Consider the following 130,618-nt stretch of genomic DNA (forward strand, 5'->3'; position numbering starts at 1 on the left):
AGTATATATGGTTTCATTGTAGGGATGTTTTCTCCTTAGCTTCACCATTTTCATTGTTTCAAACATCATTTTAATGTTTTTAAATTGTGTAAAGTATTGCCTGTTGGCTTGAAAGAGCATTCACTAGTCATGTGCAATGTTTTCATAAGAATTGTTTTTGCCTAGAAGTGCATATTGGCATTTTAATTCAGCTTTATTCCATGAAAAAAACTTAAAAAATGCTTTTAGCAATTTTTTGGAAAAGGAGTAGGAAAAACTCAGCCAGGAAGAATTTTCATCTTTTATATAGTGGTGGGACTGTGGTAAAATAGAAATTAAATCGTTTTGTCAACAGCATACTCTCAATGTTACTTGAAACATCACTAACTCTATGAAAGAAAAAGAGAGACAAAGATAGTGGACCTTGAGAAAATGTTTGCGTCCACAGGAAATCAAAGACATTTTGAAGTCCTTGATTCTAAAAAATGGCCTTAACAGACATGCAAGGTATGAAGGCTCATGGAGCTTTAAGCCACAGATATAGTCCCGAGCCGACACAAACAGCTGCGGACACCACAGACACGTAGTAGCTCTGTTTATACTACTCTCTGGAGTCTGCTTGGAGGATGCGTTCCACACATGCGCAGTAGATCAGCGTCTACAGGAAGACAGCGTTGTGACTGCGCGGAATGGTGTGGACAGGTCCGTGCGGTCAAATTGCAGGTACGCAGATATCTTTGCAACCCTATGCGTACACCCTCTGATAATGAAATTTATGTCACACGGACCCTAGCAGACCCTCACATTCTTGCGGACGTGGAAGGTATAATTTCAACTTTAGTGAGGTCACATTTCCTGAATGCTACTGAAATGGATATGTCTTCTTGTTTCTTCTTCAGCCTGGAGAATAAATTCATTCACTCTCTTCTTTCAGACACAGGGCAGGAAATCACTGATCCCAGTCAGATCTGAAGGCCAGCTGTCCAGATTTATTCTGTAACAGTGAGCACACCAAAAATGAAGACCTTCTACAAACCTATTGTGAAGGATTACCCAAAGTGTCAAGTCACACAAATTTGCTGCCTGAAAGACCTTTGGATGTACCAGAGCTCCACTTTGCCTTATAGAGCATGGATGGTAGGAAGACTCCTGGTATTGACGGTTTGACTGTGGAGTAAAGTTTTTTGGGACATTTTAATAGACAATCTTCTAGAAGTCTTCAATGAAAGCCTGGCTGAGGGTGTTTTACCACTTTCCTGTCACAGAGTAGTGATTACTTTGCTGCCAAAAAAGGGGAATTTGCAAGACGCCAGGATTGAATTGAACATCACTATCTCTGAAAGGTCATGGAGAGTTTCGGCTTCAGCAATGGTCTGATTGGTAAAATTAAAGTGTTGTATCAGAACATTGAGAGTGTGCTAAAGCTTAGTGGTGGTTTATGTGCTCCATTTGAAGTGCGAAGGTATATTAGACAAGGTTGTACTCTTTCTGGAATGCTTTATGCAATCTTTTTTGAACCTATGTTACAAAAATGGAATCATATTAGGGGGTTAACCATACCTGGTTTCAAAAATAACATTGTTTTATCTGCATATGCTGATTATGTGGTTGTTTTTGTAAATAATCAAAATGATAAAACTATATTGGAGAGAATTGCTGATAATTTTGAGGCCGTGTCGGCTGCCAAAATAAATTGGAGAAAGAATGAGGCTTTAGCTGTTGGTAACTGCTTTAACAGCTTACCTTTGTTACCTCAGAACCTGACCTGGAAAAGGGATGGCTTTAGATATTTATGGGTGTATCTTGGAAATGACACTTTTGTATCAAAAAAATGGGAAAATGTGGTAGAAAAAGTAGAGGGAAGGTTTTTTAAGTGGAGATGGCTGTTGCCTCAGAGTCCTGATAATAAACAAACTTGTAGCTTCTGCCTTGTGACATAAGTTGGCATGTGTAGAGCCTCCCTCTGGCATGTTAGTGCAACTGCAGGCAAGGATGGTTAATTTTTTCTGGGATCGTTTACATTGGGTTCCTCAGAGTGTACTGTTTCTGCCCAGAGAAGAGGGAGGGCAAGGCCTGATTCACTTAGCCAGTAGGACAGCAACGCTACGGTTACAGTTTATACAGAGATACTTGACAGGATCAAAAGATTTACTTTGGAGAGAAGTAGCTGCTTTTATCTTTAGAAGAGTTAATAATCTTGATCTTGATGCATCTTTGTTTCTAACAGATCTAATTAATTTAAGACTGAATGCACTATCTCTTTTTTATCAGGTAATCTTTAAATCATGGACATTTTTCAAATGTATAATGACTGCTACTACTAACTCTTCGTACTGATTGCTGCAGGAGCCTCTTGTTCACGGTGCAAGAATGGAAATAAGTGACAGTGCGGCCCCTGAGCCAACTGCAGTGCTGTGTAGAACAGGAACAGTGCACCTCAGAAAACTGGTGGACACAGGAGGACTAGAGTTAAATGGTGCTCAGGCAGTATGCTCTTTATTGGGCCTGAGGTCACACAGCTGTGTAAAGAGGATGCTGGATCTCTGGAGACAGAAGTTGACTGTTGATGCTTAGAGATTACAGCAGTGGAGCTACAACACCAAACCAACAAAATGCATTTTCGATGAGCCCTGTACTGGTCGAGATGTGTAGTTCATTGCATTGCGTTGATTGACAGCTGTGATTGTCAGTCACTCACCTGCTGCTCTCCCCGCTCCGGGACTCACACTGAGTTGGACTATTGTTGCAATATTTTGGTAAGTCTAATGTTACTTGATTATGAAACCTGCCCTGTTAGCACAGTTTAGCTAGTTAGCTAGTTAGTGCACTACTCAGTGTTCCCAGTAAGCTACATATTAAAAATCACTGGTTTAAAATTTTCAGTTTTAGTGTTCTTTTTTATTTTACTGTCGGGTTATTTGCCCAAACTAAAGCTTGTTATAATCTACTCTACTCTTTTTAAACTTAAATGTCATGATTTGTTATTAGTCTCTCTATATAAAGCAAGGAATCCCTGTTTGTCTGTATGTATGATTGTCCTTCACATCTCAAAAATCATTCATCTGATCTACTTCATACCTGGAAGATGTATTGCTTGGGACTCAAGGAAGTGCAGTGTCGAGTGTGAAATTCTTTGGATGAGCAGTTCTCAAGAAATATATAAGAATACTTCATAAACAATGTTGATTTGCTTCTTCTTCTGCCCGTGGAGTCAACGAGCGGAAATACAGACAGCGCCACTCTGCCATTGCAACCCACATTGTGGTCGGAGGTTGGATTACATCCATAATGTTAATGACTTGAAAAAATTTAAGAGACTTAAGCACCACTATTGAAATGTGTACTGTGAATGAAACTTGGCAAGTATGTTCAAGACTTACTGCAGGATGTCACGTTTTGAACGGGCACTCCAGTTCATCTAACTAAAAATCAAGGAATCTCCATCTGTCTGTATGTATTTGCGTCCTTTGCACATCTCAAGAACATCTCATCCGATCAACTTCACACTCATGTGGGGAATCAAGGATGTGCAGTGTTGAATTTAGTGCAATATGGACACGTGACACATTTAATATTAATAATCTTTGAATAAACAAGTGAACAGCTAACCTCTCCGCTCTGTGTCTGAGTGCCAGGGGCTGCTTGATATAAACACTGTCACATTACAGTGGGAGGGGCTTCTGGGCTCTAACTTGCTGAGCAGGACAAAGGCATGCATCCCGCTCAGTTAAACTGCCCGAGAGAGAAGAACGAGCACATACGGGAGAAAAAAACAAAGGCGGAGGCAGTAAAACAAGCCAATAGGAGTGCAGACATGTTTGATCGGCAGCAGAATCAACCAACTGCTACTGTATATTGACCCAAACTGGGTAAAATTTTAACCCAGTGATTTTAATGTGTAGCGTTTACTTTGGTCTGACGTAGCAGGGAGTGTTTCCAGAGAGTGAAAGGCAACACCCCGTACTCCTTATTTGGAAGGTCCTGGCTCCAAACAGAAAAGATGGCGCCGACCATAAAGTGCAACTCTGGGCTTCAAACTGGCTCCAGTGCAAAGCAATGTGTGATGTCACACCTCGCTACGTCCATCTTTATATACGGTCTATGGTTGGAAGGGAGAGTTACTTTGTTTGGTTTTACCATCAAAGTGAGTAATTTATCTGTCCAGTTGACTTAATTTCCATTTATCACAAAGTTGCAGTAATTGCTAGGAGCAGTTAACATTTTTCAAAAAGTTCAAAAAATAAATCGGTATTGTTGTTTTATTGTTATTTATATTGTTATTTCTGAAAGTCAACTTACAACAAAAAAGGGGGGACACAGTTCTTTATTCTATAGCCAATGCAAGTCATTGTACAAGCTGTACAAGATGGGCACCAAAATAGTTTTTTTACAATTTCAAAGGAAGTAAATGACAGTTGACTCTTTGTTTTACAGTCTTCAGCGTATTTCAGCTTCAATTATCTGCACGTAGAATAAAGGTCGCAAAGGAATACACCAATTGTGTCATTCACATTCAGGCGAAAGCGGGACCCATTTCTCGGGCTGCATTCAAAGGAGCTTTTGGAAGGGGACAGCCTTGTCATATTTGGTCTAGAAACGCAGACTTCAAAGGATGCAGCCTTTGAATTGGGCCACAGTGAATATGTGTACAACAGCATCGACTCAGTGACGCACATGCTGGAGACTCTTCATCATTATTAATTGGGTTATATCACAAAATGCAAAACCCTCACCCATCTTTACACATTATGTGCCGTTGCGTGATTAGCCACGTCTTTACATGAACAGGCTTAGTCACTGATCATTTGTTTATAAGGCCATCGAGTGATGGCTCCCCTTCCCTTTATGCGTTTATATTACTCATAAATATGGAGGACAATACAGTCTGAGATCCCATGACTAATTTCTACTGACTGGCCCGAACGCTTGGACAGAGCTTGCTAGGAAAGGCTGTCTGTTGAGTCCCCTGCAGAAACATTTCAACTGTATGTAACTGCCTATGAGTTCAAAGTATTTATGAGAAGGAAGCTGAATCTACTAAAAACTGTTGATATTTCATTTGTAAAACTTTGAATTCTGACTGTGTTTTTCCTCTCCTTCTCATTGTCTCTCTTTCTTTCTGGCTTCCATTTTCTGTTACTTGAGGTCATCAATTAATTATTATGGAGTGTTACAGTGTGTTTCTCCCTGCAACTAAATTATGAGTTGCTGCTTTGTCAGCCGGGCCTTGCTAAAAAGACTCCCTTAATCTCATCTGGATCAGCCTGGGTAAATAACAGTTAATAAAAAAACTGCCTGCTCTAAACAGTATGCCCTTGTGGAGGGGGGATGAGAAACACATGGGCTCCAGCATTTCTCCACCTTATCTCAATGAATGACTCCAGACTCCAATAGCTTTCTGACTGCCCTCTGGTGTCAACTTCAATAGAGGGCGTTCTCCTCTACAGGTGAAAGTCAGTTTTCCAAATTGCTTGTTGGATACGGGTTAATATGCATAATATTATTCGCCTCATGGGAGAATGAGTTAAGGATGATGCAAAGTGAATGTTATAGGTGATGTGTGGAGAGCAGTGTAGAGTTGTCAAATAGACGTATTCTCAACACATGTCCTGGGTGAAAAAAGGTCAAATACAGCACAGCTTTGGTTTGATTTGAGAAATCTTGCCAGTGCAATTTTCTTCTTTTGGGCAACACGGATATACATACCAACCTGAATCTACTCTTTTTAAATAAAATACTTTTCCTATTACATATTTAGCTGGCAAAGGGATACAACTAATGATTATTTTCATTATCTATTAATGTACCAATTATTTTCTTTATTTATTATTTCTTTGTTTGATCAGTAAAATGTCAGAAAATAGTAAAAATGCCTATTGCAGTTCCCCAGAATCCAAGATGATATACAGTGGTAATTTGTATTTATTGGTAATAAAATAGCTTGTTCTGTCTTCCAACAGTACTAACTTCCATCAAAGAAGAAAACCAACACATCTTCACATTTAAAAAGCTTGATGCAGTGAATGTTTTTGGCGCGTTTGCTTAAAAAAAGGACTTAAACAATTAATCAGTGATCAAAATTGTTGCTTATTACTGTACTGTAATGTACTGTTTGTGTCAGTTGAGTGGTCAATTAATTCAAAAATCAATTGTTTTGAAATAGGGAATACCCTTAGAAATTAATAGAAATTAAATGTTGAATTTCTTTCACACTATCAAATATTGGAAGATGGGTGACCTTCAATAACATACACAGCAATAACTGCCCTTCCTTTACTAATAACAAAAACATTAATGTAGTGGGTTGCCTCTAACAGCAACGACCAGTTGGAGCTGTGGTTAATATCTACCCGGTAACAGAAGCTGTCATCACATGGATGCCACTCGACTCTTATTAAAATCTGCTCCGGCTGACTTGTGTCCTCCTCCTTGGACTAGCTTGGCCAAGGTCACTGCAAAAAAAAAGAAAAAAGAAATCCACAGGGTAACCTTGTCAAACTAAGCTGCATGTGTCCCCAGAGTTTCTGTGGATTACACTGACACCAGGGTTGAAGATGTAACTTCCAAACTGTAATAAATCACACATGAGTCAAGGAACAGACTTGAAATTTTAAGCTGTAACATGTTGTATTGCTCCAGGTATGCAATAATGCAAATATACTAGATCTATATTTTATCATGCATTTGTGAGTTTCTATCGTTTCTTATTTTGAACAGCACATAGTGGATGGAAGTAAGAGATAGGAAACATTTTAGGTGGAAAACAGTATGGAAAGGTATGTACACAATACCAAAGTTACTTAGTTACCCAAGTTGCACCATCTGAAATCATATTTACAGTCTCAGCAGTTGCACCTCTTAGTATTGTTGGTGACAGGTATGTAAAAGGAAACTGGATATGATTCCCAAACATACCAGAGACTTTCACACAGTAACTTCCAACTTACTTCCGGCTGACAGCTTAATGAGAGAAAATAACTCAGTCTGTACGTCATCTCAAACAATGGGAGGCTGTTCTATACACTTCTGCACAAGTGAATTCTGCCAGTCGACTCTTTCCTCTCAGAGATTTGTCTTTTCTTGATAATAAATAAATTAATGAAAACACGTACAAAAATTAAAAAATGATGTGAAAATATATTATAGATGCAAAGGAAATTACAAATGCATTTCAGAATGAAAACTGTGATACATGTCTATGTCTGCAACACTATAGGTATAGTACAAAAAGCCCTTTCAGAACAGGAAGCTTATGCTTGAATCTGTCACTGAAAACAGCAGCATTAACAAATGAAAATGTGTCCTTCACATCACATACAACTATGACAAATATGACTTTTAACTCCAAATGCATTCTATCTGACCATGTATATACAATCTATGTACTGTTAGCTGGTGTCATAACAGAACAAGTTATTCTTCACACACACACAAACAGACAAAAACCCTAAATTCTTTCTGATTTAACACTAAAATCCCAATCTGCCAAACAAATAAGAGGGTTATTCACATAAATTGTTGCACAGCTTGAATACAAATTAAAAACATATTAGTCATAACTGAAATTACAGACCTATTACTAATGTTAACAATCCTTTAACAGCATCAGAAAACAGTAATAACTGAAATTTCAGTTTTCTATTGACAGACATGTAAATAAGTGCAGGAATGAGAGCAGGTCCCTATCTTGTGTTTTGAAGTTTGGTGGTGGGGTCACCTGTTTGATAACATTTGGCTTAGGGCTGTGCCTTTAGTTTCTTTTAGTGTATGATTACCCAAATGCTGCAAGAGCTTTTTCTACAGTGTTGCAACACCATGCAGTATGTAGGAGCTTTGGTTGCTACTTATGTGTGCATCTTAATATCTTATATAACCTTTATCTAATCAGGTAATCTCATTGAGATCAAGATCTCTTTTGCAAGAGAGACCATTATATATTGTAGATATTATATACAATATCTTAACATGCATAATGATTACATACATAAATGTGACAGTGATAGAATTTCACTTAAGTCAATATGTCAGCTAATCTATTTTGACTAGCAAAGCTTTAATTATATATGTATAATATCAACTGACATTTGAGTTAACAAGTTTGCAAAAATTAGCAAAGTGTCTTTTGTGCATTTAGTGCTTTTTGTTTTAAATATATTGGAAGTGGCAGGGGCAACATCAAGTTCTGGTGCAAACTTATTCAGTTACTCACCCCATTTCCCACAACTCTTGGGTTTGTTTTTTGTTTGTTTGTATTTTATATTATTGTTTTATGGCATTTTAATAATGTATGCATTGTTGTATTTAAGTGTATGGTTGTATTTGCAAATACACATGGATGAGTGTAAATGTATGGGTGGATGTGTGCATATAGATATATGTATAGTTTAATACTTTTATGGTGTACAATCATTCATAGATATATTTCTATTTTTTATTAATGTAAAGTCTGCTTCTCAGTTCAGTTACTGTGAGCATGAATGCTAATAAACTCAAACTCAAAAATATTCAGTGTTTGCATATGGGCGAAAATAGTGCATCGTGGGCAAAACAAAGTTAATGGTGTGTTGTTTTTTCACACAGAGCTGAGGCTTGAGTTCATCAGTTGCACATTGCTTTTAAAGCGGTTTTGCAAAACAGTACAATGTCTGAACAGCTGGCGACTTACAGCGCACCGCCTGGCGCCCACAGCTCTCCAGGCTGATAAGTGCTCTGCAAGAGGTAGGGGAAATTCATTCAGGGCTGAGACTCGCCATATCCTCAACAACCCAGAGAGCAGTAAAGTTAAGTTAAAGAAACACCATCCTGGTGATCTAGAGCATTAATAACCCAGTTTATGTTGCAATTTTATGCGCCCTGGTGCGATCAGGCGCGCAACAGAAGGTGGGCGCACATGGGCGAACATTTGTCCGTTTGAGTCAGTGACCGAAAAATAGCCTAACTGTGAAAAAGTTAACCCAGCGACAGAAGAAAGCCGGGAAGCTACAATGTCTAATTCCGCCCCCTATGAGGGTAACACACGGAGGTCTTCTGGTGTGGCACGTGGAAAAAGACCACCGGATTTGGAGCTGTCGGAAACCACTTTTAACGCGCCTGAACTGGGGACACCTGTGGGCAACGACACATTTTCTGAAAGAGACAACATGCAAGAGGAAGGTAACACAATCACCGAGATACCCCAAGTTCACCTTCACCCGTACTTATCTCATCCCCGGATGTCAGTGCGGATGTCGGTGTACAGTACCGGGGTCCGTCCAGTCCTCACCCGCGCCCTCATCCAAGGACGCGTGTATAACTTTTTGGAAAGGCCATCTGGCTGGAAATGCTTCGTGTATCACTTCACAGTGTGAGTGTTTTTATTTTCATAATCATCCAGATCCATGGGGTATTCAAGGGTATAATTGCAACTCTAAGATCCTAATTAAACAGGGAGTTAATTGCGCGTGCGGAGCCTTGGAAGCCCGCACTACAAAGAACTGTTAATCCTGTGAATTTTAGAGAGATGCTGCACAGATATCACAGCACAACTGGGGGTCCCTCTAGGAATATTATAGCGATATTTTATAAGAGCCATAGCAGATTAAAAAATACCATATAACTCACCACAGAGAAGAGAATATCGTATAAAATACGCTCTCTTAGGAACACTAAAGGAATATTATACATATTTTTCATTTGGGAAAGTATTTTCCTTAGCATCAGTGAGTATTTCATTTTGCAAAACAGTTTGAGCGCAGCAACACAGAGGTGCTTGGGGTTTGCATTCAGTGAGTCTATGACGACAGAACATTTACAACCTATTCAACCTTACAATAAATGTTTTAGTATTCTTTTCTTTTTCTGACAGTCTGACAGGTATGTGACTTAGTCCAGAATGAGGTGGATTTTATCTACTAAAGCTCCAATATCATGAAGATGTCAGATTGTTTCACCACCAAAAAATCAATGTGACAGCTCTGTCAGGTAGCTTGAAGAGCTGTCTTTTTTGACAAATGAAATGTGGTTAGTAGTGAGGGTTCCCTACCCACTGCCAAAAGAGACATTTCACAGTTTGTTTTTCCACCCACATTTGTGAATCTGACGGTCCAGTGGAACCAGACTGGCATTTTCAGGCAGTGGTTTAGGAATGTAGGATATGATCTTCCAGCTCACCCTCATGTGTGTTGTCTGTCCCCACTTGCTGGCACTGATAGCAGGCAGCTAAACTTGGCAGTGTGTGTGCTGTGGAGGAGGCAGCGGCCCTGTCTGGCGCTGCCACCCTGTGACCCTACAGTGTCGGAGGGGACGCAGGGGAACGCAGCCTGTCGGAGCAGGTTAGAGTCTCAGTGACTCAGAGGGAGCATTTCACAGTGCAACTGAAACACATTAGAACATCACCCTGAATATGCACAATACACAATAATAGGAAAGTCAGTGGCTGCTATGATTACGGGAACATCTTAGGTTTAATATCAACAATTCAAATATCATGTAAGTGCAAGCAAGCATGAAGAAGTGCTGTAACCTTCCTCTAATGACCACCTCATGCTGGATCCAAGAAAACTTAGACTGCACAAAATGGGTGGAAAGACCACAGAGTGTCTCTTAACGTACAAAATCAATATTATTTTGCACAAGCCATGGTATCAGTAGCAAATGTCACTTCCGCTGGTGTGTTTGCTCTTGATAATTTGAAAAATAAGATTATAGTAGATGAAATGAAGTATGTTTTGAGGTTGTATTTGCCTTGAGTTTTTCAGCCTGTCATTGGCATGATGGTTGCTGTCTGGCTAAGAAAATCATATTTTTAGAAACCTACAGAATATCTATAGTAAACATTTTCTAATATGCCGCCTCTATCGATGCTTTCCAAAACCATTACAAATCACTGTTAAAAAGTAATTATATTTATGATGTGACAACACTGTGGTTAAGGTCTGGTTAGGTTTAGGCACAAAAACCACTTGGTTAGGGAAAGATCATGGTTTGGGTTAAAATGATCACTTGAAACGTGGTGTGGGTTAAAGTTACAATTTCTTTAAAATTACCCAACCTTCATCATCAATAGACACCGAGACAATCGTAGTTACAATTTTTAAAAAAGTGTCCTGACTCGCAGTTGGAAACGTGACACTTGCGTTTGGAAACAGGAAGTGAACAGCGATGTCCTTCAGCTAAGCCCACTTTTTTCCATCTATCTATCTAGCCATGCACCCAACCCGCCACTTCCAATTATGGAAATTTGTCACCTTATATTGACGTCATCTGAACTTCATCACGTCTCCAGGTCATAATTACCATGTCTGCTAGATGGCATCTGTCACTTAAACGTAACTACAGGTTGTTTTTGCTGGCTTAATTTTCAACCTATACTGTGGTTTTTATTTTCAGGATGGGCTGATAGATAGTGTGGTGGCAAATAAATGAACTTTAGGAAAACAAAAATCATTCAGAGGCGAAGTTGTCAAAAAAGTAGAAGGTCTTCATTGAATTGACAAGTGGCAAAGACCTTGAGTTATTCTGAGCAGAGCAACTGACATGTCAAGCAATACAGTGTCATTTATACTTGAAAATGATATATGAGCACATCCTGATCCCTCTTACATCTCTCATTGGTCTTTCCTTATTTATCCCAGCAACTCCACTAAAATATCACTGGTTATAATACTAAAGAGGAGCTCACAGGTTTATTTACTTTGTCTGTTTATGCTTGGCAGACTATTGTTTTTGTCTAGTGGTGGGGGCACCCTGCCCCTCACCAACTCCCCTTCTGTGTCAATCAGCAAAACAGTCTCAAAAACAAGAGAATATGAGCTTTAAAGGACATGTACAGAGCAATAAAATAAAGAACATATATCTAGTACATTAAGAATACGTGAGTATATATGCACTTAAAGAATATATGTAAGCTTAGAAAATATATATGTATTACATCATAAAGCTTCAACACATAATCAAAAACACGATAAATTATCTTATGTACAATTACTTCATTCAGAATGTGCGTTCTGAGTTAGAAACATCTACATCTTTTAATGTCATTGTCCATTTCTTTGTTCTCGTGAATGTATATACCTATAAACGCACACCTCGTTCTGCCAACACCCAATCTTGGGCCTGCCTGTTCTGCCACGTCGCAGTGCTAGTCGCTCGTAGTTGTTCTCCCAAAGCGCTTAGAGCGCCATCTGTGTGGTTAATAGATCTCTGTAGGAAGGGTGGAACGCAGGCACTGTTGTCTACACATCCAAAACTGGTCAGCCACTGCCTGAGTCTGATGATGATAAGGGCAAAGTGGAGGTGACATTAGAATTACATCTCCTTTCACTGTGATAGAATGTTTCAACCCAGCTTCAGTGCAATTCTCAGTTGCATCCCATATCAAATCACATTGGTGCACTGGAACACTCCCAACTGGTATCTGTCCCTGCTTTGGAAAACATTCAAACTTTCCTACTGCGGATGATGATATGTTGTCTGGAATGGTTATTTTCTAGTGACGTGGGCAGCCGGATATCTAATTTGTGACAATATTCTCCCATGTTACCTGTTGCGTCTCCTGAGGAGTAATTACTGATATACAGATATTCTCTGGATCCTAAAGACATAAAGCAAGTCTCCTCCCAAGGTCTCTCCGGTGAGAAAGTAGCGCAATCTGGCAAAGCAAAATCTGAGGTGGACCTTTTGGTGGATGTAGGTTGTTGCTTTACTTCACATGCATACTTAGCCATGTCTTTGTTAAATTTTTCCCAACTAAATTTAGTATTGGTGACATATAACTTATCACGCTTTTGAACAGACATAATTGCTCATTCTATTTTGTGTACCTGTGTAGTGAGTCCATTGGTACCAATAATTAGCCTGTGCCTTTTGGTAAATTACATCTATTTCAAGATGCTAAGTTTTTATTTCTTTTAGAGAAAAAAAAGACGTGACTCTATCTAAGAAATCATTTAGTTCTACATGTTATTAGCTATTTCTTGTAATATTCTTCCTACATTATCTTATGTAAATGCAGGAATAAGGTTATTAGAACTAGTGTTTCTTTTTGGTCTCTCACTAGACTGTTGGCTGGGTCTTCTTACTTGAACTTGAACAACTTCAGTTTGAGTTAATGCGGTAGGAGTAATTGGTTCAAGTGTGGAGTAGATTTGCGGTTCGCTAGGTGTGGGGGTCCGATTACTGTAGCTATCTTCTTTACACTATACATTGGAGTTCTTAATGAGTCTTTGGTGTTTACTTTTGAGTTAACCTGTGGGAATTGAGTGGTGATTACTTCTAGTGAATAGCCAAAAGCTTGGTCCCACTGAGGCCCAAGCCCAAGTGTGACCTCTGCACTTCTGCGGGGTCTGCTCTACTTTTATACTTACGCATTATTGAGTGTGTCCTAATTTTACTGTCAGAGTATGTTGAACAAAGGATGTGGACAACAACAGGGCTCTGAGATCTTGAGGTGATATGCAAGAGGTTAAGTTGCTTTTGCCCAATCCTCTCTTTTGCAATTCATCAGTATAGGAGGTTAACACACAATTTTTAAGATCCTGAACTCTACCTAACGTTAGACATCCACCGTTGATCTAGTCTATTGCACATGCATTCATTTTTGTAGGCATTTATAAGGAATAGATTTGATTACCTGGTTCGGGAGGTATGCATCTTTCTAGCTGAGTTGATCTAATGTCCAGTGCCCAGAAGGGGTCTGGAGTGCAATGGTTTGCGTTCCTTGACTATCATCTCTATAGAGCATCCCCTGGAGTCTGCAAACATTATTAATGTGTTTATTATGGATCATTATTACAATTGCTGCCAGTAGACAATTCTTCATTTCATGCATGACTGTAAGATTATTTGGCTTTAATGGATAATAGTCTGGTTTTAAATTGTACAAATGTTTTTAGTTGGCTAAGCAATGCTTTGTTTCCATTTGTACAGTACAGAACTTATCCATTTACCCTGATCCACTATTTTAGAACATGATATTTTTTACACCCTATGTTGAAGAATAAATCGATGCTTGTGGAATCTAGTTTGCAGGTTCCAATCATGGCTATGGTTTCCAATCTGTGTGTCTGTTTGATTTAGCAGCAATCAGAATATTTAAAGGGTATCTGTGACAGTAAAAGGCAAATTTAAAGATTTTTAGGAGTAAGAGACAGAAAGAGTTTTAATTATCTAATAGACTGTGTTTAATTTATGCAGGCCCTCTCAGAAGATTATCTATTGAGTAGTTGTGATTTTGCTCTTCCGATCTTGCTTCATTCCCCAACCTACACCGACTTTCCCGCTCTCCATTCGGGCCTCGAGCTTTGAAGTAATGTGTCAATCAATCTGGACAGGGAAGTTCAGATTGATCAGTCAAGTTCTTTTTTTTTCTTCTGCTCCTCAGTCTGCACTTGACCTCTACGTACTTTTAGTCAGGCCTTCGATGTTGTGATATTGTGTACGGAATGTGACGTAATGATCAAGCCATACAAGGAAATTTAGATAAGTTAGTTAAAGCTTTTAACCAGCACTTTTAACCTTTCTTCTCTTACCCTCTACTGTATTCCTGCAGTGTGTTATGTCAATTCAACAATAAATCTCAAAATTAACCTTCCGAGGAATCAAAATATTCAGCAGAAACTAGAAATGTATTTGTCAACTCAACAAAAAGCCCAAGGATAGCTTTCAAAATAATTCAAAATATTAAGCAGAAATGTTTAAAGGGTAACTGTGTGTTTCTAATTTAACTGACAACAGACAAATAACAAGCTTAAAGCAATTTAATTAATCAGAGCGCAACTGTGTTATTATTTTTAATTTTACCAATAATCAAGACTGTGCTTAAAGTACGCCAAAGTCTGTAAAACAGTTCAAAACTGCATTTAGAATGGCCCAATACTTTAATTAGGGAAAGACAAATGTGTTTAGTGTAATCCAAAACTGTACCCCAGTTCAAAAATAGGTGACTGTGCTGTGTCAATTTAGTAACCAATAAGGGCATATATATATATATATATATATATATATATATGTATATATTCAGCAAAAGGCACTGTACTATGCCAATTCAGTAACAATCCCAAAACAATAAATCTCTAAGCGATTCCAACTATTCAGCAGAACCGAGCAGTGTGTTTGTGTCAATTTCAACAACAAAGCTACAAAATAGCTTATTAAACAATTTAAAATATCCAGCACAAAGTAGCAGTGTGTTATCAACTTCAGCAATAAACTCAGACAATTTAAAATATTCAATAGGAATTAGCAATGTGTATCAATTCAATAACTCAACAATAGCTTTTCAAACAATTTAAAATATTTAGCAGAAATTAGCAATGTGTTGTCAACTTCAACACAGCTCAAGCGAAGGCTTTCAAACAATTTAAAGTATCCAGTTGAAATTAACAATGTGTAATATCACTTCAATAATAAACTCAAAAATAGCTTTTCAAACAATTTAAAAGATTCAGTAGAAACACAAACAATGTGTTCCTCATCTCTCCTATACTTGAAACTCCTGATCTTCTAGGTCAGTTATCATATAATACTAGTTTTTTTATGTTTACTAGGACCTGCTCATGGAGACTGCAAATATACTTTATAGAGTTGCACTCTAGATACACAACCACAGATTATCTTACCATAATTATCCTATTTCTTATTAGCGTTCTTCTTATTGTTATTATTTTTATTATTGTTACTGAGTGTGTTTCTCTTACTCATAGTGGGTTACCCCAAAGATATTTTATATTAGATAAACTCTTTTTATTTGCCCGTGCAGACCTCCCGGGCCAAAGGAGCAGTATTCGCGAATAATGTTTACTTCCTGGCTCAAGTTAAATTTATGAGAGGTTCAACCCAAGTTCACAATTATGGGTTGGCTTTGCAGTCTTCACTTTCTTAGACTCACCAGTCTAACAGGTTTATCGACACCCTCAGTACCTTCGGGTTAAAGGTTCCTATTGCAATAGTTTCACTTCACTCTTACTCTGGTGAAAGCAGCTAGTCATGACCATTCACACCAAATCACCATTCACACGTTATGACTGGTTAGTTTTCTGACAACTTACCCCTGTTTGTTACAATCAATTATAACTTCTTCTGGTTCTTTATTGGTGAGCTTTCATGCTACCTTACCAGCCGGATGGCACTAGGACCCGGAGCGATATCACCACACAGATTTATATTATAAAGCAAAACTGCTTACCTATTTTTGTGGCCACGTCTGTATAGCGACAGGCTCCAAGGTCCCATGTCCTCCGGTACTGCAGCCTACTCTTTGCCCAATCCTTGTTTGTAAACGCCAATTTTTGTGTTGGCAAATAAATGAACTTAAGGAAAACAAAAATCATTCAGAGGCGCATTTGTCAAAAAAGTACAAGGTCTTTATTGAATTGACAAGTGGCAAACACTTTTATTCATCACATTTATACTTGAAAATGATATGGTCATTTCCTGATCTCCTGATCCTCATTGGTCTTTTCCTATTTATCCCAGTAACTCCCCTAAAATATCACTGGTTATAATACTAAAGAGGAGCTCACAGGTTTATTTACTTTGTCTGTTTATGCTAGTGGTGGGGGCACCCTGCCCCTCACCAACTCCCCTTCTGTGTCAATCAGCTAAACAGTCTCAAAAACAAGATAATATGAGCTTTAAAGGACATGTACAGAGCAATCAAATAAAGAACATATGTCTAATACATTAAGAATACGTGAGTATATATGCACTTAAAGAATATATGTAAGCTTAAAAATATATATATGTATTACATCATAAATCTTCAACACATAATCAAAAACAATTGCATTACACTATGGATTTTCCACAACAATAGATAGATAGTTAGTAGGGGTGTGCCCGAATACAAATACGTTATTCGGCAAAGCATAAATAGTGTTTTTTTTTTTCTTTGAATATTTGTTTCATACAAATATTTAAAAAATTATTTGTTTTCAGGAAGAAAAAAAAACCCATGTCAAATACTAGCGTGCAGGTCGGTTACATCACTATCTCAGTCTCTCTCCTCTGCTCCGCTGTTATGTCTATCAGCAGGTCTCATCAAGGGGAGTCACATCCACCTGCTGCATGACGCACATTCCCTAATTTGGACATCACTCCTGGAGTTGGTGGTGTTCCCCAGAGATAAAACTGAGCTACTGACACACGGAAAGTGCTCCCAAGGGACACTTCATAATCTGTTGTTCTCTTTCTCCTTTCCACAAAGTTGTGTTGTAAAAAATAGGCAATAAATGAAAAGTGCAAAGCGAGAATCGCCTTTGAAGTTCCTCCCTTCATGTCACATGCTGTGTTGTCTCTGTGTTATGGGTGTATAATAGGTAGAGGTCTGTCTGCAATGAGGCAATTAGTAAAGTTTTAGCTCAGTAGTCAGTGCAGTCGTCTATGATCTGGGAGACTCCAGTTCAAGACCCAGTGTGGGGACCTCCTTCATAAGCTAGTTTATTCATGAAGACTTATTGTAACAATTAAATTTTTTTAAATTAAAAGTGTAATAAAAAAAACAGGATTTTTAAGCCTCTTTCCACTTTTTTTCGAATACAAATACAAATACAAATAATTTTCCTCAACAAATATAGATACAAATACAAATACTGGGCGCTCTGCACATCCCTAATAGATAGATAACTAAACAGAGTAGGGGATTAAATATAAATCTATGAAAACTATGAAAATGTAAACTATAAGCACAATATATACAAACTTACAAGACAAAAATACAAAATTAGATACAGATATAAAATTACCAATAAGCTATGCTTTGGGTAGGGCAAATAAAACATCTGGTTACAGTTGAGCAAATAAATACACAAAAAAATGATGATGGGACACAAACTCAGGTCTCCTGCATGAAAATCTGATGCTTTAAAAGGCGACTACCACTCCACTCACACACACTCTCTATATATAGAGCACACGACTTCCTGCATTGGCACTGGATATTGGCACTGAATGAAAATAAATGAAAATGAAAAAGGACACTGATCTGCAGTGTATTCACAGTTGTAATTTTGTTTGTATGTTCAGTTTTAAGCACAGAATATAAAGTGCCAATTCATTAATTTTAGCACTGGTCTTTCCAAAGCTGAAGATAGACAAAACTCTCTCCAGATTTGTCTCAATTCGACAATACAGCCAGGTGCTTGTTGCAAGAGCATGTTGTATGGATATTTAACTATGAAGCAGGTTTTTGGGGTCAGTGTGTTACCTTGTTTTGCAAGTGTTTGAGTGGGAGAAAAGCAGTTAAGAACAAGCATGGCCTTATCATTGACCCAGAACTAGAACGTCAGCGTGACCCAAGTCCTTATCAGAAATACCCTTGTGTGTGCGTGTTTGCGCATGCATATGTATGTCCATTTGTGTGTGTGTGTGTGCTTATACAGTATGCTTACAGGGGAGTCAGGTCTATTATGGTAGGAAAAAAAATCACACTGCACTTCTCTGAAAAGGAGCACAATATTTTTATCTTTACACTTCTAACAAAGTATATTCCATGCTCACTTTAGAAAGACAGAGCATTTATTCACGGTTCATTTATGATTTTCTTCTCTGCCTTAACACATTTCCTTGATGTTTGTCTGCTACAGTCAAACAGTAAATGCAGTATTTGGGTCTGGAGCAGCTTGGATCCACCCCACATGCTGGTTGTAGATGAGTCTGCCAGGAGAGTTCAGATAAATCAGAAAGTGTTGTTTCAGACCAAGCCCCATTAAACTGAACTAGACATTCTGTCTAACAGTATCAAGCTGTAGGAAATAAATTCAGACACAATTTTTAATTATTTAACAAACAAGCCAAGCGCTCATGTGTTGTTATTCTTTTCAATTTGAGCAGAATTTTTGACTATAGCTGTTTGTATCATGTCCTGTATTTAAGTAACTGTGGGAAAAAGGGATCTGTGCTTTTATGAAAAAAAACAGTCTTAGACAATCACTTCACTGCTCTTGCCTCAGTCCAACATCTTTCTTTCAACCTTGTTTTACAAAACTGATTGTCAGTGGAGCACACTGACAAGACCTATAAACTGAGGAAGGTTCCAATTGGCTATCTAGACAAGGGGTGAATTGCATTTCTTTTGGTTGATTTACTTTGCAGTGTTGATTTTTTTCCCTCTTTATCACTCTAAAGCACTTCATAACAGTGATAAAAATAAAGTATGATTGTTGCTGTTGTTGTTCCAAACAGAATATTTGATGGTAACAGCCAGTGACATGGTCAGCAGCGTCATTACTAACTCTTATCCTGTCCCCAGCTTTGTCTCTACACTGGCTGCACAACAGACTGCAAGTGAATCTGTCCATCAATAATAGATAGGAGGAATGCTTTGAGCTTTTGTTTAGAGTTCAGTTGTGTCTGTGTAGCAGAGCCAATGTATTATTTTGTCTGTTCCTACACCAAGCCCATGGGTGCCACAGTGACACAGAGCTTGTATTATCTAATAGGCCTTGAGGTAAAGGAAGTGAAATATGATGGTGCAGTTAGTAAAGAGGGTCTGACGAGTCAGATAGTCTCAGATGGATTAAAAATAAAGCTGAAGTGAATGGGTCAGCATATTGAGTATGTATGTTTACTGGCATTTCCAATGCTCTGAAATAATTTAAGCAGAACTTCATTGACAAATTACAATCATTAGCATACCGGGGTGTTTGGTTGGGAAAGTTTGATATTATTTTTCTTTTGATCCTCTTTTTATCTGCCTCTGTCACATTTGAACATAAGATATTTTAAATTACTTGCTGCTTCCCTAACTTGTGAGTTGTGTTATCTTTTGCCCAATGTGCCCTGCTTTTCTAAATAGACAGATTTGCTTCTATTTCCAGACTGTAGATGTAACTTTGCAAAAGAGACAGGTACCAAACTACTGAGACATTTCGTTGTATCGTGTACTTGTTGTGTTCTTTCAGACAGGACCAGCTGCTTTGTTAGCTGTGTCACGCACCGGCCCATCTTCCCTGAGAAGGTCTCCCCTCTGTCTTTTATCTGTGTTGACGTGTGGCGTGCACGCACAAGCCGGTGTATTTGGATTCCTGGCCAGTCTTCAATAAACTCAAGCTGTAGTATGAGGTGATAAGAGTCTTCATGGTGCAAACACTGACTGGAAACTATAACTCCCCCTACACATAGTTTCCATCAAGTCTGCTCATATAGGAACAAGAGAGTGATTTGTAAGGGCTTAATGGTTTTACGAACAATAGTTGAACACTAGAGACAGTAGAGAAAATACTTCCAGTGTGCAGTATTGTTAAGATAAAGCCAATTCCACTATGGATTTCCTTCATGCCCCAGTATCAACTTGTTTCAACAGGACATTGAGTCTTGCAGAACAGACAGGCTCATGTTTTTGTTTCATGTTTCATACAACCTCCAATCATGTATGTCCATGAACTGTCTCTGTGTTCCAAATAAACATTTGGCACTCAACATGTTGGGCACAATTCTTTTAATGTGCTCATGTCCATCAAATGTTGTTTATTTCAGGTTCTGCCAGGGGGTGTTTGTGAGCTCAGGGACAGTCTGTGTCAAGCTTGCTCAGATTTTCTCCAGAGCTTCACATGAGCAGAACCATAATTAGCCTAACTGCCAAACTACAATGCATAATGTTGCAATGAATGGTTACATTTTGACATGAGTTATCATGGCTCATGAAGCGTCCTGATGGCCTGAGGTTTTAAGACGCTGACCATGTAATTGCAATGTCCTCGGTTTTGGTGTTGCTGGTGATGCGAGTCTAGTTGCATGTCATTCCCCATCTTTCTTTCCTGTCTCATGTATACAGTCTCCTATACAATAAACAAAAAAAGCCCCCAGAAATACTGAAAAATTTTTACTTCTTTAGTAATGCCAGTTATGTCCATATTTTGTTTGGTTAATATTTAATTATTACATTAAAATATTTAATTTAATGTTGTTGTTGTTGTTGTAGTTTAAGAAAATATTAGTTTTCTCAAGTTCTCATAATTCCATACTAACCACATACTTATATCAACATATACAAACATATATGGATGACAGCAAAACACAGAAAAATGATCAAATTTGATTCAGTTAACTCAATTTTTGTTTAGTAGGCATTAGACTTCTGTCACTGTCCCAAGTTTTGAAATATTGGCAATGCATTTAGCTTTTAAAGAATAAGCTTTTCCATGCCTCCATGTTGTTTGGTTTTTACCAAGCATTGGGATATGCTACTCTTCTATAAGCTGATAAACTCAGATGGTGCCATATGACTCCATTCAGAAAATATGCCTTTCACCACCACGTCGCCTGCCAACTGAAATGAAAAGTTAATCAGTTTGTCCTTGCCTCAGCACCAAGCTTCCCTCAAAGTTTAATGCAGATTCTTTCTTAATTTTCTGACTTACCCTGCTAACAGACAAACATGATCAGATGGAATGGGGTGAAAGGATAACCTCATCTTCAACTCTGGTAGTGGAAGCAATGATGCAATGAAATAAAAACAGGAACTGGGCGGACTGAAGCACATGTTAGGGTCAAGGGTTTGAGAATGGCTCATCACCTACATATATTGCAAAGAGATCTCCACTACTATCAAATTGAACTGAATTTCACCATTTGTCTTTTACAGTATGAACAGCAGTGAAAAAATGATTACTATAATTAATTTTGTTTTACAAGACAGTGTTTAAGCCTTTGTTTTAAGTATGAACTGTTGTCTTTTCAAGTAACAGAAGCACAGTCGTCAAAAGACTCCTGGTGTGCTTCAAAATTATAATTTGCGTTGAGAAAGATTTGAAGTCAAAACCTCAGGAGAAAGACAAGGCCACGCAAGTGAGTGTTATTTTTTCTGGTATAGTGCCATTGCAGCTTGAAGCCTTATCTCAAAGAAATAAAATATCTTTATCTTACGCAAGTTGAGGAGTTACAGACGTCTTATTGTTGCTGCAGCTGAAACACTTGTGACCTTGAGGGGGAATAAGGAGAATGTTAAGGAGCAATTTAGTGTTTGTTAATACTGTGTGTGCATGCGTCTGTGTGTGTGTGTGTGTGTGGTCCTCAGACGTGTGTACGAACCTGTGCGCTCATTATTTGACGAGTTTATCATGCGTTTCACATTCATATGGTTGAGTTCAAAAGGTTTCACAGTATTTCCTCTGAAGGGCTGTCCTTGAATGTTTGCTCAAATTGAGTCAGATACTTTTCATGACAAAAATACAAAGTAATGTTATGCTGTCTAGAAACTTTATTTGGAAAGTTGTTCAAAAGCTCAGACTTGAATCAGACACCAAACTTAAGTGAAGTTGTCGCTGTTTAAATCAAAATCTGAGATGTTGACATAAATATGAGGTGGAATGATGAAAAGTGTTTGAGTGACTTGAATGATGACAAAGTTATGTAAAGCTTTGATTTGAGGAAAATTAAGTTGATAAGTAACCAAGAGCATCATTATCCAAATAGAATAAATAACTACAAGACAATAAGAATGACCACCAATGTAAAACAAATTTAAGACTACAGTATAATCTGCTTTGTTTCCTACAGGTTTCTCATAGTTCTCGCCTGTCTGATCCTCAGCGTCCTCTCTACCATCGAGCAGTACCAGGCTCTGGCTCACACAACTCTCTTCTGGGTGGTGAGTGTGAAATTTGATCAAGTAGAAAAGTAACACCTGAGATTAACCGTAAAACGTTTTTTCATTGGATTGTCTGTCAGATTTGATCTACCTCTAAGATAAAAAGTTAAAGATCACATTACATGATTTTAGCACCTACTGGACCATCCCAACCCTCAGAGTTGAGAGCTGAGTTTTGGGTCTGATGAGTGATGACTATTTTGCAAAACTAGAGACTTTAAAGCCACAATAAGACCAGAAAGTGGAACTGCAAGATTAATGTGTTTATCCTCACAAAATAAAGGTGATACTGAAAGCAGGCAGTTTATACTCTGACAAGATTGGGGATATAAAATGACACAACTAGCATGATATATATGGACTCTCCGAGTCTGTGTTCCCTCAAAGGTCGACACTTTCAAGAGGGTTTGAATGGGCCAACAATTTACTTTGCCTGTAAGAGTGAATCCACTGATAGTGGTGAGTCTATTGAATGAATATGAATGGATTTTGCTCAGAAATGTTACTGTTTTAAATATGGGGATGTTAAGGTTGAAGATCCCTAAATGATCTCTTCTAGTGTGTTGGATTTGGTCAGGCTCAGTGTGACCGTGTGCACACATAGTGAGAAGCAATGAGAGCGATCTTTCCAACAGTGTAGATTCCCAATTCCTAACTGTAGTCTTGAAATGTCACTTTAGAATATATTCATATGTCCAGACTGTGTTTTTGGGAAACACTAAAACAGTCTCAAATAGGCTTACATTCCTGGCGGCCCCCTTTGGACATGATTTTACCTTGAAACTGCTCCACAGGTGGCAGCAGTGAATATCATCTGAGTGTGTTCCGTTTTGGAGAATACATTTACAAAATAATTAATCTGCATTTTATGAATGTTAACATGAGATAAAGTGTGAGCATAAAACTAGGAAACACTGTTTTTGTGCTAATAAGGCAAATTCATCTCCTACATTAAATATTTTATGGACCGTTTTACTCAAGCTGGAAACATGTATTCAGCTTCTAGGGAGGCCTGCATATGAAACTACCTTATGTGTGGTGCATAACAAGTCAAAGCTGCTCATCTGCCAAATGAAAATGAGGATAACAGGTGTATGCTTCACTTTCATGCAGTTTCACACGCACTATCTGTATGTACGTTTGATAGTATCTACCAGTATGTTACATAAAAGGTATGCACCAGTACAAGAAGAGAAAAGGAAGACAGCCAGCCAATGTAAATAATGCAGGTTTCAAAACATAAAAAAAAAAAAAACAAACAATCAGCTTTATAGATATTTTATGAGGTAGGATGCATCCCACATGTTGGTTATGCCTTAAGGATTCACTGAATGTTATTGGGTGAGAAATATCACATTTTTTTATGATCTTTATTGAATTTCACATCATTAAAATTCACAAAAAAACAACCAAACAAAACAATAAAACAAAGAAACAATAATTTACATTAACAATAAAGTGCAACCAGTCCCAAAGTGCAAAACAACAATAAAGTGCATCATCTCTCAGACTCATAGACTCTCTTGTTTAAAGTGCTGTCAGTTCATAAGTCCAGTATGTTCCAGGGGTGGTGCTGAGATTTGTCCATACTTCTCCTCCTCCGGAGGTCAGTAAGTATCAGTGTTGGATTACAGTCTGCTGTATTATCACGGCACATCTTGTTTTCCATAATTTTGAACATACGACACATATAATTAATTGTATCAGGTCTGTATGTTTAGATGGCAGTTTTTTCATCAATAATACAATAAATTACCATTTTGCAACATAAATTAAAGTGCACACCAACAGCTTTCACTTTATGCCAGACTTCTTGGGCTTTGTAACAGTCCATTAAGAGATGCTGCTGTGTCTCATCATCATTGCAGAAAACCATTGGGCATTTTTTTGTAGTAACATAACAACTCCAAGACATAAAAGCTCTAACAGGAAGTCTCCCCACAGATATCAGCCAGCGAACATCCCTAATGCTCCCTGACAGGTTCATACTTTTTAGATTTTTTATCACCTCTGTGCTTTCATTACAAGTTAAATTTTTATAATTAATAAATCCACCATCCAGAAAACTCCACAGTGTATCCTGATCATTGGTCCATGAAGTACATGTGTCTGAAAGATACAAGTAGAGTGATTGTAGTTTTGAAGAATCTCAGAAAGAAGCTGTACCTTTTTTCACTCTATAAAAGAATTGTTTACATTGTAGTTTCAGCTTGTAGCCTTTTCTCCCTCTGCTGTATCCTGATCTGACCTGCCCATCCGTTCAGCACTTTTGTCTTGTCTATTTTTGTTGGATTCTGATATTTGGAGGCTTGATTCTGATATATGAAGTAGTTAAGAGGTAGTTTTGTTCCCATTTCAACTTTTTATTGTCAAACAACTAATTTAAATGAATTAAGAGATTATAATAATGCTCTTAAAATAAAACAACGTAATAACTAGACATTGAGTCTTTGAAATGACTCATATATTGGATATAATTCATTAAAGCACAAAACAATTTGAGAGTAAACAAATATGCTTAATTAATTTCTATCACAGTTTTTATAATGTTTGTATAATTTTAATTTTTTGTGTTGCTGGTGCTGCAACAATAAGCACCATGATTGTGAAGATGTTTCTTTAACAACAAATATAAGCCCTCAGTTTCTGTTGTTTGAAAAGCAATTTCATGGGTAGAGTGACCTAACTGCTGCCTCACAAAAAAACAATTTTGGGAAACTTACTTTGGAACTACATAGACTTTTTTTCGACAAACAATTTCAGGGTGTCCCGCTGGCCTAAGAGGGCGAAGGCTCCTCCTCTAAAATCAATAGTAAATAGGATAAACTTAACCCTGAGGCACCAGCTGTGGAGCACAGACACTGTTTGGGTGATGGGTGAATCACTCAGGCTCAGACAAAAGAAAACCCCTAGAAAGGATAAAAAAGGACTTGAGGATTTTCTTTGAGGAGGACTAGAGTGTGCCACATATGACAAGTTCACCTTGGCCTGAGGATAATGGGATGAAATGGTCATGGTGCTTCATGAGCTGGCACATCAGAATCTCAAATCCTCCAGGTTCATTGTTGGATCCAGAGAGATTCAGTCTGGTGCCAGAGACTCCTGCGTATGACTCAAAACAATTAAAAAGAAAAGCATGAATTGTGTTAATAAATACCACAAAATCATGAAATATACATTTCATGGCAAAATGTTTTTCTGCCTTAAGTTCACCCTCTGGAGATACTTAATCTTCTTATTATTCGCTTCTACACAGATAATGAATAATTAATATTTGCACTGCTACTAAACCTTCCAAAATCTCAAACATTAATCTTTTTCGTCCTCCATCCCAAAGGGACTATTTTGTACTTTGTGCTTTCTAGTATTGAGATTTGCTCTGACCCTGCCAATCTTTCTTTCTCTCCTCCCCCACCACAGAAGCATCTTCTTTGTCTTGTTTCTTTCTTCCTGCATACTCAAGGTTAACAGAGACTACGCTGTTCTTTACTTGGAGATGCAGCACAGGCTGACAGTGTATTTGGTCAGATGCTTGGCAGTTTGCCCAAAAGATTCAAATTCTCCAAAGAATATGTTTGTTTGTTGGATCCCAAATGACTGTTAGCTACGAAAAAGGTTTTGCTACATTTTATTTCATTCTGGGTCACACTGCAAAGAAATCCTGGCAACATAGCATGTTTTACTTTTAGTCAAAGACCATCAAGTCACTTTTGAATGCTAATTACTTTATTGGAAGGACATATAAAGTGGGAGGATGAACGAGAGTTAGGGAAAAGAAGACATGAAAGGGGTTAAGATTGAAGAGAGGGATGAAATTAGGGTTGTGCATGAGGAGATGAACAAAAGGGATTGATGATGGAGTGTAGGACAGAAAGTGTCGCAGAGAGGAACCCAAGGACTGTGACTCAGTGTGAGGAAATGACTACATGAATTATTCTAGTTTTATCGCCCCCCTTGTGATTCCTGTAATGAGAGAAGAAGGTGAGGAAGGAGAAAGGAGGATGGGGGGGTGTCCACTGATATAGATAGACACAGAAAGTTGGGTGAGAGTTATGTGTGGTCTTTGTTCCTGATCCTAATTTATAACTCATTTATAATTTATGACCTTAGTGGTGTTTCATGCAGCAAGATTACCAGTTACAGCAAGACAGGCTTACTTCAATAAATCAGGCTTATTTTCAGGAAATGTTTGAAGTTATTTTAAAGGTGGTTTACATAATTAAGCCAGATGTAAGTTACCATGGAAACTTCTCCCTCCAGACTACCCTGGTCCCGGTCAGGCTAGTTTTCAGGCTTACTGAGAATCCACATCAAAAGTGAGACGCATGTAAGCACTATTGAAGTGTTCTATCCGTTCAATCCACACTGACTCCAACCTCCATACGGCCGTCACTGTCCACAGGACCAGCTGTCCTGTCAGCAGCACGTAATGTAGCCCCTGGAGCTGTCTTCACCAGGCAAGCTGACAGCAGAAATTAACAGAACAAAACTTCATACAAAGTTCAGTAAACAGAAGAAACCTGAATGAAATCAATATTTGGTGTGAGCACGCTCTGCCTTTAAAACAGCAGCAGTTCTCTTCGGTACACCTGCACACAATTTTTCAAGGTACTTGGCAGGTGGGTTATTGCAAGCATCTTGGAGAACTTGCCACAGTTCTTCTATAGATTTAGGCGTCTCAACTGCTTCTGTCCCTTAATTAAATCCCATTATCTTTTGTAGGGGCGTAAAAAAATGTGGGGGGTCCTGGAGTGTCTCCGAGTCATCGGAGATTGATACATTTGATAAAATGGAAGTGTATCTGTTCTGAGAGATACACAAGTGACGAAGGTCAAAAACGTTTTTTTGGCCTTTAGTTTCATTTCAGGGTTAATGAGAGTTACAATTAATATTCTAAACTGAAACACTGTGTCTTCTCTTTGAGATACATATCAAAGTTGACTAACAGACATGTCATCTTTATCACATTAGGCTCATTCATTTTTTTTTTACAATAAGCCCAGCTTAACTCAAGGTCCACTTTACTCACTTGTTGTGGAGCTTTCGTTGTGTGGTTTTCAAGGTTGTCATGGAATTGCAATTCGAAATTTTGAAACTTTCCATTAGAGCACTTTTACTACCTTTTTTTTTACTACTAACTGCATGATGCCTGCAGTTTCTTCTTGATCATGGAAACAACAGTTAACTCAAGCTCCACTTACTTTCTAGTTCAGGAGCTTCTGACCATATCACATTGCTTTCTGTTTCCAAGGTCAATAATGAACTGTCAAGCTCACCCTTTTAAACAAATATCGACAGTTTGATGATGACAACTAAGAAAACTCCATTTGTGGATGAAGATCATGTTATACAGTCTAAAGCTCTGGATCAAGTGAGTAAGTGGACATTGAGACGAGATTAGTTTGTCAACTGCTGTTTCCAAGGTCAGAGCGAACCGTCAAGCTTAACTAAAAACACAACAGCTTCCCTTCTGATTATTAATGCGTTGCTTCTTTTGATAGACCTTTTTTTCAACCTTGAAGTAGAAATCCTCAGTTAATAAATAAATAAATACAAAATTTTACATTTTAGATTCCAAGAGCAGAATTTAACATATTATTAATCCAATTTTCATTTTACAAGATGTGCTAGTTTATAATCACTGATGTTCTAATCTTTGGCTCTGATGAGGAAAAACTCTTCCAATAATTCCGAGCTGAAAGTGTCTCCCACAGAACAAAATGGCAAACATCTTCATTTGAATCCCCCAGTTGGCTCTCCCCATCATTCACTGCAAAAGGATCATGTCACCATTCAAAATCTATGAAAGGCTATTGATTCACTTTCAGACAGCTTCATTTCCAAATGCTTGTCAATGATTAAGAGTCGTGTGGAGGTAATTGCATTCTCATTCACACCAGTTCATTAATTTCCACATGTTGGTGTAATTGTGTGCTGTAATTGATTTTTTTTTATCCATTTGTCCTCAAGGAGCACTGGAGGAAACTTGCATGGAATCGAAATAGAGCAGCCTTAATTGAGAAGCTTTGATTGTATGAGCTTCATGTTTAGCATTGGACACATGCTGCGGTGCCTTATTTTAGTGATTGTCTTGTAAATTAGAAAAATAATTAGGAGAATAAAAACAAGACGAAAATTAGAAAGTAATCAAGATATGGTAACAAAATCTGCCTGGCGGCTCCACTAAAGCCCACAAATTAACACATTATATTTTGCTTAAATTGCCTAATCCATACAAAAATTGTAGTGTGTAGTTTCACGGGGGGAAGCCAAGAAATAATCTCAGTCATAAAACCACAATGGGCCTTTTTCACATTTTTTTCTGTGAGGATTACTCAAACAACATGTCACATGTTCATTTAGTGAGCGCCACAGGTGCTACTAGGTGGATTTTGTTATCTTTGGAGAGAGCCAGGCAAGCTGTTTCCCCGTTTTCAGTCTTTGGACTAAGCTATGCTAACTGGCTGCTGCCAGTAGCTTCATATTTGAACTGAGAGTGGTATAAATCATCATATCTAACTCTCTTCCCCACCAAAATTTCAAATTATTCTCTTAAGTAAACACATTGAAATGAACAAAATACAGATAAATATCCTGAAACGGATACACAATTATTACATAATTACATAATACTTTTTCCATCTATCAGGTCCATGTAGTGAATTAAAGAATGAATCAATGATGTGGTGCAAATTAAACAGTGACAAATGGTGTATCTGCTGAGTGAGAGTCAATAATCCTTAATGAATTGCTGCAACACAATCAGGTTTGTAAAACAAGCCACACTTTACCAAAAAGAGAACAGGTGCGCAACAGTTACATTTATAATTCTAAAAACGGTGTCTGTTTTAAAGCCCACTTTGCCCAAGTCTGACCAGCTGTTCAGGTGTTGTTGCCCTAAATAACCTGCAACAACATCTGATGTTTGGTCCCCCCCCCCCCCACCTGTCCTCCTCCAACCTGTCCTTCTCCATCTTTTGTCTGTTCTCCTCCCTGCACTTTTCTGACAGGAAATCGTCCTTGTGGTGTTCTTTGGTGTGGAATATTTTGTCCGCCTCTGGTCAGCAGGTTGCCGCAGTAAATATGTTGGCATCTTGGGCCGACTACGCTTTGCCAGGAAGCCAATATCCATTATAGGTGGGAACTCCACACAAACACACACACTCTTCTATACAAATGAACACAAACAGACATATCACTCTACTCCCACACACACAATATTTGAACAATATCTGTAATATCCTGAGCTTCCTCCCAAAATGACATATGACGAAATTCTGCATGAAATTAAAACTGTCACTGCAATTTTCTCCCTCTATCTTCAGCTTTGTATTCTTAAAATTGCAACCTCCAGGTGTTTTTTAAATATTCCACAATGAATATTAGCGTTCACATTATTTGTAACCTCTCTACCCTCAATTGATTTATAGAATCATTTTGTAATGAAAACCAGTGCTCATTTGTTAATGGAGCACTCTCCCTCTGCTTTCTAATATCTGCACTTTCCTCCTTAACTTTTCAAACCAGATAAGGAGGACAACATTTGCTCTTGTTGTACATCATCTGCATATTTATACCATATTTATAATTAACGGCTCTCAATCTCTGTCAATACAGACCTGATTGTAGTCATTGCCTCAATAGTTGTGCTGTCAGTGGGATCCAAAGGCCAGGTGTTTGCCACCTCTGCTGTAAGGTAAGAAAGTATATATTGAGGCGTGCACTTTATGGCCAAACCACACATTGTGTACTTTGGACTGGGGCTGTTTTTCACAGTTTCAATTCAGGGAAATCTTAATGATAAAGCATAGAATGAAAATGCCCCTTGTGCTCAAAGCCATAAAGAAATTGTTTTCTGAGTTTGGTGAGGAAGAACTTGACTGGCCTGCACAGAGCCCTGATTTTTGGAATGATCTAGAGCTCCGATTGAGAGCCAGGCCTTATCACTCAACATCAATGGCCAACCCCACTAATGCTCTTGTTGCTGAATTAGAGCAAATCTCTGTAGCCAAGCTCCAAAATCTTGTGGAAAGCCTGAAACCAGAAGAGTGGAGCCTGTTATAGCATCAGATTAATGCCCAGGGTTTTAGAATGAGATGTTCAACAGTCACATGCAGTATGGATGCAATGTTTGGGTGTCCACATACATTTGTCCTTGTGGTGTGTATGTGTGTACGTACATAACCACATGCATTTGGTGCACATGTAATGTCAGCATTAAAACACCGTATTATTTTCCAGAGGGATTCGCTTCCTGCAGATCCTGCGTATGCTCCACGTGGACCGTCAAGGAGGCACTTGGCGTCTCCTGGGCTCTGTTGTCTTCATCCATCGGCAGGTACACAATCAGAGCTTTTAAAAGCACATCACATTCCAGCTCCAAAACCATGAAGCCTTCTGATTATTATAAGTAAGCAGGATGCTTTCTGTCGGGGGATTTATAGCCGCTCCACATCATGTATTATTTTTTTCATTACTATGCACGTAGAGAGAGTCTCCACGAGGGAATACACATAACAGAAAAAAGGATATTCAGCAGAGCCAGAAGAAAAGAGCTGATGTGCAGTAGGTTAGGGTAATAGGCTCTTTTGCCAGAGAGGGCTGCAGTTTCCTCCAGGGTATCATTCAGCTGAGAGACAGGGGTGGTTGTGATTATCCCCAGTGGGAACGGTAGTTGTCTTCAATGTCTGTGTAAAAAGAGAGTTGATGAAGGTGAACAGAGCAATAGGGATGTTTCTCATCCAGTGCCGCCTGCTGTGCTTTCTTGTATTGGCCTTGGCTGATGACCACATTGCTCCTGGCTGAGGCTGGTCATCAACAGCCATTGACCTCAGCTGTAAGGAAAGAGAGTGTCGAGCAGTGAGATATTGGGACCCTTTGCCAAACTGATCCCTGCCAGCTAGAGCTTCTCTCCGGAGTGTATAAAATCACTCTAACAGCTGTGGAGGGCACTCTGTATTAAGGGAAAGAGTGTAGAATATCCAATAAACAGTGAGACGCACCTGCCACTCTCAACCATAATTATGGCTACGTTCACATCACAGGTCTTAATGGCCAATTCCAAAGTTTTAGTCAGATCCGATCTTTTTGTGTTGACGGTTCACATCCATGTTTGTAAGTGACATGTATCTGGCTCCAGTGTGAACACCATTGAAGTCATAAAATGCCGTGCATGCGCAGATTTAACTGAAATGTGAGCTGTATGTGTGAAAGAATAACAACAATAATGTAATTTGTGAAGTCAAATCATAAACATGGATGAAACGGCTGTGCTAGCATACATTTCCAGGATTATCTGTTGTGCAGCTTGGCAGACGATACAGATGATGACGATGAGAATGAGAATGAGAAGGCATTTATTTTTACCTGTGCCAACAATGAATGATGATAACAGGTATTACGCACAAGCGAACTCAGACGTGAAAAAAAAACAAAAAAAAAAAAACACATGAATTCCTATCTGACCATTCTGACAGCATTGCATATGAATGAAGCCCACATATGCAAGTGTTCCAGATCTGATATGAAAAAAATCAGATTTGGTTTGTTCAAACTTCTGTTAAAAAATTCAGATCTGCGTCACTTGGAAGCAAAAAAATTGGATATCGGTAAGCCATATCTTAAAGGGGTAAATGTTTTTTGCGATTTTCTGTTATTTATATGCTGTTAAGATGTCAGAAGACTATGTTAAACATAGTGAAGGTCCAAAACATGAGGTGAATGTAAAAATTCTCCCTACAAATCAAAAGCCCAGGCTTCAACCTGCTCTGAATGCTTGGTGTTACCTCTACTTCCTCCTCGTAATGACGTTAGATTGTTCGTGTATACCCACAAACAGTCGTTCACTGGTTGCTAAGGTTGTTCCGGGGGCTGTTGACGTTGTCCACTTGCATAATTAGGATCAGATTTGGGCTTGAACGTATACATATGTATTTGAGAAGTTTTCATTTCGAGTAAAGAACGAGAAAAAGGAGTGATATCCTACTACTAATGTTCATTTAGGTGGCTTCCAGAGCTGCCCAATCATAACAGAGTGGGCTCATCAGGAGGGGGGCCTTAAAGAAACAGGAGCTAAAACAGCCTGTTTCAGACAGAGGCTGAACTGTGGGGCTGCATAACGGGTAAACGAGTACGAGTAAATCATGCAAAGATATTCCAGTAGAGCCCCAGAATGCAAATATAGACCTTGAAATATGCATGATTAGTCCCCCTTTAAATGCATACATACATGCACATAAACATATACACAAACATTCATACTCACGTGTCCATATATGGATATGATACATTTTGAATAAAGCTAGGGATAAAGTAATGGTTCCTTTTATTTCAACTTTATTGCACATCAGGTGATTTTTAACCCCACCAATGAAAAGGCAGTGTTAGGACAGTGTAGCAACAGGTTAATATACAGTATATGATCAAATCAATATTTTAGTAAAGATAGAACATACATTAATTAGATGCTTAGTTTCTGGTCTGGTGTAGTGGAGAATGACAAGATTTGCTGTTGGTGGGTTTTGTTGTCCACTTCCACTCCACTCTAGCTGGTTTGGGAAAGGCAGACAGGTGGGAGATTGGGAAGAGTGAGCGTATAGGGATTGGAATGAGATTAGGCCTGGTTATACTAAGTCTCATTGGACTTTGAAGGCATCAGAGGTCTGTGAGTCATCAACTTCTCCATTAGAACTGGGCTCTTCTTGTTTGTTTTCTGTACTGTGGACTTCTTATTGTGGCTAGAGAGTTATTATATGTTCTGTTTAGGCCCCACACAGCCCCAACAGCCCTAAGGAAAAATACAGTGTGGACTCATACAACAGCCTGTACAGCAGAGGCCACACTGCTTTCAGCCATCTGGATACTGGTGTGTTGTATCCTCAGTATTTGTTACTTTGTGATTTTCTAGCTGAGACGGTGAAGTCAACACAAGACTGTAACATGGACTTGTGCAACTGTAGCCCTTCTGTGTTAACAGCTGGAGTCCTTAAAGTGAGTTTCATTTACTCCAATTACTGTCCAGTCTTTGTGTTACAACAGCATTTAAATACACACTGAGTAGCATACTAGTGCTTGTGGCTTGTAAACACAATTTGCACAGTTGCTCCTGGCTGGCTCAGTGGCAGATGGAAAGTATTGACTCTTGAACGTGGTTGCCATGTCACAGCAGCAGCACCAGATCTACTAAACTTCTGGTATTGACTCAAGGCAGCTGTACCTAAATGCATTAAAAGCTGTTATTTTCAAGAATCATGAACTTATAAGTTGTAAGCAATGATGTTAGTTGAAGGTTTTACAGGTTCTCACATCCACTAACACACGTTTGATGCCAAGAAACATTAAGAAAAATTTGTTTAGCCGTATGAAGAAATGCAGAGCACCAATGGACCATAAGTACTATTTGAGTAGAGTAATGTAAAGGATAGTTTTACACTGTTTCAAGGGAGGCAAACAGCCTTTTCCTGGATCATTTTTGCAATAATCTGCTGCTGCTTCTCTGTGACACTTAGAAAAATCTGGGAGTGACCGAATAAGAATTCCACTCATCAGGAATTCAGTCCAATTTAGTGCAGTGAGTGCTCCCGCACTTTGAGTGGTTAAACACAGTTTAAATCACGTAGTAGGTGAGTGCAAAGAGAACATTCACTTAAAGAGCTCTTTCACAAAGCAGTAGTCCAATTACAGTCAGACAGGATAAGAGCCAAGCCCAATTAGACCTCCTGATTAAATCACAGACAGCTCCTTACTGAATCTGCAACAAGATGCCTCATAGTTATTTTAAACACAGCAGGAGGGATCAACTGCCTGGGATTTAGATTGATTTATGGTGATTTACTGGCCATCTGAATTCAAGCATTTAACACACCACCAGTGATTTTATTAAAATTACACTTCATTTAAACTCTGCTGCATTTAAGACTGCAAAGAGCATAATGATATAGATTTTTTCTGTTACGAAGAAATAATGTATAAATAATGAGAAGATACTTGAGAACAGACTGATCGATTAGTTCCTAGATGTGTCTGAATCTTCATTATATACCCTTTCTGGCAACACTATATTTTAAAGTTCTATTTAGCATTTATAATCAGATATAAGAACATGTTTAATTGTTTATTAATGTACAATATTTATCATCAATCATAACTTCTCCTTTGAAGACATATTTTATATTATGTTAAGTGTGTTTTCCTATGCTATCATTCATATCTGTTTATACACCAGCCTCCAATTATTGGTGTCTACAAGACTTACAGCTGTTGACAGATACATTAATAAATACTTATATCTGCTTACAACTTTAAGATAGTGTGTTGTAAACCATTTATTAAATGTTTATATATATGCTAAATGGGGAGACTTAAAGTAAATTGTTACCCATTTTCTTAAATTAAGGTGAAAACCGATAACTAATAATTACTTTCTTATTAAGTGGATAACCATAATGAGTCATACTGCATCATTACTTCATGATTACCTCATGACTGCAGGCCATGTTTGCCCCCTAAAGTTAAAGAATAAGGTTGCTTTTCTTATAGTCAACAAATCCCATGAAAAGATCGAAACTAGCAACGAATGAATCCTATGAACAATGGACTGTGTGTCCATAGCCTGATATATTGTATTCATTAGTGCCATAGAGCTCCATTGTTGTCCAAAAACTATTAAAACCACATCAGTGAGCCACACTGTTTTCACTGGGTGCCTTTGCTATAATGATCATCGATCAATGAGTCAATTTCACATACACTGTCCTGCTGCCATCACTATCACACTAAATGCATGTTACATGTAATCTGTGGCTGAAAATAGTCCCCAACAAAGTACCAATTACTGTTGTTTGAGTAAAGTTTGCTAAACAGTGCCCTGCTCTTCTAAATTAGAGCCTTTTTTTCTTCTTTTAAAAAAAAAACAAAACATATATATATATAGATTTACATCTTCAGTAAGAACTAGTGGTCTTAGGGCTGAGTGCCACAGACAGGGTAGGGACATTGGAAAGTATGGAGAAACAGACTAGAGCATTGTTAGTTTTGGTCTTTTTGTGGGATTTGTTGATAGTAAAGTGATGGTATTACAGAATAATTTCAGCCTTATCCTTAAAGTACATCATCCTACCAAACTAACAAATACATACTGAGCTTAAAATGAGTGTGAAGCCACACATCCGTTCACAAATGACACAAGCCAGAACGGATAGCAGAATTCTAAAAAAAGATTTCAATCATCATATTCACAGCACATTTGCATGAATATTCACATCCATATGTCATATTATTAGCAAAACACAGCCACAATACATCAAGCCTGCTCACTGGTGAACTGGTGTAATTGATATTTTGTGGCAATCAGGAGGCATTTAATACATGAGTAAATAGTCAGTATAAATATTTACAGATATCTAGGCATCAGTTATATAATCGTATGATGTTTTTTGAAATGATCCATGTGTTGTTTATTGAGTTTGAAATGTGTCATGCGTTTGTGCATGTGTATTTCAGGAGCTGATCACTACCTTGTACATTGGCTTTTTGAGCCTGATCTTCTCCTCGTACTTTGTCTACCTGGCAGAGAAAGATGCAGTCGACAGCAGCGGCTCCACAGAGTTTGGAAACTACGCTGATGCTCTGTGGTGGGGAGTGGTAAGAATATGTGTGTGTGTGTGTGTGTGTTTTTGTGAGAGAGAGAGAGAGAGAGAGAGAGAGAGAGAGTGTGGGTGTGTGTTTTCCTTTAAGAGTGAGTCTCTTAAGGGCTCAGTCAGTCAAAAGTGCTTTTCATTTCAGCCAATTTTCTATTATTTCATTCATATATTTATATATTATAAATTATTAAATTGATGTTAAATTCACACGTTATTTGCTAACTTTTTGGGTTTTTCCTTTATTTATTGCAAGATATGTGATTAACACAAATTGAGTGCAGGGTAAGTGATTAACATGAAAAAACACGTATGACACGGGGCAGTACAAACGGGAGAAGCAAAGAAGACCAGACACTAGCCCCAGGAAAACAATAACATGAAAAAAAAGTAAATAATAAATTGGCTTAATACAAAATGCACATGGTGTGTGTGTGTGTGTGTGTGTGTGTGTAAGGATATAGAGGGAAAAGAGCAGAAGGGAGGAAAGAGAAGGAAGAGAGAAAGAAAATAACAAAGGAAAGCTGGGTGGTGGTTGTGGTGGGGGGGGTCTCTGGTTAGGCGCCAAGGTGAAACCAGGATGATTCAGGACAGAGTTTTTTTTTTTTTCCCTCTCGCCCTCTCCACTCCTATCCAACCACTTCTTTTTATAGTTTGTTTGCTTGTCTGTCTGTTGCTCTCCTCCTCCCCCCTCCTAGCTCTCATTGCTCTCTCCTGCTTTAGGTCGCTCCCAGACCTGTAGGAGGGTGCTGGCCTATTGCAGGTCAGATACCCTCTAGAACAGCCCCCAATGCTACAGGAGGGGTCCGTTCATTTGGGTCTGAGGAGCATCTTCTTTCTACTTGAAGGGGGATATAAGGAGGAATAGGCCCTCAGACACCAGGCCGTCCAAACCAGTCAGGACCCCCAAGCCCCTGAGCTCCCGAGTTATTTGCTACTTTAGTTTCTGACATCAGTTGTATTTGGTGTTTACACAAAGGGAACCTGGTTTATATTACCTGCTAAACATCAGCATATTAGTACTGTTGTACTAATATGCTGTAAATATGCTGTACTGTAACATTGTAAGCGTGTTAGCATGCTGATGCTGATGCTAACATTTACCTCAACATGCGACTTAGACTCAGGCTACTCAGTTGTGTCAACTGGTTGTTTAACTTAACCTGTCGAGTCAATTTTATTTGTATAGCCAAATATCACAAATCACACGTTTGCCTCAGGGTTCTTTAACCTGAATCGACTCTAATGTCACAGTTGTGATCAGACTCCATAGATCAATTGTTAAGTTTAAGTATATTTGTGACATTAACATGAACACTAATTGTATTTTGCTCCAATGAAAGTTTCAAGGTCTTGTCTTCTAAATATTGTTTTAGTAGCTTTCCCATATTGCAGAAGATATCTTTTACTTCTGTTGTTACAGTAGGAGTTCTGTTACAACCCTTGGGCACATCCAGTGGGCTGCTAATGCAAGAAGCAAAACAAGTAGTGTAGAGAATATGGGATGAAGTTTTATTTTCAGACAATAAGTCACCACCCACTCTTCTTGCTTCTTGGGAACTTCAGGGACTGATATTAAAAAACAAACACACAGAGAAGAGTCAAAACAACTTCTCTTGGAGGCTTGTTTACTCTATTTACGCACTACATGCTACATGAGATTTGTATCAGTCTCTCACACTTACATCATGTATCAGGTATTCTCAGTGCATAAAAATGTGTGTCACACAGGTGGAAAGGTTAAAGTTCTGGTTGGAGGTCAAGAAAAACATGGGCTACAACAGAAAAAAAAGATGATTGATTACAATAAACCAGAGCTGTTTTTTGTCCTTTTAAGTCAGTCATGCCAACAGTTACATGAAAGGATGCAGCATTTGAACAATTTCCTTCTAAAGCTGAGCAAAAAAAGTGTCTTTATATACCTAAAATGATGTCTGTTGGTCTATTGCTATCTTATTTATTTTTATTTATCTGTGATTTCACCTCAAATTAAGTCTTGTCAAGTCTTTAAGAGGCCAAATCTCACACAAGTCAGATCTCACGTCCTATTTTTTGTGACTTAAGTACATCTCAAGAAAGTCTCAGTTCTGCAGCTCTGCAGCTAATTCATTTAAAATGTTAAGGATCATGATGCTGTTCTCTTAGTTTTCTTTTTTATTCTCCCAAATATAGTTTTTACAGAATCAAACCATCTTTAAAAAATCTGAAATGTATTGAGCTAAATTTATTGCATATTATAGAGCTACTGCTTTAGTTCAAAATGATCTGAATCATATCTGAACCCTTTATCCCGATTCTTTGATCTCAACATTGAACATGTCCACATGTGAACTAATCTAGTGGCCGTAGTAATGCGCTCCAGAACAACCCACAGGACCATAATGTGCTGTTTTCCAAAACCCTTACAAATGTTACAAAATGTTAAAAAAAAGTTATGTTTATGATGTGACAACGCTGTGGTTAAGGTCTGTTTAGGTTTAGGCACAAAAACCACTTGGTTAGGGGAAAATCATGGCTTGGGTTAAAATGATCACTTGAAACATGGTTTATACTTTAAGTTATGTAAACTTTGTCGTTATGGCAACAGTAAACCCACAATGTTACAGTTTTTAAAGAAATGTCCTGACTCGCAGTTGGAAACATGACACTTGCGGTAGCAAAGTCCACTTTTTGCCATCTAACTAGCCATCCACCCAACCTGCCTCCTCCTAATAAGGGAAAATCATCTTATCAAGTCAACTTACATTGACTGCGTCACTTCCCGGGTCATAATTACTACAGCCGCTAGATGGCGTAAATGTAACTATAGGTTGTTTTTGCCCTTCTGAGTTTTAGACCTATACTGTTATTCTTCTTGTGAGGACAGGCTGGAAATATGCAACAATCAAAAGAGTGGTTGACAAATAAAGTCTCTTGCATGTTTTTTTCTGTTTCCAAGGTAACAGTGACTACCATCGGCTATGGAGACAAAGTGCCTCAGACATGGATTGGGAAGACCATTGCATCCTGTTTCTCTGTCTTTGCCATTTCCTTCTTTGCACTGCCTGCAGTAAGTGGAGAGAGAAATTGCTGAAGCGAGACATCTTTTTATAGGCTGAAGTGTCTGCCATGTGCTCACTATGTTGTGTATTCAGTTTCTTAACATTACTAATCCCTCTCTAATGTTTCCTATTACATGCAAAGTTGGCCAATCCCTCATAAAATGATGGTTTTAAATAGGGCACTTTTTTATTTTAAATTAATTCCAACTGACCTAAAACCATAATTACTTTGGTCCTTCAACTATCTATAGCATTGCCGTACATAAAGCACCACTTTAGCACTTTATTTATTTATTTATTTGGATTCCCATTAGCTGTTACCAGCGCAACATTTACTATTCTTGGAGTCTTTAGAAATAATATTACATACACACTTATATATGCACAGACACAAATATGTGTATTTACATATAAAACTGTTAGTAAAATAGAGTAAAAAATGGTACAGTACTAGTTTATAACTGCCTAGGTCCAGACATTCGCCCACTCCACCAAGTTGACTTGACTGATAATTCTGTCTGATATCAGGCTCAGTTCATAACATAGTCAGCAGCAATGCAGCATACACACTGCCCTCAAATGTCCGTAACAACCGTGTCTCCAAAAACAATACAGAATAATAAGCTTCCCTACAAACTAAATAAACCTTGTGTCAGTCAGGATAGCTTTAGATCTATCTTTGACTCATCAGGAAATTCTTCAGTTGTTTTTTAAAGGTCATGTTATTCAGGGATTTTTTGACAGATGATGGTAAATCCCTGCCCTGTACAGAAGTTTTCTTTGAAACATTAATTCTGGGTTGTGGAAGAGCGATCTTACTCATTGTCACTTGTCTATTTTTGTAATAGATCTTATTCCCTGTATAGATTATTCTTGAGAAAAGACAATTTGGCAGTTTTAGAACATATATTCCCCAAAAGAAGGTTAAAAGACTACACAGCAGCCTCTCTTCCACCTTCAGCCTGTTGAGACTGGCATGCATCCCCTCAACCTCCTGTCTGAATGAATAGTTCAGGACCAGACGCTCTGTTCGATCCTGAACTATCCGAAGCTTCTGGAGTTCCTGTTGAGCTGCACTAGACCATATTGCTAAGCAACACTCCGCATGTGTCAAAACCAAACATTGTACAACCTGCTTTAATGTGTTTGGAGGTAGACATGAGTCACACCTTTTATTAGCAGATATTACTTAGACTTCAGCATATTCAGGATTTGTGTGTAAACATCATGTAACAAAGCTGGTTCTGTCATGTTTTGCCACCCTCTGCAAAGAACTGAAAGGATTACTGTTAAATAGTGTTGAGCTTTATATGTGCTTTCGTAATATTGTGCCTTCACGGCTGTAAAGACCTTGACAAGCCATAAAATACTATATATATATATTCTATACTGTACTTCAGAGTGAAGGTTATTGATGACCTGCAGCTCACAGTATTACAATGGAGCTGTCTCATCATATATTTTAAAACTTTTCTGATTAACTGATTGTTGATGCTGGGCAAGATCTGTCCCCTTGCAACATCTAAGGTCGTATAGTGGTGCACGAGCCAGAGCAGAGTCAGAAGACCTTAAAGTCCGGAGATATAGATCAACAATGGCAGATACAATTATAAAGTAACAGTATTGGGACAAAGCAGAAAACATTTTCATAGATTATTCTGATTGATTTGGTAATTGTTTAGTGTATGAAATGTCACAAATTGTTACTGGAAGTCACATCCTTCTTACTTTTACTGGAAAGCAGTCAAATAAGAAAAGTTTTCAATTTACTGTGACATGAAATGGAGAAATGCAAGCAACCACTGCTGATACCAACAAAATTACTTCAGTCCCTCATTCAAACTGTCATTTATTAATTTTCTGTTGATTAGTTTCTTGATTAATAGACAATTTTTTGTTTAATTTAGTGTTGATTTCTGTCTTTTGGATCATGCTACTGCCTGTAAGTGTATCATTAGGACTGAATTCATAATCAGTCACTCTTCTGTAATGTTGCTCACAGGGAATCTTGGGGTCAGGCTTCGCCTTGAAGGTGCAGCAGAAACAACGGCAGAAGCATTTCAACAGACAGATCCCTGCAGCTGCCTGTCTCATCCAGGTATTTGACCAAGAAATACTGAAACCAAACCACAACACAGCCGAGGGACAGAACCGTCTCAGGGCCCTGGTCTTGTTATTGAGACCATCCTTTCATGTAACCCTTCCTTTTTCTTGCAAAGCAGACATGTTGGCATGAAATCTGTCTTGTCCAACCGATATATTGCTATTTTCCTGCCCCTCCAGACATCATGGAGAAGTTTCGCAGTGGAAAACTTTGATTCCGCCACATTCAAGATGTTTTTGAGAAAGAGACCCAACATCCCTGCCTCCTCTCTGAACACCCCAAAGCCCAAGAAATCGGTTGGTAATAATTTTTATAGGTTTCACTGTAACCACTGTTCTACGTTTTCACGCTGATAGCATTTCTAAGGTGTTGAAAGTGTGTGTAATGGATAGAACAGTCCAGTGTCTGACAAGATGATAGTAATCAACATTTATTTAGTCAAGTCACTTTATTTTTAGTGTAAAACAACAATTAAAAGTCCTTAACAGAGAGATGACAATTACAATCAAATAAAATCACAGACGCACTTATGAGGATCAAAAGAAAATGAATAAAATGTAAAATGGAATAAACGAAATTGAGGTAAAATCATTAAAACAGTCTTATTGCGCAGAGAGCAAATAAAAAGCAAAAGCAGAGAGGAGTTCAGAAAGATAAGTTGATGCCAGTCCGTTCAGTGCTTTAAAAATAAATAAAAGAATCTTAGAATCAATTCTGTATTCCACTGGTAACCAGTGAAAAGAGGCCAGTACAGGGGAGATATGTGGTCTTTCTTCTTGGAACCAGTGAGGAGTCTCACTGCTGTGTTTTGAACCAGCTGCAGGCAAAACAAAGCTGACTGACTAATTCCTATATACAAAGAATTGCAATAGTCACCACGGGAAGAAAAGCATATGGTCTCCAAATCCTTAACAGACAGAAATGATTTTAGTTTGGCAAGATCTGAGATGGAAGAAACTGGTGCTGAGAACGGAGTTGATTTGTTTGTGTTTGTGATAAAAGATAATGCCACATGGGAGTTTGGGGTTTGTGATTATCAGCGTATCACAATTTATTTATGATTGGAAGGATTGAAAGCCAGACTTTGATAATCAGTGACAAAGTATCTCACCACAATGTCTACTCAGCGGCTGTTCTGGAGCTTTCAACTGTATCACACAATCCTCTTCGGCTGATGGGAGTTGCCCAGTTGGCGTGAAATTTTAGAAAGTCAATTTCCCCTGAGCACTTAAAGGACTTCTCATCTTTCTTTGCTGGTTTGAAAGTTAAAAGACAAAAGTTATTATTATCAGTGGAATAAAGGTCCATGTTGGTGTGAGAATAGAAATGAAGACAGAAAAGCACAAAAACAAAAAAAAAGTGAAACCAAGTCAACAGCTAGTAGTAGTTTTTTGATAATTCAATGTCACTGCTAGTTGGATAAAATCCATACCCATACTAATGCAAATATTTAAAAAATACTGTTTATGTGTCAGACGTGTTCTCTCCAAACTTTGCAGGGCCTCATCTTAAAGTTGTGAAATATCACAAAAACAGCAAAATAGATAAATAAGGTAAAAATACACCAACATAAAATAGTACTTTTATTCTTGTGCTGCTGCACTAAGACTCTCAATCGAATTGTTATACCGTGTTCATGCATTCATCTGACCACAAAAGTTGAAAACCACATTAGCAAACTGTTTCCGGCATCAGGCAGCACACAGTCTGACTGGTGTGTCACTCAAATCTGAACCCTTCTTTTCCTCAGGAACATTTTGTTAAGCTGACATGTTTGCATTTCTTGGGCAGGTAAAGATAAAGAGGAAGTTGAAGAGCATTGACAAGGACAACGGTCCAACTTCTCCCACAATTCCCAGCATCACCTTCGAGTCTGTGTTCGACAATGGGAAGGAGATGAGCTCAGACGTTTACAGCACTGTGGGCACAGGTACTGAAAAAGAGACAAACTGCTACACTACAGTGCGTAAAAACTTTGTCTAAAACAGAACAACACATTTAAATATCCACTTATGCAACACAGATGTTAAACCTGTGGAGCCTTTCCATGTGGTTCCATAAAACAAATGTGTTTATCACTGTAACAGCTGATTTGAATGAACATCAGTGATAACACTAAAGATGCAAATAAGCATAGAAGAGAACTGGCTGATGCTGTATTGGTTGCAAACCACACATTTAGAGAAAATTCCATATTTAGTTGTGGGGTTGTAGCTGTAGGATGGTCACGGGACAAAGTCCAGACATTAAAAATGGAGGAGCACATTGCAGCAATAAAACATGAGATTGCATTGATGAGTACGAACTCCAGTAGTACACTGCTGAACTTACAAAACTTCACACAATGTACAGTACTGCAGGATCAATAATGAAGAGCTGAGAGAGATGGGAAGAAGCAAATCAAATCATATACTGAATCTTCTCAGTGTCAGTTGAGGTAGCCTGTGTGCTGTTCATTATGTATACTCTTATCAAGTCGATTTAAACTTAGGCTACTTCAGTTTTTAGAAGGTAAAAATTACTACTCAAGAATATGTTTTGCTTATTCTTATTTCACTTGGATGTTTGAAAAAACATAACAGACTTGGCAGAAATGGAATATAATATATAATATATCCCACTCGCTTGGAAGGGGAGGGTGAGGGGTACTCAGTCGGTTGCAATCTGAAACCTCACTGCTAGATGCCACTGAATCTTAAACACTGGTCCTTTAAATATCAAAATCAAATTCAATCAGTGGCCTGTTTTTTCTTTTCCTATTTTTGACTTGAGCATAAAATTGAAGTACGGAAACAAGTCGCTATTAGTTTTTTTGTGTTAGATTCAAAAATGAATCATGAAATAATGAATAATTTTTCCATTTTCTGATTTCAATTCCCAATTTGAATATAAAAAGAATAAATGAGACATGGATTATCAAAGTGGTGGGTTAGACCTTGTCCTACAGCTGGTTCAAATGACAAGCCTGTTATCAAGAACCCTTACTGCCTTACCTGATTCTGCAGCAGGTGGTCAAGGGTTTTTGACAGCATTTCAATGTGTCATAAGAAACAATGGCTGTGCTCAAGATCATTATAATTGCGTGTTTGCACACTCTCTTCAGCAAAGAGCACACAGGTTTTAATTTCAATTAAATACTGTTGCAAATCATTGCATTGTACCATGTAAAATAGAATTAGAATGAGGAACCGGAGGCACTTCAAGGCTCTGGTTCAGCTGCTCCACCCTTCACAAGAACTACACGGTCCTTCAACGTCTCTCACATGGAACTCGTTCTCTCCCGTGCATCTTAACATACTTGATCCTTCTCACGTGGTGAAACTCATCCTCTCTTGCACACGTTAATGACTTATTCTTTCTCACACACCTTAACAGTCCTTCGGCATCTCTCGCATACATTCGTTTCCTCTCGCAATCTTTGCTCACCTACTGTCTGGTTTGGCGCCTCATTCTTGCTATAGAGCAGAGAGAGTGAACCGAAACAGTAAAGTTGCAGCTGGACAGCTAAACAGTGAGCTGAAACTCGCTAAAGTCGGGAGGAGCTGCAGAGTCTCTGATCATTTTCTATAGGTTCATTACTATGAGCGACAATGTTCCATACATTGTTATTATAGGAAATATTGATTATAGCCACTTTAAAAAAAAGTCTAACAGAATATCTGTTTCTTTCTTTGTCCCTAATGCAGTAATGACTCAAAGAAACACATCTGGGTCTGCTTCCCTGTACCATACACTTTACATATTACATCTATATTTTAGTTACATAAAACATTTTTCTTTCAAAAGACAATTTGTGAAAAGATCAGGATGATTTGTGAGGACAATGAAAATGTGAGTGAGTTCCTCTTAAATTTTCACTTACTTGCTGACAGAAGAGAGAAAAGACACAACTGAATAGCTTTTTGAAGATAAAAACTATGTTTCTCTTGAACGTCCCAAACCTTTATATAACTGATGTACCAAATATCAACAATGTCATCTTCAACTAGATAGCCTACCTTTCAAAAAGCTTTATAAGAATTATATGAATCATTATAATTATTACCATCAATGCTGCATAGAGGTCATTAATGAATACTCTGTTCAATGCAAGAATAGACGAACAAAATGAGACACTGGAGAGGACAGTACTTTTCAAAAGGAGATAAATATGGACACTTTTATCCATTTACTCGTGAATGCCTGTAACATGTAAACATCTAATTGGATCATACTCTTTGTTATCCTCAGTTACATAACCTTTTTCTTTTTACACCAGCCACCAACCTGAAAAGCTGGCTAAATGCGTGACTGCTGTGCTGCCACCGACATGTAACTGTGCAAATGGCTTTGCTTTGCACCCGGTTCTCAGTAGAACAGCAGGATTTAATTTGCCAGGTTGTACAGATGTATGCATATCAGTTTGCTTCATGTTCAATGAAAATCAGTGTCTTTGATTTGAAGCTAAATTGATTCTACAGGTCTTACTGCACATCGTACATCTACGGCATGCTGCTTTTAACTATGAATAATTTAACTGAATTTCCATGTTGCCATCTGGCGTGTGGATGTATTGACTGGATGCACACAGTGACGGTGGCTCAAATGCTCAGCTGCTTATAGTGTTGTCAGGTTAACATTGTTGTGGATGGATTTCTAGAAAACGCAACCTGTGTCTTTCAAATTTAATTTAATTAATTTCAATACTGATTAAATATTGTTGGTTTAATCTAGTGTGACTTCATATTGTTGAAAGGGTTTCATGTCGACTGCGAGTTATTTAAAGCTCTCCTCCAGACATGTTTTAAGACTAGAGGCCCTATTTTCCTGAAATAGGGCGCAGGCACAGTTTCAAGTCTTAAATCCTAGCACATGGCGTGTGTGTGTGACCAACACATCTTTGAAATTTTTCCTGGCCATCAGCACTGGCGCACTCTGGGCTCAGCCAGGCGCAACGTGTAGGAGAGACTGAATTCATTATTAGTAGGAGGAATTCAGAATCAGCAGGTGGTGTCGGGGCGAGCTTTAGTAATGACCGATCACATGAGCTCCTCCGATCCCTTTTAAACGCAGTAACAGGTTAAACAGGGGAGAGAGGCTGAGTGAGAGCCAAACACCTGTGCGAAGCACCAAAACACAGATTCAGGACACCCCGAATATTAATATACATCAATCCAAATATGATGGCAATGCTAGAAAGAAAACAAAGTTGATGTGTTTTCAAGTGTGCTGCTCTTTATTTTATGCAAACAATTAATATAGGATAATTAATACATTTAACCTCTGTAGGTCTACTCCTAATCTGCATATTTGAAAGCCTTCATTTATAAAGTATAGCTTTAAAGTATATACAATAGGCTTAAATAAACAAATACAAAATCAGGTTTGGAAATTTGCTGGATTGTGTTTGAAGAGTTATCACTGTTTCATCGAAATTTTTTAAATGATGGATGACGGTATCCATGCTGTGCCAGCTGTGCAGAAATTGAACAGGATTTTGTTTAAACCTGTTTTAAAATGTTTTCACGAACATGTTTTATTACTTCATGGCAGATAGGATGTTGATACTCTGTTTAGGAAAGTGTGTTCACAGGACAGGACCTCTGGCTGTCAGAGGCTATTTTACACACTGATTATATGGATACAATGGGCAGAACTGACAACTGCAAATATTCTGACTGCAAGTAGCAAAGCTGAAAACTCACTGTAATAATCTATGTTACATGACAGAGAAAAATAATTTAATTCTCTAAACTCAGTTTGAACTTTTATTTGATAAAAATGTCCAGACAGATTTGATGGGGTTCAGGATGAATCCTGAGGACAGACGCGTTATTTCAGATCATTTTATCTGTATGTAACAGCTTTCCAGACTGATGTTCAGAAAATACAGAACATTAATTACCTTAGATCCTGCCCGATCCTATCGCTGTGTCAGAAGATTTAAATAATTTATGAAGTTTCCTCTGCTGTGCCTTCCCTGTTTATAATGATGCACAGCCCCTCTCTCAAATCAGAGATGGTAGATGAAACGAACGTATCATTCCAGTTTCTGTGTGATGACTACAGCTTTTTAATAAACATGGAAAAGATCCAACATTCTACAAGTTATTGTGGGAAACTCACTGATCCAGCAGAAGGTGGCCTATTTCTGAACTCCAGGTCATTAGATTACACTAATGGATATTATTGGCAATAATCTTCCTTAAAAATTGTGTTTTGATTTTCATATCAATCTGCAGTAAATGAAAAAAATGTGCAGCAAACCGAAAGGGGCAAAATTTCATATAAATGAAAGGTGTTTTGTGATTTTGGAGACATCGTGTCCGTGCACCTCCGCCAACTGAAGCCATGTGAATTGCCCTGCGTTTGCTTGTGCAATAAGAGGTGGTCTGAGCAGGTTTTATTGCAAACGCAATTTCATGCCGAAATGAGCAGCAAAATTGCACTCCGTTGCCTAATCTGCATAAACACAGCCTCAGCTGCGCCTCTACTCCCACATCGGTGCAAGCGTGTTCCTTTGGTGTTGGGAAAAGAACCAAAACAGGCAGAGATGCAAAAAAATAGATTTGCGCCTGAGGAAAATTGCATAAAGACTGCGTTTGGCCCAGTGCTGGCCTCGCGCCTGCAGGAAAATAGGGCCATAGGGCTTCAACTAACGATAATTTTCATTATTTATTAATCTGCAGATTACTTTCTTGATTCATCGATTAATTGTCTATAAGAAATAGTGAAAAATGCCCGTTATAATTTCTTAGAGCCCAAAAGGACATCTTCAAATGTCTTGTTTTGTGGGACGAACAGTCCAAAACCTAGAAAACACACAAATAAGCATGAAATCCTCACTTTTGAGAAGCTGCAACCAGCAAATTTTTTGGGCATTTTTGCTTTAAAAATGCCTGAAACGATAATTCAATTATCATTATTGTTTCAGATTAATTATTTGTCAATGGAATACTCGATTAATTGACTAATCATCGCAGCTCTATTTAAGACATAGAAAACAACAGCTTTCAATAATAATTTGTGTCTGTTGTGTGTGGTTTTTACACAAAAAAAATAATTACTAGAAGAAATTCATAAAATAATATTTTCTCCCTCACTGAAAAATCCAGAATCTGTGAATATGAGAATATTTTTCATTACAATAGTTTTGCTACTGAACAAGATGTCTCCTACTTTACTCCTACTACTTTATTGAGAAGTGCAATCTCAGCATATGTGCATTGAAAGCTTCAAGTTTCCTCTTTATGTTCGTGTAATTTGCATATTGAACCATGATCATCTTCCAAACTAGTTGTGATGTCAGAAATCATGCTTGTACGTACATGCCTCAAACTTAGATTTAAGGTGAGCGCAAAGAGAATGACTGACAGAAAGATCACATCCCACCACTGAGGCGACTGTTTGAAAAGCTTTATTGCCAAAAAGGAGGCTTGACAGGGTGTATGTCACAGGTGTGTCTACATGTGTGTGTGTGGTTTCTAAAAGGGGAAATAAAAAGACAAAGTAAGAAAACCTTGTACAACACGCAAATTAAATCTTTTTTTTTTTTACTTAAACTAAAACTAGCCTTACTAGCATGACCAGCAGTAACAGCCAACAAAAACAGCTATAATCATTTTAGCAATATGCTTGTAAACATATTAAGCGTACTAACAATTTGATGAACGTACACAACAGCCAAAACCAAAGGCAGTAACACACGTCTTTGGACTTCATTATTTTCAATCCTTCATTCAGTTCTCCTCCTTCATTCTCTGAGATGGAACATACCACTTTAAGAGGGGGAGGAAGGATTGGTCCAAGTGGTGCTGGCCTTTTTTTACACAGAGACACTTTCCACTTTAAACAGATGAATGTGAAAACAGTGTCAAACTCTGCAAATACACATAAACATTCTGCGCAATGAAGCTCAAATATCCAATTGAAGGAACAAGAAGCAAAACTAATTTTTGAGTGGAGGAGGTAAACATATGTTTTGTTTGTTTACCACAAAACCCCACAAGGCACCTTTAAGTAAAAGATCTGAATACTTCTTTACCCACTGTTCCTTGTCAGCTCTTAGTAGAAGTATATCTGTAGGTATCTGTATAGTATAGGTCACAGATTTGGTGATACGACAAACTCTTTTACCATTTCATGTCTTTCTGATGTATATCTCCTGGGCCTCTCTTATCCAACTTCACTGCTTATTTCCTCTCTGTTCTCTTTCCCTCTGTCGATATTCTGTGTGTCTCCCCGGTTTAGCGGGATCCCACACTCTGGGAGGATGTGGTGAGCTGCTGTTAGTGTCCACATCCTGCACACGTCCTCAGTATAATCACTGTCCTCTCTTACTGTCAGTTTTAACAGCCTCCTATTCAGTCACTTTATCACTTCAATTACTCCAATAGCATGATACTTATCAGTGCATGATCTTGTTGTGATGTGTTATGTTGGTGTTTTAAAGGGGAGATATCATGCTTTTTGAGATTTCCTTTCATTTATATACTGGCAATGTTGGATGTCTATGTTAAAATGTTATGGTCAAAGTTCCAAAACTTGAGATGAACGTATGTAGAAATGCTCCCTGCAAGTCAGAAGCCCAGGCTTCGACTTGCTCTGAACACTTTGTTTACAATGTCCTCTACTTCCCAGTCAGAACGTTCACGCACGCCCACAAACAGCCATCTGTTGCTAAGGTTCTTCTATGGGTTGTTTGCAATTGATTAATTTTTTCGATAAATTAAAATACAATACACAGAATGTGCAAACAGTATTAAAAATTCATTAAGATATCGCAATAACGTCACTACACATCCTAAAAAAGATGTGTCATTATACTAACTTATCTATTAACTTAACTTATCTATTCAGAGAATGAGTTAATTTTGTTTGGGATTTTATTCCATTCCTCCCCCGCGTGTAGAGGAATGTACTTCTCCCTACTTTACTTTGTAGATTGGGTTTCAGGTTAAATTCACTAGTCCTCATATTCAGGCATATGAGAGTCCCAAACAAACTGAAAATAGTGGATAAAATATTGGACATAAACCTTGTAAAATCTTATAGACCATAATGAGTTTTAACTGTTGAACTCTACATTCAACGGGGAGCCAATTCAGATCTTTAAAATGGTTTGGGCTCACGTGGACTGAGGTTAAAGATGACCCTCATTAGTTTGTTCTGAGCTTTTTGAAGTTTATCTTTTGTTCCTTTAGTTATACCACTGTACCAGGTTATGCAGGTATAATCATAGTGGCATTGAACTAATGATGTTGCTATTATGTTCTCTTAGTTTCCTTATCTAGGAACTTGAATAATCTTGCCAGATATTTTGTTTTTTAATGAACCTTCCCAATGACAAAGAGGGCCATAGACTCACCGGACATAGACTGTTCCAGTTCACATCCAAGATTAGTAATAGAGCATTTGTCCTGTATCTTTGTTCCATTACATTCAACAGAAAAACTGCAATGTCCAATTCCATATTTTGGATCAGATTCAGGCTTGAACACGTACTGGTGTGTTTGAGAAGAAAAACAAGTGAAGTTCACCTCCTGCTGTTTGTTTTATGTAGCCTTCGGTGCTTCTGGAAGTTGGCCGAGAGGCAGCTTCCCAGCTGCACAGCACCAATCAACACAGAGTTGGCTCATCAGGAGGGAGGCCTTAAAGAGACGGGAGATAAAACAGCCTGTTTCAAACAGAGGCTGAACTGAGGGGCTGCAAAAAGGATAAATAAGGAATTTTTTAAAACTGTAAATCATGCAAAGATATTCCAGTAGGGCCCCAGAATAAAAGTATAGACCTGGAAATGTGCATGATAAGTCCCCTTTAAATAAAATGATATTAGCACCATATTTTGACTAATATCACTGTTATTTTCCTTTTTGTTGCCTTAGAAAGCATAGATTTTGTTTGTGTTTCTCTTAATGTGTGTTTCAGATCACCAGCAGTCCTGGACATCTTTGTCCTCCCTTCAGTTCAGCTCACCATCTCCAGGTAACTCACATGTCTTGACATGAGTGTTTTTATGCTGCTTTCTCTCTCCAGAAGCGAATAATTGCGTCACATGGGAAAGATGTCAGGCCATCTGTGGTTTAGAGAGTTCTGGGTAGGACTAAAAGGTTGAAGGTGATAATTCAGGTGGTATTTAATGACAGTTTAAGTTGGTATTTGATAAATGGTAGAAAAAAATACTAGGACCTTGTCAAAACTCACTAATATCTCAGAGGGTGAATGTGGTTAGTTATTATTGGACACAAATTAACAATCTTTATTTTCTCTCAGGAAAAAAAAACATCCACAGTCAAAAATGTACTCAAATTTAAATCTGTTTTTAAAAAGTAAGTCATTTATATATCCTTATGTTTAGTGTAGTATCACAGTGTCACAAACCCAGTACATTAACCATGATTAAAGGATCTCTGTGTATTCTGTTACTGAGAAACTGGCTTGTCATGGCTTGTCGTGTCACATCTGTCCTGGTTGACAGCGCTAATTAAGTCCATTCCATTCAAAGTCCATTTACAGCGGACGCCTTTCAAACCATGTTTGTATATTCTCATATTGAAATTGAAGCAAAATCAAGACCAGTTGTATCACACACACGCTAGCTGATGCAGTTTCAAAACACTGCAGTGACAGATTCAAACACACAGCAGGCGTCCACAACAACTGTGCCATCTTCTCACCGCTGCAGAGGGCTACGACATTCAGAAAGTTCTGGATGTCAGTGAGATTCCCTGGTTCTCTATGAGATTTAAAAATATCCCCTTTATTGTGCAGTAAATATAGAAGTTACCTAATATTTATTTTTAATATTATCCCTTTTTATTTTTGTTGCATGCATAAAATATGGATATCTTTGTGACCTCATGTATCTCTACCTGAATAACCAGTATCATGAAGTTGGCTATCAACTAGCTCAGTCAACTCTGGGTTTTCTTATACAGCTAATGAGTGTGTTCATGTGACAGAGGCAGGGTTGTTAATTATGAGCCACCTCATCAAAACCATGAATGATGTACTTCATATGATATGAGATGAAACAGTGATACCATGTAAATAATCGTTTGAAATCATACAACAGAATAAGAAGATGTAGAAACACTAGAAACAATTTCCACATATTAAAAGTAGGCTAAGGCTTAAAATACATGTAGGTATTATTTTATATGTACTTTAGTATAGAGTTAGTGTTATTTACTATTTAGTTGGATGCTGAAGAAACCATTCTGAATTTGTCATGCACATAAAAAATCTTAAAAGTAATGCCTGTAATGACTTTCTGCTACCGAAGCAAAGTGTGGAAAAGTAGTTAATCACTGATGAGGTCTATCTGAGCAAAATGATGCATTTATAATCATGGGAGCCAATTAACAGTGTGTGGATTATTTTTCTAATAAAAGACAAATCTTTCATTTTTATTTTCCGTTATCATCAGACAGTTGTCTCATGTTACTCTGAGCTGCGGTGATGGAATCTGTCAGCTATCACTCTGGGGATAAAATAAACTTTGCACGATTAAAATGTAAAATCATCATCATGTGATTAACGTTGTAAACAATCTCTCCATTTCTTAGAAGCTCTGTTTTAAAACCAGAGTGGAAATAGAAAGCCTGAAACAATAAAATGTTTCTACTGACCTATAAAAATATATATCACAGGATCGTCAGGATCCTGTAGGAATGATGACTCTGATCGGTCCGTGGTCAGGGTGTTGACAGGCTGCTCTGGAGCAGGTTAGCTGTTCAGCATTAGTTGCCATGGTGATTTATCCCAGTTAAAAATTAGCCAGTTTTGTGATACTGGAAGTTAAGCCCAAAGATAGCTGGTTAACCTACTAATCTCGCTTCCTGATACAGGCCCTAACTGAGCTTGACACATGTTGCCAAATTTGGGATTCGAACCTCAGCCTTATATTTTAGTTATTGCTTCTTCAAAGAGAAAATTATATGCTTGCTTTGGCAACACAGAAATGTTTTCTTGCAGATATAAAATAACTGATTTGGAAACCAAAATTAGAGACATAGTGTACCAAAGCTCTGTTATGCGCATTTCCTGTGTTTGTTTTTGTGCTTGTGTTTGTTTTTTGGTTCGTGGGTGGGGGATTAATAGATAGGTGAAGTCTATGTTTTGTTATGTGTTTATGTCTTATGTGTTTATTGTTTGTTTATGTATAATTTCTTCCTGTACTACAAAATAATTAACCATATTATATATCAGGCCTTCACAGAATAAATAATCAGCTACGGCACCATGGTATCTACAATATTTAATAATATAAACCATCTGCCTTACCTGGCCTCAGGCTTAGTGTCACCTTTTTTCCAGTATTGGCCTGACGAATGTGGCTGTAAACTGTTTTCCCATCTGAAAGTAATAGTTCTGTCATAATCCAAAACAGCACAGAAGGAGTCACAGGTCACAAGAGGTCATAACATTCCCACAATGAGGAAACCTCCTCCAAATCATTGGGGACTTTGCAAAGCTGCTGCTTTGGCATATTTTATGTCTTTATTTTATACTGAACGTGCAGTGTTCAGTATGAAATATTTCTTCTTTGGAACTAGAAAGAGCAATATAATGAATGAATTTCAAAATTACCAAACCTCAACCTGTAACCATGACAAAAAACCCGGCTCAGGTTGGTAAACAGAGCTCTATCAGCAGCATCACTGTACATTTTTTGCTGCACAGATATGTTGATTATGAAAGTCCAGTATATGTGTGTGCGTGTGTGTGTGTATGCGTGTGTTTGTGTCTGTGTCTGTCTGTGTGCGCGTGCGTGCGTGTGTGCGTGCGTGTGTGTGTGTGTATCCCTGTGTGTGAATCTACAGTGAAAAGAAGTCCTGGCCTTTTGGACGTTCACTCACCTGGTCCCCTCCGGAGAAACTGCAGTTTTGCAGATGACCTGGAGCTGGAGTCGGAGCGAGAAAGTGAACTGGCTCCTGCCACCTCAGTGTCACAGTGAGTTCTATCACCACCACTCTGCCATTGTAATGATGCTGTGCTTACGTGCAAGTGTAAACTTTTGTAATCTGTCAAACCCCTGAGCACTTCTGTCTCTGCTCTATAATGATTCTCTGTTTGGGAAAAGCAGCATTATGTTTGCTAAAGCACTTGCACAGTGAGAGACTGAGACTGATATGAGGAAATGAGTGTTAAGTAACTGCATCGTAATGTAAGTGCACAGTAAGTGAAACAAATGGTGCGACAGTTTTGACCCATGGGACTTCCTGTCTAAACGGTGGGGTAATGATGCAGAGTGGGATTTGCATGCAGCAACGTTGTTGGCAAAGATCACTCTGTGCTCTGCTGACTAAATACGTAACCAGCTGTTCTCATAGAGCAATGCCACATCACATCTCATGCTAAATGGAACCATTGTGAAATACTATTGCTTGTTTCATCCATGACGAGACAACAGTGAGTTAACATAAGCTTGAAAAATGGGGTTCTTTTCAGCAGGTTTGTCGAATTTCTGTGAAAACCTTTTCAATTTCAAGATGAGCCGCAGATTGAATTCCAAATTGCCTACAACTGTGGAGAACGCTCACAACATTGTTGTAAATCTAAGATGCAGCATAGGTTCCTTATTTGGAATGGTTCACAGAAGTCCTATTTCTCTATTTACTTTGTTTTGACATGACAGTGCAATATGTTTTGCTAAATTGAAGAAGAATGGGGAATTGAGAATTTTAACAAAACTGCCACACTTTGGTCACCAAACAAACAGAAGTGACACCTGCAATAACACAGTAGACATGGCCTTTAAAGTGAAACAGAAAGTTGGGATTGTGGTAGGTAGGTAGGTAGGTGGGGGGTAAAAGTTAGAGCTTCCTTGAAAAATATTTCATGTTTCTCATGTTGTTTTGTTTGTCTCTATTAATTTCTATTAATGAAACATTTGTACAATAAGCAAGAGAAAAAAACAGTACAAAAGCTGAAACTGAAGGGGCAACAAGCAAAGGCAAAATACATTGAAGCACAGTTGTTGAAACAAGAGTAGAGTAATTTCTACTAGGACCGTAACTGTACTGAAAATGTTGGTGCTTACTGAGAAATATGATGTGATTAAAGTGTTACCCTCAACACGGATCATAAACTTAACTTTCTGAGCTATCAAAGAATGACAGCCACTGTTGATCAATGGAAACAAGTTAGTTAATATCAAACAGAAACGGTACTGTTAAAGGTCTCCCTGCTCTACAAATAGGGAAATGACCAGTAAGAGAAAAAAGAAGAGTACCTTTTCAGAGAGTAGGAGAAGTATTGAAACATACAAGATGTACACAGCAGATGCACTTTTAACTTCGTAGCTGAATTAAATTAAACAGTCGACACTTCTAAAAACATTTTTGATCTCTGTGAAATTATGATCCTTCAGATTTCTGTTTGAAATTACACATGTATCAACCACTGGGGGCAGCAAATACGCATCGAGAGGCTACCCTGTTAGACAGACAACAGAAGAAGAGCCACTTGTGCATCTAAAAATAGCTTTGACTGAGAGGATTCATCAAATTGTTTTAAAAGAAGAAGGAGAGTAAGAGTAAAGAAGATGGTAAACACTGGTGCAGTAATACTAAACTAAAGATCAAATGATGCGTTCCACATCCCATGAAATCCGAGCATGCATCGGCGTTCACATCACATCCAGTGCATGCATTCATCATTTCCTATGAATCACTTGTGCATTGGAGGCCACTTCATCAGTAACAATGATGACTACTACATAAAGAGGCAACTACAGAGTGGAAATACATTAAACGACTTTTGTTAAAAAATGCTATGACTAATCAAACTTTGGGATTGATAATGAAAAGTTCAACATTTTGGGTAACATGCTTACTTGCTTTCTTGCCATGAGTTAGAAGATTTATGCCACTCTAATATTTGTCTGTTTAATATGAACCTGGAGCCAAGAGTTTTGTCATTGCTGTGAGGTTGCCGGGCAAAACCAGCAAAGACTCCAGGAAATTATTGATCCTGGCAAAGAAATTTTTCGTCTTACAACCCCACATAAAACTGCACATTGACGTTTTTACTCTTGGAGTAAACATATAAAAGTATTAGTTGCAAAATGTACTTAGAGTATTGAAAATAAAAGTACTCATTATGCAAAATATCCCCACGAAGTGTTATATGTATGTATTATACTGTATACATATATTGTATATAGTGCCTATAAAAAGTCATGTTTTATTGTCATCAAACATTGAAACATTGAAAGTGGATTTAATGTGGATTTTTTGACACTGATCAACAGCCCTTTTATGTCAAGATGAAAACAGATCTCTACAAAGAGATCTAAATTAATTACAAATGTAAAAATTATAGAATACATCATCTGTTTTACATGTAAAATACTGATCTGAAAAGTAACTACTAACTACAGCTGTGAAATAAAATAAAGTAATAAATAAAGTAGAGATTTGGAGTAAAAAGTACAATATGTTCCTCTGACATGCAGTGGAGTGGATGTATAAAGTAAACTCAAATAAAAGTACTTCAAAACTGAACTTGAGTAAATGTACTTAGTTACATTCCACCACTGGTGGTACGCTAAGCTAACTGACTCCTAGCTCCAGTTTGATATTAAACAGATGACAGACATGACTGTGGTATCTATCTTATCATTTAATTCCCAGCAAGCAATGAAAAGCGAAACAGTGTTTCCCAAAATGTCAAACTATTCCTTCAAAAATAATAACCTTAGAGTTAGGTTCAGATTTACACATGTTCATCAGCATCAGAGTAAAGATAAGACATGTTCACTCTTCAGTCTCTTCTGTAATTGTAAAACATCTGTCATAAAAGTGGAAAGAAAATGTGTGTACCCATTCAACCCACTATCTATTTCTGGTTATATCACCACCACATAATCCTTTTGTGGTGGAAAATGGATTTCTACTGTATAGTAGCTCACAGAGCACAGTATTTACATTTCATGATATAGTGGTAATTTGAGAAAATACTATGAAAGCTGCATTTGAAAATGAGATGATAGCATCGCCTGTGGAAGAAAATAGATGGACCCATTATGAGACACACAGACCTTGCTCCTCTGCAGTCTTGACACTCATTCACAGCTTTCCAGGGTAATCAACCCTGATGAGTAATAGCACCTCAATAATCCCCACAACATAATAATGGAGGCTAAATGTGCTACAATTACTCTGGGCTTTTAGCTAATGATTTTCAGATATACACACAGATCCCCCAAAACACCAGTCCTTTGTCCTAACTGTAACTCACCTTGGATCATATTCAAAGGCAAACAAACCAAAAGTGAGAAGCTTTTGATGTAAGGCGAGGCAAGGCAAGTTTATTTATATAGCACATTTCAGCAACAAGGCAATGTTTTATGTAAAAGTGCCTTACATAAAACATTAAAAGCATCGAGACAAAGTGCAAAAGAAACACATCATAGAAAGGACACTTAAATACAATTAAAAACAGTCATTAAAAAGCCAAGTGAATAGCAAACAAAAACAAGCTAAAATAGAATAAGACAGGTATAAAATGCAAGAATAAAAGTTACCGTGCTGTGTAAGAAATTAATAATTATTGGATTTAGGAGGAAACGTCTTCAGTCTTGATTTAAAACAACTGAGAGTTGCAGCAGACCTGCAGTTCTCTGGGAGTTTGTTCCAGATATGTGGAGCATAAATACTGAACGTTGCCTCTCTGTGTTTAGTTTTGACTCTGGGGACAGAAAGCAGACCTGTCCCAGACGACCTAAGAGGTCTGGATGGTTCATAACGTAACAGCAGATCAGAGATGTTTTTTGGCTCTAAACCATTCACTGCTTTATAAACAACCAGTGGTATTTTAAAATCAATTACATAGATGGAACAGTAACAGTTTGGGTATGAAGGCCATGTCAACCATCTATTCATTGATCCACAGAGACACTGAGATGTTTTAAACTCGAAAAATAAAACAAGTTTAAACAGTGTTTTTGGAAGATTCACCTAATTTTTACAGGGTTTTACAGGGTTATGTTTTCTTACTCTTTCTCTGATACAGGAATTTTGGCAGAAAAACAAAAATCAACAGTACCCACTGCAGTCTGTTAAAATACTTTCCCTTGGAGAAGTTACAAAATATGAACATTTGAGTGATTACTTACTAATCTATATTGGACATATGTTCATTTTCTGAAAGTAATTTATGGTCTCATTTCACTGCATTAAGCTCCATTATTAAAAGTCCAAATGAAATTAAATAGTCTATTTAACAGTCATATCTACTCTGAATACCACATTTTCTGTGCTCTCCTTTTAGACAAAAAAACTTGTTTTCATGATGTCACCACCTGTGTTTGCATTAATATGTTGGAATACCAACTAATAGATGAAGAATTTCATCTACGTAGCACGCTGAAATAGGTTTTGCTTGCTGCAATCATTCCTCCTGTTCATACTGACCTTTAGAAGATCCTCCCCGAATGTGCTCACCATGTACGTGATGGGAGACAACATGTACTCCTTGTTTGAGCAAAAATGTATTCAGAAAGTTTATCTGAAGTTAATATGAAACTTCAGCAATCTGATTTAATCAAATCAAGTGGATATCTTCCAAAGTTAGTCTTTTTGGAAGCATATTAACAAAAAGAGGGAGTTTTGTACTAAAAAGGCTGTAAATTGGACAGATATTGACTTGATTTGACTAATTTGAAGCCTGGAGCCTCCTATTAGCTTAGGATAAACGTTTTAATACCTTTTTGCACAAAATGAGGACTGTGGATTTTGGCTCCCATCACTTACATTGAAAGCGCATTAGGAGGGGATCTTCTAATGGTCAGTATGAACAGGAGGAATGATTACAGCAAGCAAAACCTGTTTCAGTGGTTACATGGGCACCTGACTATTGTTTTAAGACAGACTTGAACAATTGTGAACCCGTCCTTTAAACCATATGTGCATAACGTCAGCGTTCTATCATTGACAGAGCAGATGATCACACTGACTAACAGCCAGACAACCAGTCTGCCACACAACACAACAGAGCACATTAGCTAACATTAGCTTTCATGCTATAGTGTCCTTATTATCTAACTTGCAAACAGGAACACTTCTTGTCTTGTCCTGCACCTTAGCTTGTTGAACAAGCCGCCAAATAAACATTCACTGGAGAAAAGTGCATCATTAATGTCAGTTTGTAGTTTATAGCTAATTATCTGCCCAGCTGCAGCACATTAAACAGCATGTAAACATGTAAACTGCAAATGCCACTTAAGTCCATTTAGATACTTTTCAATACCACTGACACAACATGCTGTCTGCCCACAGCTTGGGGGCTACAGGTGAGAGCTACGACCTTGTGTTGATTTACCCCGATAATTATTAGGTAGCCTTTGGCAACGTTTTTTAGCCTTGGCATAAACAATTCAAAGATAGAAATCAAGGGATACTGTGTACTGAATGGTCATATCAAACCCTTTCACAGACTGACCGAGTCTCACCGAAGAGCCATCCGGGTGATCCAGAGAATGCGCTATTTTGTGGCTAAGAGAAATTTCCAGGTCAGTATGACAGTATTGTATTGTGAATAACTTTTTTAATTTATGCGCATTGGAAAACTGTTGCTTTTCAGACATCTTTTATTTTTAAAAAAAATAAGCTGAAATTGAAAAACCCATCTGCATCCTCACAGTACTTGTGAAACTAACTGGAGGTTTTTCAGTGTCATCATTTTCTTATGCTCATTAAGACTGATTAATTTATCATTTATATTAATTTATCATGTGTGCAAAAAGTAAGCAGGGATTTTGAAGAGGTTCACAAAATAGATTGACTAGTGCCTGAGGAAAATTGCATAAACCCTAGTGCTGTATTTTTTGGAGGTTTTATTTCTTGATTTAACAATTCCAAGCCTTTTTTATAGCAAGCTCGTAAGCCATATGATGTTCGAGACGTGATTGAGCAATACTCCCAGGGTCACCTCAACCTCATGGTGCGAATCAAGGAGCTGCAGAGAAGGTACATAATTTAACTTAGATAAGCTTGATATGAATTACATCAACTGAGTAATGCATGAACAGATGTTTTTTTTTCTTTTTCTTTTGCATGCAAAATCTCATTAAGGGAAGAGAGTAAGAAAATGAGAGATGCAGATGCAGAGAGAGCATGTAAACATATTCCCCTGACTTGAGCCTCTCATTGTTTCTCTCAGACTGGACCACTCATTAGGGAAGATAACTTTGTTCCAGTCGGGTACAGGTAATGAATCACTTCACTGCTCTCTTAAAATATATTAACTATGGAGCAAACCACAGTCCTAATCCTCATGTCTTGTTATTTACTTGACTATTGTCTCCCTCTGAAGACAGAGCCAAAGACAAAGGCACCAACTCTATTGGATCCAGACTAAACAGGATGGAGGAAAAGGTGGGACGTGTGCAACCTCAGTGGGAAATAAGAACAATATTCATTGAACTTTTCAATCTGGCTGGGTTTGTCTTTTATTCAAATTTTTTGCTTTAGCCAAACTAACAAATAAGCTTTCTCTCAAGAGGATATCGACAGTACACTTGCAGGTCCACTATACATGTGGCTCTGCTCTTGTTAATTTAAATATAAAACTTTATAAGTTTGCTAGTTCTGGTGTGAGAAAACAGAAATCTTAAAATGCCAAACAAAAATGCTGCATCACAACCACCTCCCCAACACCCATCCCAAGAGTGTATCACATTTCTGCCTTGCCACCGTGTATAAAACTATAATCCTAAAGCTCTGTTTTGTCTGTTAAACCTGTAATGAATTTTAATGTTAATTACAAATTATTCTTGAAATTCAATTTTGCTTGAATGCACCATAATAAACCATGCGTACTATAATGTATTTTGTCTCACACAAGGCAGTTAAATTACATGAATGACATAATTGGTATATTCTCCTGTGTTTGAACTCACAGATGCTCCCAAACGTATTTAATTTTGTTTGAATGACTAAAAAGCATAATTAGCAGTGAATTCAAATCTGGGCCAGCATGTAATTTTGAAAGGTTTCTTTCATCAATATTTGATTCAACTCTTGTAGATAACACACATGGACCAGACGCTGAACTGCATCGCAGAGTCCCTTGCCTTTCTGCTAGACCAGAGGGACGTCGGTGGGGGTGAAGGTGGAGGCAGGCCAAGGCCACGGCTTGGACGGACCATCAACGTCCTCCCCAGTCAGGACAGCCTGCCAAGCTATGACCAGCTGTCTTCATCACCCTCGTCCTTCTCCTCTAACACTGCCAGCACCGCTGCCTGTCCCAACCCTCCCCTCAACCCCACCACCAGTCAGGAGGAGAGCTGAAACCTGAAACCAAATCTATCTATCTATCTATCTATCTATCTATCTATCTATCTATCTATCTATCTATTTAAGCAGCTAGCAGCTGCTTTGCTGATTGTTGACAGCATGATATATATGTGGAATGTCTCATCAGAGCATGTGGAATATATGGGACATATGTGTGAGAGAAACATCATAACCAATGTTTCGACACTCATTTCTCAGCATATCACATCAGCATTAGTTTGATCTTCTTGGAGTACAAAGTTCCTTAGAATTGATAGGAATTGTTAGATGCCTTTTATGAGTATTATACCTACTTGAAATTCATTCAGGGTAATGCCAAAGACATTGCCACTGCCATGGCATTGTGTAACTGTGATTCAATATGCTATACTCTTTTGAAGTAATATTAAATTTTAAATGCATGTATCTTCATGGTGAGGCCTTAAATTTCAATATTTCATTTGAAAACTTTTAGTTCAATCAAAAGCTGTTTTCACCGTTTTGATTTTGTCTCACTTGTTTTTGTAAATGTTTAGAGATATTCTATAGCAATAAAAGATTGTAGTAATTATGATGCCTCTGTGTGATGTGTCTGGTGCCTTTAGGAAACTCTGACTATAACAGATAAGAAAAATATTTCAGTTTAAATTAGTTTTTTTTTTTTCTATTGCCAGAGGTTTGATAGAAAACATGAAGCTACACTTTTTCCTCCTCAGTCATCAATCAAATGGATGGTTCACCTTTCAGTTCAAGAGGAATCTTTCAAGTGGCTGTTTCCTTCGATTCACTCTTCACTCGTGTTGGCAGTAGAATTTCCTTTATCACTGTGAGGTGGGGGTTGCTATGTTGTGTCCTCACTGACTTATGGAAATAGCCAAAAGCATGGCTAATACCATGGTCTTTAGACAGGTGACCTTTGGGCGGCAGATGGTGACCTTTTCCCTGCTAGCCATCCATGGGGTGTCCAGGCATTCCTTCACACAAGTGGCCATGTGGAGAAAAGGCCCAAATGACCATCTGCCTCTAGTGTCCACAACAATGGGCTCCACCCTCCTAAAGTGTGCTGAGTGTGGTTGGCCTTTGTGTTGATCAGGAGGTGGGTGAGGGGAGAGTTTCATTAGGGTGTGGAGGTTTGAAAACTTTTTTTTTTTTTTTTGAGGTAATTAGTGCTATCTGGGGTATTGGGACAGGAAATCATTACAGCAGTCATAAACAATAAACAATGAGGAGTATCCATCCATCTAAACAACAGTAAAACTAAATTGCCTTAGATGCATCATTGATTAGTTAATGTAAAAATATTTGGATATAAGGCTACAATTTACAAAGATGCTATTTTTTTTCTTTTGCTTGAATAAATGTATTGGTTTTAATATTTTTTTACACATAAAACAAAGAAACAAAAGAGAAAACATGTTAAAAAAAAGGAACAAACATACTGGAAAAAGAAAAGTTATACAGTAGTAGTTCAGCATACTGTCATACATAAACTACACTTCTTCATCACTTCATCAGTAGTAGGTAGGGTAACTCCAGATGATGACTAAGATGCTATTAAGCTATAAATGTACAAAGATGCAACTGTGTGGACCATTTTTAATGCTTTTTGATGGGTTTCACTTAAATCCTCCAAACTTTTGGATCCCTGATTCCTGAATGCCTTATACATAAGGCCATTGACTGGTACTTGACTGGATATATATGTCAAAGAACAGCCAAACTACACTTAGATGGCTTCCTTCCCTGCAATTTCCATATTGAAAATCTGATTATTTTTGACAATTGGATCAAAGCCTGATAAAAAAAAGCTATAATCTTGAGGTTTAACGCTGTTTCCACGGCTGAGTGTAACATACATTCTGCAATATTATTGTAATATCAGCTAACACAGTCACTGCAGTATTAATTGTTAATGTAGGATTTATTTGCTGGTGATGTACTGAGCAGCTTGTAGTATAAATTGCTGAGGGAGTTTAATTAAGGTAGTGGGTGGGAAACTGGGAACCCATGGGACCCTTTGGACCCATGGGACAGTTTGACTGTAGATCTAAGATCATAAGATCACCAGTGCAGAAATAATAATAGTTAACATGGTCATCCTTAGTCTTTAGATAGTTGAAAATGTAAATCTGATGTTTGCTCTTTCTTTTGTGCATGTATGTAAATATAAATGCAGTGTTCTTGCGAAGGTGGCACACGAATAAACATGAGCCAAAGTGAGAATAAACATTAGTAGAATTGGTTTGGGCACATGTCAATGATAATAGCTGCTTTGACTATGAAAAGGGCCCAAGTGAAAAGAGAAAAGTTGAGGAAAGATCTGGGGGGTTGAAGAGCTCCAAAGGCTGATTTGCAGGTGAAATAGATGGCACACTCTGCTTTGTGGCCATTGTCCTGCTCTCCGGCCAGATGGTCGCTTGAAATTCTTTAGAGCTGAAGCCCCAACACTGTGGGAGTGAATATGCTTTCTGTGGGATGTGACCTTTCTAATGGGCTAATGTGGCAGTTACAGTTCTTATTAACGGATATAATTTTAAGCCTGACAGCACAGTCCTTATAATTGTGATTATGAAACATCTCATAATACAAGCCAGAAAATGCAATTACTTTAAAACGTTTTTTTTTTCTTCTTTCGATTGCCAACTCGCAACTTGAATTGATTTTTCCACAACTTTAGAGAGACAGTTATTATTAGCTAAGTCATCTGTAGTTGCCATAAAGTCAGCATAAAACCAAAGATGTACTTTTTCATAAGATTGCGGTCATATTGAAAAACTAGTCATCTGAAACCTAAGTGTCTGCAATTATAGAACTCCAGAGTGAGTTTTTTATGCCATAAAGTTATCACAGCAGCTTTTAGATTGAGTGTTTTTGTACTTTTAATACCTAAAACTGCAGGTGAACATTCTAAGAAAAAACTGTTGCCGTGTTGAACATACAAAGCTGACATGTGGTTTGACAGCATGGGATTAGAAAGCTTGAAATCTGTTTGCTGCGAGGATTTCTTCCAGAATTAAATTTGCTTCAGGCAAACACACAGCGAAAACAGACATGTTGTCATTTAAACATTATCTTAGTAAATTAAAAAAACTGTGTTTTTTTGCATACTATCTATGGGCTGCAGCTCACATGAAAGCTTTACATAAACAAGTCTGGACTCAGCTTTGTGAGGTACTGGTTGTAGATTGATGTTCTCTGAACAACTGTGTCACAATTAACTGAAGATAGAGTCCTTTGGAACAAAATTACAGTGCTGTGAGTGCTCTACACATTGACTGAATAAGCAGGGTTGACGTGCTGGGTGCAAATAACTCACTGAATTAACATTTGTCAACAAATTCATTTGGACAGTGGATTGTTATGTTTTTGTCTGTATATGAAAAATGTTGTTGTGCAAAAGTATATTTCCCCAAGCAGACAGCGGAAAATGTCACAATCACTCAATCAGAAGTGCAGTTAGTGTCAGTCATATAACAGTTTATTAAAACTGCAACATTTATAGACATGTACACGCTCATTTGTTCTGAATCTCAGTTAACTTTAGGCAAACATGACGAGAACAAAATAGTTGTTTTCTATACAGTTAACAGCAGCAGCTCAGTATATTACAAGAATTCACTAACAAGGTAAACAGCTGACAAAGAGATGAAACATACAGAAACGAAAATGTATATTCAGTCTCACAAAACAAAACAATACTGATGAAAAACAAAAACAAATGTTAAATAAAAGTGTCCATAAATAGAATCAAATAAATAACTCAAACTTCCACACAAATTTGGCACAAATGCCAAAATTGATGATAAAATAAAATTAAATGAACATAAAATAAGTGAAATAAAATAAAATAAAATAAAATAAAATCCATTTGGTGCAGCAAATTAGACCATGGTCCAGTCCATGGAAATGTATGTATAGAAATGTAAATAGTCCATTTTCAGCATGTTCATCTTATTGTTTTGCACAGAGCTGCTTCACTGGAACTTGTGAGAAAAGGATTCAGGACGCTCTTTGTTTCTGAAGTCCTTCTTCTCTTTACGAAGAAATCTGCCAAGAAAAAGAAAAAAAAGGAAATGTTAATTCAATTAATTATTACTGAATCAACGTGGATTACACGAACTAATTAACTCTTTATGAATCTGTGTCTGACTTGTTCCTTACCTGTAATTCGTGTATTGCTTCTGGGCTTGACTGCCGGCTTTGAGAGCCTCCTCTTCCTCCGGACGGGCGTCACTTCAGCGGGACACTTGGGTGTGTTGGAGATACTGGGGCAGTTCTCCTGGTTGGTCGCTGCGCCCAGCCTGTCATCACCTTCAGTGTCTGGAGAACAGACAGCTGCGTCCTGCATCTCCTCGGACTCCTGGTAGAGAGCAGCAGCGCAGTGTGCGGGGATTTCCTCCCACTGAAACCTGCCAGGCAGTGGCGTGTCAGTCTGGAAGTTGAAGTTCCAGCGGCGGCTGTCCTGCTCAGTGATTTCCTTCAGCTTCAGCTTCAAGTCTCGGCGCAGCTGGTCGTGGTCCACTGGGCCAAACAGACTCCTACACACCGACTCTCTGCGCCTGATGGGATTCATCCTCCAAATGCTCCTAATGGACTTTTGGTGTAGTTTAAGGGGAAGCTGCTGTTGGCTGTCTCCCTCTGGTCTCTCCTGGTCATCACAGAGCTGCGGGGAGATTTAAGGACTGCAGGGCGCACGGTGCTCTGTTTGTACACAATGAGCAGAGGCTGCTGATTGGTTGAAACTCTCTGAATTGGCGCATGAGAGGAGGGGGAGATATCCATTCATTGTGTGGAGCTCACAAAGACCATCAATAGAAGACTCTTGTCCCATGCAAATAGCCTGAGTGTGATAAAGTCCGTCCCAAACATCTTAACGGTCATTATTTACTTCAGATAAAAACGTGCCCTTCTATCTGCTGTGATGTGTTAATGTCCTGAGAATTTCTAGAAATCTCGTCACTGTGACAGTTTATCTTTCTTTCAATTTGAATGGTTGCAAATTCTTAGAAAGAGCAAAACAACATGGGATCCTAAAAACCTCGACCTTGCAGCTGTTTTTCTGGTAACACTTTATAACAAGGATACAACTCACACTGTATACTGAAGTAATGCTTAACTAATGCATGAGTCATGATGATTTAATGTATGAATTAATGCAGGATGTATCATGAATTCCTGTTGCTCACCATTAACAAATGCCCTCAGGCAATTAGTTAAGACTTTATAGGTAGTCAGTTAATGAATGTCAATTCAAAGTTACTTCACACATCACACGTTATTATCTGTTTCTTTCACATCGGTTAAGTTCTAGAGTACAAATAAACAAGCCCACACCCCCACAAAACGTCAGCTCAGCCCTGCAGCGGTGGACCGCACCCTCTGATATGGTCTGAATACAGCCTAATTGATATATCACCAAAGTAGTTGAATTCCAGGTATAGTAAAAGGCACACTGGTCAAACATCTACATGTTAGTGCATGACTCAATGGTCTTTATTCCAGACCACTAGACAGATATATTGTACATGATCAAGTTGTATATATAATTTTAATATTATACCCCCAGTAACTGACAATTAATGTATGAAGTAACTGAATTTAGATTTATTCATTGACTATCTTTTAAGTGTAAACTAATCACATAAAGTCGTGGTGATTTGATCAATTGCTAATGGTCAGCAACAGAAATTCATGATACACCCTGCATTAATTCATGAATTAAATCATCAGGACTCATGCTTTAGTTAAGCATTATTTGTACCCGTATTATAAAGTGTTACCATTTCTCTGGATGAAGCAGTGAAATTTAGCCACTAGGGAAAAGTGAGTAGCCACTACTGGCATTGCTGCCTGCCAGCTAGAGAGGAAGTCTTGTGGCCAAAATGAGATTAAAGTAAGTATATGGTCCAAAATGAAAACTTGTTCAAATCAGGGGATGAGATATTATTTAAGACTTGGTGGAGTAAATAAAAAGGCAATACAGTATTGAAAATAAGAGATTTCCTCTCACATTAGAGTTCTGTTTTTTAAATATGCTTTAGAAACCCAGTTCTGTTTGCTTACCTCGTAATTCATATTATAATTTCTACTTGATTTAACATTTTGTTTGGTAGCTTGCTCTTTTTAACCTTCATTTATTCAGAGAAGTTTTGCTGAGATCATCCTGCTCTTACTCACATTCATAGCAGGAAGCTGGCCTATAAAGCTGCAGTCTGATCCGGCAGCCAGTGAGCAGCTCCATTGAAGCAGCCGGGGAAACTCAGCAGAGGTAATGAGGGAAGGGGCTTTTCACTTTCCCACCCAGAGTGATCCTGCTGATTAAACCGGCGACCTTCCAGGCTCAAGCCTGCTTCTCTAAGCTTTGCCTCCACTGTCCATTGACTAGACACACAGCTTCACTGTACCTTTTTCGTAAAGAAATGTTTGGAGTAATATGGATGTTGCTGTGATGTTTTATATATGATAACATTATAAGATTTGATTAATTTGCATTTTGTCATTTTTCAACCCCTTTCCAATCTTTAGTATGATGTTTTCTTTACTTACAAACCTGGATATCAATGTGTTTGCTCAAGATGTTTCATTCACTAGTTGAACTAATTTCTGTGGTATATGAAACTCTTGTGATGCTTCCCTGTATACCTTATGAAGCTCAAACAGACTGAAACAGCATAAACTAATAAATTATTCCAGCAGTAAGAGAGACAGTGTGCGGGAGTTTTCTCATTTTTATTCAAGTTCTGCTTTCCTCCGACGCAATTTCATAACGAAATGCCCAAATTGAAAAAGAAAGGTTTACATATTGAGCTACATTAAGACTGAGATACTCGCCCAGGAAAACTTGTGGTTCTCTAATTCTTTGTGCTATAATGATGAATGAGCAGACAAAAAAAGTAATAGAAGTCACTACTATTATAACCAATATGTTTTAATGAAGCATTTTCATATAATATATAATATATTATTGAACTGTATTGAACAATGCTGAAGCAAACAGGAAAAATTACACCTATTAGCTTTTTGAAATGTGGACTTTGTATGATTCTTTAGTTGCACATGATCATGCCAAAATATGTAGAAAATAAATATGCAGCTTTCCTCTTGATCAGTAACAGTGTTTCATTAGGTAGGAAGTATGTGTTGCTGATGAGAGCCATGTACAGTAGCTGATTAACATGCAAAGTAATGGTGCACAGCAGTGTTTGGGATTGGCTGGAGGGAAAGCCCCACCTTTGCATCACTTCCTCATGGCCCAGGTGGTTCACCTGAGGGCTGTGAAGAAAACCTCCGTGTGCAGGTAAGCAGGAGGAGAGGAGTGTTCATCGCAGCCATGCAGGACAGACAAGGCACACCTCTGGTGAGTATGTACAATGTAACTTTTTTTCTGTCTAAACAGGGAGTCTAAACACAGCTATGTGGAAAGATGCTCTCAGGTAAGTTAAAATGTGTATTGTTTATAATGACAAATGTGTTCACATAAAGGTGCATCTGTTATCACACACAGGTTCAACCCTATATTGTCGAAGGAAATAATGCCATATGAGAATAGTCAATACAAGCATTAATGAAAATGAACAAAATGATCATATGATTATGCTGCATGATAGAATAGTTTATATATTTTTGTGTCAGTATGGAATCAATTTGAATATTTAGATTTATAATATAATCAAACTGTTGAATAGTTTAACTTGTAGATCAAGCAGAAAAAAACTGGAACAAAGAGATGCACTTATTTATGTGTCCTCTTTACAAGTTTTACAGATGTAGATGCATATTTTATGCATTTCCCTCTTAAACATAATCAATCCATTCCTGCAAAGACTTGCACTTTTTTATTTGCAACATCGTACCTCTCTTTTCTAATAGCTAAGTTAAAGATTGAATTTTTACCATGAGATAAAAAGTTCAGAAACTGAAAAGATGGGTTTGTTGTATTTTAAAACTTCACTTTCTACATTATTTGCTCCTCAGTATGCATTTTCATAGCAAAATATTTATTACCAGATGCTCAGTCAGATTCAGTGATATTGCTTCTCAACAAGGTTTATTGGATTTTACAATGTTGCAAAGTGTTGATATCAAATATCAAATAACAAATAATGATGTTGAAAAATTATATTTCTACTTTTTTCCCCCAAGAATATATCTTTTAAAATTAAAAGAAGGAATGTTTTTCTATATGTGTCTAAGAGAGACTCTGGGGCCGAACAATTCAACGCTTACTTATATACTGCAACTGCAGTGCTAATGTACACAAATAGACTCAGACATCCAGGAAAATCCTCTCTTGTTATTGAGAAAATTGAAGTTCATCATGCCAGACTTCAAGCAAGATGTAAAGTGTGTGTGTGTGTGTGTGCACGAATGGGTGTGTGTTTAGGTGAGACTCACACACACACACACACATTCACACAGCTGGGCATCCTTTCCTCTACCTTTACATGCAAATCGTCCTGTTTGCATGTCCAATAGACTTCTCCCTCTCAAACTCAGACCTGTAGTCAAATAAAGGCTTCCACAACAGGCTGCTCCCCTTAACATTAAATCAGATGGCTTAACACAAATTGACTTTCAGTCTGTGTGTTAACCATTGCACCACAACTATTAAAACACATTCCTAAATTCAAGGCAACAATTGTGGTTGCTGCTTTTTGTCAAAGAAATGTGCACTTGTGTTGCATTTTTGTTTTAATCATCTTTCACAAGCAGCTCAAGTGCCCATGCAAATAAGACTGACTGATAAAAGCCTGTGTTCACTCAGGCAAAGGGATAATCTTATCAATAATGAATGAGCTTCCTTTCTGAAATCTGTCTTATTTCGAATCAGTCAGAGATAAACAGACTGTGGCTGTTTTTTATTGTAAAACAATAACTACATACAAACCATGTCATAGTATCATAAGCACATTCTTAACAATCCAGACTGCTTAATAAAAACCTGTATACTCTTTTGTCAAATGATATGGTATCAGAGGGATTTTATGCTCAGGGGTTCTGGTGGGAGCCTGCAGTATTGTGGCCCAGTTTGCTTGGTTTCATGTATATGAGTGGCAGTGTTTTGTGCATTTCTAGTTCAAACATCAGGCAGGCAGCACTTTGCATATGAAGCGAGGATGAAAATTCTGCCAACTTTGCATTGACCACAAGTACTTCTAAGAACCTTCTCCATCTGTGAAAAGAGTGGTGAGTGAGTCATAATGGGTTTAGTGGAAAATGGGCATAATATCTGTGTATTCATTTGTTTACAGGGGACGCTGCAACCGCAGACACGATGCCTGCGATGCGGGGATGTACTGGAGTGGTCAGAGGAGCACAGGTGTGTGCGCATACGTGTATGTGTCTATGGACATCAAAGACAACAAAAGCTCTTCTTTGAAACAAAGTGCTGAGCATAATGCACTACCAGATCCAACTGAAATTAAACATTTGCAAGGAACCAGATCAGCTCAGTGATTAACTGGAGGAAGATGTGCAATGGGAAGCAAATATTTGTACTGGACTAACAAGCCTAAACTAATTTCAAGTATAGTTTTCCATTTAAATTATTCATGAGAGCCGGTCGTACTTTCCTTGAAAAGAATACTTAATTAAATGTTAAATACAGAGAAAAAAGCAGAGCAAAGTGCTACATTCTTGATACAGTATATTAGCGACACAGCAGCAAAACTGGAAAGCCTCAGACATACATCCAACAAGGCAAAATCCTTTAAATTAGTTAAAATAATTTTAATCTGGATCTGCATCAATACATTCAACGATAATATTGAACTGCTTACCCTGAATATTAGGTCTCTGTACAAGGATGAAAGTGAGGGTTAAAGTTAGATTAAAGAAAGTTAGGTTATATTTAAATGATATCTAATTAATTTTATTAAAACATAAAGAAAATTATATGACATTAAAAACAACAACAACAAAAGAAGATTAATATTAGTTCAGGATCATCCAAGTATTAGTGACAACTGGGTAAGACTAGTAGGAGGAATATTGAAAAACCTAGAAAATAAGGTTTTTATTTGATGGCAAAAATGCATTATGGTGAAAGATTTAGCTTGAAATGGACTTGTACTGAAAGATTCCTCTGGAGACAAGAAATCCCTCTACGCCTTGCAGTTCAGGATCAAAAACATTAAGTGTTTCTTACAGTATTCTTTACATCTTTGACCCATGGCTTACTTTCTAACAAACTTCACTGAAAGGAGTTGTTTTTGGAAGGAAATGGGACAATTATAACCTCTTTGGTGGAGGTAACTACAGCTGATAAAAAGAGTAGACACTAAAAATATGTAAGTGCAGATACTCTTTAAGAGGCAAGTCTTTAGTTTGTGTTTGAAGATGACAAGGCCTCTTTAGGTGCTCTCAGCACTATTGGAGTGCAAGACCAGAGAGGTTACAGGTGATTCCAGATACATTAGAGATGTTTTAATCATGGTTAAGAAAGATTTATAAGATACAATACAAACATCAATTAAATGTGTTTCACTTTCAGTGTCCTCCTGGGCTGTTCATGCTGCTCTACTGTGGACGAGACCATGGAGAATGTAGCCAGGGGTCTGGCCAGCAGAATCAAAATGGAGAAGAGTCACTGGTCAACTGGAAGAGTGGGCGACATTGACTTCATTGGCTCTTCTAAGACAAGAGGAAAGGTTAGACTAGATGACATAATGCTGTAGGTTACACCATGGCAATAGATGATAAAATAATTGTCATATCGACTTGTCTCCTTCTATGCAGTTTATGAGGGTGTCTAGCAACACAGACCCAGTGCTGATCTACCAGATGCTGACACAAGAGTGGGGTCTTGCTCCTCCACACTTGGTGGTGGAACTGGTGGGAGGAGATGAGCTGTTTCAGATGAAGCCCTGGCTCAGGGACACTCTCAGAAAAGGACTTGTGAAGGCTGCACAGAGCACAGGTGAAAACCAAGGAGCCTTGGCTTGTCTAACCAACAGTCAGTGATCAAGGATGGGCTCTCTGATGCCCTCTATTTGCTGGTAGCAAATATACACATCACCAAGACTGAGGCCTGTCTTTCATTTAGATATATAAAATCTTATTTTTTCTGTAAGTACTTAGAGTCAGGAAATCTTCATTCATGGTTTGGAGGTGTTTTGGTAATTGCATCATTAGTAAAATATTCCCATTAATTGTAATGCATGTTAAGATAACTAGACCATCATGGTTTATAACCATATAAGGCAATATTCTAAATAGCACTACATATAGCACAGCGCTTTATTACGTAACCCTGGTCACAGTTATCTAGTTTGATACATACACATTATAGTGACTCATTAGTCCCTGTGGGCCTTGCTACCAAATGCGGAAAAGCTAATCTATACCGCATAAACACACACATGCAAGTGCTTTTCTGTTCACCAGGGGCATGGATTTTGACTAACGGCCTTCGCTTTGGCATCACCAAACACTTGGGCCAGGCAGTGCGAGATCACTCCTTGGCCAGCACCTCCTCTAAAGTTCGCGTAGTGGCAATTGGCATCGCACCCTGGAACATGATCCACAACCGAGAGGCACTACTCTCTGCCAAGGTTTCTGTACATACACAACTCATATAGAGCTAATAAAAACTGGCAGCAATGTCTACTGTATGAGCAAGTATTTACATCTTTAACATTTATGTGTTTTGTGCTGTCCTGTGGTTTTTGGCGTACTTGCATTCATGATCTTAAGGTGGATGAGCCAGCAGTATACAAGCCACAGGACTTACCCCATGGGTCAGTGTATTCCCTGGACAGCCACCACTCTCACTTTGTGCTGGTGGAGGAGGATCCAAACAGATCAGGAGCCACCAGCGAAATGAGAATGAAGCTGCTCAAACACATTTCTCTTCAGCGCACTGGTTATGGAGGTAAAACCCTTTCGGTCACTTCTTGGAACCAGTAATGGAAAAAGAATAACTCCATTAAATGTTAAAATCCTGTCTTTACATTTACTTACGCAGACTTTAAATAAATATAAGCAGTAAAATGTACTTAAATATCCAAAGGATAGAAGTACTCATTCTGACAAATGGTCCTTTTGAGAATGTTAAATTATAGATGCATAAAGCATTATTTCACTGTGGTGTGGTACATAGCTCAGGTAGCTGCTTCATACACTGGTAGTTTTTAGTAAAAAAGCCCTGCTTCATATTTTATGAGCTCTTCATATGGTTCATATGGTAAAATCTTAATTTGCAATATAAAATGTCCACCACTAAATGTTTCCAAATGAGTTGTTGTGAAATAGATTCGCATTGCCTCAAAATTGTCAGAGTAGAGTAAATGCATCTACTCAGTTCTTTTAATATGTCAGTTATGCTCTGACACTGCTCGTGTGAAGTAAAAAAAAATAAATTTAAATTTTAAAGATTGAAATACAAATTATGGGCTTCTGACCAGTCCCACCAGTGTTAGATCTTTGTGTGCTTTTGTGTTAGACTCCTTTTGTATCCTTTGATTTAAAATAAAATAAAATAAAAAGTTAAGACAGATAACTGGCACTCCATCACAAAGGTACAGTACTGTGTGGAGTTTTCTTGTAAAATGAAATTATGTTTGCATCCACTAATTTTCACCAAAAAAATGTTTATCTTTGAAGTCAAACAAATGCATTGAATGCATTTTCTTTTTCATATCATCTCAATTATGTAAACATTTTAAATTGGCAACTTTTACATCCATGTTTGCTAGCTTGCAGTCTTCTTCATTGCCTGCAAGACTGCTATGCTTCTTCGCACGTAACTGCCACCAACTGTCAATCAGCAAAATAGCCTGAAAACAAACAAAATGGGGACAATTTATCTCGTAGTGTCTGCTACCATTGTGCAAAGTTGTATAATGTAGTTTTATTGTTCCAGGGAAACCGTAGCACATTTTATGCACCTTGTGACAAACTCCTCTGTCACTGACAGTGATTAGAATCAGTGGGAGTAGTCAGGAAGTATGCTAAGGCTAGTCTAGTGGGTGCACACACTTCACCAGTCTAATATTTCACATCAAGCAATATCCTGAGCTATATATCAACTTTTTTTCTTTTAAATTAATATAGTGGTTCCCAGTCTTAGGATCTGTGAAATGATTGACAAGATATGAAACATGAAATAATCATTTTATTTTATTTTCTCTGCTCTAAGTTGTTTAATACTGAAATACTGGATAGTTTTTGCTCTTCACCATGCTCAAATGATGCAATCTGAGAAAATTTTGGAAATGACGGCAGTATTATGTCCAATTTAAATGCAGAATTCTGTCATTATATCGAACCAAAATACTTTGGCCAGACAACGGTTATTTTTATAAATTGACTTTGTTGCTTGCAGGTGCAGGAAGTTTTGAGATCCCTGTCCTGTGTCTGTTGGTCCACGGGGAACCCAGGATCCTAAAGGTTGGTCTCATTTCACTGTACGCTGTTTGAGATATACAAGAACTTCAAAAACATGACCGCAAAGTGACCTTTTGAAACTCATATATCTCTTGGCTATATAACTGTGCACAATCTGGATTTGAACAGTGGCTGAGACTTGAGAATTAGGCTCTGAATCAAATTTTGGTTGTGCCATGTCATGAAGGAGAAGGCCAAAGCCAGACTGAGAAACAAATGATTTCTTTCTGTTCCTCTGTTCTCACAAAAGTAATCTCTTTGGCTTGAAAGCATGTCAGAGCCACCAATTTATTTGCATAAAGAGAGCCATAACCGAAGAGATTATAGACTACAGCTAACACTGATCAATATAATTCTCTGTTTAAGTTTCATTTTGAGTGAAAATGAGGAAGTTCGTGAATTTGTCTACAAGTCTGAACATTGTGTCCCTTTCTGTAGCGGATGTATAAAGGCATTGGCAATTCGACACCATGGCTGATTCTGGCAGGCTCAGGAGGTGTGGCTGACATCCTCGTCACGCTGATGAATAGGGGCTGCTGGGATACGGACAGTGTTCATGAGCTGCTGCTGGACACCTTTCCAAATGCCCACCACAGCACAGACATCAGTAACTGGGTCAAGCTGGTGAGAGCGATGTGCGCAGCATGGAGGCAGGCACATACACAGATATGCACATCACAAGACTTGAACATTGCCAGAAAAATGGGGCAGACTGGGAAAGATTGTGAGGGCAGCTATAGTGGGATTTTCATCTTTATCTTCAAAATTTGTATGTGATGACCTAATTAAGAATATGAATGAGGAGGAAAAAATGCAAATAATGTTTTTTTTTCAAGCTGAAACATGCAGCAAAGAGATTGTAATTTGAGAAAACAATTCATTAGCGATTATAAAATTGCATATTACTTCACTCAAATGAAATAAGATATGTAATGACTGCCTGTCAACCTGCCAATCAGATCCAGAAGATATTGGATCACGGGCATCTCCTTACTGTCCATGACCCTGAACAGGAGAGCTCCGAGCTGGACACGGTCATCCTCAAAGCTCTAGTCAAGGGTAAAGTACTTCTTGTGAGATATGTTATCAAGAAACTTGCAATTTTCTGAGGCTGTACAATTACAGTTGTTGTGACTTGACACGTGGATATAGAACCCTGACATTTGAGCATTTGTGATCCTATTGACATTTTGTGTGGTGTGTGTGTGTGTGTGTGTGTGTGTGTGTGTGTGTGTGTGTGCATGTGTGTGTGTGTGTCAGCTTGTAAGAGCCAAAGTCAGGAAGCCCAAGACTTCCTTGATGAACTAAAGCTGGCTGTGGCCTGGAACAGAGTAGACATTGCCAAGAGTGATATCTTTAATGGAGATGTGGAGTGGAAGGTGAGACAAAAACATGGTAATTTAATTAAAAGGTTTTTGTCATTATGGTAATTAAAATCATCAGACATTCTAGTGCAACATTCAGTGAGGTTTAAAAAAAACAACAAGTACAACTGAGGCTGATGGGAATGCCAGGAACAGCAGTGGTTTGAGCTAAATGTTAGCATCTGCATGCTAGCAGCAGTGCTAACATGCAGGTAGCAGGTAGTATTCACCGGGTTCAGCTGATGTTTATGGGTTATTATTTTTGCAGGTATTTGGTCATAAACCAAAGTATTAGACAGATTAAGATTTCGACCTGATGATGGCTCTAGATGAAAAGCCACCAAAGTCATTACAATTCATTTTCTGCACCGAATTTCACAACAAATAATCAAACAGTTGTCGAGACATTTAACTAAAAACCATAAATGTCAACCTTGTGGTGGCACTAGAAGAAAAGTCAGGGGTTTCCAAAGTCAGTAGGAATCATCCTCTGGGGACCATGAATGTCTGTTCAAAATTTCATGGCTATCCATCCAATAGTTTATAAAAAGAAATTTCTGTGTGGAGTGGTGGCCCGACCTTGCCATCCCTAAAAAATCAATTTTGCATGAGCATATCTTTCAGTTTTACTTTTATTTGTCAAAATTTGTATTCAAGCAGTATGAAAGGGACTATGACTTTTCAGATATCACAAATATAAGAGTGGCAAACCACTGTAAACTGTAGAATCTGACAATTAAAAAAGCTTTTGACTAGGAAGAAGAGAGGACAGTTGCTTTATGAGTCGCTCTAACATTGAAACATGATCCCTGCAGGCATGCGACCTTGAAGAGGTGATGATGGATGCATTGATCAATGACAAGCCTGACTTTGTGCGCCTCTTTGTGGACAACGGTGTGAACTTGGGTGAGTTCCTTACCTACGGTCGTCTACAGGAGCTCTACTGGTCTGTGTCGGAGAAGAGCCTCCTCCACAACCTGCTCCTCAAAAAGTATGAGGAGAAACAGCTTCTGCTTGGTGCTGCCAGGACACCCGGCCCTCCTGGGCACCACCCGCCTGAGCAGGGGGACCGGAAACCCCGCTTCACCCTGTATGAGGTCGCCAAAGTGCTGAAAGACTTTCTCCATGACTCCTGCAAAGGCTTTTACCAAAAGATTCCCACAGTGAGTGATATAGTGTCTCCACAGATTAAGTCAATCATAAATACTGCACTCAATAAGCAACCCTTTCAACTGATGAATTAAATCCAATCTTGTATTGCTCCTGGCGGTGGTATCCATCCTTTTTGGCTTGTGACACCTTAAAATGAAGCAACGTCTATTTGTGACCCTGTGTCACAGTTAGAATATATCTGTGAGTTGTGAGCAAAGAGTGATTTTCCATTCTAACCCTCTGAGATTATTTCATTTGAGTAAGTGTTAGAGGCCTGAAACATATAATGAAATAGACAATAGACAGACTTAATGGTAAACTCACTTCCTGGAAAACTGAATCTTTGATGGTGACTTCATAAAATCTAATCAATAAGGCCTCACAATTTTTCAAGTAATTCTACCTTTCTGCCCCTCCTAACAAATCAGTCTTTCTCTCCTAAACTGATATTCCAGTGGTTAACACTTTAGAATGATCTCTCTTTTGCTTCATGTGTTTTTTTGTGCCAAAATATGGTGTAAGTCAACAGGGAGGAGCAGGAAGTCAAGAGACCATTACATGAGACTTGGTAGAAGTAAAATATCTCTATTTTCACAAAAAAAACAGTGATGAGAGTGAAGTCAAGAAAAAATGAGGGTCATTTGTGTAGCAGAACTATGTAATTTGTAACTGTTAGTTAACTAACGACTCCTCAGAACTCACTAAATGGGCCCTGACCTCCAGGTCAGGAACCACTGGTGGCTGGTATTATATCTCATGGAAAAATACAGCTTGAAATTGAACAAAACAAAAAATTAATCAATAAGTGAAATAACACGCCATTTTTCACAATGTGGACATAGTCATGTAATAAATGAAACAATCTAATGTTATTTTATGCACATTCTATGAAGTTGCCTTATCTAAAACCAATTATCATTGCAAACAAAACATGCTGCTATGTTAAAAGATATGATTCGGTTAATATGCTTCCAGGATTTGCAATTACTTATTCCTCTATGTTGTGCATTGTATATTGTGTGTGTCATGCTGTATAGCTAAAAAAGATCATTCAGAAAATATCATTCTAGCTCCAGATCACAATCAAAATCGAAACTTTTTTTTTTTTTCTGAAGGTCTGCCAGTTTAAAACGTGTTGCATCAAAATCAGTTCATGCATTTTTGACATAGTAATAATAATAAAACATTTTATTCATACAGCACTTTTAAAGGCACTCAAAAAACTTTACACAGATAAACAAATTGGTTAAAAGTTAACATAAAAAACAACAACTGAGCAGCAGGAAAGACACATCAGGTACCTACCATAGATACCTACATATCCTTTTCACAGACAGACAGACTACCAGAAAAATATGACCTCCTTGGCAGAGGAAGTAATTAATTTTGAATTCATGATTGGCACAGATTTTAATGACTCATGTAATAATTGCACATAATATAAACTGTGTGCAACTGCTCTTTCTTAAATACATATTTATCACATGTGGTGCATTTTGTGTGTGCTCCAGGAGAAGCCGGCGAAGGGTCGACTGTTCCACAGCCAGAAGAACCTGGCTGAGTTAGAGGAGCGCTGCGAACATCCTTGGAGGGATCTTTTCCTCTGGGCTGTCCTTCAGAACCGACAGCAGATGGCTAACTACTTTTGGGCCATGGTCAGTCTTGTCAGCTTCTTAGGCAGTTCAGCTTCAGCTCAATACTGTGTAGCTCAATCAATAAAAGTCTAAATGTGCCTGGCATTGGCAAATACTACTCATACCAATACTGAAGTGAGCTGAATTATATTGTTCTTGTTTGTATTCTGTGTTCAGTGTGAACAAGAGGGATGTGGGCCAGCACAGTGCAGGTGTAGGTCAGTCCTGCCATATGAAAATGTCACTCTAGATAAAAGGGCCCAGCAAGCGGCATATTTATCAAGAACTGAGGTAAACTAAAAAGCTATCTTATCTCCAAGAACATTATTCAAATGAAGGTCATGCTGCTTGCTGGGGCAGTATATTCAACGGACGGTGAGGTAGTGCAAGCGTATCTAAATCCTGATTAAGTTAATGAGAAATATGCCCTGACATGGGATTGATGCTTTATGAATAGTTTAAATGACATCAATCAATGATAATTGCTCTTTGTTTTCAACATTTCAAGGCACCTTACATTTATTTATTGCCCTTCCCCGAACTAAGGGAACCAATTAGCCTACTGTTATCTCACAAGTGGTCACCCTGATGTGCTCCTTTACTGTGTCTTATTTCAAACAGTATTTGAAAATATGGTAATTGCATTCAGTGTGTGTACATCCCCTCACTGCAAATCATTTTACCACTCAGACATTGGCTGGGATATCTGCATTCATAATTTGATTGCTTGAAGTAGCTCATGTTGAAGGCCTCATCACAATTATCCTAGCAGCCTGGCTTATGCTAGCAAAATATCTCAATTTAATATGAACCCAGGAGTAACATTATACAGTGTGATGTATAAATATCTTTGATGATTCAAGCAAAGAGGTATTAGGTCCACACCACTCAGACTAACTTCAAATGGAGAACCTTCTGTTTTAGTATGTTGCTCCTCATGCGCAAATTTTTCATATTATTCCTACAAATGATTCTGCAACAAAGTGTAGGGCCTTTGCCTGTTAGAAAATGATAATATAATACATTAAACAAAATGTAGAATGATGCCATCTTACCAGAAAGGATCAGCTAAAGATTTTCTTTGTATATAAAAGAGTACATTGGGAATCCTTTGGCTCTCTTGTTCCTATAAACACCCTCCTTCTTTGGTCTTCACATGTATATGTGACAAACAAGTTTAAGTTTAAGTTTGAGTTTAAAAAAATAGTTCAACATTTTGAAAATAAACATTTATTCGCTTTCTTGCTGAGAGTGAGAGAAGAAGATCGATACCACTCTCAGATTAGTCTGTTCAAAATGAAGCTGGAGCTAGGAGATGGTTAACTTAGCATAAAGACTGGAAACCAGAGGGAAACAGCTAACATGGCTTTTTCCAAAATTAAAGATATTCTGCCTACCAGCACCTCTCAAATTAACATATTATACTCAATTTGTTTAATCTGTACAAAAACCAAAGGGTAAAAATGACAAATTGTGGTTTTATAGGAGGTTATGTGCCAGGGTAGGGAGCAGTGCTAGCTGTTTCTCCCTGTTTCCAGTCTTTGGGCTAAATTAAGCTAACAGTATTCTAGCTTTAGCTTTATTCTGAACGGACAGATAAGAGAGTGGTATGAATCTTCTCATTTAGTTCTTGGCAAAAAAGTGAATAAACTTACCCTAAAAAAATCAAATTATATATTCCTTATTGATATTCCTTATACTTCTGAAGCATATCAGTTGTTTAGGGTATGTCTCAGCCTATTGACTAAAAATCACATATACTTTGCCAAACTACCAAACATTTACAAAAGCTCCAGAATATATTCAGATTTGTTTTCTTTCAGTGATTTCCATTTGAAAAAAACATTGGTACAGGTAGTTTTTCTCTGTTTCTGTGAAAAACACCACATTAGTCATTTCCAAAGTGAGACTGTATTTGGTTGAGTCCAAGGTTGTAAAAAATTGCAACACCAAAAAACACAGGATTGTAACCTGCTATCCCACTTAAACTGAGATCTTTAGTATATAGACCATGACAACAACTAAATCTAAGATATTTATGTATTCTGACACTGTTAAAGTTTTTTTTCACATCAGTGCTGTCGGTAAACATAGGGGAAAGATTAATTATATACTGTTTGTGAGCATAGTTTAAATTTACACGGGCCTTTAGAAACAGCAGGTGAACTTGAAAATGTATTAATTGCAGCCAGATGCACATGACACACCCCATTTAGATGCAAAAGATGAAGCTCTCTAAAATTCTAAACTAGATTTCTCAGATCCCACTCTCAGACCCATTTCTTGGATCCAGCTTTCTTTTAATCCTGCAGGGCCCTGAGGCTGTTGCAGCAGCGCTGGCGGGTTGTAAGATTTTGAAAGAGATGGCACGACTGGAATCTGAGGCTGAGTCTGCACGTAGCATGAAGGAGGCCAAGTATGAGCAGTTTGCCCTTGGTGAGTACTTAAACTGTTCCATGACAACAGCTGACAGTGTAATCAGAAGTAAAGGTCAAACAAGCAAAAGATGTAGGTGTCTTTTTTTTTCACTGATCTCAAACCAGGAGTTTCTTCCACAAGCACAAACAGATCCCACCGGAAGGGAATAAAATATGAATTTGAATGTAGCTGAATGGTTGACATGCTGTTCCTGTATCATGGCAGATGTCTTTGGAGAGTGTTACTCCAACAGTGAAGACAGGGCTTATGCTTTGTTAGTGAGGAGAACACACTGCTGGAGCAAATCTACAGTCCTTAACCTGGCAACAGAGGCAGATGCCAAATCCTTCTTTGCCCATGATGGAGTTCAGGTAACAAGGAGACACGTCCATATGCTCATTTGGCTCCAGTGTAACTGATTCAGCCATTGTAAAATATTTAACTTGCATCCAACAGTTTTAACATGTCGTGCCTTTGATGACAACAGTAGTTTATTTTGCTGCTTTTTGTAATGGAATACTTTGTTAATAAGTGCAATAAGTTGCCCTGCAGTAATTAAAAACTTTTCCAGGGTACTGCATGTCATTAGATATGCATTTCACTGGATCCTATTCAGTGCACAGTTTTGCTTAAACATCCCTCCAACAGACGTCCTTGTCATTACAAAGTCATCGTTGATAGTTAATTGGTATTCAGTGTCAGCAATGAAAGTTAGTATGCAGCAAACCCTTGACAGACAGGTAATATTTCATTTAAAGCACACAGTTGGAATAATATAGCCTTTAAAATGGGTAGTTGTTAATTAAAATTCAGTGCATGTTTGATGTGTCAAGATAATGTGTATTTTACTGGATCTTACTGTTATAAAAGACCCATGACTCAGCATCAGGTGTCCCATCATTTAAGTGACCTTACTGCTACTGTACAGCTGTGGAGAAGGAAATGGCCCACACATCATGTGAAATGTTTTGATCAAAAGGGAGAAATAACATTTTTTTAACAGTTAGGCTAACTCACCATAAGATACTTTTAAGGATTTAGTCACAAGACGGAAAGGCAGAAATATTCTAAGGCTTATAGTGCCCTCTTGTGGTACACACAAGTTAGGTTTTCACTGATACAAAACCCTTTGTGATTTGAAGCTAAATTATGATTAAAAACTCAACTTTTACTGCAGGCTCTCCTCACAAAGATTTGGTGGGGAGCGATGACAACAGACACAGCCATCTCCAAACTTGTGGTGTCTTTTTTCTGTCCACCTCTCATCTGGACCAACCTCATAAAGTTCAGGTGATTCATCCTTTTTCTTAGTCACGTGGATATACAGTGTGTGCCCATGTGTCTCTTTGTTATGTGCGCTGACACTATCATGTGTGTTTCTCAGCGATGAGGAGCTGGATAATCGTAATGGTCGAGAGCAGTTTGTGGAACTGGACAGTCTGGATACAGAAGACGCTCTACTGCTAAGAGATGATGATGACTCTTTGTGAGTTTGTAGACAAATAATGATGAAATTGTAGTTAAGTAATATTAAAATATATCTTTATTAAATTGTTAACTTTAAGCATAATTTTATTTGTTTTATTGTTAAATGTCTTGCTCTTATTCTCATTTCTCCCCAAGGAAAAATAGTCATACAACACAGAACAACTTGAACATAATAATAAGCATATTAAATATAAAATAAGCATAATAAACTACATAACGTAAATATGCTGAAGACATGCTAAAACCTGTCACAGAGGCACAAATAAAATAAACTACATAAGTGAAACTATAACATAAAATCTGAATATCCAACCTTCATCAACCAACCAACCATCCAATGGTTTAAACAACATCAAAAATCTTCCCATGCTCCAGTTTAAGAAGACAGGATAAACTCTATATATAGATCATTATTTCTTATTAGTTGTGTTTTGTATGTAAAAGGAGTTGGAGAAATACTTAAATGTGTTTCCTACTCTTTGTTTTCCAGGGACTCTCCAGCTGGAGGCCCAGCAGCTCAAAGCTGTGCCTCAGTGTGGTGGCGTTTCTTGCTCCGCCGCTGGCGTCGCTTCTGGAGTGCTGCTGTCACTGTGTTCCTTGGTAATGTCATCATGTACTTTGCCTTCCTCTGCCTCTTCACTTATGTGCTCCTGCTGGACTTCCGCCTACCGCCGCCCTTGGGACCTGGAGCCCCAGAGATTATACTCTACTTCTGGGTCTTCACCTTGGTGCTGGAGGAACTTCGACAGGTGACTGTCAAAGCATTCAATCCCACTGGTTCCATTTTGTATTTGCACACATATTCTAAGTCCTCTGATCATTATTCAGTGTTTTTTTTAAGGAACCATATCTATCTACCTATGCACTGGGACACTCATTTTGAAGTATTGTCATTTCTTTTAGCTCTGTTTGCATGACAGTGTTCAGGCCTGACACATCAGACACATCTGAGTAGGAGGTGATGTGAATTGCTACAACAAGCTCATTCTCTCTGGGGCTTTAAGGATTCATGAGCCTTTCACCTCTCTGCCTGACTCCCTCCCAGTGAGCTTGTGAGGTCAGACAAGCATGATCCCTTATTGCGCTGATTCCACTGAGCCTTCCTCCCTTGGGCACAAAAGCCCCAGATGAGACAGGCCTTCACCACTGTTCCCTCAGGTCGCTTTTTCACTGTGCACCTCAGGAAGTCCCTGAGCTGAACAGAACTATAGCGCAGGTTTCCAAAAAAAGAACCACATTGCTATACTCGGCTGGCATGGCATTTTACCAAGCCCAGCGGGGCCTCTGTGCCTTCAAAGAGATGACTCTGGGGTGCATGCCTGTCCCTAAAGAAGACAACGCCACAGGGGCCCCTGTTAGAACAAGGTTAGGGTTGAATCTGATAGATGGGCTGGTGCAAGGCTGCTCACTCTCACATAGTTGTGACAACTAATATGTTGTTGCATGAATTGGTGTGTGTTGGTACCAATGAGGATGCTCATTACATCAGCAGACCTCGCTGGTTCACATGTGTGTTGAGGATTTTCAATTCTGTACATTGTGCCAACAGTGCATGTTTCCAGACATACATTTTTATTGTTATTTATACAGAATTTATTTTTGCCTTATTGGCTAAAATTTAGCTAATAGTAATACATCTGTGATAATTATAATTTCACTCATAGTTGGTCTACCCTTAGTTTCTAATTCTACATCATATTATTTGTTCACAGAATCTTCCATCTGTATTTACAAACTATTTATGTCCTGAAAAGGTCAGACAGCAGTGTTGTGTGTATACAGGAAGAAAGAACACAGTCCCATCCTGCTTTATAATTACATTTTTTGTCCGAAGTGAAAAAAATCTATAAGAAGTAGAATTAGCGGTTATGATAAGGCTGATTAAGACAAATTATATTCCATAGTACATTGACAAGACCCTGTGATCTCAAATGTATACAGTCGTGCAACAGATGTGATTTGGTTGTTTATCATTGCATCCTGGTCATTCTTGTGTTGCTGTAGTTGGCGTTAGTTAGCTAGTTATTTTCTTGTCATGTTGGCCTTTGTGGTATGACAGTCAGGGCTTACACACCAGTGTGTCACTTTGTAAAAGCATCATACTGCCTTCAGCTTGTTTTCAAACCAAGTATGCCATCTAGGGATCAAGCACTGATTCTTGGAGCACTTACAGGTGCCTCGTTCAAACCACAGGAGAGAGTAAACCTTACACTCTAGGTGTAAAAGGCATTTCAGAAGAATGACACTGCAGGTGCTACTAAAGCAGCAAGGCTGTGTACTTGCTAACTCCCTTTTGGCCCCGCAGATGTGTCTGAATGTGGCTCCACTGCATGACCTGACAGAGGGCATGCAAACATGAGAAATGTATTGCTTAGCTCTAAAAGAGAAAAAAAAAACAGTTCAGACAAAATTGATGGTTAAAAAACGTTGATAATGTTTACTAAAGCAGATTTTTTTTCCATCGCCAGAACTGCTCAGTATGTGAATACTGTATTTCAACATGTTAAATGCCAATTTTAAAGTAGCACACAACTTTTATAACAAATTTTAAACTAAAAACTTAAATTTAAAACTGATTTATTATGTACCAAATGAAACATATGTTTTAGTCCCATTTTCTTGAACCAACAGCATGAAAGAGACTTATGATGTCCATACACTTGTATACTTATACTTTGTATCCAGTATATTTTAATTTATGTCATAACAAAACAAATGTTGTGTCAATTTTGCTCAAATTACCAATCCTACTAAGCACACATCTGTTAACAAAAAATAAATAGAATTAAAAATAAAAGCAAGGCTCGTACAACAGAAAGAAAAATGCCACTACATTTCTTTTTTGATTTTTCAAAAATTTACAAATGACTATGTGTTATAGTAATATATAAACTATCTGTTGTGATGCAGAGCTTCTTTACGGATGAAGAGATGAGCATCTTGAAGAAGTTCAAACTCTATGTGGAGGACAACTGGAACAAGTGCGACATGGTTGCCATCTTACTCTTTGTTGTCGGAGTATCGTGCAGGTAAGGTGACACTTTTTATAAGACAATATTACAGAGCAGTTTGGAGGCTGTAAGTTACAAGGTATGAAGATTTAGACACGAGACTAGAAAGTAAACAAAAGAATTTGGGAACAGGGGAAAAAGGGTAGAAATAAGTAAATCACACAGTGAGAAATGTCTGTTTTCTTTGGTTTTGCAGGATGGCTGAAGGCACCTATGAGGCAGGAAGGACAGTTCTGGCAATAGACTTCATGGTATTCACTCTACGTTTGATCCACATCTTTGCCATTCATAAGCAGCTGGGCCCCAAGATCATCATTGTGGAGAGAATGGTGAGTAAAACAAAGCACTACTATCAAAGCATTTATGGCATGACAATACAAAGTGATGTGTATGTTCATAAATCGAGATAGCAAAGACCTTGTGTAACCCATAAAGACGATGAAAACTTTGTTTCTTTTCAGATGAAGGACGTCTTTTTCTTCCTATTCTTCCTGAGTGTGTGGCTCATTGCGTACGGCGTGGCCACCCAGGCTCTTCTCCACCCCAATGACCCAAGGATTGACTGGGTGTTTCGCAGAGCCTTGTATCGCCCTTACCTGCACATTTTCGGCCAGATCCCACTGGAGGAAATAGATGGTAAATTACAGTAGATTGCAAATTCTATATTTGTTCACTGTAAATATGATGCAGGGCTGGCTTTCTGTTGGCCTGAATTTCATGTCTTATGATCTAATTTCCTTGTTCTTTCATTTAACGGAATACAGCTGCTCGTATGCCTGAAATTAACTGCACCGATGACTCAGAGGAGATTATCAAAGGCCTACGGCCGCCATGTCCCAACGTGTATGCCAACTGGCTGGTCATCCTGCTTCTGGTCATCTTCCTTCTTGTCACCAATGTCCTGCTACTTAACCTGCTCATTGCCATGTTCAGGTCAGGGGTTGAGAATCCTGAAATACAATCAAAAGCTACTCATGGAAAAGAAGAAAAATACTGTATATCAGAAGAAACACATATCCTGATTTTATTGAAGCTAATAATTAGCTTTTTGTTCTTCTTTTCCAAATTGTAGCTACACCTTCCAGGTAGTGCAGGGCAACACAGACATTTTCTGGAAGTTCCAGAGATACAACCTGATCGTGGAGTACCACAGCCGCCCAGCACTGGCTCCACCCTTCATCATCATCAGCCACCTCTCTCAGCTCTTCCTCTGCCTTGTCAAACGGCCTGAGTCCAAACAGGAGCATCTTGGTATGAAGTTCAGCATATTTCTATCAAGGGACATTTGCAAACCCACAGTGTGGTTATCTTATCACAGTGTCCTTTGCCTACTTTATCCATGGAAATTGCCTGTTGGTTATCTGGTTGTTGGACTGCTTCCGTGTTTGTGTGTATGTATATCTATATATATTTTTTTTTTACCAGAGAGAGAGCTGCCAGCAGGACTAGACCAGAGGCTGATAACATGGGAGACGGTGCAGAAAGAAAACTACCTGGCCAAACTGGAGCGGCAGCACTGGGAGAGCAGTGAGGAGAGACTCAAGAGTACCTCCTCAAAGTAACCGCCATTGTCTTTCCTTGGGTTATCTGTGTCATGGTCATAGACTATAATCATAATAGCATAGAGCTGGATATATAACCTGGTGATTGACTAGATGATACTATTTTTGTTTCTTTAAAGCTGCATTAATTAGAATTAATCAGTAAATAAAACAAGCTCTGATAACCAGCTATACACTACCTGCCCAGCATCAAACTCTAGCTTGATTTCAAGGTCTTCTGTCCCCTTGTGGCCAAATTGATTAATGCAGCTTTAAATAGGGATAGGTACAGCCAGTCAGTCTAATCTAATACTTGTTTGGTACATTTGTATTATTATAAGATTTTGATCAAGGCTTGTTTGTCACCAAGGGTCCAGAGCTTGCTGAGGATTGTTGGTGGGTTCAAGGACCAAGAGAAACGACTGGCAGCCCTGGAAGCTCAGGTAAGACTTATAAAGTGCTGAACACCATTTGACACATAATCAGGTTGCATTTTTCTAATTTCCTATTTCACATAAAAATCTAGCTTGTAAGTAATCTGACAGACAGTGATAGTTAACATAGCCCTAAGTCATCTGTGGATTTGTCTCTAGGTCAGATACTGTGTAGATGTGTTGTCCTGGATGGCGGAGTGCTTTGCTAAGAGCACACTGAAGTGTGGGAAAGACGCTCCGAGAGCTCCAGGTGAGTTAAGAGGCAGTCAGAAACACAAATTTGGTAACAATAGGAAAAATAAATGAGAATCATAATAAGTAACATCATGTGATTGTACTCTTGCATGATTATATCCTCGTATTTTGATATAATTCAATGTTATTTCATGTGCTACAAAATGGCAGTGTCTTTGGCAGGCTGCAAGGCAAGCAGCCACAGCAACGAGGCACCTCAAAGTCAACCAGAGAAAGAAGCCAAACAAGAAGGAGCAGAAGCCAGACCAGGTCATCCAGGATATGGAGCTAACAAAAAGTTTCCTTACATTGATGAATAAAAGCAATAAGATTAGCTGGTAGCATACAGCCAGCCAATTACAATACTATAAGTCTTTTTTTTTTAATATACTAAGGTATGATGATATAATTGGAGGAAATGGGCACTTTTGGTTTTGCATTTGATTTAATAAAATTATATGGTATCAACAGATGTCCTCCTGGTTTTTAATAATGATCAATAATAATATTTTTTCCTCATATATTATATAGCCCAAGTGAGTAGAAGACATTAAATGATAGATACTACGGTGAGTATGTGTTTAAGTAGGCTTGGCTGTGATTAGTAAATACTTTAATAGTTGTTTTTTCAGTATTGTATATTTAATTCTTATAGAGCAAACAACCATTCATGTATTACAATGATAATATTGATCATTATTTACACAGTGGAAGGCCATCACAATACTAAAGGCACAAAAAGAAGACAGGAAATACAATTCAGGCTATTACCTACAGCTGTAAACCCTAACCGGGCAGCATATTGTTTTAAAGTACTGATGCATGACGTTAGCTTACTAACTCTTATCTACTATTGATAAATACAGTAGTAAGTTAACTTCATGTTTTTTTTTTCTCTACACAGATCACATTAGGCAGGAACTTGTGAGAAAGGCACCATAAACTCTATTAAAAGCTAAAAGAGCAACTCACTGACTGTAACAGCTGTACTATTCAGCAAAAATTTACAGCAGTGATGAAAGCTGGTGACAGAGGGCCCACCGAGTTCAAAGAGTGCTGTCATTTTTTTGCTGATGACAAAATACAAATACAGTCAAAAGTAATGAAGTATGGCATGCTAAAATCCAAAAGCAGTTTGTGTTTTGAGTTACTTTCTCTTACAATAAAATAACTTAAAGGTACCCCGTGGAATTTTCTTGAAATCAAACAGTTATGTTTACAGACAGTGTTTCTCATCAAGATGTACTGTACGTACTCTTGAAGCTCAAAAATGTCTTGAATGCATTTCCTTCTTCATAAAACATTTTTACATCAGTTTCTATTAGCACATTGTTATGCTGTTTGCCATTTTACCACCACAATAAAATGTCAATCATCAAATGTCGATCAGTGGAATATCGTAAAAATGGAGGGACGTCATATATATGTTCTTGCCTTAAACGCAGCTTCACTCTCTCCAATTAACATGATAATCCTCTGCTTCATGGTTCAATCACTGAGAAATGGATACCGTGTTCCAAGATGGCACCTCATTAATTCCAAAGAAGTTGCTCACCTGGCGCATACACAGAAAAGGTTGTCCAGGTTTCCATGTTTTTGGGTCCACAGTGCATGCACATTAGAGTCCCTGAATAGCTAAGCCAACTGACTTTCTGCACACATGGTCAAAAACGTCTTTTGTAATATTTTTTTTGTAAAAAAAACTGTGAATGGGAAAAAAAATCTTTTTGAGAACAAGCCACTAGTGGTCAAAAACTCCACAGGGTATCTTTAACATTCAGTGCTGTCTCCAAAACCCAGAAAAAAAACCTTATTCAGTCTGCAGGTTGCAAATGGACATTTCAAACAGGTATTTTCAGCTCCTATCTGCTGAACATACAAGGCTTTCTGAAAGTTTGTACCATACAGGTGTGAGTACATTTACAATTTAAAATTATTTGAAATATAATGATTGCATAAATTTCTGAAAAACAAAAATCACATTAACAAAAAATGGTGAACAAATAAATACTAGCATACTTGCACTGTCAAAATTTTGAATGGGTATGAACACCAATTTTCTTCCTCCTAATGTTCAACCATTAAAATAAATCAAGCAGTATTGAAACACTGGGAAATGTACTGTACTGATAATTCAGCATGACTGACAAAGGTTCAGTATGTGATCCCATAGATGTCAGTTTGACCTTAGTCCCTTGAAACTGAGGCCTCGGGCCCTCTAGGTTGTACTGTTGGTCCCTCACGGTGAAAGATACTGTCGAAACGTGGTGTGACCTCACAGCGGATAAGAAGAGTGTCATCTTTAACATAGGCTTTCTGATGCAGCTGATTCAGGTGCAGAAAGGTCACGTAGCCAAATCCTTTAGGGTTACGCTGGATGGTGGGCTTCTGGAAGGCTTGCAGGTCTGGCTTAGTCTCCATCACCTCCATGTGGTGCTGACCTTCGGGGCCCTGGTCTAGGATAGCGAGTCGGATGGTGCCCTGGAACGGCCAGGTCAGCTGCCCATCAAAAGATCCTTGCATGGTGTGGACAAACAGGGAGATGTAGTTGGAGCAGCGTGGGGCGTTGGGGGTCTGCAGGTGTAAGCGCAGGCACAGTTTGTAGCCTGGACGACCTGTGTAGAAGCCTGGGCTGTGTTCAACTACTGGTAGGCCTGCTTCTTGGTTTCGTAAGTGGGCAGTGAAACCTTTGAGGCGCCAGATGAAGATACCGTGGCACTGCTGGACCTCCAGCTCCTTTACTGTCTCCTCCAGCACAGACACCCTACGCTGGAGCTCTGCAAGCTGGCCTGCCTGAAGAAGAGATGTGACAATAGTTTTAAATTACAAACACAGGCTTAACGACAATCATGAGAAGATCTAAAATGTCTGTGCTTTAACAGGTAGAGACAATGTGCTGGCAATACAATTGTAACAGAAGGAAAAGAAAAGAAGACACAACTCTTGCCTTGAAGAAAAATATAAATCTATAACTGATAAAGGCATGGCTCACGTCTTCTTTTACTAGAGCTAATAAAAAAAGAAAGTACAAAATATATATTTAAAGGTATTCCTTTACGTACAACCACTCAGGCACCAAACCGCACACACATATTACTACTCTGAGGCTAAAGGACTTCCCATACCCGCGTTTCTTTTAGGATGATGAGCTCACGCAGCTGGTGATCCTGTTTTACCAGTCGTTTATCCATCTCCCGGAGCCTCTGCATCTCTTCACTAGGCTGAGATGAGGCAAAGTTGCTGCTGCAGCCTGCAGATCCTCTGGAACCACTAGAGGTTGATGCTGATGCTGCAGCTCCTTGGTCTTCAGGGGGAACAGAATGTCCAAGCGCCCAGAGGGATTTTGGTGTGGTGCCATTAAGGCTAAGGCCACGCAGGAACTCTGCCATGTAGCGCATATGCATCTGTGTGAACTCCTGCATGTGCTGAGCCAGGTTGTGGCGCTGCATCTACGGAGGAACACAATTTTTCTTTTTTATATTTGGTCTGGTTGACTAAAAGGACTAGTAATTTAGTAACAAGCAGGTTCTCAAGGATTGTCACAACAGTGTAAATTTGATAACTTACCCTTTCCTTGCATCCAAAGGTGCTAAAGTTACAGGCGATGGGTGCTTTTGGGCAATCTGTATCACAATGAGATTCCATCTGAAAAAAAATAACAGCTTCATTCATATTTATTTATTCAAATCAGGTTTTCAACATGTTATTACTATAATAACAAAGTCAATGAGGGAAACCTTTTGGAAACAACTCAGTTCCTGTCTCCTACAGAAAATCATTCAACCATCATCACTTACAGTTACTATTGTGGAATCAGTGTGTATCCACATGAGCTGTGACACTGCACAGGAAAGGTTCCCCATTGTTCAAACAAAAGAGAAGTTCTTGTTGACAGAAGTTGGCTAAATGATTAACAATTCACAAGTGTAAAGATTTTGATTTACCATTTTTTGACAGCAGACATTGTGACTTGTCATTGCTGTAAAAACACAGTTTTAACTGATACATGTAAAGTCCCAGTAGGCCATGCCAGTGTGCTTACCCGATACCAGGGTAACAACCACACACCTAGGTGGAATGGAGCCATTACTCATGCAGCGCTCACTCACCTGGTCTCTGATGAGAACCATCTCACAGTACTGGCACGTGACATTGGCAAAGGGACACTGCTGCTCATGAAGCTGAAAAAGCGACAGAAACCAGATTGTAAGGAAACTAATCCTCATTGATACACAGTGAAACTAAACCATTTTTCTGGGAGAACTATTCTGGAGTGGGTCATGAGTGAGTCAACGGTACCTCTCTCTCCTCATACACAAAGCACGCCACACAATCTGGACACGACACAGGTCTCCTTTGGCACTCAACAGTTATATGCTCCTCGACGTTGCTTTTTCTCACAGACTTTTGGCACTGCGGGCAAGGCACAGTTGCAAACTGACACTGTGCCACATGATTCTGGAAGAAAAAACAATATATTGAAACAATGCATTTGATTTTATTCAGTAGTAGGACAGCAGCGGTCCACATATAATAATGTCATCGTCTAAACCAGAGGAAGATGCAGGTATTCACTTATTACATGCCATAACAAGAAATAGTGTCATAGCCCCTGAAGTCCCTTTCACCCCATTACTGTGCCCATATGTCAGAGAAAAATACAAAATGATGTGAAAGTGTTTTTTGCTAATTCATAAAAATTTGACATCCTCTGTACTGTACTGACTGCCTCTTAAAATGTTGAGACATGCATCAATCTGCAGTTGCTGCACAGTGCTTCATTCATACATCAAAGCATAAAAAAAAATATTTCTTTTGGCTTAGATAGAAAGCTAAGCACTTTGGCAAACTGAGCCAACACCTGAGTCAGTGCGCTCTATGGTTTCCAAAGACAGTGTTTTCATACTGAGCTGCAGAGGAGGGAGTAACACAAAGCAATTCTGTACTTAAAAGACTGTAACATTTGAAGATATATCAGCTCAACTCACCTCAGACTGCTGAAACCTCATATTAACTTCAAATAAAGTCTGGAATGTTTTTAGCATGTAACAAGGTCTGTGTCTCTTAATAGCCAGTATGGACAGGAGGAATGATTACAGCGAGCAAAACCTGTTTCACTGTTCATACGGAAACCTGACTATTGCTTGAAGACAAACTTGAAAATTCGTGAACGTATCCTTTAAAAATTCTTACCTCTAAATGTCGGAGCTCCATTTTATCAGCACAGCCAGCGTTCGGACAGCGAACAGTTAGCGAGAGAATCTCCCGTTTTGCGAAGTTATCAGGAAACAGCTGGTCTTGTGACAGCATTTCGTTGTCCACAGGGCACTTCTGTCCTGTGTCACTGTATAGCAGGATGAAGACAAGCAATCCTTTAGATTTAGCCTTATGATTATCACTTGGTGCCCTTTGCTTATATTTGAGCAGGAAAGCCTGCGATTTGATCAAAATGTTACAATATTTACACATTATTTATAGTAGAAGGCATATAAGACAGATCGTTCTGCTGCTATTGCTAACAAAGAAATAATAGTTATAATAAATAACTTCAAGAATGAGCTGTTGTTAATAAAGTGCATTACAAACCTAAATTAGCGCTCAATATTCTCAAGACAGTTACGCAATAGCATACCGAATGGACTTCTCAATGCAGTTCTTGCAGAAACGGTGACCACAGGGTGTTTGGATGGCATTCCTTAAAGCCATGAGGCAGATAGGGCACTCATATTTACTCTCTAGAGGTGGGTCAAACTCAACGTCATAGCCCTGGACAGGGGTAGCAGCCTGAAGACTACTGGAGCTGCTGCTGATGAAGGTACCAGGGCTCTCTGAGGGGCTGAGCATCGATTCTTGTTCCTTTTCCATCATCGCCAAGGCACAGCCGGACAGCTCTCCACCAACAGCTCCCTCATAGCTGTCCTCCTCCAAACTCCCCTTATTACTAACAAAGCAAGACATCTGTGGAAAGCAGGACAAAAAGGTGAAAATGTCAGGAAATAAAGTATTACGTGTATATATTCATCATTTTTTCAAGTTGGCATCAGCAACTATTCCCTTTTCTTTTAAGTGTGAGGTCAACACTATTACAGGACTGAAGAAAGCTCAGAAAAGACTCGTCTTTTTAGGACAGTTAGAATATTTTTCCATATCACAGGGTGTTAGGATGCAATTTTATTGTGCTGGTATGGACAACACTTAATGTTGGTCTGTTTGTTTGTATGACTCAAAAATTACTTTGCTGTTTAAATTTCCATAAATCCACTAATTGTTTTGATCATTTAGGCCTATCATTTCTACGCATAAAGGCTTAATTGACTGATGAAGCTCAACTATGATTTTAACACTTGTCTCAGTCTGCTGATGTGATGTCTTGAGGTTTCTGTTTTGTTTTTGTTTTTGTTTTGAGTAAGGTCACCAAATCAACTTTCTATCAACTACACTGAAACGGCAATACAGTATTGATTTTTAAAAAAAAGTGTTTTATTAGTGTATATATATACATATATATATATATAAATAATAGTATTGAATCTTGAATTTGAGTTGAATATTATTTTTCTGGTCATGGTATCTCTTTGTGGCGTCGAGATAAAAAATGATATCAACACAATTAAAGAGCTATATCAATTTAGTAAAAGCACAGCTTCAGATGTGTAGGCATGGAAACCACTGTTACTCATACTGTTATTAAATGACGTAAGATTGAAGAATATATCGTGTAGGAGTGGGCACTGTAACTAACAGTTATTTAGATCAGTGCTCACTGGCACTGTGAATTTCTAAAATGAGGTAAAGCGACATCTGTAAGGGAAATAACGTTAAGGTCATTAGTTTTCATAATTAGCACTACTCATCAAGGCCCTAACTACTGTGGTTCAACAGCTATTAGGGTGTACTGACGCAGAATGTCGCAAACTTATTTCAATACAAATAAATTAAATCAAATCTCTTGCACACGTTAAATAGTGATGACAACGTTGTCACTTAAGGGACCAGTCATGCCCCTGGATGCGGAACTCAAAACTTGAAATCGACAGTGCTAAACACGATTAAAAAAAGAGAGATACTGACCAAACCAGCAGGCAGCAATCACACACGTCCTCCTCAGCAACAACAGCAGCATTCAAACACTGACTGTGTCTATAAAAGCATGTATATATCGTTATATTATGCTCACCTTTGCCTTGAAAACGTCTCGAACTTTTCGTTTCTACAGAATTTCCTGTTTTTTTTTTCCAAACGTCATCAAAGATAACCTGTTAGGGTTTTTTTGTGTGTGTGGTGCGCCAGTGAGCGACACCGCCTGGCCGGAGGTTGCGCCTTGTTGCCACAGAGCAAAAAAAAAATGGCGGACCTCAGGAAAATCTGTCCTGAGTCTTTGCCCTGTCGTGTCAGCTATCCGCGAAAACCGTCATTTCAGGGGAAGCTTTTCATCCTTCTTTGCATACTTGTAGTTGACTCCGGAGGAGCTACGACTCATTGGGTTGTCACAGAGGATGGAAAAATTCAACAACAAGTATGGCAGTTAGCTCATTGACCTGCTAACGCTTACGTTAGGTGGCTAGCTTGTAAAGCTATTATTGCTAGCATCAACAGTAACGTTTTGGTTTATGGTTTGGAAACATTATGTTGGTAGTTTGTTTGAACTCCATACGATACGTTTGACCGCGTCGGTAACGTTACATGCAGCGAGAGAATAACCTTTTTTATTTGTTTAGTTTGGGTATGTCTGTTAGCTTCCATCAGCTACCTTAAAACTGACGTTATCGCTAGGTGTTTGAGGTCAAGATGACCAAAATATTTCGGGCCCATGTCAGCGTCCGCGTTGGAAACGGCTTATCAGTGAGCTCGAGTTAACGTTGCTGTTGGTCGGCGCCAACTGTCAGCAAACTGCCACCTTCATTTAGAGAGAAAAATCCTGTTTATGTTTATGTGACAGGCGGTGTGGCTGGCGAGTTTGCACATATTAAAAACTAAACTTAGCAATAGTCCATTTCTTAGATGATTTAAAACTTGTGTATGCTGTCATATTATCAGATTTATCCGCTGGCTGAATGTGTTTCGCACTCAGTGTCTGGGACTGATATAAACATGCTGTTTGTTTGTGTTGTGCTGTTTCAGGTTGACTCCCCTTTAAATCTGAAGCATCCACATGATGTAGTGATCTTTATGAGGCAAGAGACTCGGGTTAACTACCTCAAGAAGCTAGAGGTGTGTGAGTTTTCCTTTGACTGTGTCATGTGCAATGATGTTGTGCAACCGGGTTTCACTTTGGGTTTTCATTCTGGTCCTAAAGGTGTTTACCTCTCTATCACTGTCATTCAGATCTCCCAAAAAAAGAACATGCTCTTTTGCTTTAACATAAATACCTTCTATCCATGCATTGATTATTTCACATATCATTTAAATACCTTCTAATCACTTCCTTCTTCTTAACTTCAGGTTACTTAATTTGTCACCTGTCCATTTCTTGAACCCACCCGTCCTCACTGATTTCATTGTCCTTGGTTATTGTTGAGCAGAAGCAGCTAGTGGCACAGAAGATACACATTGAGGAGAACGAGGACAGGGACACAGGGCTTGAGCAGCGACACTACAAAGAGGATGCAGACTGTGTTATGGCTAAGGTACCCCTGGGAGACCTGGACTTGTATGATGGCACTTACATCTCCTTGGAAAGCAAAGACATCAGGTTAGTGTCAGGAAGGAGAAACACATCTCTCCTGAAGAAAACGTGTTCTTGCTGATGTTTTTGTAAAGTGTTAAGGGTACTGGGCACCATTTAAATTTTACATAGCCTAATGACAGAAGTGAGGGTACTCACAGTTTTGCATCTGGTCTCTCAGTGTCACCATGAAGGAATGTGGGTTGTATTTTCAAGTAATTTATTTTGCATATAATTATTGTTGTTGCCTTTAAACACATGCATATCAAAAGTAATTAAACTAACTCCCAAGTGACTTTTGCCATTGTTAACGTTACTTTTCTTGTGTTTCATTGAAGATTTTGTCGCTATATCCAATTAAACTAATATATAATAGTATATTTTCTTTTTACGCTAAATCAGTTAGTCAAATAATGTTGTGTTTTGGTTTTTTTTTTGAATATGTTGTCATCTCCTTCTTCCCTCTTGCCTGTAGCCCTGAAGACTATGTGGATTCTCGGTCAGCTCTACCCCCAGACCTAGAAAAGCCTGACTGCGCCAAAGTTTTCGAACTACCTTATAGTATCCATGCTTTCCAGCATCTCAGGGTGAGTAGAGGCCATACTTGTCAATGGTTTGTGTTTAGAACGGAACAAGAAGGGAATGAGTCAAGATCATGAGTGTTATCATAATTGCCTTCATCACTGAACAAACAGTTTGTTAGGAATAATGTATTGACTTACACCTTTGTTTTTGAAAGGAGGGATGCAGAGTTATGCTGCAAAGTACTCTACTACCTGTGTTCAAACTCTCAATAGTCATTGGTTCTTAACGGTTATTGTTTAAATAAGGTTTCAACAGTTTTTATTGATCAAATGTTAGCATACTGTTGGTAATGTTTTTAACCTTTTGTTTGGCTGAGCTTATGCTTTCTTACAGCAATTATCTGCTTACAGTTTCACTGGAAAATAATCCAAGTATTGTCAGCAGTCATAAAGCAGTCATAGACGTGGACAGGATAATAATCGAGAATGATAGAGTCTTAAAGTATGGGTATAAGTATCTTGATTTGTTGGTGGTTTTGCATATTATTCCTTTTAATCAGTGTGCTAACAGCAAAAGAAGTCTTAGATCAAGGCAGATAGCCACCCAACTAGAGCCTGGTTCTGTTTGAGGTTTCTTCCCATTAAAGGGGAGTTTTTCCTCGCTGCTGTCACTAAGTGCTTGCTCACGGGGGATGTTTGGTGTCTGTAAATTAAGGAATACTATCTAGACTTGCTCGATGAAAAGTGCCGTGAGATAACTTCTTTTGATTTGGTGCTATATAAATAAAATTGTCTTGACTTATCAAGATCGGTTCTGGTACAGGGTTATCAAGATTCCCAGTCAGGGAAGCCCAATGAACCTCATCAAATATAATGCAGCGGAGTCTTGTAATTATCCTCAGTAATGACCATTAGAGTGTTATGGGAAATGCAATCTAAAGGCCCAGAGTGGGGTTAACAGAATGATTTCCCAATAATCCATAAACTTAGAAAAAAAAAACTGCTTCAGCAATCATCCTCTTACATCGCAAAGGAGAACTGGTTTTGTGTCTGTACAAAGTTGTACACAAAGTTGTCTGTAGGGTATTTAAATGTAAATTTCTATTTGGACCAGATGCTAAGACATTTATATTCTGTGACCCTTTAAGTATTAAAAACGGTCTCTGTGGACATAATATACAAATTACTGTAATCTGTGTTTCTTGATCTTGAACAACATGATTTGATCTTAAGGTTGCATCTAAGTCCAAAAAACTATTTTACAAGGAAGGCCCCTCTGTCATCCAGTGACAATAAAAAGGCACATTGTTTACAGTGACAGTGGAAACCCCCAAAAACTCTGCTTTATTTCAATAGGTCGTCTTTCTGTTGTCTTCTAACTTTATCAGGTTGAGGATCACAGGTTGGCCAGAACATCAGATTTGTGTTTATGTAACTCCACAGACGTTTGAAATCTGTGCTTCAGTAGTTGGTACGCAACATTATGTAACTGGGAAAAACATTTGATTATTCCCATGCTGTCAGGTGAGATCAGTTGGAAGCAGAAATGTTTGCGAGTTGAAATTGAAAGATCATTTGACTTTGGTCTCCTCCAGGGTGTGCAAGAGAGGGCAAACCTTACCTCTCCACTGCTTTCTAAGGAGGACCCCATTTTTAGTTCATTGTCTCAGAAGCTGGGCCGCAGTATTGATGTGGTGGGCCATCGCATCCATCAAGGATTACTGAGGGTAAGTTCAATCTGGACAACTTTGCCTCATAAGGCAGTTAAAGTTTTCCCCTTTGTAGACTTAGCACATAAGCATGAAATATGTGTTTAAAAATGGCATAGAAATGGTAGATTTAGGAGAAGTGTTATGGTAAAGTTAGTTAGTCAGTCAGTCAGTCACCATCGGAAAATCTGTGTGGTTTTGTAGATTTGTTGATGACAAGCAATAGTCACTGTCTGTACATGCCCAGACATACTCAGAGTAGTGCTGGCTGGTATACTGATTCATCTGGTATACCAGTTATAACTTCCTGTACAAGAAGAATTTTTCATTTACCGCCATACTGGTGCATAGCTGAAATAATTGCTGTAACTCTTCAATAGGCAGCAAAATATATAATACGGTCGGGCCTATTAACTACATAACCTTCTTACTAACAGTTATAACTTAATAACACAACAAGTAGTAGCCCACAAATAACTCTTTTTAACAGGGCAAAACACCATGGCATACCAAACTTTGTGACACATAAACAATTTGTAACGCTAATAATTTTACATTTACAAAATTAAACCGCCGACGCGGCATCCTGGGTACAGCTCGCTAGTTAGCCAAGTAGTTCCATTATTGAGAATCTGGAGATTAAGATTAAGATTCAGGTGAATGAGGCTCCACATGTAATTACACTCCTACTACTTCAGAAACAAACAAGATTTTTACATGAATTGCTTCAAAAGTTTGTCTGAACGAAAATAAACACAGGAACTAGCCGCCTGTAGCGGCTATTATGGCTAACTCTATAGGGAACTACATCCAGGGCAGTTTGTATGTCGGATTATCTATGTCTGAGGCTATGGATAGCTCAGCGTCTGTTCATGCTAGAGAAGTAGAAACTTAGTAGATTAAATAAAATGGTCCACGTCTGCAAGTTTCCAAATTGCAAGGATAAAATGACAAGATACACACCGAGCAGTTTTCATGGACTACTGCCGGATGATAGAGACCTGCATACTGTAATTCCACACGCAGTTATGTGTTGTAATCATATTTTTCTTACAGTGTGGAGCCGAGTGTTTGATCCAGCTGGTTCCGCTCTTTTCTCCCGCTTAGTTTTGCGGAGATAAAACAGTCTCCAGGACAACAATGTCGATAAACGCTGTAAATCCATGTGCAGTATTTACACAGTTGGGGTTACTCTCATCTGTGGGCACTTCTAGATTTTCCCGAGTCTGGCAGTAACAGGTCCAACTGCAGAAAAAGTTTTCCTCTGCACTCTTCAGGAGAGCAGTGACTGCAGGAACAGCAGCAGTTTCTCTGAGGTAACCGTTATGGTACGTTGACTTTCCTGACGGTCCTGTCCCCCCATTCTTTGTTTTCCTTCTTTCAGTTGCTTCATCTCCTCTCTGCGTACTCTGGTTCAAATAAATACGCTCGGCCAGTCCAAGTGATCATGACTCACTCATCATGACTCATCACTCATGATCGTCCTCATAATAGTCCACGGGATAATCCCTCATTGCACTTAGTTTCTTTTAGTTTCCCAATGATCTAACCATGGTGAAAACCAGCCTCATACATGTAAACAAACTAGTGTGTGCAAATGAATATGTGGGTGGTTCGGTTAGCCAGCAAACTTCCCCGGATACAGATCTCTATGTCGCTTGCCATAAGGCAGCTTGTTTGCTTTCATTCAGACTCAGAAACAAACTTTTGAAGCAATTCATGTAAACTCTTTGTACTCCTGACAGTAGAATAAGCTATTATAAACTTATAGAAAGGCCCAGTCATGCAAAAAAAAAAACATGATATACCGTGAAACCGCCCAAATCTTAAAAAATACCATGATACAAATTTTTGGTTATACCGCCCAGCACTAATTCAGAGTATCAGGAAGTCAGCCCAAATAGGCATGTGACTGAAACTATCTTAGGGAAAAAACTAAGACTCCATAGAGACCTAACAGTTGGCACTTAGTCCTTCCAAGAAATCAAAAAAATGTATGTGCGCATGCCTATGCATGTCTGTATGATTGTGTGTTCCAGAACTCATCATCCTGGGTGCTGTACAACATGGCATCATTTTATTGGCGTATGAAGAACGAGCCACAGAGGGCAGTGGACTGTGTAGTGCGCGCTCTGCATTTCTCCCCAAGGTACTGCCAGGCTGGACAGAAGGCAACTGCACTAGTACACTGTTTATTGTATGAGACTGCTTTTTTTTTTTTTTTTTTAACACAGATGTCCACATTCTCACGCTCTTTGTGTTTGTGTGCGTGTATTTGTGTTATGTTTGTAGGCAGCACAAGGATGTAGCCCTGGTTAACATGGCCAACATCCTGCACCGTGCCCATTTCTCAGCAGATGCTGCTATTCTAGCCCACGCCGCCCTGGACCTTACCTCAGATCTCTTCACCAGCCACTACACATTGGGTAACATTTATGCTGTAAGTTGAAAAGAAAGCAGTCCACAGCAGCATGTTCAAACACTATTGTTTTCACTTTGTCAGTACGCTGTAAAAATCAGATTGTTTAAGCTTGAAACTCTTTGCCAGTAAGGTGCTGTATTTCATTATGTGTGCGCGTATGTTAAAATAAAAGCTTATGCAACAGGACAGCGCACACACTTTAATAGTCTGCCATAAAAAAACAATTTCAAAGTAAAATTATCCAGTTCATTCTAAGGTTAGTTAGATTCCTGTTTTCAGTTTCTCTGGTTTTATCCTACCAATGCTAAGAACGGATTAATTGCCAACAAATTAATAGTATGCTTACTTTTCCCTCCAGAAAATGTATTTTTCAACTAAAAACTGGATTACAGGATTAATGCACCTGTAAAATGTAATGTCAGTTGATCTGAACAGCAAGCTCCTGTTCTTATCTTTCCTTGTATTGATGCAGTAGCTCACTGGAAAGTGATGTTCTGGCTTTTTTTTTATTGATAATGACTTCTTCTATCTCACCACCTGGATCTGAGTTTCAGGGCTCCCATAACGCTAATGAGACAAAATCAATCTGTTAGCAACTTCTTCTTACGTGTCAGCGTATAAATAGAAGATTCATATTTTCAGAATGTAAACAGTATGTGTATTGTCAACCTATAAATAAGCTTTTAATATTTATTCAGTTAAATCACCAGCATTTTACTGAAACCTCTATTTGAGTCTCCAAAACTTGATTCAGTTGTGCAGTACTAAAGTATTAGAAGCAGTAGTTTAAAAAAAAAATTGTTGCTACATGATTTCTACATGAAACAAATGAGTGCTTTGTCCTCTGCTGTATCCATGGTACATATGTCTCCTCTTCCATCACTGTCTGACCAGATGCTTGGGGAATACAACCACTCAGTGCTGTGTTATGAGCAGGCACTGCAGGCCCAGCCAGGCTTTGAGCAGGCCCTGAGGAGGAAACATGCTGTGCTCTGTCAGCAAAAGCTGGAGCAGCGCCTAGAAGCCCAGCACAGGTAGACAAGCACTCATACACTCACATTCCAAATACTTTGATTGCTTCTGCGCAAATACCACATATGTACACAAAATCAAATATTATAGAGGTAAGGTATTCGCCTAGATGTCTAGACATTTACAAACATGTCCCATTGCAGGCAACTGTGACGCACCAACAATGGCAAACTATCAAATTACCGCTATACTGTGCTTTTGATGCTGGTTTAGGTTGTCAGAGGACGCATTCAAATAGCTTTTCTCCTCTCTCTTTTTCCTTCTATTATGATGATGATTATTCTTTACAAATGAACTTGTAAGCTGGTAAGAAATATGGAGCACCTGGGAGTGTCCAACATATTTCTGTTTGGATAGTGCGAGGCTATTTTAATTAAACGTTTTGGTGGTCTGCAAGGAAAATGCAAGAGTATCACTTTCGTGTTGTGGTTGTAGGATTATCGTATCATGTGCCGTATTACCCTGCTATGCATCTCTGACAACTGTCCTGTATTTTTCATTTCGCCTTCCTCGTTTTCCTACATTTGTAGATCGCTGCAGCGGACACTGAATGAGCTGAAGGAGTACCAGAAGCAGCATGACCACTACCTTCGCCAGCAGGAGGCACTGGACAAACACAAGCTGCTGCAGGAAGAGCAGATCCTGCGCAACATTATCCATGAAACCCAGATGGCCAAGGAAGCCCAGCTTGGTAAATTGCCATGCACAGTAACTAGTCCAGGGCATGATAGTACTGAGTGTACCTAAAACAATCATGATATGTGAAAGTTGTATAATCTTACTATTCTTTATTTTTTTTGAATTTTGTATACAGAATGTTGTTATGGTCATAAAGCTAACTGCTTAGTTGGTCCAGAAAGGAAGTACCAGCCTGTATTGGCTGAGAGTTAGCTTGTTCAAGCTCGATAAATACTGATATTGATTACAAAGAAAAGAAAGCGTGTTAGCCGTTTTCATATATGAACTTTCACACATGTAGCACACAGCAGGAGATTGTCTGTATCAGATGTAGTTCTCACCTACTGGAAATACTCCGTTTGCTTTAGGCGAGGGGTGCGGAAGGCAAGATATGACGCAAAAAGTACGCTGTTATTCAGCGTTTTTAAGATTTTCACCCTAAATAAAATGGATTTAATTTTATGAGAAATCACAGGAGGTCCTCTCTCCTATTATTGCTAGCTTCACAACGGAGCGTTCAGGCCCAGTCAAAACAACGCAGGTTTTCTGTAAAATAGCGGCTGCGGATGAGAGGGGAGTTGACTGCTGGAAGTCAAAGACGTCGTATTTAAGTTCATGTTCTGCTTGTTCAATGGTTGTTTGATAAATTGCTTATACTGTCTCCCTCACTGCCGGGTGTTGTTGCACTTACAGTAACGAGCAGTTGTAGCCCACTCGCTGGCTGTGAATTCTCTGGAGAATTCACTGCTGTATTCACACATGGGCTCAATCAACTTTGTACTAGGGGGCTGGCAGGGTAAAGTCTGTTTAATGTCCAGTCCGACTGATTCGGACATTTGCGTTTACACATACGGCTCCACCGGGTAATGTCCGGATAACTTCAGGGTTGCAGTGCATGTGTGAAAGGGGCTTAAGTTAATCAGGCAAGTGCTGTGCATCCAGGGTTACGGAAAGTGCTTCAAGTGAGGCATTATAAATTTTAGAAGAGTTTCGCTTTAAAAGAACAGAAGTATCAAAGCAGTTGAGTGCACAAGAAATATGATTGTTTGGAACTGGAGAATGGCATTAGAGAGCAAGCTGACTTTGATATTCATGCATATCACTACATGTACATCAACAGCACCTGAGTATTGTGTGTCATGTGAACTCCAGGCAACCATCAGATGTGTCGGTTGGGCCAGCAGCAGCGCAGCCTCTACTGCCCCTTCGACCTGCCTGTGCGCTATCACCGTGGTGATCTATTTGAACATGTCCACTATGTCCAAGTAAGTCTTTGAAATATCACAATATAGGGAATGTTTATAAGAAGCATGGTTTTTATTAGTCCAGAGTTGTTCACAGATAAGGAATTAAAGGTGAAATGAATAACACTACCATATTTATATTTTATGTTAATTTACACTTTTGTTTTTGAGACATAACACAGTTAAGAAATCCTTCTTCAGATTCTGTTTCACAGTTCTGTTTGTTTTTCTCTTTGCTCATAGTTTGGGGAGGAGGTGTCCGTGGCATCCAGCGTAGCACTTGTGTCAGAGCGCAACTCAAATCAGACAGCATCCAGCCCTCAGATCCATCCTTCTGTGTCCGGAGACCAGGATCCTGTCGCTGCCCTCTGGGGCAGCCACCAGGATTACACACAGGCAAGACACAGAACTACATTTGATTGTAGATTGTTTATTTATTTATTTATTTATTTTAATTTGCCAGGCAGCTAGACGACTGCAAGGTAGACTGTCATTTGGCTTACCAGTACACTCTTAGACTGTAGTATTGTTTTGGAGAACAAGACTTACTGTAACGGTGCTTTGGCCATAGGACATGCAGAAGATGTTGTGGCCTCAGAGAACTGACTGTGCCAATGAGTATCCAAGCGTTCCCCCTGCTCACCAGCTGCCGACATACTACCTTCCACCTGAAACGCAGGGCCTCAGGTCAGTACACATTCATGGATTGGGGTATTTTGTGGGTATGTAATAGCTACATAGCAACTTTCCACTTGAGTTTAAAGTTCCTCAGAATGATTTTCGAGCTGCTTTACAAAACCAAGCAAAGAAACCACAGAACAAAACCGACTGCATAAAAATGTCATCAGTGAAATATATCTCATTGTGTGTATTCAGCCCAGTGACAACCCTCCTCTACGGGAGCAGCAGTCCTCCTCAGACGGTTTCTCTGCCAGACTGTGGTCCTGTCCCTCAACCACATCCAGCCCTCCTGCCGGCTTCACTAGACTGGCCCCTGGAAGAGAAGGAGCTGCCAGATCCCTTTGCCTCCCAGGTATTTGTCTGTCTGTTTATTTGTATGTGTGTTTATGTGTGTGTCGAACAACAAAAAGATGGGAAAAGCTACAAGTTGTAGCGTAGTAGTAGTGTGTGTTCGTGTTTCTATGGTAAGTGCAAAAGAATATTCAAGCATTAACATGAATATGTCTGATTACAGATACTGCAGTTACGCAGTGGAGGATGGACTTTGGAGCAGATTGGCTCCAGAATAGTTCAAGCTATGAAACAAGTCAGTGAAACAAGTCTGTTGCAAAATAATGCTTCTCACAGTTACAGTACTGTACATTTCATCCATATCACCAAGGGCAGAAAGCTACTGCTGCAGTCCACTCAGCGATTTATTGTGTCCAAATGAATTGTGACCTGCTTGAGAGTTCAAATCCGTTGAGAGTGGCACATGTTTTCTTTCTTAAATGATAGAATATGGATTTACCCATCAGTGAGACAATGCTCATACACTCAAACTACCATCAATCACTCTAACCCTTCTAAATTGCTCCAAACTGCAGTTGTCTGAACCCATCATTTTCAGAGCTAACAGAAGTTTATTTGTATATATAGGCCACTATACCCCGCTGGCAGGTCTACAATGAGGCAGCTCTATTCTGGCGGGCCAAAGGCAATGGCAGCCGTGCCCTGCAGTGCCTGCGCCAAGTTTTGAGCTCAGCCCCGCCTTCTCACCGCCACTTGCCCCTCACCAATGCTGCTAACCTGCTGCTACACCACGGCTTGACCACCCACGCACAAACACTACTGGAACAAGCATTGGCTCTCAATGCATCAGAGGTAAAGGCACATTAATGCGTATACTGTTTGAATTCACCATCTTAGATTTACACACTTACACAGTGTACTCTGTTTATTTCGCAGTTCTGGACACTTTATTAGGTACACTTGTCTGCTAGCACAAACAAGCAGCTTCCTCAGGTGTGATAATCGATGAAACAGTACCCGTTGTACTCTTCATGTTCGTCTCTTACTCGTGCTTTGTCAGTGTAAATGTTTTCTTATCTATCAGGTAAACCAAAATAAAAAAAGCTTGAATTCTGTAAGAAATTAACAAATGTCTTGTAGGTTTCAGTCTGGCAGACAGCCAAACAGGAATATGAGGATAAAATTGATACTAGGGTATGGGCCATGAGGACGTTATTGGTTCAAATGTTAATAAAAGTGATCTGTTGAATCACTGCATTTGTTTTGTTTTGTACAAAGCTATGTACTCTGGCATTTCTATGTGTCTAGAACAAGGTGTCGTTTTCCAGAGTCATTACCAGCCATACGAGTTGACTACCATGACCTTAATACCAGTTAAACCACATTTGAATACCACTACGTCATACCCAAACATTGCTGACTTAAGTGCAACTTTGAATGGCTGCACACTGTACCCTTTGTCAAACGGAGGCCTCCAGCGGTATATTGCCATGTCAGAAAGCACTCATCATCTCAAGGCGGTTCCAGGAACGTGACTAAGAATTCACTTCTCTCCAGGGGCCTCCAGACTATCCATATTTCAACCCAAAAGAGAACATAAGGAAGATTTAAACGTGTGTGGCCAGGAAATGTGGATGGATGCTATCTGGTCAGCATTGACAGAGATCAGTGGTTAACATTTCCATCATTTTATTAAATCAAGCCTTGTTGTAGAGGTATCAAAGGGGTGTACCCAGTAAAATGACCACGAGTAATAATGCAATAATCTTGCATCACATGAAAAAAAAAATATAAAATATATAAACTAACCAGCCTGTGTAGGGGAGGTGACAAAACCTTGGAAGATTATTCAGATTAAATACTTGCAATGTCAATCGCAGGACTATAGGATGTGTACATATCTTTCTAAAGCTAAGCAGCAGTTTTCATGTATGTTTCCCTTCAGCTAACATTTTCTGGTTTTGTTTCCCCGCATCAGCCCCACACCCTGCTCAGCTCGGTGAGCGTGCAGTTGGCCCAGGGCAACGTGACAGGTGCTCTGGCCTTGTTCCGCCACATCCTGGTGACGGCCGTTTCCTCCTCCGCTTCCTACTCGTCCTTCGCCGGCTGCGAACAGTGTCGCACCAGCCTACCTCTGCTGCGTTGTCTGCAGTTCTATCCCTTCCTTTACAATCTCTCACACCGACAGCCCTGCTCACGTGAGTAACTAATGCACACGCTTAACTCACTGTATCCCCCAAGTATAATTCATGTTTTTCTTCAAGTTTACTACCTATAGAGCATCAGCAAAACATCAGCAGTGACCTGGAAGTTTTGGGATTCGGAGGTACTGTTTGGTAGTTGCAATGAAAACAAGCAGCAGAGCTTTGCATGTTAAAATAAGATTTATCATGGTGTTTTTTGAAGGTCATAACGTACTGAACTACTATACAGCCGCTTGCAGAACCTGACTTTTTTTTTGTCTCTAAATTTGTGTTTTAATTCCATTTTATTTAAAACATTACTAAAAATCTTACTAATGTTTAATGGCAGAATGTTTGTGCTGCTCTGTGCAAATCTAATAGCATTTAAGGCTGCTGATTGTTCTAATTAGAAAAATTAGGAAAGTCCCCTTTTATAGCGTTTACAGGGACTCAATGTTATTATATCTATTTCTGTTTTTCCCCTGTTCTACCAGTTGGCCATATTGAGCTAGAATTGAGGCATGGACTTAAAATGCACTTGGGCCCCAGACAGGTTTTATGCTTGTTTTCTAATCTTACACTGAGAAATCCCCCCCCCCCCCCCCACCCTCCACCCCCCGCTTCCCGATGTTGTCCCTTGAAGCTGCAAGAGTGGCCGTGAGAAAGGAGTAGTACGTCGCGCTTCTGATGTGAACAGAAACTGTGCACCTTTTTCGTTATTCATATCAGTGGGAGTGAAGAGAAAAGTGCTTTGAAGTGGAGAAATTTTGCCACTCAATAATTTAAGCCGCAGAAAATAGCTGATGCCGAATTTAGAAGGGTCTATATTTTACTCTCCAAAGCTAAATATTGCTCCCACGAAGCACATTGAGTACATTTGGTCACACAAGAACTTATAAAACGCACACCCACCTAAAGTCAGGGTAAAGGTTGTAAGATACACAAAAAAATATTTTTGTTTTCTCATATAAAATGTTATGATGGCTGCAGTTCCTCCCACATGTTTGATCCTGTTAGGCGTTTTGCTACCTTCAAACATATGCTAATAATCTGGGCACTCTTCTCTCTTTTTTTTTTTTAATGGTTCCGGAAAACATGCAGTACATTGATTCAAAATTGTGGAGAGCAGCAAACAACTGCACCTGAGTTATATTACTACGGGCCTATTCAGAGCTCTTGTGATATAATCCTTGAGGACAACTGGAGTTAATTCGAAGCAACTTTTATAAACAAATAAGAACTCACACGCCATGTAGGAAGTGAATGAATGTTTGTTTCTGTTACACCAGCCTAACACAGTCCAAAAGAAAGCCATATAGGAATGAAACTGACACAATTCCTGCAATTCTGACCAACATCACTATCTAAACAGCATCTTCCCCTTATTATCTGAGAGAGGTGTCATTATTGTTGTTTATGAAAAAAGCCTGTGTGCAGCCTGAAACAAATTCCTCATTAAAAATAATTATGGGGTTAGACGTTTCAGTATTAGAAAACAAAAAAAAATAGACACTTGGCTGTTGCAAACTAGCCACCCATAATGTCTTTTGCACACTTCATGGGTCTCCCACAGTTCCTATAGCATTGTGGCATCCAGTAACGTAGTGTACAGATCTAATGTCTTCCAGACAGTAGAGGGAGCCTCAAGGTTGAAAATGTCTGAGCTCTGCCAGAGTAAATCGAGACAGTGAATAGTGGGCCAGAGTGTAGAGACAGAGCAGCTGAAAGGACTGATTTGTTTGTTCCCAAAAAAACAAAATAAAACCACAGTTGCTCTGTTTTTAAATATAAATCACTTTTTATCCAGGAGAAGATTGTTCCCAGAGAAGAGCTATGATCTTGCTATAGGATTAACGACTATTGCATCTCCAAAGTAAATATCCTAACTTAATTATCTGTAATAAAATTAGTTCAATTATAAAATATAATCTTATCATGAAAATAATTCATTTTAGACTAATCTTATTTTGATGTTAAGTCACAGAATATTCATTTTATTCCAAATGTACCAATGCACAAAAGGTACATTATCAAAATACTTACAAAATACAAAAAACAGTGTTTGAGAATACATTTAACATTTGTTTGTCACATGCCGTACATGTTTTTTATCCATGTCTTTGTTAATATTGTAAATTTGATCATGTTTGTCTCACTGCCACCAATATTTTTTTTTATTCTGCAGGTCTACCAGCGCGGTATGGTTTTGATTAATAAGTGTACATAACTTGTGTTGATTCAGAGGGCGCTGCCTGCATGGCTGAGGATGACCTTGGTATACAGCTGGAGGAGTGGGAAGGCAGTGAAGAGAAACAGGACACACCAGCCATTTCTGCCATGGAAGACTCCTTGCTCTTTGAGAGTAAGAATATGATTTAGTGACACCCTCAGTGGCAGTGTAAAATCTTCTCATTATACTGTATACTCTACTGTTTGGTCAAAAGAAATCACTCAATTAACGGCAATGGCATACCATCCATTGTATACAGTTTGATAGAATAAAACTACAACCGCCACGGTTTTCAATTGTACATTACTATGTTTTAATAAAATATTCATGTCCTCCAGTCTTTGACTTTTCCTAAAATAATGATGTGAAGCACCCCTTATTGTTAAAAATAGTGAAGATGAATCCAGATTAAAAATACATGCATTTATACCTATAACCACCAACCCGGTAAAATTTACCCGTATAAGACATGCATTTATTTCCATGAGGTTCATGTTTAAACATTCTAAGTTGCTAGGCAATGGTTGGAGTGTGTGATTTGACAACTACGTCAAGTCATAATTAAATTATAAAAAGAGTAAAGGAGAATGACCTGCAAAAAAACCCTTCACCAAGTGCCTTAGCCTAATTTGCCCGTTGCCTTACTCTGTTTTCATGAATGGAACATCAAAAGAGAAATATATATATTCGCATTATAAATGTTATAAATTTTTTAAAAAAAGCTTTAAAGGTGACTTCAAATTTCTTGTTGATCCTACTCACACATTGTTGAAATGCCTAAATTAATAATTGATTAGGTAAAATTGTGTAAAATTTTGATGTGACATTAAATCACCCATATATGCGGTGATTGTTTATTATTATTATGGATTGTTATTGTCTATTTGGAGTATTTAGGCTTGGTAATTTAAATAACATGGGTTATCTCATTATATGATGAATGTTGTTTTATAATATCACACCACCCAAATATGCAAATATTTCCTTTTAATACCGATTTTCAGTGTCATTTTAGACTGATTTATACTGACGGCCATGCAAAGCAATTAGTGCTCTTAAAGATACTTAGATTATAAAAGAACAGGACCGAAACACAGGTGATGATTAAACAAATTCATTTCATAACTTTAGACATTCCTTTGTGAAGACGATGCCTTAAAATAATGACAGAGTATATTTTTTAGTGTTAGAAATGCAGTAGCCAGGCACATGGGTAAATCTCACCTATTGACGGTTTTAGCTATATAGCAACACCTGGTGGTTCTAGTGTTAAATTGCTGCGGGCTTGAATACTACTTAGTATATGGTCATCTGAGAGTTGAATGTCTTAAAGATCTCTGAATAGTGTTTCTCTCCCATTCAGTCAACAAAATGCTCCTTCAGCTTAACACTATTCTAATTTCTCTTTCTCATTTTTCCTGTGTTGATACAGAGGTTGTCTTAGACAGTAATGGGTCAGGTGAGGCAGCTGGACAACATCGGGCTTCTCCCTCTGTCTCAGGAACCGCTAAAATGGCCACCCCGTTTGGAAGTGGAGGAGTGGAAGGGGAGGAGGAGTGGCAGCTGAAGGAAGACCTGATGGGAGCTTTTGAAGGGGCCCTGGATGTCGGAGGCAAGCGAGGTGACTTGCGAGGTATCCGGGTGCTCAAGAACGACCGTGTCATGGGGGCTCGGGCTGGTGGAGGGCCCTGCTTTGGAAACTGTGAGGACGATGAGGGAGCAGAATGGGTAAGCACTCATTCTTGCACATTTCACAACATGGAATTAAAACCATTACAGAAACTCTGAAGTGTGAGTTTCTTTTTATTGTTTGTCATCAGATCACCTTCCAGGTAAAGCGGGTCAGGAAGGCAAAGGTGGACGGTACAGAGAGTGTCGCCACCTCTGATGACAACCAGAACGGGGAGTCGCTACCTGGAGGACACTCTGTCTTGGAGATCAGTGGACCGACTATCCCATCACCTGGCCCTTCAGGTACCATATACACCTGCATTTTATTTACTTACATCAGCATGAACAAAGAAAAAGCACTGAGGCGTTGGACTCCACCCAGGTGACAGAGATGTTTTTTTTGTTTTTTTTTGCTTTGGGCAGGTCGCTGGAAGGACTACACAAGTCTTGGCTGGCCAGGGCCAGAGGAGTGCCAGCGGACACGGAGGGTAGACCTCACCACTGTAGCTAGCACCTGGTTGGCTGTCTCTGCCAAGAACATTGAGTAAGCTTAACACTGTCCTGATCATAGTCACGTTTTCAGTTAGATTATAACCAGTCAGTTACAAACAGCCTTAAAGATGATTTTTTTTGTCTCGTATTCATTTAGTTGGTCCACTGTGTTTTGTTTCTCATGGAACAACTGGAACAAGGCATATCTACAAAAATAATATCCACAAACTTTTTAAGATATTAGAAATGTACGAAGTGTTTTTTAATACCCATGTAGTGTTAAGAGTTAGAAAACAGGCAGTAAAACAAAGGAAGAAAAAAAAAAAGCATTGCTGCCTCATTGACATTCTTGCATCATAGCATATCAAAAACCAAAATACAGTAAATACAATTTTGATGCTTAATTCCTTCCCCTCACTGTCTTCCTCAGCATCACAGAGCACATAGACTTCGCCACTCCGCTCCAGGAACCAGCTGCCGAGCCTTTATGCAACGCCAACCTAGCTGCCAGTATGCACACCCTCGACCACCTGGCAGGGGTGGCCAATCGAGCTGCCATCCACTACACAGGAGAGAGCCAGCTGCGTGAGGTAGGCTGAGGCAGAGGTCAAACATTACAAGACATAACATGCACACTCTTCCCTTTGTATACCAAAAACAGACAGAAGGAGCCTAAAAATATGGCTTTTTTATTTTTCAGAGCATTGCTCCATAGTGCCACTAGTAGTTAAAAACTCCAATTAACAATGACCCCGGTTTAACAGCCAAGACATCAGGGGTTGATTAAGATCAAATGCAGCAGGTGTAGATAATGCATGCATGACGTATGTTATACTCAGTGGAGAAAACCCCTGGGATTCCCACATTACAGGCCCACTTTTTTTTTTAGTAAATAGTCTCAAATGTGTCTCCCCTTACCTCAACCCTCAGGTCCTGCAGAACCTCGGCAAAGATAAGTTCTCTCCTCAGTCCTTCGAGCAGGTGGGCACACGCATCGCTAAAGTACTGGAGAAGGTAAGTGCTCTCAATGTTTAGACAGTTTGGAATATCACCTACATGTAAAACAGCAATTTTTCTCAGCTTTGATTCGGAACCTTATGTTTTTCAGTTCTTCCTACAATACCAAGCATCCTGCTAGAGTCAACTACTATTAGAACACTGATGTTAATGTGCAATTGGAACATAAACACATCATGAACCAACATTTTCAAGCTCTTCTGTCGCAGCTTTTTAGAATATCACTAGCGCTGTCCTCCTAAACTAAATCTGACAAACATGAGCGATCTCATTTGGTTCTTCATCAAAGTATTTCCTGACATTTTCTCAGAATATAGATATTTCAGAAAAGCTGGTAATCATAGTAAACAAAGACAGGGTTATGGCCAGGATTTTTTTCCCCACATTTTAACTGTCTACCAGTGACATAACAGGTGGACAGTTTGGTAACATTTCAGACACTTCGAGAAGACTGTTCGGTGTCATGGCTGCCTATAAAGTGTTAGCTAGTCCAGCCCTGATCTCGCAGATTCTTTTATTAGTGCAGCCATGATTGCCAAAATGAATTAGCAGCTGTTTTTTTTTCTGAAATATGATGCATTTAGCATATCATGTTATTGTTTGTTTTGTTTATTTCTGTGGGAAAAACAGAAATAATTTGAATAAGATGTTATTACTGTGCATAAATTATTACTAGCGACACTTAACAGTAACACATCTCCTATTTCGGTTAAACATGTGTTTCTCTCTCTTCCCTGAAACTGCAGAATCAGACGTCATGGGTGTTATCCAGTATGGCTGCACTGTACTGGAGGGTGAAAGGTCAAGGCAAGAGAGCCATCGACTGCCTGCGACAGGCCCTCAACTACGCCCCCCATCACATGAAGGCAAGTTACCCCTGCACTTTTTTTCAGCTGATAACCTTAACCACACCAGGATACCTCTTGCTACAGTTGTGCAGTAGTAGCATTTTATGTAATTCATATAGTTTTAAAGGTTGTTTTGCAGCAATTAAATCACTGTTGTTTTTCCTCCTTGCTTGTGACCCAGGATGTGCCCCTCATAAGCTTGGCCAACATCTTCCAGAACGCTCGACTATGGGAGGACGCCCTTACAGTCGCTCGTATGGCGGTAGAAATTGCCCCGCACTTTGTCGTGAACCACTTCACCCTCGCCAACGTCTATATAGCAATGGTAATGGCTACAATCAATTTGATCATCATCACTTTTACAGAAAGTAAAGTAGTGTAGTCATAGTGATGCAGGTCATGTGCCCTCATGCTGACGCTGTTGTTCTGTTTCTTGACGGCAGGAGGAGTTTGAGAAAGCCATGCGCTGGTACGAATCTACTCTGAAGCTGCAGCCGGAGTTTGCCCCCGCCAAAGACCGGCTAAGAACCATTCAGTGTTACCTGCTTACCAAGAGGGAGCGCCGTCAGCCCTAAACCACTGAACCATTTTGACCCCAGGAGTAGCCCGCAATCATGCACACACCAAATAAAGAACACTCACATGTGCACACACACACACACACACACACACACAGACACACAGTCATCTTTAGACTACAGATAACTTGCGCAAAAAAGTATAAGAAACGTAATTTTTTGTTAAAGGTGAGGTATCAAAATTCATATCCAGTAGGATCTGGGTTCGTTTTTTTCTTTTAAGTTCTAGCTGCCCAAAGAATTATGTTTAAAACGTCACAGAGTTCGACTGTAGATAATTTTGCCCCTCAACTTATATTTCAAATGCAGGATCTCTTGTTTCTCAAACAATCAAACTTAAAATTGTCAAACTTGTTGTTTTTTTTTTCTAGGTTCGCTTAACTTGCAGAAATGGAAGGGGATAAAATCGCATAAAGCTCTCGAGTTACAGTTTATTGTTCTGCATTGGGTTTTTTTTTTTTTTAGAATATTTTTATAATTGGAAGAATAGCTCACAGTCTTCTCGAAGACATTGCAGCATTTCCGTAAGAGGAGGTAGCATCTAAAATTCCGGTATATTGTACCATTCTTCTCTTGGATAACACTACAGTCTCTTTGCTGATGTGTGAAACCTGGTGTAAGCCTGGTGATGGTGCTGCATTTTAATTTAATTTAATTGGAAGTTTTAATTGAAAAGGTTGCAATACAGTATTTTTCTTAAGTCTTTTGCTGAGATGGTAAGGAATGTGCTTCTCAACTCAGAGGTTAAATGAGTTCGAATTGAACAATATATGCCCTACTATTTCTGCTTCATAAAATGGATGGAATTCTCAGTTTTTGCACTTTTTTTTCTATATCATTCCTATTTATATGGGACCTACAAACTGATTTTGCTACAAGCTAATTTAACTACAAAAGAGAGAAACTGAAATATGCTATTACATTTGCTTCATAACTTATGGAAATCATCAGGCAGAAAAAGGTTTGTCATTGACCATCTATAAAAAAAAAAAAAAGTGGAATCTGTATTAAATGTACAGTATTAAAGGCAATGTGTGGATTTCATCAGTTTGTTTTTCTGTGTCAGTTCTTTGTCTAGTAGTATTTTTACTATTAACACTGAACCCTTTCTTGTAAATCTGGCCTTGTGGTGGCACTGTCCGACCTTTTTAGGCAAACTCCTTTTATCAATTCCTTTAATAGCTCAAAGTGTATCAGGTTTAAAAGTAGATATTGTCACCAGAAACACAAAAAGGATCCACAAAGGTTTCAGTATCTCAGTAGTTACAGGACAGCGAGCAGCCACATCTGGTCACTTCTGTCATGAGTCACTCATGATTCAAACATAATCACAATTGTAGCCCAGATATCAGACCCCATTATGTAATATTTTTATTTATTGTCCGATTTGCCTAATTTTTTTATCCAACAGTATACAGTTCACACCTTTTTGAAGTTTGTAAACAGTATTTCTTATAGTTTTCACAATAACCTGAAATAGACCTCTGTCTTCAGTTATGATAGTAAAACAAATTTAACCTCAAATCAGATTATTTCAAATACTGGATATACTTTCAAGGTACTGATATCTGACAGGACAGTTTTTTTTCTAACTGAAGAATGAAAATGACACTCAAGTGACTTTATATCAGAAAAACTTCACAAAATTCCAAAACAGCATCCAAATGTATATGACATACAATCACTAATCTCTAATTCTAATATATTCATACTTGTTCTTCAGCTTTTACACATGCTACACCTTAATGTCCACAGAAAATAACATCAGGTCACATTCAGGATCTTGAATTTCAGTTTACTAAATCTTCAATTTAACTGTTTGGATTAATGCTTTGAAATCTAAAGAGGCAGGTTAAGTGAAGGCTTTCTGTCACGCTATATTTGTGCTCTTCCACTTTCACTCAAGGCTTTCTGTGCATCAAATCCAAGTTTGATTTGCATCTTACTAATGCCATTTATACAGACACTGAAACCAAAATCAAGTCAACTTCTCAAATGAATACATTTTCCACCAGTCACCAAGTACTATAGTAAGTATAGCAAGCCAGTTAAAATCTTTAGATCCAACAGTAAACAAAAACACTTTTAGTTTTACACAACATTCATTTAAGATAGAAATAAATATTACATTTGTAGAAACTGCAGAATGCACTGGTAATTACTGTGCTGAGCCTTGTGGACATTACCAAAGCAAGCGGTCTGCAGCATTGGTGAACCCAGGATAAAAAATAAAAAAAATTGGATTGTCATAAACTTTATGAGTGACTCCACAATCCAGAAAATAAATTCAAAGCTATGAATAAATCATGTCAATTAAGACATTGACTCTGCTTTGTCTGAACTGTGTTTGGGAATCCTGAAGAGTTTGACTTGAAGGTGTAAAAAGACTCTTTGAAACAATCTGCTTCAACTCTCAACAGATGAGCAGATGGATACTTCAGCAGTTTTGATTAGCATCAGAGATGTCAAAATCTTCATTCTTGTTTTAAAAAAGCCCCAAACGGAGCTTTATGGTGAATGAAGTCAGCACATAAACACATCTGTGGTCAGTGTCTATGTTAAATGGCAAAACTGGTCAGATGTTTTCAACGTTTTTGTCATTTGACATTCAGACTTTCAGACAATTAGACACTTAGAAATTAATATCTGCTTTTTACAGCTTGGTCACTTCCAATCCAAATTTCTAACCACCTATAAACAGTCAACTTTATATAAACATGCATATACAGTACAACTTATTGTATTTTCCTTTTATTTAAAAGTTTTTTAATTTTATGATAGCAGCTGTTCATTATTTGGAGTTATATTCTGAAGCAAATTATGAATAAATAAAATCTTTATTGGCTTTGTGGTGTCGCAGTCAAAAACCTGAAAGTGATAATAATGGATATTTTTATAGCACGTCACAAAACTAAAAGCTTTCCAGCCAGTCAAATACAGTAACAAACAAAGCACTAAGGAGACATGAATTAAAACCTGGCAGTTCAAAGCTCTTTAAATGTGATGCTGCCTGCTGACGCAACATGGAGCATCTTAGAACAAAGACGGAACAGTGTGTTCATTCACACTAAAGAGTGCGTCCACATAGTATAAGTGTGAAACAGCACTTTTTTTTTTCCTGCTGTCTTTTTTTTTCCCTCCTTTAAATCACTAGAGCTAAAAATGGCACAAGCACAGTGCAGCCTGCTATTTTTAGACTCCTGTAAAGGAACAAGATGGTTGCTGAGAAGCTGAAGTGTATGCACAGAATCCTATAAATACAAGCACAACACATGAGAGGGCAAATTTGCAGTTACGCGTTTCCCGCCCTTCCCCTTCAGATTCGGTACCACTGAGGACAAACGGACTGCTGCATTGCTAATGGACATTATTTATTGTTAGCCCCTCAGTCTATTCCAGTGCAGCCGAACCCACTCCCCCCACTGTTTTGGAATGTTTCTCAATGAATAATTGACTGGAGTGGTATTTTTGACCAGCCCCAGTCTTGGGTGCGGTATATAAATAGCTCATGTGCAGCAAAGCGTGCATGGATTTGTCAGGGGCGTTAGGCCTGGGAGTAGGAGCCTTGTTATGTAATAGGCATGTGAGTTGGCACACCACAGAGACACTGCATTGAATGAGTGTGTGTGAGGCTCTGTACCCATTGAGTGTTTTCAGAGTGATAGTATACTCACTGGGAGTCCTTTGTTAAGTCTGCTGCAGCTGAGGCAGCTAATTCTGTTACTGCACTGGCTGAACATGAACTTGCATACACCTTTTATACTAACTAAATAATGCGCTTTGTTGACTTTATTCAATGCATGTATGAAGCAGTAGAGTATGTTCATCATCTTAAATATTGACAGCCTGAAAACCTAGCTGCATACGTTCACATGCACATAGATCTGATGCGCTGATTTCTTTCTAAAAACTTAAATAATCAATGTTTGTGCAACACTCTTGAATCACTAAGGTTGTTTCCGTACAGTGTCACTTTTACTGATTTGTGTTTCTTTTGCTCAGTTGTCACATGTTAACATCTCCGTTTAGGGGATCTCTTGTTTTCCAAGACTAGACCTAACAATGTCTTAACATACACTACTCCAGTCTCATGTCAGTATTAAGTGATGTATACAAGACTGCTTGCAATTATCTATTTAAGTGTTAGCCAAACTTGCTTTTAAATATAAGCTAAAAAAATCAGTTTGGGTTGAAGACCTTTGGATCAAGGGGGAATGTTCTCAGGTTCTCATTTTGATACCGATTTCTGTGTTGAAATGTATTATTTCACTTCACAATATGTAGATATATTTGGCTCACCACAGCTGAATATAGTAACACTGAATGGATGCTGCTGCAAGATATTACATAAGTGAGTGTTAGACGGTGACTTTTCAGTTGCTGCAGCAAAATAACACCGGACCTGATTTGAGACAGGACTTGTAAAATATGGTGAATTTTCCTACATTTCTACAAGACTTTATTGCTTCAACAAATAAAGATATGATATATGATTTTAAGTAGAATTTGAAATTATACCAAAATTATATATATTGTGTGTAATACAATCAATAAAACTTAAATTCTATAAAACTTTCAGCTTGCATTTGCAACATTTACATCTATAAACGCTAATCATCAGTACATAATATAATAGTTTTAACAGAGCGTCTCTTGCCAGCTCTGATCTGGGTTCTTGTATTTGGGATCGAAGACGTGCACCTGCAGATCTTGTTGTCCATAGTGTGAAGTAGAAAACGAGTGTGACTCTTTCCCCTTTACTTTTTGGCTCAAATCAATCTAAATACTGCACCAGTTCAGTAGACATTTATAGAGCATGCGTTATGTTTTGCTTGGCTGTATCCTCGAGGGCTTTTCTAGGCTTTTCTTTCCAGTTCAGTGTAATAAAAATGTATTAGTCCTGAGAGGACAATAGTTTTCACTGCCATTAGCACCACAATCCCTTCTTCTTGTCTCCATGACCCCTTTTACTGTCTTACTTTTCCCACAGCCTGAATTTCTTTTTTCTTTCTTTCTTTCTTTCTTTCTTTCTTTCTTTCTTTCTTTCTTTCTTTTTATGTGTTACATATAATTTCAAAGCAATTTAATTTTTACTCAAAACCAGGGCAGTATCGCTCAACAAATTGGTCACTGAGAATTTCTGTTGCCTGTGTCTTCAGCATTTCCTTACCTTAAAGTCTACTATGAAAAAGCTTTGCTCACAACCACAGTGTCTATATATGCAGACAATACTATGTGGCCCTGTTTATTTATGACATTCACTCCTAGTTGGGTTAACTGCTTCAATCTCGCTTTGGTACCATGGACAGCTCCATAGTCATTCTGTTAAACTCTCCTTAACAGGCTGCTGGATCGCCAAGGCTACAGACGTGTTCCTCTAAGTAATGTAGTTATTTTATCTTGTGTGGACATTACGTTTGTTGATATTCTGGATGTCTACAGTCCTTGTTGTAAATCTGTGTTGGTTGTGGGTCTATCCTTCTCCAAAGTTTTTCTTGCAGCCCACAAGTAAGACAGAAGTTTTTGCACGCAGGTCTCAAGTCGGCTGCCAAACAGCATTTCCAAAGTCAAGTCAAAAATCAAGGCAGGCAGCCCCAGGAGAATCTTTAAAGAAGTGTAGTGTGGTAGTTAGTTGTATGTTAAATGAATGTAAATCATAAATGGGCTGTAAAATTTGTGTTTATACTTTTTCAAACCTTATCCCGTAGTACATGTATAACACGCACAGTATGGTATGCAAAAAACGGTAATTCGATTACACATGAAGTGGCATCTGATTTGCTTTTGAAACAAAACACACCAACTGGATATTTATTTCCCATTAAATAAAACATGCTGTATTTTCAGGGCATTAATGTAAGCTTTCTATAACCCTCTCCTGTCTTTTCTCCTCTGCCCCTGTCATTTTGTCCAAATAGTCAGAGACACCTATAAGAAATCCTGCAAGTAATTCATAATCATTCATGTAAACGCATATCAAAACAAGTACGAGCTGCTTTATCAGTTCTTTTGACCCATAAGCCTTGAGTCTAAGTGAAATCAGGAGTTATTGGTGATGAAGTCAAAGTCAAGTTTCAAGTCTTTTTTCATTTTGTCAGGATGACTCTCAATCTATGAAATTTGCAACTTGCATTTAATTCAAGTCATATGATGTGAGTCCACATAATGGTTCATATCACCAATTCGTTCATATCAACACGGATCAGCTTACACTAAGGACACTTTTATTAATTTTTGGCAGAAGGTGTACAGATAGAGTCTCCTTTGGACACTCTGCATCAACCAGCTGATCTTGTTGTTTGCAGTCATGTCTAGCAGTTCCTCATCTGGAACCATCTGTTATCAATCTTGCGCAAAAGCTGCAAGGTTGCCTGTCTCAATAAATGTGTAACTGCACAAACCACATGCGTAAGAAAGACCTTTGAGTTGCTCATATTATACTATGATCACTGATCCTCTCCTCGTTGTGTTGTAGTCAATCCTTTAGAACAAAGCATTCAGTCAACCCTTCAGTGCAGCAGGACCTGTATGATTGTCTAACTGTAGCTCCTCATTTTGTACCATAATCCTTGAACTACTGATCAAACTGAACATCAGCTCTTCAAACTCTGAGTGGATACCAGACTTGTAAACACATGACAGTATGTACTGTATGTCTGGGACATAAGGCCCTGTCACCAAAAACAGTAACAACACAGTCAAAAAGAATATGAAAACATTCAAAAAAGCCAAGTTGTTATGAGTTGGTTAAAGTCAGTATCTTAATCACTCCAAGTTTAAGCTGCACATTATCTCCTTTTCTAAATCCAATTTCAGCCAGTCATCCACCCTGTCGGTCATGTATCCAAAAAAACAGGACAGGATGACTTTCTACTACTACTAAGAAATCTAAAATTTCCTCAGTTTGTACTGTATGACCAACCTTTATCCAGGAAATATCACCCAACTTATCACACCACACCAAGCAAGCAAGCACACCAAGTATCATAGTGTACATGATGTGTGTGACATGTCTTCATTTTAAATAGTCCTGATTATTTATGTCAATGACTTATCATATTTGTATTAATAGAAAATAAACAGTACATTTAAAAAAAGCAGATTACAAGTGTTGGATATATTCTTAAATAAGATGTAGAATGCATGCATTTTCATGTATTCATAATACTCATCATGCATCAATTTTCATCACAAAACCTCTAAAACAGCATCAAATAATGCGAAAGATAAGTTTAATCTCTTGTAAATGTAATGCCATTGACATGAAAATCCTACAGGTTGCAGCTTTAATGAATGAGCGTCTCATTCTTAAAGAGATACATTGATAAGGGAAAAACCCCATCTCACGATCTGATGATGATGATAATGATTGTTATTATTATTATTATTTTGTTCTGGGAAAACAAAATGCAGCCCTGGAAGCTGTCCTGTGTTTATGTTTTGCCTCGTACAGTAGTAGGCTACCTTGAGCAGAGAAACCCGCAGCGCCAGGCATGTTGAGTATGGGAGTTAAAAATAGCATCATCGGTCGGCCAAGCGCCGCTCCGTTACTACGCGTTTCAGCATTCTGCCCTGTGCAGGGGGAGTCTGCAGGACTGAGACCGCGGCAGCCTGTAATGAGCCTTCCACCTTATTGTGTGGCTCTGCATCAGCACACCGAGGGGCCACCTTTGGAGTCCGCGGGTCTCCTGGAGGGTAAACCCAACCTGGAGTCATTTTAAGCACCATGATTTGAAAAAAAAGAGCCGATTCATGTTCAATTAAATGCTTTTTATTTGATGTTTGCAGTTGGTTTGTCTCATGGTGACAAAACTGGAGCTTCATTAACAAATGTATTTACCACTGCATCGCTGACTGACATGAAAGAGAGGTTTGAGTAGAACCAGCACACGATGGCCTTTCCAGTTTGGAGGAGGAGGAGGGGGTTGCGCCTTCTTTAGCCTATCCTCTTCTCTTTTTTTCCACATTTTTAGCCGATGTTTCATTGGACACAGAGATTTTTTAGCCACAGTATAGGCAACGGATGCTCCTGCTTCCACCTTCAAAGTGGGAGATTCTCCACCTGACGTCAATGCCTAGTGACTGACGCAGCCCCCAGGAGAAGGAAGTCTATTTTATTTTCCCAATCCTTTGGCGTTAAATATAAAACAGGCCGGGTAAAAATAATGTCGTGTGCCACTGAGCTTCAGAATTAAAGCTTTGTGTATGTCACAATCTTCTAATTTGATTGGGTGGGGGCGCCTGTGTGTGTGTGTGTGTGTGTGTGTGTGTGTGTGTGTGTGTGTGTGTGCATGCGCGCGCGCGAGGCTAGTGAGGGTGCCACCGTGCTTTCAGAAGCAAACCATGAATTAATAAAAGCCGAGTTCTGCACACTTTCATCATCCCGTTTAAATCGGCGGAGAACGAGCATGCAGTTTGCCACAGAATCACTATCGGGGAGATGCTGTCGTGCACGCGCATTTACCGAGAAGGGGTGGGGGGTTGAGGGGGGGTGGTTGAAGCGGGAGCTCGCGCCAGTTCTCAAACGCTGCACGCTCGAAATTCCTCCAAGGAACCTCTGCGAGCTTTTCTTTTTTCATCACGCGCGAGCTAAAAATAGAAACGGGGTTGGATCGTGATCCAGAAATAGATAGGGGGCATCACTCCTATAAAAGGCACACCATTCAAGAGTACAGTGTGTGCACAGTTTGAAGAACCGGGAAGCCAGCGCTTATTTTGTGGAGAAACTGGCTTTTTTGTCCCTTTTTGTGTGGTACTTTTGGTGTTTTGATAGGAGGCTCCGGTGCTACAATGGGTGAGTTGTGGAAACCTCTGTGTTGCTGCACCTGTTTCCTTTCTATTCCCTTCAAGGTTTTTGCTATATTTATATGGGTTTTTTTATTCATACCACTGCAAAACATAGGGTAAATGTGACTGTTTGATCAAAGCGAGATGTCTGCAGAAAGAAACGCGATGTCATGAGTGTTTCAAAGCAGTCTGTCTTTGCAGCTAAAAGGGAATCACCCTCAGTTCTGATTAAAAAGGGTGGATGTGTGCTGTCGGTTTACTGTAGTTAATGTGATCACTGTTGCGCTTATTTGCTGTTAGTTCATCATGTACTGACCGATAAAAAGCTAAGATATTTGGATCATTTTGGAGTTGAGGATGATTCTGTGATGAGTGGGGAGCTGTCCTCTTGTTGTGGTGCTGAAGTGCTTTAAGACTGGGTTTGCTCTTTTACACGGAGCGTCCTTACAATAACCACTGTGGGCATTTCTGATAAGTTCGATGCACCAGATTTCGCATCAAAGGCTTTCAGCTTTTAGGATGTTTTCTTCTCGAGGCTTGCTCTTCTATCTTATTTTTTTTATTTTTTAACCGTTTCAAAGCTTTGCCATCGCCTCAGATTTCGCTTTTTTTCCTAATGCAAGCTGAAGGGCAAGCAGTCAGAGCAGCGCCACATTTACAATTTGATCCTTGTTTGCAGATTTTTTTTTTTTTTTCCGCCTTTGTGCACGGCGAGTCTAGAGTCGTGACTGCTAAAAGTGAGTAAGGCGCGTGCTGCGTCAGTGGCGTCTGGCTCCGGTGCGCTCGAGACAGATGGGGGGAATCGTGACCGGCTGGGAGACGCGTCCACGAATGAAAGGCTGGACGGCCCAATGAAAACGGAGCGAGGGTGGGGCCCTCGCTCCGGCAGCTGGAGGTTCGGAGCCAAATTAACCCTTTGCAAATAAAGAAAACTTCGGCCACGCTATTAATACAACTGGAGGCACAGCTCGTTTTCAACTAGTGTTTTTTCCACTACAGATTGGAAACCACGCAGCAGATAACGATGTAGTCTCGTATATCCTCATCTTAGAAGACTTATTGTTTGCTATTAAGTCACACACGGTGTATGTAAGGGGGAGCAATGAAACTGTCAGGTGCTTTGGCCTCCTGGTTAGGTGCTCTTTTCCTTTGCGTCGCTATTGGTAGATGACGAGTCCCAGTGTCCAATGAAATCGCGTCCAACCCTCTGCTGCGTGTTAAAGTCTATAACGGCAATGAGATGCCGCCTCTCCTCATCGCCGCTCTTTTTAATAACAAGGCTGCGTGTTGCTGCAAAGCAATGCCAATCCAGTGGCTTTTCAGTGCGGATGATAACCCAAAAAGCCGAGCCGTTTGTACATAAACACCTTCCTGCACGTGCAGAGTGTTTTTACCTGAAAACACTTTGATGATGAAGACCCCCGAGGAGTCGTGGACTGGAGTGGATCTTGGATTTGGGAGATGTAGCAGTTGTCCGTCACGAATCTTTTTGCGGTCTGGGCTTGCTGTGCATACGTGAATCTGGGAAGCCCTTACCCCAAAAAGCATTTGTGGAGGATATGAACGTCGTTTGCTGTTGTCACGATAGGCTCAGTGGTTTTGTTGTAACACCGAGGTCTGGACTCACAAAGTGCACAAGTGTGACCCATGCCTTTAACACACACAGGTGACAGAGGGCTCAGTTGTAAGAGCATAAATAGATGGAGATGGGTGTTAATCACATGTGTCTCCAGATGTGGTGCACCATCAGGTGATGGAGGCCACAGGTCAAAAAGAAAAAAATAACAACAACACAAGAATAAGGAGTGTTATTTTGCACACACACACACTCCATCTCCAGCCTCACACAACCTCAAACACATATTCAGCCGTCCTTGGATGGTTTAGTTTTATGCCTGTGATGTGCCTAATTATGCACAATGTTTGTTTCTATTGTGCTATAAATAAACATGTTTGAAAGAGGAACAGATGTGGAGGATTTTTGTTAACACACTAGAAATATTAATCATTATCTTCCAAAATGTGCTTTTTTTCTATTGATCAATAATTCAGCATCAAAATTACATCACTGTCATCATATGTTTTATATTTTTTTCAGGAAATCTTCAGAAAGCAGAATTATGTTTTGTTAAAGCAAGTAAGTGGAAATGCAAACATGTTCTTTTTTTTTTTAGAAGCTCTAATTTTCACACAGCGTTGTTTTGATTCTTGTCTTTCTGCTGACTAAACATCTGGGACGTAGACTGAATGTTGGACACAGCTGTCAGGGAGAAGGAGGTGAATCAGGTTTTAGTGATATATGTGGAAATAGTTATGAAAGCATTTTTTTAAAGAACCAGATACTTAACAATGTCACAGATTCATTAATCATGAAGTTACTCTAAATCCAGATGTGAAGGTTTTGAATCTTCTGTGTAGACGTCAAATGGAAATCATTTTAAGCCCTGGAGGAAGGTTGTTAAGTGTGCTTACGTCAGTTTTCTTGCTGTTCCAATACACTTTCAATACGCACTTCAACTTTCAATACACATTTATTTCTATTTTTTTGCTCATGTTTTGTGAACAGCAAACAAAATGCAAACTGGAAAATGCAAGATCTTTGTTTTTATGACTGGACAGCATGTATGGATGTTTTTAATTTGGTCTTTCTTCTGTTTTATACTTTGTGCATTGTATTATCATCCACACCAAATATATACAAAGTCCGAATTAGGTTTATCTCTAAAGCAAGAGCAACAGTTCTCTGTACTATGATAATATCAGCGTCTACTAAATCATATTGGTTTTACTTCTTTGTTTTTATAAAACTCACAGGTTGTCCACATCACACACACTATGGGAGATGACAACAGTGACCAAACCACAGCGAGGGCAGTGGCTGCAGTCCACAGTGTGAGTGGGAAAGTCTGTGAAAAGGAAAGTAAACAATAGTTTTTCATCATACTCAGTGACAAACACTGTTGACATGTTCGTAAGCATGGATGTGACCCCCTCCTACACTGCATTTATTTTACATTTTGTGTGTCACCCAGATAGTTTTGAATTTTAAATCACATTTCATGTGCATGCTTTATGTGCTCATTATGATACAGTACAAGAATTGATTCAACCCTCTTTTTTTTAAATGATGATTGTAGGTTTGCAATTAAAGAGGACATCCCTTCATTTTTTGAAAAAAAAGAGTCCAAATCATAACAGTTAAAAGCCACGTAAGGTGTTTTATTTGGTCCAGTTCCAGCTCAACACTAAACCAAGCAGCAAGTGTCATACCACAACATCATGTTGCTTATCAAACGTGCGTATTTTCTTTAATGTGCAATAACCTTAACACAACGCAGCTGCAGCACATGTTCCTGGCAACACTGTAATCTAAAAATCAGACTTTCTAGATGATTTCATTGCAGATCACTAGACCTGAGGTGATAAGTGACGACTTGTTTCATATAATATCTTCAAAGTTTTAGTTTTAGCTATTCCTTTTGTTTTACAGGTGTACTTTTTGGTGATGTCTTTTAAGTGCATCACCAAATATTTTAATAACGTCACACACAGATTCATGCCCCCTTACTCCTTGGGTAGCCTGTGTCTCATTCGTGCCCAAGTAGTGAACCTCCTTCATCTCCAATGAAGCATCCCAGCAGCTGACAGCAGTTAAAGTAGAGAGCTCCTGATTTAGGAGAGAGAGAATGTGTGTAAGCCTCCTTCTCCCTGCAATTTCTCCCCCCAGGCCATCTTTTTTAATCAGCTTACCTGCTTAAAGGAGAAGTAATAACAATTACACAAAGTCAGAACACACACACACACACACACACACACACACACACATACACTGGACAGAAGACATTTATGTCCCTGTCCTGTGAGGTGAGAGGATGATAACATGAGAGAAATAGTAAAATGATGATTTGATGTCCAGAGAGAAGTACAACATGATTAATTTGCCTTTAGTAAAAGAATAATTCTTTTCAACATGATTCCTGTTTTATTTAAGTGAAAGTAAATACTGAAATTAATTTGAAAATGTAGAGTTTATATAGAGGAAGTAAAGATGGTGTGTGTGTGTGTGTGTTTTAGTTTTCACAGGATCACTTTTTATGCATCATTTTGTTGCCGTAGCTGTCATCGGTAGGTGATTAGGGGTTTACATTTTCATTTTTGAGTGTGATAAAAGTAGAGTGTATGTTATTATTTGCTTTAGGTATCTTTTTTGAGGGGAATTTATGCCTTTATTAGACAGGTGACAGTGAGGATGCAGACAGGAAACAAGGTGAGGGGGTACCAGCATGCAACAAAGGTCCCCACCGGAATCGAACCGGTGACACCGTGGCCATATGGTATGAGCCCCAACTATTCGGCCACGCGGGCGTCCTGCTGTAGGTGTTTCATACGTAAAAACTCAACTCACACATTATGTGGAAATACTGTTTATAAAGGTATTAGGATATGTCATTTCCTTGCTCTTCTTTAATTTAAATTTTTTCCGCTTAGACAAGAGTATCACTGTTTTTATGACAGTGGACACTTGAATCTTTATTTAGATAAAACACAGAAAGTGAGATGTATGTATGGAGTTAATGTGCGTCCATGTTATGTTCATAATTTTGCAGATGTAAGTGTGTATGTGTGTGTCTGTCTGTCTGTGTGTGTGTGTGTGTGTGTGTGTGTGTGTGTGTGTGTGTGTGTGTGTTTGTAAAAGAAGGAACAATAGAAAGAGAAAATCTTTACATTTATTTGTAAAATACAGTCTGAAATTCAGTGAGGTGTGTGTGTGTGTGTCCTTGACGTACAAACTTAGAATTATTTTATATTGACTGATGACAGGTTATGATAGATCTGTCCGTATTACTTGTTTTTATGTTGTTTGTTGGAAACTTTACGTCGCTGCCTGTCTTGACCTGGACACTTGCAAAATAGATTTTTTTTTAAATTTCAATGAGCTTCTTCTGATAAATTAAAGTAAAAAAAACAAAATAACAAAACAAAACAAAAAAAAACTTGTATAGCATCCCCTAGTATACATGCCTGTTGAAGCCATATGATTAGTTTCAGAGAAAGACGATGTGTGACAAATGTCACCACAAACCTACAAGCCAGACACACACACACACACTTGTTCTGTTCCTGCATTTGTATTAATGACAATCTAAACTGAACTTTGGATGTGGATTCAGTCTTTGGCAAAAAAAAAAATACATTTTAGATAAAATTGTCAGGGATTATATAGAAACTAGTTGACCTCACTGTTTGTAGTTTTGAGACATACGCAGCACAGACACTTATCACTGATTCAATGGAAATCTGCAACCATTTGTTCTTACATGCGTTGAGTCCAGGAAATATCAACAAGCAAATTTAACATTATTTGAACATGTCATTAAACTCAGCTTCTCATTTGCCCCTAAATAATTGAATGGTGGTCATAGTCTCAATTTAACAACAGCTTACAAGCTACACATTCACTTTACACCTTTATTTCTTCTTCATGTGTGCTTTCTTGCTTCATTTTATTTTACTGCTTCTTTTTTGTGACATCCCTCTCCTTTATTATACACATGTGCCATAGCGTAAGTTGTCTGCATGAAATCCTTTAATAACTAGAATAAGAAAATAACTCTCTTTGTCATATCCACACGTTTCTCCCAATTCAACTGTATGCTGTTATCTATGTACGTCCTATTTCAGAACATTCTGTATGTTTCAACAGATGCATTTACACAGAAACTCACATTTTGTAATAAAAGTGAAGTGAAATCTTGTAGTGTGTTTCTTAATAGAGTTTGCCAGTTGAGTTTTTCTAATAAGACCATAGCTTGTATTTTTGAGTTCCTAATTACTACTTTATTGCACCTCATTTTTTTGTGGTTTCTTAAATTTTTTCTTAATCGAGCATTATTTGAATTCATCAGCAATGTCCATACAGTCAATCATGTTTCAATTGTTTTAGGTGCTATAGTGATAACTCAAATCATCAAAAATATAAATAATTGTGGTTCAAAAGAGAATAACAAAGCATGTCATGTTTCAACTTATAATCAGCCTGTGTCTTTGTAATGTGTTTTTCTGTAACACCGAAATAAATCATCAATAAAAACCTTTGGAGATGGTGTGCTGTATTTTTTTTTTTTTTTTTTAGAATATACTCTCTTGACAAATGTAAAGAAGATGCAAAATAAAGTGTAATGTCGCCCTATAAAATCTACAGAGTGGTGTCCACCTGAATAAAGTGTGTGTGGGTGTGTGTGCGTGTGTGTTTTCTTTAATTACATGCAGTCAGATATTTCTGCCGTATAGTTGTAAATCTCTCCAATTTTCCATCTCTATATCAAAAACAATGACATCATAATAAGTAACTGTCAGTCAACATGTGGTGCTGAATTAAACACTGTGCAGGGTTTTATTTGACTAAAAGACATTCATGTACTTCTGGTGATGCATTCTATATTATAATACACATAATATAATATTATACATTCACACATTTTGCTCTGCATATTTTCTCAGAGTCAAAAGACAACTTTTCTCTTGATGTACTACAGTCTCAACTCTGTCTTTATGCACCTCATTCACACTCAGTCACACGTGGACATCAGGTCTACTGTACTGTACTTGCTTGCAGGCTCTCATGGTCATGATCAGCAGCTGGTCCATTTATGTCCGAGATGGCGCTTTAATCTAAATTTCATTCAGGTTCCTTTGAAAGCTTAGAGCCAACAGTTTAGACTCCTGTTTACCATTGCTGCATTTCTATTTTTAGATGCAATGCTCTTATGTAACGCTCACTCTCACATTATGGACCACTGCTGTCTGCTCCACTTGGCTGAATTGTGTTCCGTGTGTGTGTGTGTCTCTATACTAAGTTAGATTTAATTATGTCTTGTAAGTAGTAACTTCTAAGTAAATAATAAATAAATAAATAAATAAAAGTTAAAAAACAGATGTGTTCAAGCTAAAGGATCTGTAATTTCAAAATGAAATAAACATTTTAGAAAGAAAAACAAAGTATCAAATTATTCAAAATTTAAATCCACCTTTGGTAAAATATATATTAAAAGATCTTACAAATTCTCTTGTTGAATATGGTGTACACATCTGCAGTTTCTTGTGTTTATAGATTCCTCACAATGCTGTTAGTATATTTCATGAACACATTTATGATTGCTGAACCAAAAACCTTACCACTAACATTTCTGAAAACGTGTCCTATCAAGTAGTTCTGTAAAATCAATAAAGCATGAAGCAAAGCGAGTTTTATGTTGCAATATAATCTACCAATTTTCACTAGAACAAATATATAATCCACTGAAACAGACTAGGGGTG

General features: G+C 38.6%; 5 protein-coding genes across 6 annotated transcripts; 3 read left to right on the forward strand and 2 right to left on the reverse strand.

The window, feature by feature from the left end:
• Positions 1-8,642: 8,642 nt before the first annotated feature.
• Positions 8,643-62,157, forward strand: kcnq1.1 (potassium voltage-gated channel, KQT-like subfamily, member 1.1). The gene is made up of 17 exons (XM_042418482.1): positions 8,643-9,322; positions 22,453-22,543; positions 29,554-29,680; positions 30,161-30,239; positions 30,785-30,881; positions 36,044-36,184; positions 39,119-39,229; positions 41,224-41,319; positions 41,505-41,621; positions 43,117-43,255; positions 51,232-51,288; positions 54,129-54,258; positions 59,746-59,821; positions 60,184-60,278; positions 60,472-60,518; positions 60,625-60,686; positions 61,338-62,157. The coding sequence occupies exons 1-17, from the start codon at positions 8,964-8,966 to the stop codon at positions 61,599-61,601; spliced, it is 2,088 nt and encodes a 695-aa protein (XP_042274416.1). The 5' UTR covers positions 8,643-8,963; the 3' UTR covers positions 61,602-62,157.
• A 2,924-nt stretch (positions 62,158-65,081) lies between these two features.
• Positions 65,082-66,690, reverse strand: cdkn1ca (cyclin-dependent kinase inhibitor 1Ca). Its single transcript, XM_042416022.1, has 2 exons — positions 65,748-66,690; positions 65,082-65,633 (listed from the first exon to the last, which is right to left on the reverse strand). The coding sequence occupies exons 1-2, from the start codon at positions 66,157-66,159 to the stop codon at positions 65,533-65,535; spliced, it is 513 nt and encodes a 170-aa protein (XP_042271956.1). The 5' UTR covers positions 66,160-66,690; the 3' UTR covers positions 65,082-65,532.
• Positions 66,691-68,871: 2,181 nt separating this feature from the next.
• trpm5 (transient receptor potential cation channel, subfamily M, member 5) lies at positions 68,872-90,335 on the forward strand. The gene is made up of 26 exons (XM_042433917.1): positions 68,872-68,943; positions 70,838-70,905; positions 72,079-72,235; positions 72,324-72,504; positions 72,972-73,138; positions 73,281-73,458; positions 74,911-74,975; positions 75,411-75,596; positions 75,932-76,031; positions 76,233-76,351; positions 77,152-77,499; positions 79,000-79,143; positions 81,435-81,558; positions 81,766-81,911; positions 82,718-82,830; positions 82,925-83,026; positions 83,519-83,777; positions 85,939-86,057; positions 86,236-86,368; positions 86,501-86,675; positions 86,804-86,972; positions 87,112-87,290; positions 87,465-87,597; positions 87,951-88,023; positions 88,174-88,264; positions 88,420-90,335. Exons 1-26 carry the CDS (start codon positions 68,917-68,919, stop codon positions 88,566-88,568), a joined length of 3,705 nt encoding a protein of 1,234 aa, XP_042289851.1. The 5' UTR covers positions 68,872-68,916; the 3' UTR covers positions 88,569-90,335.
• Positions 88,845-95,509, reverse strand: traf6 (TNF receptor-associated factor 6). 2 transcript variants are annotated; one of them, XM_042434149.1, is made up of 8 exons: positions 95,426-95,509; positions 93,881-94,206; positions 93,442-93,592; positions 92,548-92,706; positions 92,358-92,429; positions 91,816-91,893; positions 91,374-91,697; positions 88,845-91,041 (listed from the first exon to the last, which is right to left on the reverse strand). In XM_042434149.1, the coding sequence occupies exons 2-8, from the start codon at positions 94,204-94,206 to the stop codon at positions 90,436-90,438; spliced, it is 1,716 nt and encodes a 571-aa protein (XP_042290083.1). In that variant the 5' UTR covers positions 95,426-95,509; the 3' UTR covers positions 88,845-90,435. The 2 variants fall into 2 exon arrangements, with proteins under 2 accessions (XP_042290083.1, XP_042290152.1); XM_042434218.1 differs by lacking the exon at positions 95,426-95,509 and adding an exon at positions 95,320-95,418.
• An 84-nt stretch (positions 95,510-95,593) lies between these two features.
• Positions 95,594-115,560, forward strand: ttc17 (tetratricopeptide repeat domain 17). Its single transcript, XM_042434029.1, has 25 exons — positions 95,594-95,764; positions 96,370-96,459; positions 96,771-96,940; positions 97,389-97,500; positions 99,033-99,164; positions 101,186-101,295; positions 101,439-101,586; positions 102,463-102,602; positions 103,131-103,291; positions 104,431-104,543; positions 104,766-104,918; positions 105,094-105,209; positions 105,399-105,555; positions 105,718-105,789; positions 106,122-106,346; positions 107,473-107,692; positions 109,920-110,039; positions 111,340-111,635; positions 111,728-111,881; positions 112,002-112,122; positions 112,501-112,660; positions 113,001-113,084; positions 113,834-113,953; positions 114,117-114,260; positions 114,379-115,560. The coding sequence occupies exons 1-25, from the start codon at positions 95,594-95,596 to the stop codon at positions 114,508-114,510; spliced, it is 3,621 nt and encodes a 1,206-aa protein (XP_042289963.1). The 3' UTR covers positions 114,511-115,560.
• Positions 115,561-130,618: the final 15,058 nt, after the last annotated feature.

Source organism: Thunnus maccoyii, chromosome 1 (assembly GCF_910596095.1).
Source record: "Thunnus maccoyii chromosome 1, fThuMac1.1, whole genome shotgun sequence".
Lineage (NCBI taxonomy): Eukaryota > Metazoa > Chordata > Actinopteri > Scombriformes > Scombridae > Thunnus > Thunnus maccoyii.

Coding starts and splice junctions, on each gene's coding strand:
- traf6 (XM_042434149.1), bottom strand. CDS start 94,206: ATGTCTTGCTTTGTTAGTAATAAGGGGAGTTTGGAGGAGGACAGCTAT. Junction 92,707..93,441: donor TGGAGCTCCGACATTTAGAG/GTAAGAATTTTT, acceptor TTTTTCTTCCAG/AATCATGTGGCACAGTGTCA. Junction 91,698..91,815: donor CCTTTGGATGCAAGGAAAGG/GTAAGTTATCAA, acceptor GTTCCTCCGTAG/ATGCAGCGCCACAACCTGGC.
- kcnq1.1 (XM_042418482.1), top strand. CDS start 8,964: ATGTCTAATTCCGCCCCCTATGAGGGTAACACACGGAGGTCTTCTGGT. Junction 22,544..29,553: donor ACACAACTCTCTTCTGGGTG/GTGAGTGTGAAA, acceptor CTTTTCTGACAG/GAAATCGTCCTTGTGGTGTT. Junction 41,622..43,116: donor CCCCAAAGCCCAAGAAATCG/GTTGGTAATAAT, acceptor TTTCTTGGGCAG/GTAAAGATAAAGAGGAAGTT.
- cdkn1ca (XM_042416022.1), bottom strand. CDS start 66,159: ATGAATCCCATCAGGCGCAGAGAGTCGGTGTGTAGGAGTCTGTTTGGC. Junction 65,634..65,747: donor AAGCAATACACGAATTACAG/GTAAGGAACAAG, acceptor TTTTCTTGGCAG/ATTTCTTCGTAAAGAGAAGA.
- ttc17 (XM_042434029.1), top strand. CDS start 95,594: ATGGCGGACCTCAGGAAAATCTGTCCTGAGTCTTTGCCCTGTCGTGTC. Junction 111,636..111,727: donor ACGATGAGGGAGCAGAATGG/GTAAGCACTCAT, acceptor GTTTGTCATCAG/ATCACCTTCCAGGTAAAGCG. Junction 114,261..114,378: donor CCAACGTCTATATAGCAATG/GTAATGGCTACA, acceptor TCTTGACGGCAG/GAGGAGTTTGAGAAAGCCAT.
- trpm5 (XM_042433917.1), top strand. CDS start 68,917: ATGCAGGACAGACAAGGCACACCTCTG. Junction 72,236..72,323: donor CTTCTAAGACAAGAGGAAAG/GTTAGACTAGAT, acceptor CCTTCTATGCAG/TTTATGAGGGTGTCTAGCAA. Junction 79,144..81,434: donor CTAACTACTTTTGGGCCATG/GTCAGTCTTGTC, acceptor TTAATCCTGCAG/GGCCCTGAGGCTGTTGCAGC.